Source organism: Mercurialis annua, linkage group LG6, assembly GCF_937616625.2.
Source record: "Mercurialis annua linkage group LG6, ddMerAnnu1.2, whole genome shotgun sequence".
NCBI lineage: Eukaryota > Viridiplantae > Streptophyta > Magnoliopsida > Malpighiales > Euphorbiaceae > Mercurialis > Mercurialis annua.
In genome coordinates, this window is record NC_065575.1 from 13152990 (window position 1) to 13294641 (window position 141652).

Here is a 141652-nt window from a genome sequence, read left to right on the forward strand (position 1 = left end):
CGCTAGGGAATGGGAGTGGTAGCTCCGAAACCCGTAGCAAGCCTAAAACCACTCTAACTTTTTCGCGGAAACGCAAACACAACTATTCTATAAACGTGTAATAAGAAAGACACGTTTACAATCATAACATAACATCATATATAAACACATCATCGATACAATCATAGTGGGCATTTCACTTCCGTAACTGGTACGTACTAGCCCATCTATCGATCAATACAAAAACTGACAACCAAAAGATGTCACATCAAACAAACATTAAACACGTACACAACCTATAAGACCTAACTATACTAGGCTAAGACTCGTCACACGTATACTACTGCAGCACCAAGGGGTCTTGTACCCAGCACACCAAAGACGGTCTGTCTGATCCGACTCTATACACCTGGAAAACATCAATGTGAGGGGTCAGTATTTGGGGAAATACTGAGTGAGATAACACATTACTAAGGTATTATAGAAAATAACATCGCATTTAAAACAAAACACATATATACAAACATATTATACTTCAAGCATTTGATCCGATCGAAACCCTAATATCTTAGTATGCATAATGAACATTATCACAACATCTAACGATCGATCGATATGAGTCCGGGATAATTCAACCAGCCGACTCGCAGATACAGGCCCCGGGATAGTTCAACCAGATAGGCTCTGTATCGCATGCACAAACAAGTATGATAGACGACCCATGAAATCTCTATCTATGACTTACCCGGACGCTGGTGATCACACAGCCTATTGACACCCAATAGGTAGCTTGTTTCCCCCGGATCATATACTAGTTTTCACAATCTATATATGTTCGATAATACGATGTACAAATTCATTTCTATCGATAAAATACTATAGCATGCGATGTAGTTTAATATTATATTTATAATATAAAAATTATCTATTGCGTAATAATACTCAAAGTAAAGTTTAACTCACAACGATCGCTATTCCTTATATCCAAACGTAAGCTCCACACGTCATTCACTCTTTTAACTATTCCAGCTCGTCGATCTCGTACCTCGTCGATGCATCCACATCCTATTCAAATCATACGTACGTTTAATTCATAAACGTAGACTTAATACTAAAACTCTAAGTTATAAACTTAGGTCAATATGATCGTATTCCCAATACGTCTCTTAATATTTACTTTTAATGTCCGACGTACTTAAAGTCGGAAATATTAACATCCGATCCGATTAAGGCTAAAAGTCCATTTTAGTCCTTCAGGCAAAAAGTCCGTTTCGGTCCCTGTGTGCCTTCACAGGGTGGTGTGCGTTCGCACACCTAGTGTGCGTTCGCACACCTAGTGTGCGTTCGCACACCTAGTGTGCGTTCGCACACCTAGTGTGCGATCCACACACAGTGCCCGGAAACTTCGTTTCCGGGCTTCCCGTCATGCTTAAACTCGATTCCGACATGCCCCTATCTCGTTTTCACCTAAACTCAACTCCAAATTTATCAAAACGCCAATAGAAACGCGATTATAATCCGTTTAATTCGTTTAAAACGAAATAACCCTATTCCTATTATTTCGATATCAAAAATCATTAAATTACCTCGACTTGATGCTCGAGATTGATAGAGGATTGAATTCTCAATCCATCGGCGCGAGAATCACTCGATTCGGACGAGAAACGGCGAAGCGGCGACGGATCGTAATCGTTCGTCAAAACCTTCTGTAAGTTTCTTTCTCCTTCTTCTTCCTCTATCTGATCTTTTTCTTTTCTTTATATAGATTGGCTAATTAGCCACTTTGATCCTTCAATTTCTTAACTTAAACCATTTCTCTTTTAAACTTCCTTATTTAACCAAACGGTTAATTATTCACTTAAACTCTAATATCTACGTATTATTTATATCCAAATAAATAATACTACTCGAAATATTATTCCCATCGATAATATTCTAATTACTATTTTCGAGGCTAAATTGGCTAATTTGCACTTTGGTCCTTGAACTCTTCAAAATTGACAATTTAGCCCAAAATGAATCCGCGTCCAAATTTTAAAAGGTCTCCGATTGACCTGAAACTTTTACCACCAATACTATAAAACATTTCGCGGACCTTGGCGAAATAATTCCATTTTCGGACTTAACTGGTTAAATTACCACTTTAGTCCCTGAACTATAATTGTGACTTTTCTTGATATTTTTCCTTATTTTCTTATTCTAATCCTCAAACATATACGTCTTACTCCATATTATCCTTTTCTTTAATATCCCATATCTTTATCTTTGCAACTCCGGTCCTTCTCTGCCGGACACGTTGCACTAAACGGCACCTGAACTTACGGGGTATTACAGAAAGAAAGGAAAAGGGAAGAGAGTAATGGAGAAGAAACCAGAGATTAGTGTTACTGTTGTATTTATTTTTTTAATTGTGTGCCACATGTAGGGTTAGGATTAGGTATGTATTTTGTGTAATAATTTACCATTTTCAGCTCTGGAGTGTAAAGGTCAACTTAGCATTTAATGAAAAAAATTAACTCACTTAACATTTTTATAAAAAGTAAGCGTGTTTTGTATTTTTGTGTAATTTTCTCTTTTATAAAATGTTAAATTAGTACACAATGTTTTTATATTTTACATTTTGGCCCCTTTTATTTTCAAAAATTATCTCCTCCATATAATACATATTTCAATTTTGGCCTCCTAATGTTAAAATCTTGCCCAAGTCAGCGCTTGCCACGCCATTTCATACTCTGGTAAATGTGTTGGTTATAAGTCGTTGAATTTGCGAATAATGATACAGTTACAAAAAAATTTAAAAATGGTAGATGAAATTGAATTTTTTTAAAGTCGTCATAGAATTACATTTTAATATAAACATGGTGATTTTAAATGTAATTAACTCTTTTATATTACATTTTTTTCATAAATTGGTTAGAACAAATGACATTAAAATTAGATAAAAAGAAAATAATCTCTTTGTAAATCTAAATTTTATTAATATTTGAAATTTTGGATAAAAATACATATTTATTTATATCTAAGTATATCTGCACTCAATAACTATATAGTGTGTGTTTCTGCATTTTTTTATGTACCTGGTACATATATAGTGTGTGTTCCTACGCTTTTTTAAGGTACACTCTTATTATTTTATATGCGAATTAATATATTTACTTTGTTCTTGTTATCTCTTTTTAGGTCCATTAATAAACTCATTTTATCTATAGTTGCTGGTATCTAAACGTCAGATTTTTATGTTATCTTTTGTCGATGTGAAAAAGGACCAGTCCATTGAATGGACATGAGAGTACACGAATAGGTTTTATATTTAGTTTCTATAAATATTTATAAAATATCACATGTATATTTTTATAAAAAAATAATACATTACTTACAAACCGAAATTCATTGTCGAGATTTTTAAAAAATTCAAATACTAAATTTGAACCATTAATCAAAAATTAATATTTAAATCTAAACTCTTGAACCCCATAATCGTATCTAGTGGTTAATTGTTTGATCCAAATTCGATTAATCGGTTTGATTGATTTTTGGTCTATCCATAATCAAAAGTATACATACAATAAATTAAAACATAAATAAAATGTACTAATTTTTTTTATTTTAAGATCTTATTATTCAATATTGTATATTAAGAATACATATATATATATATATATATATATATATATATATATATATATATATATATATATATATATATATATATATATATATTCTCTTTAAAATCTCTCCTAAATACTCACTAGATCGTTGGAGTGGCTGTCCAAAAATTCTTTTCTGGCGTCCTTCTAACATGCTTGTTTTAATTGTTTAGGTGGGCTTCCTAGCAGTCCAAACCTCAGATCGTCTTGTGATTCATCATATAAAAAAATGATTTCTTTCCAAAAGTATTTTACCAAACCATAGGAAAATACATGAGTTTACTTTCAAGTCGTAAGCATGACTTGGCTGTAAACGAACCGAGCTGCTCGCCAGCAGCTTGGTGTTCGGCTCGATAAGAGCTCGGTTCGTGTTCATTCGTATTCTAAACGAACCGAGCTCGAGCTTGATTTTATTTTTGTTAATATAAACGAGCTGAACATGAACACAGTGGTGTTCGGCTCGTTTACATTCATGAACAGCTCGATTAGTAGTCCGTGAACAAGCTCGTAAACGAGTTTGAACAAGATTTCGTGAACAAGTTCGTGAACGAGGTCGTATATAGTTTGAGAATAAGCTCGTTTAGATACCCGATTAGGTGTTCACGAACTAACTTATAGAGTAAACAAAACTACGTAGTTTTGATATACTCTATTAAAACTACGTAGTTTTCATATAAGAAAACTCATAATTTAATCAAAGAAAACTACATAGTTTTGAACTCGTTTAGTATTTATCGAGTTTGTTCGTGAGCTTGTTCATGAACGGGCTCGTTTAGTGCTTATCAAACTCGTTCATGAGCTTGCTCGTGAGCTCGTTCGCGAGCTTGTTCGTTTAGCGGCTAAACGGACGAACACGAGCTGAAAATGAGCACTATAAAATATAAACGAACCGAACATGAACATTCTGTTTAAAGCTCGACTGGACATGAACATTCTGTTTAAAGCTCGACTGGACATGAACACTTTATTCGCTAAACGAACCGAACATGAACATTTCAAAGCTCGGCTCAACTCGGTTCATTTACACCCGTGTTTGGAACATTATGCAGGCTTCATTACCAATGACAATAAATCAACTTACATACATGATTCACAAGGTTAAACAACTTCATAGACATGGAATTACTTAAATAATTGGCAATGACTGTACAGAAAATAATATGAATCAACCAGAGATTGATTCATATTAAATTAGTACACAATGTTTTTATATTTTATATTTTGGCCCCTTTTATTTTCAAAAATTATCTCTCCATATAATACATATTTCAATTTTGGCCTCCTAATGTTAAAATCTTGCCCAATTCAAAGCTTGTCACACCATTTCAACTCTGGTAAATGCGTTGGTTATAAGTCGTTTGCGAATAGTGATACAGTTACAAAAAATTTAAAAGTGGTGAATGAAATTGAAATTTTTAAAATCGTCATAGAATTACATTTTAATATAAATATGGTGATTTTAAATGTAATTAACTCTTTAATATTATATTTTTCCATAAATTGGTTAGAACAAATGACATTAAAATTAGATAAAAAGAAAATAATCTCTTTGGTGGAGATATTCTCTTGAGAGTTTTCAAGTTTTTGTTGAATTTGGCTAGATCTTGAATCATTGCATTTCTCTTCTATTTATAGCGCACATAAAAACTGCCAAGTGATAACTGCTTCTTAACTACCCACGTTCTCATTCCCACTTCTCCACTTTTAAAAAATAAATTGATGGCTTTCTTCATCTATCTGAACTGCCACTTTCAAGAAAACTGTTAGCACGTAAGATCCCGAGCTTCTGGCCTTTTAGACTTATGAAAAACTGGACTTCTGACCAATTAATTATGAACTAATGTAGTTAGTACTTAATTCTCAAAATGCTTTTGTTAAAGGGCCTTATATATCGGATAATATTTTACTTGTGCATGAAGTACTACATTTTCTACGACATAAACCACAACGAAAGCAAGGATATTTGGCTCTTAAGCTTGATGTTAGTAAAGCCTATGATAGGATTAATGGAGTTACCTGAAGAGTATTCTTATTGCCTGGGGCTTTCATGAGATTTTTGTCAACTGGATAATGGAACGTGTTACAATGATTAGTTATTCTATTCAAATAAATGACAGATAACATGGCTACTTTCATCCATCTAGGGGTATCAGACAAGGGGATCCCTTATCCCCTCTATTATTCATTTTTTGTGCTGAAGGAATCTCATTTTTAATCAATCAGGCTGCTAATTCTGGTGCCATTAAGTGTCTTCAGATTCACAAACAAAGTCCCCGCTTAACCCACCTATTATTTACGGATGACTCAATCCTCTTTACTGAAGTTACTGATTTACAGATTGATGTGCTCATGGAATTGCTTACAACTTATGGTAAATTTAGTGGGAAGTTAATCAATTATAAAAAGTCTGCAGTATTTTTCAGTAATAACATCTTGCCATATTATAAATCTCATTTAGCCATGCGGTTGGGTGTTAGTAATAGAGGAATTGAAGGTGTTTACCTTGGTCTTCCTTTGTGCATCCTTCATTCTAAGAATACAACCTTCGCTCCTTTATTGTCCAAGATTTCATCACGCTTACTGTAATACCCCGTAAAATTAAAGGATTAAATTATTCCACGTAAGGAATAATTTATAGGACCGGGAGAACATAAATTAAATTTAAGAATAAATTTAATTTATAGTATCTCTGAAAATATAAAATAGTTATAGAAGTTAAAATATAAAAATTGGATATTTATATTTTAACTAACGGGAATTAAGAAATGCTTACAAATTAAAATAGGATAGTTTATAAGTCCCGTGTGAATATTTTTGGAGTCAATATTCACGAAATATTTTTAGAAAGTTACCCCTAAAATTTTATAGAATTTGGAGATAGAAATTTTATTAAGTGGGTCTAATTTAGCCCTAATAAATCTTTAATGATTTATTAAAGATAAAATATAAGTCCCGTGAGAATAAAAATTATGTTTTTATTCTAATTACGAATTATGGAATTCGTGGTTAAAATTTCATAAAATTTGGAGTTCGTTGTCCGTTTTAGTTACGGACGAGTATTTAAGAATTTGGGTTAAAGTAACGCGTGAATACCTAGGGGCTAGTTTGGAATTTAACCAAACTATATATTATAAACATTTCAAATGAAATGTTTATTAGTTGCAGAACCTAAAACATTAGGTTTAGGTGCAGAGAGAACGGCGACGACGGTAGGTTCGACGGTTTCGATCCAATTTCTCGTTTCTAACTCAAATTTCTTCGGTAATCCATTAATAATCGAAGTTATAACCGTTATTTTGAATTTGGATATATAGAAAATGGATTATATTCGAATATATAACGGTTACCGTATCGAATCGAATGTATACGTAATGATTTTACGTTCCGATAGTGAAAATGGATAGATTGGCATTTGTATATGCGTTTAGGATCGGAAAAATGGGTTTAGCTCGACGGAAATCGGCCCGGGAACGGAGTTCCCGTGGCTGTGCGGCACAGCCACTGTGCGTCGCACAGTGACTGTGCGCACGCACAGCCCGACTGTGCGAGCGCACAGTCTCTTTGAGACTGTGCGACCGCACAGTCACCTGTGCGGACGCACAGGGACACTGTGCGGGCGCACAGTGTACTGTGCGGGCGCACAGGGCCTCGCGCCAGCGCGTGTTTCCAACGTGCTTTCGCACGTCGGGTTCCGAACCAACGAATTTTGAACAATTTTGAACGGTACGTTCAATAAGGACTAAAAAGAACTTGGACGTTTAAGGAAGTTCGATTAATTAAAACTTAGAGACGTTTTAATTAGATTCTCTATTAATCAAAGTGATTAATAGCTAGAGGACTATGAGTTGAGATTAAAAATGAGTATAGACTAGATATGCTATATGTTTAGTAATGTCAATAGAGAGTCTACTCTTTAGAGTTAGAATTCTTGTTTCAATTGTGTTTAATAATTGTTTTCTAACTAGATCCGACGAGCAAGCAAACTACCGGACCAGGAGAGTAGAGGGTGAACGAGAACTGTTTTGTGGATAACGGTTTTGTAAGTTCGCATATTTACTTTTGAATATTGATGCCAAAACATTTATAACTAAAAATATGTTTGAAATTGCATTGCATAGAGTCGATTTGAAACCAATATATAGATCCACTGGAACGTGCTATCTATTTGGCAACAATAGAACTGTGTGATCACCGGTATTAATAAAACATTGCATTGCATACTAGTTGGGTTCTTTGGCCAGATGCTTGCAAAGCGGCTAAGACCTAACAGGTTATCCTGGGGAGCCAGTAATTTGATTTACGGCCCAGCAAACCTTACACAGAGATAAGATGATTGTGATAACGTGAGTTCACATTTCATCCTGTGTTAAACAAGAGAGCACGAACTGTGACATTAATCACAGTTAACCAAGTGGGGTTTCTTTTAGGGTTTCATTTGGATTAGTTATTTGGCTGCACAAAGTGCGTTTACATGCGATTTCTGCTTTTATTAATATGCTTGAGTAACTATGTGAATTCACTCATATTTGACCCCCGTTGATTTCCCTTTTCACAGGTAAATGATATTTTGACGTGACAAGACTTCCAATTCTTTCTCTGGAAGTTGTAACCAAATAAAGGTCACTCTAGAGCTGCAGAGTAGTTCTAGCTCCGAACAGTAGTTCAATTGTAAATACTTAAACTCTGATATGAAACTACTGTCAGTATCATTTTGGGACAAAAGCATGTTTTTATAAAAAGGGCTTTTGCCAGTTGTTTATAAGAAACCTGGTTTTGATAAAAGCTTTGTGATTAATTAAGTGGCATGCTTAAACCAGTTACTTGACGTGATAACTGGTTTGCACCGCTGGCATTGTTTTTGGACAGGATTGTGTCAAGGTGTGTGCAGTATACATGTATCACCCTGAGTCCAGAAATGCGATTGCATGGTTTTGATTACACGTTTATTTGAAGGTTTCAAATACCTGCGAAAAGAAATTGAGACCTTTTATTTTTTCAAAACGCGAAAAGTTTTTACTGTTTTTCCTAGGCTTGCTACGGGTTTCGGAACAACCATTCCCATTCCCTAGCGCCGGTCTCGACACGAGTTTCTAAGCGGAAATCGGGTCGTGACAAAGTTGGTATCAGAGCAATGTTGTAGAACTGGAATGTCTACAGTAACATTGCCAATACTCGAGTAATAGGGTCTAAGGAACTACTGCAGCAATAGGATTTGAGTCATGTCTTTGATATGTCATCATTTAATGGTGAAATATTCAGCTTTTCCTTAGGTTGTGAATTTAGAATGTGTCTGATATGAGTTATATATTGTGATACGCATGAGCACATGGAGTGTGACCATGGAGATGGTTATATGCGTTCATGTTGGATTTGTATTTGTTGTTCTCATTTGATTGCAGTGTGGTTTGATTTGGTTAGGATGGCTGACCAAAGGCAAACTCGTGGTCGAGCTGCGATGATACGAGATGCACCCGAAGAGGCTCATGATGAGTCGTCTGTGCATATAGGGCAACATGAACCGGCCAACGTAGCAGGTAGAGGCCGTGGGCGTGGTAGACCTAGAGGTAGAGCTAGAGGTCACGCTGTGGAGGAACAGGAACCAGTTCAGGCTCCTGGGATACCACAACAACCTAACGCGCCAGGCTTCGACTTTAATCAGTTCTTAGCTGGAGTTGCAGCTATGCAGGCTAACCAAGTGGAGAATCAGGCTATGCATAGGGAGCAACTATTGCAACAACAACAGCGTGTTGGTGCAAATGTTGATAGAGACAGTGTTTTGGCTTATATGCGGCTCAAACCAACAGAATTTGATGGTTCAGGCGATGCATTGGATTTTCTTGAGGAAGTTGAGCGTAATGCTAGACGTTTGCAGGCTGACGAGAGACAGTCAATCTTGTTAGTTGAAATGTCAATGAAAGGACCAGCAAAAGATTGGTTTCGACGTATAATTCAACCTACGATGAATCAAATGACCTGGGCAGAGTTTGTTAATCGGTACAGAGAATTTTATCTGCCATTTTCTGTGACCGAGAGTTATCGTGATCAATTGCTGAATTTGAGAAGAGGAAATAGGTCAGTGCAAGAATATGTGACAGAGTTCACTAGGTTGGGAAGATTTGCACCTGATTTGATGGATGATCCAGCAAGGGCGAATGCGAGTTTTATCAAGGGTTTAGGACCCGAGTTTATTAGCCTTGTTTCTGATGTGAACCGAGATTTGATCCAGTTGATAGACAGTGCACGTCAAATGGAGACTTCGTTGGTACAGTTTGGCAGAATTGTAAATTCTACTGCACCAGTGTCGACAAGGAGTGATCAAGTTGGTGCGACAGCCAATACACAAATGTGGTTTAATCCAAGTGGTTTTACTGGACCGCGACGTAAAAATTTTAAAGGGAAGAGTAATAAGCGTTTCAATACCCCTGGAGCTAGTTCAAGTGGACGTAGCTCAGGAAGTTCTGGAGTTTTAACTCCATATTGCCAGAATTGTCGGAGGAGACACTATGGAGTGTGTCACCTTGCTCCAGGAGCGTGTTTTGTTTGTGGCCAACCAGGCCATTATGCAAGACAATGTCCGATGTCAGGAGCACAAGGGTCTGCTGCCAGTGTTGCTCAACCTTTTCAGCAGCAGCGGAGACCTATGTTTCCGGCGGCATCTGGGCAAGGTCAAACTGGTAGTACATTTACTAGCCAGAGAGGAAGAGGTTTTGGTAATAATCGAGGTGGAGGAAGAAATGGTGGAGGAAGAGGTACTGGTCAGAACTCTCAAGCGGAGGGGAGTCAAGCCAGGGTGTTTGCACTAAATCCACAAGAGGCTCAAGCCTCTAATGCAGTTGTGCAAGGTATTTTTACTATAGCTTCAATGGATGCTTTAGTATTATTTGATCCGGGTGCAACACATTCATTTGTTTCACCGAGTTTTGCGATTAAGATGGGAAAGCAACCCGCTTACTTGCAAAATCCATTATCAGTAGCCACGCCAATGGGTGAAAGTATGGATGCGGACATAGTTTATTCGTCTTGTCCTGTGAATGTTCAAGGACGAGAGTTGCTTGCCGATCTAATTTTGCTAGAAGTACTAGCATTTGATGTTATATTAGGTATGGATTGGTTAGCTCGACATTATGCGAGTGTGGATTGTCGCGAGAAGTTAGTGACATTCAATACCCCTGGAATTGAGGTGGTTTCACTTCAAAGTGAAAAATTAAAATCCACTGCTAGCATAATCTCAGCTATGAAAGCTCAACGAATGATGAGAAAAGGATGTCAAGCATTCTTGGATATTGTGTTGGATACAGAGAAAGCTCAAAGAACTGTACAGAATGTACCGGTGGTAATGGAGTATCCAGATGTTTTTCCAGACGAATTACCGGGATTACCACCAGATAGGGAGATAGAGTTTTGTATTGAGTTAGCTCCTGGTACCAAACCGATATCAATACCTCCTTATCGAATGGCGCCAGCAGAGTTAAAGGAATTGAAAGATCAACTAGAGGAACTACTTAGTTGTGGTTTTATCAGACCAAGTGTTTCCCCATGGGGAGCACCTGTTTTATTTGTTAAAAAGAAGGACGGATCATTTCGGCTCTGTATAGATTACAGACAGCTGAACAAAGTTACAATCAAGAACAAGTACCCATTGCCAAGGATTGATGATTTGTTCGATCAACTGCAAGGAGCAAGGTATTTTTCTAAGATTGACTTGCGATCAGGATATCATCAGTTAAAGATCCGAGAGGATGATGTTTCGAAAACTGCTTTTAGGACTCGGTATGGTCACTACGAGTTCCTAGTTATGTCATTTGGATTGAATAACGCACCAGCGGCTTTCATGGATTTGATGAATAGGATATTCAAACCCTTCTTGGATCAGTTTGTAATTGTTTTCATTGATGATATTTTGATCTACTCGCGTACGGAGGAGGAGCATGCACATCATTTGCGCATAGTTCTTCAGACATTGAGGGAGCATCAATTATACGCCAAGTTTTCAAAGTGTGAATTTTGGTTAGAAGAAGTGGCATTTTTGGGACATGTTGTGTCTCAAAATGGAATCAAAGTAGATCCAAAGAAGATTGAAGCAGTTGTGGAATGGAAACGACCAACTTCGCTGACTGAAATTCGTGGTTTCCTTGGTTTAGCAGGATACTACAGAAGATTTGTGCAAGATTTCTCAAAAATCTCTGCACCATTGACGAAGTTAACTCAGAAGAATGCAAAGTACGAATGGACAGAGAAATGCGATAACAGTTTTCAGAAACTGAAGGAGTGTCTAACGACAGCTCCAGTGTTAGCATTACCTGAAGGTATTGAAGGATTCACTGTTTACTGTGATGCTTCAAGGGTTGGTTTAGGATGTGTTTTAATGCAACATGGACGAGTAATAGCTTACGCTTCTCGCCAATTGAAAAAGCATGAAGTGAACTATCCTACTCATGACCTGGAATTAGCAGCAGTAATTTTTGCATTGAAAATCTGGAGACATTACTTGTACGGTGCAACGTGCGAGATATTCACAGATCATAAAAGTTTGAGGTATATCTTTGATCAACGTGAATTGAATCTCAGACAGAGAAGGTGGCTAGAGTTGCTTAAAGATTATGATTGCACTATACAGTATCATCCGGGTAAAGCTAATGTGGTAGCTGATGCGCTAAGCAGAAAGTCTGCAGGAAGTTTAGCACATGTTACAACAGAGTGGCGAAGGCCATTGATCAAAGAGATCTATACGATGTTCAGTCAGAACATTAGGTTTGAAGTTTCTTATCTTGGAAGCTTGATAGCCCAATTAAGTGTGCGACCAACTCTAATCGACAGGATTAGGGAACTACAAGGTGAAGATCCTCAACTAAAGCGTGTCATGGAGGAGGTAGAGAAAGGAAAGTGTCAAGACTTCAGTATTGTTAACGGAACACTGAAGTATGGTACCAGATTATGTGTACCAGATATTGAAAATTTAAGGCAGAAGATCATGGAGGAAACCCATGGATCAACTTATAGTATTCATCCAAGTTCTACCAAGATGTATAGAGATATTAAGGAGATGTACTGGTGGAACGGAATGAAGCGAGATATTGCAGAGTTTGTAGCAAGGTGTCCAGTGTGTCAGCAAGTTAAGCTTGAACACCAAAGGCCATATGGATTTTTACAACCCCTACCCATACCAGAGTGGAAGTGGGAGAGGATTACAATGGACTTTGTGGTTGGATTGCCTAAGATGCAGAAAGGTTTTGATTCTATATGGGTTATAGTGGATCGTCTGACGAAGTCGGCCCACTTTATACCTATTAAGATATCATATACTGCGGCGAAATTGGCACAAGTATATATTGACAAGATAGTCAGTTTACATGGAATTCCCGTGTCAATAGTTTCAAATAGAGGTTCAGTATTTACCTCTAGATTTTGGGGAAGTTTGCAAGAAGCGATGGGAACGCGGTTAGATTTTAGTACCGCATTTCATCCGCAAACTGATGGACAGTCTGAAAGGACTATTCAGACTTTGGAAGATATGCTTCGACTGTGTGTACTGGATTTTGGAGGTAGCTGGGATGTGTATTTGCCATTAGTTGAGTTCTCATACAACAACAGCTATCATTCCAGTATCGATATGGCTCCATATGAGGCATTATACGGTCGTAAGTGTCGACACCCTATCTGTTGGGAGGAAGTTGGAGAAAGAAAATTGACAGGAGCAGAGATTATCCAAATTACCTCAGAGAAGGTACCATTAATTAAGCAGCGATTGGAAACTGCTTTCAGTCGCCAGAAAAGTTATGCAGATTCAAAGAGAAAAGAGATAGAATTTCAAGTTGGTGACTATGTCTTTCTGAAAGTATCACCAATGAAGGGTGTTATTCGTTTTGGAAAGAGAGGCAAGTTATCTCCAAGGTATGAGGGACCTTACGAGATTATAGAGCGCATCGGAGCGGTAGCATATAAATTAGATCTACCGCCAGATATGTCACAAGTTCATCCGGTGTTTCACATATCGATGCTGCGAAAATATATCGCAGATCCTTCTCATGTGATTCAACCACAAACTGTAGAGGTTAATGAGGAACTTTCTTATGAAGAGCAGCCTGTTGAGATAGTAGATACTCAACTACGGAAACTTCGTACTAAGGAGATTCCTATGGTGAAAGTGTTGTGGAGGAATCGTTCTGTAGAGGAGTGTACGTGGGAGACGGAGGCGGATATGCGTCAGCGATATCCTTACCTGTTTTTACAAGGTACGTAGTTCTTATTGAAATTCGAGGACGAATTTTAATAAGGTGGGGAGAATGTAATACCCCGTAAAATTAAAGGATTAAATTATTCCACGTAAGGAATAATTTATAGGACCGGGAGAACGTAAATTAAATTTAAGAATAAATTTAATTTATAGTATCTCCGGAAATATAAAATAGTTATAGAAGTTAAAATATAAAAATTGGATATTTATATTTTAACTAACGGGAATTAAGAAATGCTTACAAATTAAAATAGGATAATTTATAAGTCCCATGTGAATATTTTTGGAGTCAATATTCACGAAATATTATTAGAAAGTTACCCCTAAAATTTTATAGAATTTGGAGATAGAAATTTTATTAAGTGGGTCTAATTTAGCCCTAATAAATCTTTAATGATTTATTAAAGATAAAATATAAGTCCCGTGAGAATAAAAATTATGTTTTTATTCTAATTACGAATTATGGAATTCGTGGTTAAAATTTCATAAAATCTGGAGTTCGTTGTCCGTTTTAGTTACGGACGAGTATTTAAGAATTTGGGTTAAAGTAACGCGTGAATACCTAGGGGCTAGTTTGGAATTTAACCAAACTATATATTATAAACATTTCAAATGAAATGTTTATTAGTTGCAGAACCTAAAACATTAGGTTTAGGTGCAGAGAGAACGGCGACGACGGCACGCGACGGTAGGTTCGACGGTTTCGATCCAATTTCTCGTTTCTAACTCAAATTTCTTCGGTAATCCATTAATAATCGAAGTTATAACCGTTATTTTGAATTTGGATATATAGAAAATGGATTATATTCGAATATATAACGGTTACCGTATCGAATCGAATGTATACGTAATGATTTTACGTTCCGATAGTGAAAATGGATAGATTGGCATTTGTATATGCGTTTAGGATCGGAAAAATGGGTTTAGCTCGACAGAAATCGGCCCGGGAACGGAGTTCCCGTGGCTGTGCGGCACAGCTACTGTGCGTCGCACAGTGACTGTGCGGACGCACAGCCCGACTGTGCGAGCGCACAGTCTCTTTGAGACTGTGCGACCGCACAGTCACCAGTGCGGACGCACAGGGACACTGTGCGGGCGCACAGTGTCCTGTGCGGGCGCACAGTGTCCTGTGCGGGCGCACAGTGTCCTGTGCGGGCGCACAGTGTCCTGTGCGGGCGCACAGTGTCCTGTGCGGGCGCACAGTGTCCTGTGCGGGCGCACAGTGTCCTGTGCGGGCGCACAGTGTCCTGTGCGGGCGCACAGTGTCCTGTGCGGGCGCACAGGGCCTCGCGCCAGCGCGTGTTTCCGACGTGCTTTCGCACGTCGGGTTCCGAACCAACGAATTTTGAACAATTTTGAACGGTACGTTCAATAAGGACTAAAAAGAACTTGGACGTTTAAGGAAGTTCGATTAATTAAAACTTAGAGACGTTTTAATTAGATTCTCTATTAATCAATGTGATTAATAGCTAGAGGACTATGAGTTGAGATTAAAAATGAGTATAGACTAGATATGCTATATGTTTAGTAATGTCAATAGAGAGTCTACTCTTTAGAGTTAGAATTCTTGTTTCAATTGTGTTTAATAATTGTTTTCTAGCTAGATCCGACGAGCAAGCAAACTACCGGACCAGGAGAGTAGAGGGTGAACGAGAACTGTTTTGTGGATAACGGTTTTGTGAGTTCGCATATTTACTTTTGAATATTGATGCCAAAACATTTATAACTAAAAATATGTTTGAAATTGCATTGCATAGAGTCGATTTGAAACCAATATATAGATCCACTGGAACGTGCTATCTATTTGGCAACAATAGAACTGTGTGATCACCGGTATTAATAAAACATTGCATTGCATACTAGTTGGGTTCTTTGGCCAGATGCTTGCAAAGCGGCTAAGACCTAACAGGTTATCCTGGGGAGCCAGTAATTTGATTTACGGCCCAGCAAACCTTACACAGAGATAAGATGATTGTGATAACGTGAGTTCACATTTCATCCTCTGTTAAACAAGAGAGCACGAACTGTGACATTAATCACAGTTAACCAAATGGGGTTTCTTTTAGGGTTTCATTTGGATCGGTTATTTGGCTGCACAAAGTGCGTTTACATGCGATTTCTGCTTTTATTAATATGCTTGAGTAACTATGTGAATTCACTCATATTTGACCCCCGTTGATTTCCCTTTTCACAGGTAAATGATATTTTGACGTGACAAGACTTCCAATTCTTTCTCTGGAAGTTGTAACCAAATAAAGGTCACTCTAGAGCTGCAGAGTAGTTCTAACTCCGAACAGTAGTTCAATTGTAAATACTTAAACTCTGATATGAAACTACTGTCAGTATCATTTTGGGACAAAAGCATGTTTTTATAAAAAGGGCTTTTGCCAGTTGTTTATAAGAAACCTGGTTTTGATAAAAGCTTCGTGATTAATTAAGTGGCATGCTTAAACCAGTTACTTGACGTGATAACTGGTTTGCACCGCTGGCATTGTTTTTGGACAGGGTTGTGTCAAGGTGTGTGCAGTATACATGTATCACCCTGAGTCCAGAAATGCGATTGCATGGTTTTGATTACACGTTTATTTGAAGGTTTCAAATACTTGCGAAAAGAAATTGAGACCTTTTATGTTTTCAAAACGCGAAAAGTTTTTACTGTTTTTCCTAGGCTTGCTACGGGTTTCGGAACAACCATTCCCATTCCCTAGCGTCGGTCTCGACACGAGTTTCTAAGCGGAAATCGGGTCGTGACACTTACTTAACTGGAAAGAGCAGTTTTTATCTTTAGGGGCTAAGGAAGTTTTAATTAAAGCAATTATCGAAGCAATACCGGTATACACAATGATGTGCTTCAAGCTACATGTGTCTCTTTGTATTCGTGTTAACATCCTTATATCCCAATTCTGGTGAGGACAGAGAAATTAAGAACACAGGTATCATTGGGTATCTTGGAAGAAAATGTGTTTCAGCTAGTCTATAGGAGGGCTAGGCTTTAAGGATTTACAGTCATTTAATCAGGCTTTGTTAGCAAAACAGGTGTGGCGTATCATTCAAGACCCAAATTCATTACTCTATCAAGTATATAAGGCTAACTACTTCCCATCTACTGATCTGTTTTCAACATCATTAGGCTCTCCACCTTCTTGGGGATGGTGTAGCCTTAAATTTGGAGCTACATTGTTGGAACAGGGTATTCGTTGGCAATGTAATAATGGACATTCTATTCACAGTTTATTTGATCCATGGATCCCTACTACTTATCCCTATCTTCCTCATTTAAATCCAGATATTAATCCTAATTCCGTTCCAGCACTAGTATCGGGTTTACTTATTTCCAATGGACGTGATTGGAATATTCCATTGATAAAGGAATTATTTGTAGCTGAGGATGTGGAAGCCATTTTATCTATTCCTTTATCTTTATTTTCAGGTGAAGATAGATTGGTATGGCATCATCATAATAAAGGCATATATACGGTTAAATCTGGTTATCATTTTCTTTATAAGACCATTCACAATTCTGACTATGTCATGGCTCCTGGATTTTCAACACAAGACTGGAAATTATTTTGGCATGTTAATATACCTTCGAAGATTCGTTTGTTTCTATGCGATGTATTCACAATGCTTTACCTACGAGGGATTTGTTATTGCAACGATTCCAACAGTTCTCTTCTTGTCCTCATTGTCATCAAACTGAAACCTTATGTCATCTACTGTTTCTATGCCCTTTTTCTGTACATACTTGGTTTCTGTCTACTCTCTCGTTCATATCAGACTGGATGCACTCCCATTCATTCTCTACTATTTGGTTACATATATGTTCTGAACTTCGACAAATGGATCCTTCAGAGGAGGCTTTAATTTTGTTTTGTTTTCTTTTATGGCAAATTTGGAAGGCCCGTAATGCAGCTATATTTAAAGTTGAGATTATCTCTGAATCTCAAATTATTACATTAGCTACTCAGGCCTGTTCTGAATTTCTTCAATTCAAGACAATTTGCAATTGCCACATTCAGGTAACTTTTCAAGTAGCAATATCACTTCTTCCAGTCTTCCTTCAGCTGAGTTCTTGAAAATCAATGTTGATGCAGCGACTGATAAACATTTTAAATTTGGAACCATTGCTGCCATAGCAAGAAATCACCTGGGTTCTGTGGTGGCAAAATTTTCAGCTGTATATAGATCCATATGGGACTCGGGTATATTAGAATTTCTTGCTTTACGGGAGGCAATGAACTGGGCTAAATCTTGACATTGGCGGAAGTTGATATTTGAAGGTGATGCACTGCAAGTGATTCGATCTGTTAACTCTAATGACTCATATCTTGCAACAGCTTGGGGAATTTGTATAGATATCTGGCATCTCCGGAGCAGTTTTCAGAGTTGTAACTTCTATTATATTCTTGATTACACAATAGATAAGCACATGATTTGGCTCAAACTGTTAAGAGAGCTACTGTTAATTCGTTTTCTATTTAGTCCAACATTTTGTAATTCTTGTTTTTCATCTAATCTACCTATCTTCTGGCAAAAAACAAAAATTACTTTGTTCTTGTTATCTCTTTTTAGGTCCATTAATAAACTCATTTTATCTATAGTTGCTAGTATCTAAACGTCAGATTTTTATGTTATTTTTTGTCGATGTGAAAAAGGACTTCACTGAATGGACATGAGAGTACACGAACAGGTTTTATATTTAGTATCTATAAATATTTATAAAATATCACATGTATATTTTTATAAAACAATTATACATCACTTACAAACCGAAATTCATTGTCGAGATTTTTTAAAAATTCAAATCCTAAATTTGAACCATTAATCAAAAATTAAAATCTAAATCTAAACTCTTGAACCGGATAATCGTATCTAGTGGTTAAATTTTTTGATCCAAATTATATTAACCGGTTTGATTGATTTTTGGTCTATCCATAATCAAAAGTATACAGACAATAAATTAATGACATAAATAAAATGTACTAATCTTTTTTTATTTTAAGATCTTATTATTCAATATTATATATTTAAAATACAAATAATGATTTTTGGTTTTTATTGTTTAGGTGGGCTTCCTAGCAGTCCAAATCTCGGATCATTTTGTGATTCATCATATAAAAAATCATTTCTTTCCAAAAGTATTTTACCAAACCATAGGAAAATACATGAGTTTAATTTCAAGTCGTAAGCATGACTTGGCTGTAAACGAAAGAGCTGCTCGCGAGCAGATCGGTGTTCGGCTCGATAAGAGCTCGGTTCGTGTTTGTTCATATTCCAAACAAATCGAGCTCAAGCTTGATTTTATGTTCGTTAGTATAAATGAGCCGAACATGAACATAGTGGTTTTTGGCTCGTTTACATTCACGAACAGCTCGATTAGTAGCTCGTAAACGAGCTTGAATAAGAGTTCGTGAACAAGTTCGTGAACGAGCTCGTCTATAGTTTGAGAATAAGCTCGTTTAGATACTCGATTAGGTATTCACGAACTAACTTATAGAGTAAACAAAACTACGTAGTTTTGATATACTCTATTAAAACTATGTAGTTTTCATATAAGAAAACGCATAATTTAATCAAAGAAAACTACGTAGTTTTGAACTCGTTTAGTATTTATCGAGCTTGTTCGTGAATAGGCTCGTTTAGTGCTTATCGAGCTCGTTCGTGAGCTTGCTCATGAGCTTGTTCACGAGCTTGTTTGTTTAGCGGCTAAACGAAGGAACACGAGCTGAACACGAGCTGAACATGAATACTATAAAATATAAACGAACCGAACATGAACATTCCGTTTAAAGCTCGACTGAACATGAACTGGACATGAACACTTTGTTCGCTAAAAGAACCGAACATGAACATTTCAAAGCTCGGCTCGGCTCGGTTCATTTACACCCCTGCTTGGAACATTATGCAGGCTTCATTACCAATGACAATAAATCAACTTACATACATGATTCACAAGGTTAACACAACTACATAGACAAGGAATTACTTAAATTATTGACAATGACTGTACAGAAAATGATATGAATCATCCAGAGATTGAACTCTTGAAATGTGAATGTTATGAGATTAATGGGGCAGAAATGGCAGCTTTGAAACACCGCTACCTCCCCCATAGGCAGCCACTGATTTTGAGCTCAAATCCTTTTGTATGCTTGCATGAGACCTTAGGGTTTTAGCAGTCAACCTGTTTGTTCTTAAGGGAAGAATTTGCAGCCTCGAATTTCGCTCTGTGCCTGAATTTCTGTTGTCAATTGATAGCCATAAACAAGCTCAAGTTGACGAGCAACTATTTCATAACGTCTCGGAAGAAGTTGCACGGGCTCTCCTCCGGGAATAACAATATATTCAATTTCAAGTCGAACCTCCTATTAAAAAAACAATAAAATATAAACACCTCTTTTTGTACAAATATAGACTTTTTTACAAGTAAATTCTTATATATGGTTGGTTAATGAATCTCATCTATGTTGCACGGAAACTTTCCAAGTCCTATGTTTCATGTTTCATTTTATTTTTCAAAAACACTTCCGAAACTCATAAACTCTTAATTTAAATAATGTTGATGGTTCTTGGGATCCATCGGTTGCTTGTCTTTCAGATTTGTTCCGTCAGAAGTCTATCTTTTTCAATAGAATTTGTTTGAGTTCAGAAAAACTCCTTCAAGTTCAAAGTTTGTTAAGCTTTTCCCGCATATGGCGTCAATTGATGAAGTATGCCTTCTAATCCGGTGATGAAACCTGCAAAACAGGGTAGAAGCTAACCGGACGGTGGTTGTCCGATTAACTCTCCCATGCTAAAGTCAGTTTAGGCTTTGAGTAGCGTTTTGAGTATATAATGTAGTTGTGTGTTTAGGCATACCTCAAACTCCTTTTATAGTAGATGATTGTATATCTTGTAGAGTTAGAATAGGAAGATGAATCTTATTTTGTAGGGTTTGACCCTGATTAGGAGTATTATTCCTTATTCAAACATGAGTCCTATTTAGGAACGTCTTCCTAAATAGTCTCGTCTTCCTAAGTTAGAAGTTATCTTTCTAAGTTGGAGTTTATATCCAAATAGAAAATATATTCGAGAATATAGGCAGATCTAGCGTTCTGTCCGAATCTCAGGGTCTACGCGCTTTGTCTGAGTCCTCAGGGATTCGGTCTTATCATTGTGGATGATATCATATTCCAGCTGAGGAGGATCCTACGGATTCGGCCGCCAGTTTCGTCTGGATTATCCCTTTGGACGGGAGTCCGGTATCGTCTGAGAGTGGATCTCCTGCAACTCGGCTGCATAGTACTTAAGATAGGATTCGACATCCATCAATATATAATACAAACAAAAAATAAAGTAAAAATTTACAACATAAAACACAACTTGTATGGTATATAAAAAATATAAATCAACATAATATATTTACAGGAATTAAAAAATATTAAAACACTCATTAAATTCCTAAAAAAGTATTACATATAAAAACAAATTACAATATTACGTATAAAAACATATTCTCTGCCTGTGCTACCGAACTTGTGATACAACATAACTTTCAAAATTTAACTACTTTTCACAATTGATTAAAATAATTTCAACAATACAAACATCAAAATAAGCAAACAAATACCAATAAAACAAAAATTAAGCAACAAAACTCAAAATTTCCAACAACCCAATTTTCTAAACATTACACATAGCATAAGAACAACATAAAAACAAAAATAAACTGATGAAAAAGAAAGAAAACTGGATTGAAAGATCCATGAGCTTATTCTTATAGATATCAACAACAACAATTGCATTGAATTTTAAGGGTTTATTAGTAATTTTTTTGCTTAAGATAATACTGAACAAACTCTTTATCAGTTGGGTGAAATCTAAACCTGGGTGCTAAAGAAGAAGCTGAGCGATCGCCACGAGCCATAAAAAAGTAGAGTTCTTTAGGATTTTGAAAATGATTTTTCAAAATAAAAAAAATGAACAGTTTTGAAAAAAATGGTGAGAGTTGAGGGGAAGAATAAACTCTAAACTACATGTGTTAATCTTTCAAAATACATATCAAATAAGAGGACCTCAAGTAGATTTTTTTCCTTTTCTTCTCCACTCTTTACTCCAAAACCAGTATTCCACACTCAAGAACAACATTGCTACCTAAGAATTTTAAAAATTAAAAAAAAAATTCATAATTCTTTTTATTTTAAGCCAAAATTAAAATGCCCATAACATTTTTGAACCATCCAATCTAGAAAAATATAATAAATTAAAATAATTATATCTAAAGAATTGCTAAGGACAATGAGCATATCATCTTTAGCATAAATGCTTCAATTAACTAGTCCAGCAAATGGTTTTTCCATCACAAGCTGCAAGCAATTCTTGATTCTTCAACCTTAACTACAAATTCCATTAATAAAGTTCCAGGGCAAAGATCTTGCAAATTTTAAAATGTAAAAAACGAAATCTCTTAGTTTTAAGACTTTGTTGATCAGTTCTTGATTTTGAAATGTAACAGCTGAGTGTGATTGAGTTGAGGTGGAGCAATAAATCCTTGATGCTACAGCTCCTCCACCAGCAGCACAGCTCCCCACCTGCAGCTCCTACATCAGCAGCACAACGCCTCCACCAGTAATTCTTCACCTTCATCCTCATCGTCCATCGTCGAGCAGCAACCATCTTGTCGCCATCGTTGCTCGTCAGCAATAACCATTCCTCGTCGTCGTCTTCGAGCTAAAGTGCAACGATCCGGTTCTCTTCTTTGGTTTGTTCATCTTGCGGGTGGATCTACCGTTGTTGGTCCTCCTCTTTGGTTGTTCATCTACGGCGGCGACAAGCTGTGGCTTAGGTGGATTTAGGCGGTGGTTTATATTAGAGGTCCTATTTATTCTTATTGTTTGACAGTTAACTTTCTGTTAATTGTTAGTTAGGATGTTTAGCTTCCTGTTAAAGTCTGTTAGCTAGTGTGTTAGTTGTGCCAGCTGTATGACAGCTGTATGGAGCGGTTATCAGCTCTGAGTCTGTATATAAACATTTCTTGATTCATTAATAAAGCTAAGGAAACATTTTGCCCAAATTGTAACATGGTATCAGAGCATAGCTCAAATTTTCTTTTCACTTTCTTGGCAGTTTCTCACTAACCAAACAAATCATTTTTCACATTTCCGATTATACTTTACACAAACAAACTACATATTCAGATTCTCCTCTTCCTTGCGATCAAGAATATCACATTTGTTTCCTTTTTCAGCTTTAATCATCAACTTTTCTTTCTCTTCACTTGAAAATTTTCTCAGTAACCAAACAACACATTAACATCATGAAGCATTCATACAAACCAGAAGATTTACCTTCTAGTCCCTATTAACTACATCCTAATGAGAATCCATCTCGAATACTCGTAACTACTTTATTGAAAGGTTCGAACTATCATACTTGGGCAAGATCGATGAGAATGGCATTGAGATCTAAGAATAAAGACAAATTTATTGATGGAACTATTAAAGCTCCACACAAAGATGATGAACTATATCCAGTTTGGGATAGATGCAACGTGATGGTGCAGTCTTGGATATCTCAGACACTTTCAGTTCCTATTAGAAGCAGTGTTATGTGGCTCGACAAAGCCATTGACATTTGGAATGATCTTAAGGAAAGATTTTCTCAAGGCGATGCACACAGAGTAGCTGAATTACAGGAAGAGGTGTTTGCCCTTAAACAAGGTGATTCCTCTGTAACAGATTATTCCACTAATATGAAAATCTTATGGGATGAGTTGACTAATCTCAGAACCATACCTACTTGTTTGTGTGATCCTCCACATGATTGTGAAGCGATTCATGTTGGTAGAAATTTTCAAAACAATGACTATGTAATCAGATTCTTAAGAGGCTTGAATGACAACTTTGGTGTTGCTAGATCTCAGGTAATGCTGATGCAGCCTTTGCCTGAGATTAATAGAGTATTTGTTATGATAATGCAAGAAGAAAGACAACTGGGAATGAAAAATGCAGAACCTAGAGAATCCATTGTGTTTTATAGTCATTCAGTAAACACTGCTGAAGAAATGCAGGATCAGAATGATAACACTCAATTCTTTAAAAATCAAAACCATTCAGTTTATGCCAGTGTTGTTGGCTATTCTGGGCCTAGAAGGCCTTTTACCCCACATCCAAACATGCAGAGAAGATTTGTTCCAGGAAATTTTAATAATCAAGGAGTGAAGAAAACTTGTACCTTTTGTGTTCATAACCACATTGTTGATATATGTTACAAGAAGCATGTCTATCCCCTAGGGTCTACACCAAGAATCAGAGGAAATTATCCTATGAGTAATGAAAATGTACAAAATATGCAGAATATGCAGGGCACTCAAAACTTTCACCAGGCAAATATAATTGACTCTAGTAGTTACCAGAACTTTCAACCAAATTTTGTTAACACTTCACCTATGCCAATGAGCTTTACTCCAGAACAGTATTCCAAGATACTGAGTCTTATACAACAGCATACCTTGAATAATGACAGTGTTACTCATGTCAACACATTGTCAAGCAATTTCAAGCCAGAATCAAATGTCTCATGTATTTCTTATTCCTTCAGTTCTTGTTCTCAATTGCCATGTGAACAAAACTAGATTATTGATACTGGTGCTTCTGACCACATTGCTTGCTCTCTTTCTCTCTTCACTTCTTATTCCCCTATAAAGGAAGTCTATGTCAAATTACCAAATGGTGAAAATTTTCCAGTTACACATGTTGGGACAGTGAGAATCCCATCTTTTATTACACTACAGAATGTGTTGTTTGTGCCCAGATTCTCCTTCAATCTAATTTCTGCTAGCAGACTGACTTCTTTGTATGATCAGTTATGCATGATATTGCACTCTAACTCATGCTTTATCCAGGATATCAGGACCTGGAGGATGATTGGATTAGCTGAGAAGCTAAATGGTTTATACCATCTTAAGATGTCAAATGGTAGCAACAATGTTTCTAAGTCTTCTTGCAGAGCTGTTATGAGTGCTTCTACTGTTGCCAAGTCAGATTTATGGCATTATACATTAGGACATTTGTCCAATAGTAGAATAAAACTGCTACAAGCTGTTGATTCCAGTATAGTTGTTCCAGTGCACAGTCATTGTGATATTTTCCATTTTGCAAAACACAAGAGGCTTCCTTTTCCTGTAAGTCACTCTATCAGCAATAAAAAATTTGATTTGGTTCATATGGATGTGTGGGGACCAACAAAAATTCCTTCAATGAATGGCCATAAGTATTTTTTAACAGTCATTGATGATCATAGTAGATATACTTGGGTGTTCTTTCTCAAGTCTAAGGCAGAAACAAGGGGTATTATTCAACAGTTTTGTGCTTATGTTGAGACACAATTCAAAACAGTAATTAAGTGCATTAGGACTGATAATGCACTTGAATTTGACATGCCTGTTTATTACAAGTCAAAGGGAATAATACATCAAACTAGCTGTGTGTACACACCACAGCAGAACAGTGTGGTTGAAAGAAAACATCAACATCTGTTGAATGTTGCTAGATCATTCAAGTTTCAGGCTTCAGTTCCTGCTTCATTCTGGAATTTTTGTGTACCCTATGCAGCATACATCATCAACCGCATCCCATCACCTGTTCTAAAAAATGACACAACCTTTGCCAAACTATTTGGAACTCTTCCAGATTATTCTATACTCAAAGTATTTGGATGCCTCTGCTATGCTTCCACAATCTCTGAGTTAAGAACTAAGTTTGATCCCAGAGCCATAAAGTGTATATTCATTGGGGTTCCTGATGCAACAAAGGGATATACTTTATTTGACTTGTCTTCTAAGAAAGTCTTTATATCCAGAGATATAGTCTTTTATGAAACCATATTCCATTATCCACAATTGCCTGCAGCTATCAACCCTGATTCTGCAGACATTGTTTTTCCTGCACCTTATGATACAAATGATGATGAACTTACTATTCCATCCATTCCTACCTCTTCCATTTCTCCTCTTTCATCCCCACCTACTTCTATTTCTCCTTCTCCTACATTGAGAAGATCTTAAAGAACCATTCTTCAACCTACCAGATTACAAGACTACATCTACAAACCTATTTCTTCTGCTACTGTTGCTCAGGTTACCAGTCCACATACTTTAGACAAGGTTATTTCCTATAACTCCTTATCTTCTAAACACAAATCTTTCTCTCTTCAACTTAGTTCTATAACTGAGCCTCGTTCTTATAATGAAGCCATTAAACATGGCTGCTGGAGAGATGCTATGGCCAATGAAATTACAGCTTTAGAACACAACCATATATGGGATCTGACAGCATTACCTACTAGCAAGAAGCCAATTGGTTGTAAGTGGGTCTACAAAGTTAAGTACAAGGCAGATGGCACCCTTGAAAGGTGCAAAGCTAGGTTGGTTGCAAAGGGGTATACCCAAGAACATGGCCTTGATTATTTGGATACTTTCTCCCCTGTTGCAAAAATGGGCACTATCAGAACCTTACTAGCTGTTGCAGCCATCAAAAACTGGCATCTTCACCAGTTAGACATTAATAATGCCTTCCTTCATGGTTATCTTCATGAAGAGGTCTATATGACTCCACCCCCTGGATTTATCCCTTCTGGATTTTCTCAAGTCTGTAAACTTCAGAAATCATAGTATGGGCTCAAACAGGCAAGCAGGATGTGGCATGCCAAATTAATCCTTGCTCAATCAAGGGTTTCATTAGGCTTCAGCTGACCCTTCTCTTTTCACAAAGACACATCATGAGTCCTTTATAGCACTTCTCATTTATGTTGATGATGTGATCTTGGCCAGTGATAATTTGACATTAATTTCAGAGGTTAAGAGCACACTACATACTGCCTTTCAGATTAAAGATCTTGGCCCTTTAAAATTATTCCTCGGTCTGGAAGTTGCTCGTTGCAAATCAGGTATTAACCTCTCTCAACGAAAGTATGCCCTTGATCTTTTGTCAGACACTAGATTTCTCACCTCCAAGCCTGCTCCTACTCCTCTTTCTTCTACAACAAAGTATTACAAAGGAGATAGCCCTTTACTTCTTAGCAATTATGTTTACAGACAGTTGATTGGTAAACTGCTCTATCTCTGTAACACCAGACCTGATCTTCAATAAGCTGTCCATCATATTTCTCAGTTCCTTGATTGTCCAACTGAGAATCATCTTGCTGGTGTCCACAGAATTTTAAGGTATCTCAAACAAGCTCCTGGTCAGGGTTTGTTTTATGCAGCATCTAGTTCACTGCAATTAAAAGCTTTCAGTGATTCAGATTGGGCAAGTTGTGTTGATTAAAGAAAATCAGTCACATGTTTCTGCATATTCCTAGGGACTTCTTTGATTTCATGGCGCTCAAAGAAACAACAAACCATCTCTAGATCTTCCTCCGAAGCAGAATATAGAGCAATGGCTTCTACTTCTTTTGAGCTTCAATGGCTTCTGTATCTACTTGAGGATTTACAAGCTCCACACTCTTCTCCGGCTCTATTATTCTGTGATAACCAATCAGCTATTCATATTGCCCATAACCCAGTTTTCCATGAACGGACCAAACACATCGAGATTGACTGTCATGTGATCAGGGAAAAGATCCAACAAGGAATCATTCATCTCTTGCCTGTTTCTACTACCAATCAACTAGCAGATCCTTTCACTAAGTCACTTTCCACTGCTGTGTTTCAGGAAGCAATTTCCAAGCTTGGCATTCATAACCTGTATGCAGCTTGAGGGGGCTATTAGATCCTATATATTCTTATTGTTTGACAGTTAACTCTCTGTTAATTGTTAGTTAGGATATTTAGCTTCCTGTTAAAGTTTGTTAGCTAGTATGTTAGTTGTGCCAACTGTATGATAGCTGTATGGAGCGGTTATCGGCTCTAAGTCTGTATATAAACATTTCTTGATTCATTAATAAAGCTAAGGAAACATTTTTTCCAAATTGTAACAGTTTAGGGTTTACATGTGAATGAGATAGAAGAACGAAGAATTGAAGAAGAAAATAAAAAAAAAAGACAAAGTTTTATTTAAGAAATATACTGATTTTTGAATTGGAATTGACATTTCCAACAAAGGATGATGGAAAAATAATATTTTAGTCATCAAATTTATATTGTTTTATACAATTTTATTAAAATGTGATTGTGTGTAAGACAAGTCCTTAAAGTTAATGCCACATGAATCTCAATAAATGAAAAAGAAAGCCACATCATCTTTTTCTATTTATTAACAGAGAGTGAGATACACATGCTAAATTCCGTCCACATAAAGAGTGTTATAATCGTGATTTGCTTAGTACAGGGACCCAAACATGAGCAACTTTTAGGACAGAGGCCTCTCGAATAAAAGTAGTATAATACAAGGGCTTTTGAATGAGTTTTGCCTAAAATTAAATTAAAAACAAAAACAAACGTGTTAAAACCAATCAAGTGACACCACCTGGCGATAACTCACGTACACCATTTTCTCCCCCTCTTCCTTCTCTTCTCCGCAACCCAAGCCACGGCAACGACTTTGCAGAGAAATAACAAACAAAATCCCTAAAAAGAAGACTACTAATAATGGCTATTCATAGAGCTGGATCACTCCATTCAGTCATATTTACAATTATAACTTTATTAAGCTGCACATCGGAATCACTTCGGTTTGAGTTACAATCAGGTCAAACTAAATGTATAGCAGAAGACATCAAAAGCAATGCTATGACTGTCGGCAAGTACTCCGTCATCAACCCTAATGAAGGCCAGCCCTTGCCCGCTACTCACGCCGTCACTGTTAGAGTTGCGTATTTCTGTAAAACCCGTGTTTTTCTTTTGAAAAAGATTGGATTTTTGTTGATGTTTATAGCTTTGTTTTTTGAATAGGCGACGTCGAGCTATGGGAATAGTTATCATTATGCGGAGCTTGTGGGATCTGGGCAGTTTGCATTTACTGCGGCGGAGGCGGGAGATTACATGACTTGTTTTTGGGCGCCGGATCATAAGCCTGTGGCTACTTTGACTGTTGAATTTGACTGGAAAACTGGTGTTGCTGCTAAAGATTGGACTAATGTTGCCAAGAAAGGCTCTATTGATGTAAGTTTTCTTTTTTCAATTTGATTCTCTTGATCTTGTTTAATGTTTTTTGGTTGAATGTTGATGAAAAGAAAAAAAGAGTTGAGAAGAGAAGTGATGAGGATTGTGTTTAATTTGGTATTACGAGAAGATTTTAGGGGAAAAGTTCGTTAAGAAACGTGAAAATATCGAAATTTTAATTGTAATGAGAGATGTCTTAACACTTTGCATATGATCAATTATATATAAAGGGAGAATGTTGTTGTTTTTCCTGATGGTTTAGTTGGGTTAATAGTTAGAGGAAATTGCCTGGATCTTCAGCTTTTTCTTTATTACTATTGTCATTGGGAGCTCGTGTTGATTTAGGAATGGCAATTTGAATCCGTTATCTGTCCAGTTTTTGCATATTCATACCCAACCCATGGTATTTAAGTCGGAGGTGTTTACATGATAAATTTGAGCTATCATAATAAGATACACGCCATGTTTACTTACAGTTTCAATACACAATGAGCTTTTTCTGTCTATTATGCCAAAGATTTTAATGAAAAAAATATTTGGAATGTTTTTTAAGAGTTTAAATTCAGTATACAGGCGATACAGCTTTACCTGCCTTGCCCATTTATGAATTCCTTAGGTTTCACCCATCTCATCAGGTTTCTTTAGGCAATTAACCTCATGGTCAGAAGAATTACCACCTTACCCTGGATTATATGCTAGTGCAATTTCCTGCTTTGGCTGTGGTGGCAGTCTTCTTATTTGCAGCCATTATTGTGTCACTTTGTCGTTGCTTGAGTTGAACCTTAAAAATTGTTACAGGAAAAATACACATTCAATTTTACATGTTAGCCGTGTCTTGTCTATGGTAAGGTTGAAGTACATAAATTTTTGTAACAGGCACTTGAGCAACCGTGTTAAGACTTAGGTAGGTGTAAAAGATGTAGCAACGTATCAGTTCAAACTCAACTATAGCTAAGAATGAGGGCATAAGTTAAGCTAGATGGTTATGGAATTATACTATAGGAAAGAAAAAATTGGTGGATAATAATGGATTGGCATGACTCAACCACACTGCTTATTTTTCCCGTGGTGAGTGTCCACTAACAGCCATTCATAGCTCGGCTCTGATAATGCAATTCCAGGAGGAGTCGATAGTTGGGCACTGGATCTCTTCGGACCTGGAAAACGTGTGACGCTGGGTTGGGATTTGGTGAACCAACTGGTCGCTCCTCTAGTTGAAGTATCAGGCCCATTTTTCGTTGCCTAGGTTACACCTTTGGAATACCCCAGAAGGGAATTTTTATCTACTTCCCTCAATCTTCACTTTACGTCACGCCAACTCCCTTTTCGTCATAAGGCGTGGAACTAGACCAAGAGGAATCTCTATAGGAACTAGTCCCTCAGATTTTGCACGTAGGAGATCGAGACACAGCCCTAGGGATGAAAATAGCTGGTTCGATAGAGTCAGGCTATGGGGAAAGATATAGATCGATCGCCCTAGACAACTACATAGAGGGTCTCTGAGGTCCGCAAGTTTCACATCTAAGTAATACCCGATCCGAGAATTTACGATATATAAAGATAGATACATATTTAACTAACAACAACATTCAAAAATGAAAGATCCGATGATACTTTTATGTTGTAGGAAAATTAAACTTAGTGAAATTCTCATGCTAACAGTATCCAATTAAAGTAGGCAATAAAGAAAAAGAAATTATAATTTTACAAATGTGATCATAAAAGTTATGTTTTCATTTGGTGAGCAGTAATGCAACTCAAATGAGGTGATTTTCATTGCTTGCATGAAATATTTACGACTAATGACGCTATGCTATGAAAACCGTTCAAGTTGTTAGGTAGATTGTCTAGAAGCACATGGCTCTCGACTGTTGTTGACTTGAGTGAATTTAGCTTAAGCCTCAGAAATTAGCTAGAAACTTAGATATAAACTGCTTGATGTGGAGTATGCTTCTTGAATGTGATTGTAAAGTATCTAAACTCGAAAAAGACAACTGTCCCTCACACATGTTAGTTCATAATGATCAGATCTATTTTTTATTGGGAACCATAACCATGGTCCTCCGAGCACAGCAGCAAACTCGATTTCAGCTGTTGTTTCCATATCTTCAGTTCAAGATTTCAAACTTGTATGTTGGGATTGCTGAGGTTTCCTATATTTACCTGTTAGTCTCACATTACTTGAACTAGCCACCTTCAAAGACTAATATTAAGCTCTTGGAAGCCCCAAACTGATACTTCCATCAATAATATTGATACTTTAATAAATAAATATCAAGTTGACAGCAGCTGCGTTCTTTAAGTAAATCATAAAACATCTCAATACTTTTCTAGGTGTCAGAGATTTAATAAATTTCTCATGCGATTGATTTCTAAACTTTATTAATAGACTTTAAAATATTCTTATGCACCTGCTTTTTTTTTCTTTCTTAATGGCAGGTAATGGAATTGGAGCTGAAGAAGCTGCATGATACTGTTATTTCGATTCAGGAGGAGATGTTATATCTCCGTGAAAGGTAAAAAGAAAACAGTTTCTTAATAGGCATGTTAATTTGAGATCATACTCGGTTGTAACATGTTTGGTGATTGTTCCAGAGAAGAAGAAATGCAAGAGTTGAACCGAGCTACTAACTCGAGAATGGGATGGCTTAGTTTTCTCTCTCTCCTAGTTTGTTTATCAGTAGCAGGCATGCAAGTTTGGCACTTGAAGACCTTTTTCGAGAAAAAGAAGCTCATCTAAATTCTAATTTTGAAACTGCCTAATACAAAACAATCTTTTGCCCTCTCTTGTAAAATGATGTGAAAGAATAAATTTTAAGTAATTTGGGATTTATATTTTTTATTCTCTTCACTTAGCTATCTTCTGGAGGTTTATTATGTTCAAGGAAAAAAGAAAATAGCACGGTAATTCAGTCTCTGTAGACTATGTTCCTTATTGGTAGAGCATGCAAAAGTAGAATGAAATAATTGAATTGATAAATTTAATAGTAAAATCTGTCCAGTTCTATTCTAAAAGTTTCAATTAATTTTTTGTATAAGCTAAACTGAAACACAGATAAATCAGAAAATGACTGAACTGATCAATGCGGTTGAACTCCTGCATCGATCTGAGAGTTACAAATGCGTATTGGGTGAGTTATAAGCATCGCATCTTTGAAACAAGTCTCCTTTTGTTTTCCCCGATTCTCAGCTGAATAAAATGTTGTGGTTCAAAAAGACGGCTTCTCATACAACTTTTCGCACCCAAGAAAATGCAAAGTGGGCAAAATACGCACACGTTGATCAACGCTTGCAGTTTCCAACACAAAAATTAACATTATGACATGGAGAACAAAAAGTTTACCATATACAAACCTAGAACATCCCACATTTACTCTTTAAACCTCATAATCCATCACAACTTACAATTGGGAAAACAAAGTCCAGTACCTGGGTCAGGTAATGAACCTACTTATGTAGGTTAATTGAATGACAGTATTCAATTGTAGATGGCCAAATGCCTATACCGACCATGATAAAAATCGGGAATCTTTGTATTCACAGTAGCATCTGCACAATTGTGGGAAAAAGAAAGGGAGTACCACGTAGAGATTCATATATTTAACCTTGTCATCACTTGCAGTGTTATGCATTGAATAAGCTCCAGTGATGATCCGCAGGTAACGCTTCCTTTATCTTTTCAAGCCTCTTGAGGATTTCCAGAAAAGAAGGTCTTCTGTTCATGTCAGCTGCCCAACACTGATCTGTTAATCTGAAAACATCCCAACAAAGTGATTGGCCCAATACCGACATATGGATTAGATTCCTCATGTTATGGATGCCGCATAAAAACTTACTACCAATACTTCATATACAGACAACAAATCCTCTCAAAAGAATTAGATATACATTGAAATCGACTTACTCTTTCAACTCAATGGTAAATCCTTTAGCACGAAATGTCGGCCTGTGCCCCTCTGCCACAAACTTGGCTGCTTCATAAGGCTCATAGTTTGACAGTGGGGGTTCCCCTTCCAGCATCTACATTGAACAAGAAAATGCACTAAAACTCAGTGTTGATTACTTTGTTTCATTATGCCATCTTACAGAAGCCAGAAAATTACCTCGTATAGTATCATTGCAAAAGAAAACACATCAACCTTCTTATCATATTTCCGGTGCTTGAAAACTTCTGGAGCCATGTAGCGATCTTTTGTTTTGCAACAATAAAGCAAAAGAACTTGAGTACAAGAAAATGAAGCCAATTCATTCAAAAAACAATTTGTAAGAGACACTTACAGCTCCCTGTCTCGCCAGTCATTTTGTAGACATCATGAGAATTCTGAACCTTGATGAGCTTGCTTAGTCCAAAATCTCCAACTTTCAAATGGTCAGCATTGGAGTTGACTAAAAGAACATTCCTGAGATTTACGAGAACACATTAAAAAGATAAAAAATAAGAAAATGAGAATGAAAATGAAAATTTCACTGGAAACAACAAGAAAGGGCCTTGTATGCATGTGTAATGCTAAAGCAGTTTTTGTGATATGGAATTTGCCGCGCTTCCCAAAACGAATCAGCTATAAGTAATTTAAGAGATTACTATTTAATATTTATCTAACAAAATTTCACGCAGAATTGAGCTCACCTTGGTTTCAAGTCTCTATGAATAATGACATTTGGCTCATTGTGAAGATATGCCATGCCTCTGGCAGGATTTACAAAACAAATTAGCACGATAATAAATAAACTTGCAACTACATGTCACTTGGCAAAAGATTACAAAGGCAAGATGTAAAGAATGGTTCAATCTCACATTTTTTTTTTCAACAAGTAAATGAAGCATTTCATAATGTTATTGAGCAACATGCAACTCAACTATCATAAAGCATCTATGAGTAAAAAACAAGTAAATACTACTTATAATATTAAACAACTCATTTCTTTCCATCAAAGCAAAACTGGCTGAATTACCAGCACCAGTTCGAGAAAAACTGCAAAGAAAAAGCAATTTATGCATATGAAAATGACCGAAAAGAGAAAGACCTATATCATGTTATAGAACCAGAGATGCAAAACCTCACATCTTCTGACTAGAAAACAACTCCTACTCTGGGAAAGAAACTGCTTCAAGCATTTTTGCAGTATGAGAAGTTTCAAAGAAAATCTCAAGCAAAATGTTGAGGTATTTGCAAATAAAATCACTACTTTTACACTGAATTGTATTTGACCTTTAAAAGTTAGCAATGTCATTCATGAATTAATTTTTTCTTTTTTTGTTTTGCAATTCTATCACCATTTTGAATCCCAGTGAATTTATTCTAATTCGGCAACTAGAGTTTGAGGCAGCAGAGGGGCAGTCTGGTTGCTGCCATATAGCATAAATTCACCGAAAATTTAAAAAGGTTATAGAATTGCAAAAAATAACTAACTAATGAATGACATTGCCAACTCTAATTGGTCATGATAGAATTGTAATTATATGTAAAGGCTGTGATTTTGTTTGCAAATATCCCCAAAACAATCATATGAAGTTTAATAGAAAATATCTATTACTCCCTCCGTCTCATAAATATAGACAAAATTGCTACTTTTGGTGTTCCACAAAGATGGGAAAAGTTACTATTTTTATGGTTAGTTAAAAAAATTTATTAAAATACTCCTATAGTTTTATCATGTGCATTAAATATAGAGGCTTTAGCTTTTTAAATCACCAATCCATAATAATTAACTTTAAAAAATTAAAAAGATATTGATATTTTAACTATTATTAACTAATTTCTTAATCTTGGTGAAAGTGCAACTTTTTCTATCTTTATAGGACGGGGCGAGTGATATAGTTAGGAGCCTAAGATTTTCTATTTACTACAAACATATAGAATATATTATATATTAAGAATGAACCAATGCACAGAACAGATGAAACCCCCAGCTCTAGTAAGGAAAACTAAATGCACTAGATTGAGCTAGCTTAGAAGTTCGCACTACCTGGCAATATCTAATGCAAAATTGATGGCTGTTGAAGGACTAAGTGCACCCTTTTCCTTCAGGTACTGATGGAGATCACCCTATGACAACAAACAAATACCAGGATCACTCAGATGCATTAAAGGTAAAATTATCAAGTGAGTGAATACATTTCCTGTGTCTAATGATCGAAACAAACATATATTGAATGACATACCCCTCGTAAATACTCTGTGATCAACATAAGGGGCTTCTTCTCTGTGACAGCTCCTAGAAATTGAACTATATTAGGGTGGCGAAGCTTCACTAGCAAATTCACCTCATGTCTGAAGTCCTGACTGGATCAGAAAAGTGGAAGATGAGTAAAGAGAAAACCCACAATATAAGTTAAAAAAAAAACAATTAATCAATTAATTCAGAATAACGGCAGGCAATCCCTATATACTTGTGCGAGAGTAGCAGAAGCCCATCATCTAAATTTTAAAAATAGCAGACGACAACTATGTTCCTCAAATTATAATAATGACAGAATCATTTACTAGTAGATTTTGTGCCTCCGATGTCAAAATATTTGAATTTCATTTTCTCTTTAGGTTCTAAACCAGAACCTAAAAATTAATTAGAACTCCTAATTGATTTCAAAAAGGTACAGTTTAGAACATAGTGTCTATCATCTTTGTAGAAAACTTGTACATTTTCCGAAGACATTTACTTCATCCAAAGATATCATAATATCATCTTAAACAGATCTGAGGTAGAGTTTATCAGAATTCACAATGCAAATTAACCAAAATGACCACAAGCAGCCAAAGCTCACATCACCAATCTATCATCTGAGAGTGATGGAAGAATCCGCTTAACAGCTACTGGTGTTCCACGCCAATACGCTTTCAAAATTTCGCCAAAAGATCCCTACAGCATAAGCCACTATTAGCAATAGAATTTGTTGACTAGAGATAGAAAAAATATGCCAAGACCTGAAATATTGGGACGCTAAAAGTTAAACTTCCCTCAAGGTGAACAAAGTGAAAAAAAATAGACATTTAAATTTTGGAACTAATTTAGACTATAAGTAACACAACATTTTGCCATTAATTGTGTGCTCCTAAGTCCTAACTAGATAATAAGAAGGGTGATAAATAAGATGTGACCAATAAATCCACAATATTCATCATTTAGCATAGATGATCTAGAAAAAGTTTGGCAACATCATGACCATTTGAAAGCACCACTTAGGTTTCTAGGCCACTGCTTTAAAAAAGATTCTTATAGATCTCCAAAAACAAATCATCAACTGTTGCAAGTCATGTTCAGTTATATATTCTGCTAGGTCCATATTCTCAAAAATAAATATCTCCTTTGAGTTTATATGAAAAGTTTTCATGTTAGGGACTTAGTTTGAAAAAAATTAAGGTTACTGAAAAAAATTTCAGTACCAATACGAGATTTGAAGAAAAAGTAGCAGTGCTCGAGCCACCTTCTAATGGCACTGGCCCTGATATGGCTCTCCCACAAGTTGATTGAATGAAAGGTCAAAGGGTCAAACAAACATAACAAAAATAATATAAATATCCAAGGACAGAATAAGGAGTAAATTTCTGGTTGTATTAACCACAAGCAACTTCTGCATCTTCATAAATCAAAAAAGTCTAACACAGACAGGCACAAGGAAAAAATGACACCAACGATGGAAGTCCACTTAGAGCTGGGGACAACCGATTCATAAAGAAAAAAGAATATGATTCACTGACACCCAACATGAAAAGGTTAAGAACTTTTCATGCTAGAAAGGCACCTAAAATGGTTGAACGACATCCAGCCTGAAAAGACTATAGTTTTCACAATAAAAAAAGTTCACAGGTGACTAGTCCATACTTTCTCTTTAAAATTAATGATCCAGAAAAAAAAAAGGTGTCCTCATAATGACTAGCAAACTTAACACTGTAAATCTACAATCCATTGTTCAGAGATGATATAGTGAAAAAACATTCTTGCATAACTTAATAAAAATTCATTTCTAACAACTAGATAATAACACGCAAATGAACCTTCTTTCACTATTCAAATGAAAAATTAACACAATTCATAATCCAAAACTCAATCGTTTGATACTAAAACAATAAGCCAAAGTTCATGGTAACATGCATAATCAAAGATTTCCAAAGATTAAAATCACACCTTCCCAATAATTGCTGAGTTCGAGAAGTCAAGCTCAGACGGATCAATTTCCCAATCACACTTGTTGGGTAAAGGCGGTGCAACAGGTTTCGGTTCAAAATGGCTTCCATTTTGCCCCTACAATTTGATTGCACAAAAATTAACTAAGAACAAAATGCCAAGCATTCAAAGCATTTGTATAAAGTAAATACATTAATAATGAGCACACATATATTACATGCATTTCTACTTTTCCCATCAAATTAATAGTCTCATGAATTATAATCACAGTATTAATAATTCAAGTTAGTAACTAATTAAGTATGAACTAGTAGACTTACATAAGACGATCCACCATATGATTTTAGGAACTCAATCATATTATGCTTTTTAGCTCCTTCTGCATCAGCTAAAGGCTGACAAAACATCAACATCATTAAAAACAATTAGATTAATAAAAATAATTATTAAGTTAATGAAACAGAATAAAACAGGTCACCGTGTTCTTCCAGCGATCTTGAGCGTTGACGTCAGCGCCAAACTCAATCAAACACTTAGCAACATCGATCCATCCATGAAGAGAAGCCACGTGGAGTGGAGTCCGATTATCATAATCCCTAGCGTGAACTAAGGATCTATCTTCCTCGAGAAGTTTCCTTACAGCTGCAGCGTCGTTTTGATGAGCGTGCCACAGTATCATTGACGTCCTGCTCACTCTCGCCTTCTCCTTTTGCTTCTCCGATGATGATGACGATGATGGCGACGGTTGTCCTCGACCTCCGCCTGCTGTCGTCCCCGTAGTTTCGCCGGTGAGGGCGGAGGATGACGAGGAATTGGCGGAACTCATTATTAGATCGGATCAGAGAAGATTCCGTTTCAGTTAGCTTTGTGTTCTTTTTTGTGTGAGCGCGTAAAAATGAATCGATAATTATTTTTTTCTGTTACGGATACTATTATTGTTAGTGAAGACTTAAGAGAGGTTTTTTTTTTTGCCAAATGTCGTAAAAAGGCCGAACCTTTAACAAAAGTTTCATAAAAGTCTTGACCTTTTAATTTTATCGATTTTGGCCAAAAATGAATTATTTGGTTTCACAAAAGTTCTGACCTTTCAATATATGTGCATGCCACGTAGGCGACACATAGGCAAAATTAAAATTAAATTGAGAGTTCGCCACAATTGAAACCAAATAATTTGTTTTTGCCAAAATCGACAAAATTGAAAGGTCGGGACTTTTGTGAATTTTTTATAAAAATTTTGACCTTTTTATGATATTTGGCTTTTTTCTTATGGGTCGGTTATTGTGGCTTTTACTTTTTCAACTAAAAATATAAAACAAAATCTTGTGTTATACGAAACTTGCATTATTTTAATTAATTAATTGGATAAGATTTATAATTGGCCTTTGGATACATTATATATGCCAATGAGCTTACTGGATAAGGGGGAATAATTTGTACCATATGTATAGTAATAAAACAAGTTGTGAGAAAATGATCTGATATAAGAATTATAAGCATGATTAATTTGACATAAATACAATTTTATATGTCACTCAAATTGAAAAAAAAAAACGAATATATCAAATTTCACACCTAAATGAAGTATTCTTCAGTAAGTTCCCATTTTTAGGATATTCCTCCTATACTTTGCCTTGAGAGACTATGACAAGTAAAAGATTCCAGCCTACAATATTGAAACTCAGTTTTTATACATATCATTCAACTCTCAGGGAACATGTGAATCCAGCTATATCACTTTATATCCTACCGTATACGACGTCATTTTATTACAATATTTACTCTCTGCATTTCTGCTACAACAATGTACTCTTATTTAGTACTTGAGTTTCACATCATATCAAGTCTTGTTGATCTTCAAGGGATCGCTTATGAGCTCTCAAGTTAAGTTCGAGGCTTTGTGGTAGAGGAGGTGTCCTTCCCCTTCGGAATAGAACCGCAAGAGCTCTCATTTTACGGCAAATATCAAACACCTGCATCAAAAGTAGGGGGGGCTTTTAAAGTTGCTTTGCTTTTTCTATGGAGGTACTATTTGCTTAGAGACTTACCGATGATCAGGCATCAATTTCTGCAACTCCTTCACAACATTTACCTCTTCCTTGCAGTAAATAACAATATTTTACAGCTTCATTCTCGTCTTCAAATACCTGCAGCAATAGTTTTTGATTCATTGACTAAGCAACCTAAGATCAGATGGGATTTCAAATTAATAACGGCCAGAGTTGAATATACTAGTGTAAAAATCTCCAATAATTAGTAGAGTCACTCTATATTACCATCTCCAATAGGGGGTTTTGATATTTGGGTGCCTCAAAGGCACCCAAATTTCCGGATCAGTGCCTCTTTCGGAAATAATTCCGAAAGAGCGCCTGGACCCACATGTTCCGCATTCTAGAAATGCGGAACATGTGGGTCCAGACACTCTTTTGGAATTAATTCCAAAAGAGGCACAACAATGGAAATTTGGGTGCTCATGAGGCACCCAAATATCAAAAACACCTCCAATAGTCCACTATTTTGCCAATATAGAGTAAAAATCCTCTCCAATAGTACTCTATATCCAACACTATTATTGTGTACCTCATTTTTTTACTCTATTTGTAGAGTCACTCTATAATAGTGTGCCTTAAAATAGAGTACTATTGGAGATGAAAATAGAGCAACTCTATTTTACTTTTGATATCTTTTTTTATTATAAATTTCATTATTAAACATTTGTTAGTTTTTGCTACAATTTAGTCTAAATAAGCTTTTTCAATTTAGTCAAAAATATAAATATATAATATTAAAAAAAATCGGTATTAATAAATTCAACAATTTATAAGTGGAGTATATTTTAATATTTTTATTATTTAATAAATTTTTAATTTTTTTAATAAATATAGTTATTATATAAATTTAATATATATATATATATATATATATATATATATATATACATATTTGTATTAGATAAATAAACATAATAACTATGTTTTAATATTTTTTAGTGTTGAATAAATTATTGGTGTTTTTTAGTAAATAGAGTATATTTTAATGTCTTTAATTATTTTAAAAAATATTTTTTAAAATAAATATTGTAATTTTATATATTTAAAAATATATAAACATATTTAGAAAATAAATTATTAAAATAAATAATATATTTTATTATAAATAAATATAATCAAAAATAAAAATAAAAATATATAAATGTATATTGTAAGTCTTAAATAATTTATGGGTGTAAGTGTAAAATGTTTAATTAATTTACTAGATAGGAATATGCTGAGAATATTCTTTTAGTGTAAAAAAATAGAGTCACTATTGGAGATGAAACACTATATAAGTTAGATTTTAGTGTAAAATTTACACTATTTTAGCTTCTACTATTGGAGATGCCCTAATAATTCAATCACAAAAGCATTTGAGGAGAACCACCAATTACAATGGACCATTACTGGTAACGTTCCATTCTCAAAAGTTTGACAGTAAGTATGTGGATGATTGAGAAAATAGGAGAGCTTCACTATATCCCTATAGTTCATATTTCAAAACACCAATAAATTTTCCGGGAAAATTCCTGATCCATTACTTTTTCGCTTCAGTACTACTCTGCTTGTGATGCAGGTTTATTCTCAATTACTTTGCAAAACTATGCAACAAAGTGGAATGCATAGCATTTCCAGTTAACTAGAAATAACTTAGATAAGCAATTGCTGAATTTAACTGTAATTGTCTTAAAATGAGCTTGGCCTGCACATATTAACACTTTTTGTGAAAGCTTAGATAGATGAATTGGAATTCATAAACAGAGTGAATGATGTTATGTATTCTTGCATGCATTAGTATATACATTATAGTTTTAGCAATTAATAAAAAACAAAAACACTTACGAGCACACCTTCCCTAATATCCTCCACCAGCATCTGGAACTTATTCGGGCTTGATCTACACTGTTTAGCCTCATTTCCCCTTCCAGGCCTCCATTTTCATCCTTTATAAAATAAAACCCGGGGACAACCAATGCATAAGAAAAAGAATATGATTCACTGACACACAACATGAAAAGGTCAAGGGCTTGCTACAATCCTTTGTTCGGAGACGACACAATGAAATAGCATGCTTGCATAACTCCAAACAATTTTCATTTCTAACTACTAGATAATCAAAGATTTCTAAAGGTTAAAATCGCACCTTCCCAGTATTTGCAGAGTTCGAGAAGTCGAGCTCAGATGGATCAATTTCGCAGTCACACTTGTTCGGTAAAGGTGGTGCAACAGGTTTTGGTTCAAGATGGCTTCCATTTTGCCCCTACAATTTGATTGTACGAAATTAACTAACAGAAAAAAGACAAGCATTTGTATGAAGTACATCATGTAAATACATATAGGACATTGATATAATGAGCATAAGGATACAAATGTTACATGCATTTCTATTCTTCCATCAAACTAATGGTGTACTGAATTACAATCGAATTAATATTGTCTTTATAGCTTTTTCTAGAGTTATTTTGTTTTTCGCTTACTTTATTATTACCTTACCTTTGGATGAAAATGATAATAACTCATCCAATGGTGAAAAATGAGCAAGCTCTGCTTAGAAAAAAAATAGGAACAAGGTGCAAAAATGACCTTAATGTATAGCCCGCGTCTCATATTAGCATTTCATATATTTTGGATCTCAAAAATAACCCATTTGTAATGGAAAAACATGAAATAGTATAACTATTCCATGAGGAATGGAATAACAATTCTATGAAGTTACTATTCCACGAACCAAAGTGAAGAATAACTATTAAATACGGAATAGTTATTCTATTCCGGACCTATTCCATGAACGTCATCCAGTTTTTGTGTTTTTCTTTTGTACTTTTCATAACGTTAGAGTCATATTTGAGATCCAAAATAGAGGTGCCAACAAGAAACATAGTATACATGGGGTCATGTTTGCACCTCTTCCCAACCTAGACAGCCCCATAACTAAAATTAGTAACTAATTAAGCATGAAGTAGTTAAATAAAGAAGCAAGACAAACAAAGTAGACTTACATAAGACAATCCACCATATGACTTTAGGAACCCAACCATGTTATGCTTTTTAGCTCCTTCTGCATCAGCTAAAGGCTGACAAAATACCAACATCATTCAAAATAATTAGACTTAAAATTTTATAAAAGTGATTATCAAACACAGTAGAATGAGTTACCGTGTTCTTCCAACGATCTTGAGCGTTGACGTCAGCTCCAAACTCAATCAAACACTTAGCAACATCGATCCATCCATGAAGAGAAGCCACGTGAAGTGGAGTCCGATAATCAGAATCCCTCGCGTGAACTAAGAATCTATCTTCCTCTAGAAGTTTCCTTACAGCTGCGGCGTCGTTTTGATGTGCATGCCATAGTATCATTGACGTCCTGCTCACTCTAGCCTTCTTCTTTTGCTTCTCTGATGATGATGGCGATGGTTGTCCTCGCCCTCCGCCTACTGTCGTCGGCTCGCCGGTGTAGGCAGAGGATGAGGATTTGCCAGAACTCATTATTAGATCGCACCCAAAAAGTGATGATTCCGTTTCAGTTAGCTTTGTATTCTTTTTTGTGTGAGCGCATAAAATGAGTCGAGAATTTTCTGCTTTTTTCTTTTTGTTTCCCGTTATTGAATATATTATTATGAGCAAGGTGAATGTCGGTTCGGTTGGCTTGGTTGGAAATTTTTTAAAACCAGACCAACCGAAGTTTAGAATTTTTTTAAATCGAATCGAATTTTGGCGGCAAAATATTCAAATCAAATCTTTTGGTTCGGTATGGTTAGTTCAATTAAAATCAAGTTTGATTGCATTTTTATATTTTATTTTTTATATTAAAATTAATTCAAATATTAAATAATAGAGTTTAATAGACTTTTATTTATGTTAAAATAATAATTATTAATTCATATATCAACAATAATTAAAATAAAAAAAAAACATAAAAATATAAGTGTGTATATATATGTACTTATATTATTTTTAAAAAAAATTATATGTTTTATATTAAAGTTTGTTCTATTTGTTTTGTTTTTTTTTTTAATTTTTAAAACACCCAAATCTAACCAAACACCGAGCACCAAATTTTATTTAAAATAGGAACCAAACTAAATCGTTTTTACCGAAAAATCGAGTAAGAAACAAAGTTTGATTCGGTTCAGTTTTTCGGTCTGGTCCGGTTTTTAATTATGAGCAAATTATCCTCGAACTTCTGCGTATGTATCTTCTCATTGAAAATTAAATAATGTGATCTTTTATTTTTATTTTGGTTTTTTCAAAAAATAATAAAATTTATAAAATTTAATGTTAAAATTAAAACTTGACAGTCGTATTCTAGTGTGTTTTGAAGTTAATATTTTATATTTTTGCACTGTGAATTTCTACTTCAAATATGATTTCAGCATCTTTTTAAAAAAAATCAAATAGCTTTTAAAACACACTTTAACAACCGTTTTTTAAAGACATTTTATAAAAAGATTTCAAACATTTCTAAAATACAGTTTTAACCGTTTTTTAAAAATAGTTTATAAAAAGTTTAAAACAGTTTTCATAGCACATTTACTCTTTTTTAGAAAACACATTTTGTCAACTGTTTTAAAAAAGACATGTATAAAAGAATTTTAAACGGTTTCTAATATAAAAATGGCTTAATTGCATGAAAAAATACCAACTTTAGCGTGTTTTGGATATTTAACATAAACTAATTTTTTTGGCGTATTTAACATTAAGTAACTCTTTTTGGTATATTAGACATCGTTCACGTTTCCGACTCAAATTTGCCCAGGTGGAGACCGAAGCGTGCCACGCTGTCCCAATCTTTGCCAGCTACGTTGCTCAAATATTCCACGTCACCAAAATGCTGCCGTTTTATGTGTTAATAATTATGAAGTTAAAATGCACCGTATTAAGCCAAATTACCACCGCTTACCCTTGTTATATTACAAATCGAATTAGGGCAACCCTTTCTTCCTCATTTTGCCGTTTTCTACATCTTACCTTTCTAAACCTGTCGATTGAAATGACGATGAAATTAGGGCAACACCGTTCTCCTTCTCCGTTTTGTCTGATCCTTTTCCGTTCCCCTCTCTTTTAACCACGAAATTAGGTTTTGCGATCTGTTCTTTTAAATTAAACCATTATCTTCGTTGCTGCCATTTTCGTCGAGCTCTCTGCTTCCACCTTGCTGAAATTAGGTCTCCAAAAGTGCAGGTAACATTTTGTTGTTTGGTTTGCTTACCAGTAATGGATCCGTCCAGTTTCGCAGTCTATTACAATTATAATGGAAAGTTTGTTACTTTTGGTGATGAGATGTTATATTTCAAGGGTGACATTATGTATGAGGCTGGGTTTAGCAAAGTTACATTTAGGTTTTCTAAGTTTGAAGATGATATGTTGAGGTTAGGGTATTTTAAGTTTAAGTTGTACTATGTGGTTCCTGGTCTCTCAGTAGCTACTGGCCTAAGAGTTTTGGAAAAAGATAGTGATGTAGTGGATATGTTACAGTATATAGGGAAAGAGGCTTGGCCAGGGTTTTTTCGGTTGTATGTTGAAGGGGAAAAGAATATGGATAATGCAAAAGCACATGTATTAGCTGCGGGTGTTAGGGATAAAAGCGTTATTGTTGATACACCTGCAATTGAAACTGAAACTCCTGAAGTTGAAACTGAAAACCCTGAAGTTGAAACTGAAACTCCTGCAATTGATGTTGAATCCTATCTGCTGGCTGAGGATGTGGGGGATGGTAATGTTACTCAAGTTAACAATGAAGAGATACACAATGAAGAGATCTTGACTATCTTCCAGTTGGCGAAAGTGAAACCGATGATGGGCTTGACGATGATGAACTATCGGACGATGATGAATAAGTTCAGGCCAGGCGAGTTTTAGCCAAATACAGGAGCTCACGAGGTCTGGGTTGGGAGCAGGTAGTTCAATGGTCAATGAGCACAGCAACGAGAAATGAACCAAATGAGCGTGACGATGCTGCAGATTGTGCTGAGGAAGAAATGGATTATCATAGCGAATATGATGAGTCTGATTGTGATGTGGAATCGATATGCAGTGACGATGATATTGATGAAGAGGGAAGGGTTAAGAACAGAAGGAAGATTTTATATGATCCAAGTTGTGATCATAAAGAGTTTGAATTGAAATTGGGTATGAGGTTTGAAAGTCCACAACAGTGTAGAGAGGCTATGCAGAAATGGGCCATATTGAATGGCTTCAATATAAGCAATTCGAGGACAAGCTCTCATCAAGTTGGAATGAGATGCGCGGATGGCTGCCCATGGAAATTCTTCGGAAGTACGGATAGAAAAGAGGCGACATTTGCCATCAGAAGGCTTACCAGTGAGCATTGTTGTGCTCGACAGGTTGAGAATAGGCAAGCTACCTATTTTTGAATTGCTGAGGAATACAAAACCAGAATCAAAAGAAATCCCAACTTTAAGCCGAAGGAGATGCAGGCTGAGTTGCTTGAGAAGTACTGCTTGAAGGTTAGCAACTGGAAGTGTTACCGAGGTAGAGAGGGCCTTAGAGCTTCTTCGAGGGTCAGTATATGATCATTATGCAGCATTACGTTCCTATAAAGCCGAGTTAATGAGGGTTGATCGAGAAGGACGATTTGAGTTTCTGCTTGGTGAAGGTGCTGTTTTCCAAGGGTTTTTTTTATAGGGCTTAGTGCCTTGAGGAAAGGATTTATTAATGGATGCCGACCTATAATTGGATTTGATGGATGCTTTCTAAAGACGTTCTTAGGTGGGGCTTTATTGACTGCCGTTGCAAAGGATGGCAACAGTCAAATGTATCCAATTTGCTGGGCAGTGGTTGAGAGCGAGAACGAGTTTTATTGGACTTGGTTTTTGAACCTGCTGTGTGAAGAACCAGGGATTAAAGAGGGTTATGGGTGGAGTTTTATGAGCGACCAGCAGAAGGTAAACTTTCTAATTTACTGCTATTTTATGTTGTTATGTAAATGTTATAGTTGTTATGTAAACTTTCTAATTTACTGCTAATTTACTGCTATTTTATAGTTGTTATGTAAATGTTTATGTTGTTATATAAATGTGGTTGCTGAGTTGTACATGTGAATGTTATGTAAATGTCCTATACATCTAGAATCTGAGTTTGATGGTTGTTGATGATTAAATGGTGCAGGGCCTGATCAATGCAATAGCGAAGCTGACTCCATATGCTGAGCATAGAAACTGTGCTAGGCACGTCTATTGCAATTGGAAAAAGGAGTTTAAAGGAAAAGCTTTGAAGAACTTATTCTAGAGAGCAGCGAGAAGCACATGAGGCAGAATTGACACAATCTCTGGATCTTCTTAAGGCGGAAAACCCGGCTGCTTGGGAAGACTTTACTCATCGGGATTACAAAAAATTCTGCAAGGTACATTTGAGTCTCACTCCTAAAAGTGATATGAATGACAACAATGTTTGTGAAACTTTCAACGGGTATATAGTTAAGGCTAGGTCGCTGCATATTATCGACATGTTAGAGGATATGAGGTGCTCATTGATGCAAAGAATGTTCACTAAGCTGAATGCAATGAGTGCAGTATCAGATAGCATTTGCCCTAGGATTAGGAAGAAACTTGAGAAAAATAAATATCTTAGTCGATTCTGCACTAGTCAGCCTGCGGTAGGAGATAAGTTTCAGGTGTCCATCCGTGATGACCAATTCACAGTGGACTTGGTTAACAGTACTTGCGCGTGTAACAATTGGCAGCAAACTGGTATCTCTTGCATTCATGCATGTTCAGCTATTCAGTGGTCAAAGAAGGACCCCGCGCAGTTTGTGCATTCATACTACTCAGTACAGCGGTATATAGAAACTTATAGGTTTGCAATTGAGCCTCTGAATGGGAAAAAAATGTGGCCAGTCACCGAAGGATACCCAATTACACCCCCTTTAGTTAAGAAGATGCCTGGGAGGCCTAAAAAGAAGAGAAAGAGAGCACCAGAGGAGGAGCCAAGGGGCAGGCTGACGAAGCATGGTATGGAAATGTCATGTGGAATATGTGGAAAAATGGGGCATAATAAAAGGACCTGCAAGAACAAGTATAATCAGGCAGCTCATAAGCCGGTTAAACCTCCGGTGAGTTATTTAAAATTATCGAATACTTATTTATTTTGCATTATGTTTCTTACTGTATGTATAATATGCCTTACAAATGTTCTGTTTATTGCCAGGGTAAAAGAGGTAGACCTAGAAAGGTAGCTGCTCCAAATGCTTCCTCTGTCAACGCACCGGGCCCGAGTTCAACAACCATTATACCTATTTTGGTACACTCCTCGACTTCTGAACGAGTACGACAAAGAGAACGACAACTGGTAATTGTGATTGTGTTTCAATAAGGTCTTAACTGTTCATGTTGCAATCAGAATGTTAGGTGTTTAAGTCACAAATCAGAAACTTAATTAGAATTTGAAATCAGTGTCCTTCCATCTTTATAGGTGAGACAAGGGTATGGTCTCAGAATAATGGCGGACACTGGAAATATGTATTTGAGGGTACAATTTATGTCGTATAGGTAGTCTTTTTGTTAACTTGAAATATGCTTTTGGTCTCAGTTTTGTACTATTTATCTTAATGCAGATGCCACAATCAAAGGCGAGTGCACGTGTGACCCGTCAAAGCAACGCATCATCGGGCAGAGAGACGCCGTCATATACTAGACCTACTTCCTGTAGCATTGCCTCTAATGCGTTTGCGCAAGGAGGCCGAGGAGGTCAAGGTGGCAGAAGCGGTCGTGGTGGTCGAAGCGGTCGTGGGGGCACAAGTGGTCGAGCAGTTGTCGGTACCCAAGAGAGCATTGCAAACTGATTATGAAGAGCAGTTTTTTTGTTTTTGTGCTATGATGTAATTAATTAAGTATTTGTATATAAACAACTTATGTTCATAGCTTTTTGGATGTTGTTTTTGGATGCCAAAATGGTAGCATTAGATGTTAGCTTCAGATGTTAGTTGAAGCAGCCTTAGTATTAGGATGTTCATTTTGGATGATAAAATTGTGCAGGATGCAGTTGTTAGAATTGTGCAGGATGCAGTTGTTAGAATTGTGCAGCTTCTAGGTGTTAGAATGCAACTGGTATTTATTAGGATGTTCAGTTTGGATGCAAGTTTTTTGGATGTAACAATGGCACTTTGAGTGCAAACTAAAGCAACTAGTATTTATAGGATATTCAGTTTGGATGCAGTTTTTTTGGATGTAACAATGGCACTTTTAGTGCAAACTAATGCAACTGTTATTTATTTTGGATGTCATATTACCAAGTATTAGTTTCAAGAATTGTGCTGGCTATGCATAACTCTAAAACATTTCAAAAATTATACTGGCAATGCATAACTCTATAACATACTTAAATATTGGATATTGGTAATGTGATTGTATATAAACTGAGATCAGAAATAAACTGGCAGAAATCACTACATAAGTTCAATACATAAGTGCACCACATAAGTTCATCTAGTCATATACTAGATAAGTTCTTCTAATAGAATGAAATAAAGTGCTAGTACAGTACTAAATAGTACATAAGTTCATTAAATTACATTCAAACTAAATCACTACAAAGCATTGTTAAAATGCCATTATCGCTGCGATAGTAACGAACCCAGCCAACATGATGCCAAGCAACCAACATGCCTCTCTCAGTTTCCTCACTTTGGACTTTAACTTCTTCTTTTCCAATACTAATTTTGCTCTAGCTTCAGTCAAATCTTCTACTTTCTTGTCGAGCATCGTATTCATCTCAACAAGTTCAATTTTTGATCTCTGCAAATCACCATTCATCTTCTCAACATTCTTAATCTGCATTGACATGGTGCTCACAATGTCCTTAGCGGCTCTAGCTACAGCAGAACCAGCTTCAGCTTTATACGCCAAATCCCTCTCATTTTGCTTCATAGTTGTCAATTTCCCTTCCAAGTCCTCCTTATTGTCCATTAACTTTACAAGAAGCTTCTGCAGATGCTTTGGAGTTTCAGGGTCAACCCACTCCATATAGTCGCAATCATCAAACTGAGATAAAAAACAATGTGATATGAACACATACAAAGTTTACATGAAGTGGATGCATTACTAACTACCTAGCCCTTAACTTAAGTCACACAATGAACTTACTGCCATGAACTTACTGCATTCATATCAACTAACTACCATGACAAGATTTAGCACTTAACTGCATTCAATCAATATTTTCATTTTAATTGTCATCATCTAACAAAACAGCTTCTTTTAACCAGCAAGATTTAGCACTTAACTGGTCCATTATTTTCATTCATGACAAGACTTAGGACTTAACTAAATCATATATACAAAATACATTCAGACTCAAATCTTTCACTATGTCCAACAACAATACGATTTTAAGATTAACAAAACATAAAACCTCATACTTACCCGGCGATAATGGCACCTCAGAAATCTTCTACCAGGATTTTGATCAGCATAGGATACATAGCATTTAACTCTCCCGTGTTGGCATTCCTTCTCAGGAACTGAGCTACAAGAAGAGGCATAGGAGAACGTTTCATTTGTGCCTCGTGAAAAAGGAGGCGTGCCCAACGGCCTTGCAGTACCGAACAGTCGCTTGCGATCCTCAACACATGTCGCCATTGAAACAAAAGAAAGCTTGAAGAAGAGAAAAGGCGAAGAATGAGGAAGAAAGAGGATGCCCTAATTCGAAATATGATGCAGAAAACGGAGAACAATGAGGAAGAAAAGGGATTTCAAAGTAAGATGCAGAAAACGGCAAAATGAGGAAGAAAAGGTTGCCCTAATTCGATTTGTAATATAACAAGGGTAAGCGTGGTAATTTGGCTTAATACGGTGCGTTTTAACTTCATAATTATTAACACACAAAACGGCAGCGTTTTGGTGACGTGGAATATTTGAGCAACGTAGCTGGCAAAGATTGGGACAGCGTGACACGCTCCGATCTCCACCTGGGCAAATTTGAGTCGGAAACGTGAACGGTGTCTAATATGCCAAAAAGAGTTACTTAATGTTAAATACGCCAAAAAAATAGTTTATGTTAAATAACCAAAACACGCTAAAGTTGGTGTTTTTTCATGCAATTAAGCCTATAAAAATTTGCTACTGTTTTTAAAAACAGTTTAAAATGAGTTTCAAACGGTTTCTAAAAATACAATTTATAATCTTTATATAAAAATTGTTTCAAACAGTTTGAAATGGTTTTCACAGGTAGTTTCAAACAGTGTAAAAAAAACTAAAATTAGTTTCCAACAACTTCTAAATAATATTTTTCAATAGTTTATAAAATTGTTTCTAATTCCGGTGCTAAATAATAATTTCAAATAGTTCCAAATAGTTTCAAACATTTTAACGGTTTTTAAAAGAATAGTTTCAAAAAAAATTAAACAGTTTGACATGATTTTTAAAATTATTTTCAAAAACGTTTCTAAACCAGGTCAAAACATCATTCGTGAAAAATATGATGATTTCATCAAAATATTTAAAAAATTTCCAGAAAAGATATTTATATTTTCAAAAACGCTAATTGAACATTTCAAAACAATATATTAATCAGTTATCACGAAAAAAAATGAATTGGTTGAATTTAAAAAAAATGAACAAAATTGTCAATAATAATTGACGATTAACAGATAAAAAATAAAAAAATAAAAAAATAAAAAAATAAAAAGAGAAAGAAGACCCAGAATAAAAGGATGCGGTGATGGTTGTTGATGCTCAATTTCTTCCGGTCAAATATAGACAAAATTAAATAAAAATAATAATAATGAGTATAATTTTGATAACAAAAACTAGACAAATATACCCAATTTCATAACTAATAAAAAAACTTCATTTTTTTATATGAGATGATCTAATATTTTTAGATAAGTCATTTTAAATGTGTCACTCATCTATATTATATATAAAATCACGGATTGGTGGGGCAGGCAAATTTACTGAGTCCTTTTCAGTTTACTACTAAATAAAGGTTTTATAGTCATTAACTTGATTAGTTATTAAATTAATCACTATTGTAATTAAAGTCCTAATTAGAATAGGTAGCTTAATTATCTCCAATTTAATTTTTAGTATGTAAAAAATAACTAAATTGTCTTCAAATTAGTAGGAATACCTATCTTTTAGTTTGAGTGAACTACACAATTAAAATATTGTATTTGGTCAATATATTATTATTTAAATTTTTATCTTATTATTTTTAAAGATATTACTAATAAAAGGGTTAATTCCTAAAAAAACACGAACTTTACACGGAGTTCCATTTTAATCATGACCTTTAAAAGTTGTCATTTAAAGGCACAAACTTTCATTTTATTTCAAATCTATCACAAAAGTAAAATTCAGTGTATTTTATCTGACTAAAAATTCCTAATCCTAGATACTCTAACTGAAAGATAATAAAATTTAATATTGATTAATAACTTTGGTCTTTCATAAATGGTTTAATGAAGAATATAGTCAATAAAAATGCACTGAAATGATAACTTTGAAACAATATGAAAGTTCATGCCTTTAAATGACAACTTTTAAAGGTCATGATTAAAATAAAACTTTGTGTAAAGTTTGTGATTTTTTTAAAAATTAACCCTTAATAAAATTAAGTTAAATATTAATTATGGTTATTATAAAATCAAAATAAGAATAAATTTAGTATGGAAAACAAATTTAATAACCGAATATATTATATATTTTTTAACAGAAATTTGCTTGTATTGAAAGGGAACTAAAAGTACATATAAATGAGGACTCAAAAACTTAAAAAACAGACAGCTACAAACATTTGCGAATAAGCAAAACTATAAGCTAATACATTGGAACGTCGATTAACTGATGTAAAATGTGATCCTTGAAATTGCAAACGGAGATGTAAAATATCGTGAAAAATACCCCAAACTTGAGCATTATGAAGATTCTTAGTATTGATGGCTTGTGATACTTTAAAGTCATCTCCCTCAAAAATCACACTACCCCAAAGTCTTGATTTAGCCCAAATCATAGCTTCCCGTAGAGCCATCACAGGATCCCAAATGTGCCTGAAATATGCGGAAAACTTGCCATGTATAGATCCTGAATAATCCCTAGCAATCACTATGACTATTCCAAATTTAGCTGCCTTATGAGATATTACAGCATAATTCAACAAAGAAAGGTGTGGTGGCAACCAGGGGCGGAGGCAGGGGGGGTCGAGCCCGGTCGGCCGCCACCCCTGATCCGGCCGGCGACCTTAAGGAGGGTAACCCAGCTGTCTGGGCCGCCCTCCCTGAGCAAGGGCTCTGCCGAGCCCTGCTCTTGTCTTCTGCAAAAAGCGGCAGCTCTGGCTCTGTTTCAAACAGAGCTGCCCTAAATTTTTTCATATTTGTTAGGGACCAAACGACATGTCGTTTGGTCCCTAATTTTTGATGGTTGTTTGGCCCTTCAGCTTTGTTTGAAAATTTCAAGGGCCAGATATGCATTTGGCCCTTGTTTGAGTTATTATGCGTACTGTCAGCTTATAATCAAAGCATTACCTTTTTATTTTACTCACCAATTATGAAACCCTAACCTAAATATCTTTAACTCTTCAATTCTTCCGCTATTCTCTAACTATTTCCCATTTATTTTCTTTTCTTTATCAAACCAAATATTTTCCTTCGAGTAAGTTGTTTTTCTTTTCCTATATTTTATTTATGTAAATTAATTTTGTTTACATAATTATGTAATGATTGTATTAAATTGTATTTTTAGGTTTTTTTTATTGATATAATCATGGAAAATGATGGAATAGACAAGACTACAACAAGTGTTTTTTATTGTCATTTTATTTTTATTTGTTAATTATTGATGAATCTTGGTGTTGTGATTTTATATGATAAGTGAATTGTTAAGTTAATATTACTTGATGAGTCAAATTTAAGTGAATTGATGGGTTTTTGATTTTTTATTTTTCTTGTGAAATTTTTAGATAAAAAGAGAAGTAGAACTTTGTTGGGTTTTTACCAAAATGTGCCTAGGAATGTTGATTGTAGTAATCCATTATCTTCAGAAGCAACTAATATTCAGCATAAGAAAAATCATATAGAATTTAATCCGGATAAACTTATTGCCGATCCTGGGAATTGAAAATGTATTGATAGCTTTCATTCAACAATTAGAGATCAAGTTAGGAGGGAATATTTGTTAAAGGGTCCATGTCAACCACTTGGGTTTTATGTGTTTTTTTGTTGCTATAAAACTCCACTATTTAGCGTGTTATTTTGTCGCTATAAAACTTTATTATTTAGCGTGTTATTTTGTCGCTATAAAACTCGATTATTTAGCGTGTTATTTTGTATATCACTCCTCTACTTAGTGTGTTATTGGTTTTATGTGTTACTCCCTCCGTCCCATTCTAATTGAACACTATTTCCTTTTTGGGTGTCCCATTCTAATTGACACTTTCTATTTATAAAGTACTTTTCACACTATTTTTCTCTTTATACCCTCTTCAATTAATGCATTTAGAATGCATATTTTTGAGAAGTTGTGATGCATTTAATGTAATATAAGGATATAAAAGTAATGTTACTAAAATTTCTTAAATAATGTGCAATTGAAATTTTCTCAATTAGAATGGGACAGAGGGAGTATTTTATTTAGCGTATCTTTTTTATTTTACTATTTTAAATTTCGCCCCTCTTATATTTGAATCCTGGCTCCGCCACTGGTGGCAACCAAGAAGTCTGAATGACTCGAGGAGTTCGAATATATTATATTTACTTTTATAAAAATTCTTAACTAATATAATATTAATTATAAATAAAAAATTAATATAATTATAATAAATTTATTAATATGTTCATTGACGAGTTACGTTACGAGCCACGTGCACATGTAATGCGAAACTAGTTCATAAAACGAATATATCAAATTCCAACCCTTATTGAAGGTTTTCTTCAACCAGTTCCCATTTTAGGCATATTCCTACAGTTTGCCTCGAGAGTATATGACAAGTAAAAGATTCCAGCCCACAATATTGAAACTCAACATATCATTCAACTCTCAGGGAACATGTGAATCCAGCTATATCACTTTATATCCTACCATATACGACATCATTTTAATGACAATATTTACTCTCTGCATTTCAGCATCAACAATGTGAGATTTTAATGTACTCCTATTACTCAGTTTCATTTCATATCAAGTCTTGTTGATCTTCAAGGGATCGCTTACGAGCTCTCAAATTAAGTTCAAGGCTTTGTGGTAGAGGAGGCGTCCTTCCCCTTCGGAATAGAACAGCAAGAGCTCTCATTTTACGGCAAATATCAAACACCTGCATGACAAGTAGGGAGGCCATTTTGAAGCTACTTTGCTTTTTCTATGGAGAAACTATTTGCTTAGAGACTTACCGATGAGGCGTCAATTTCTGCAACACCTTCACAACCTTTACCTCCTCCTTGCAGTAAATCACAATATTTTACAGCTTCATTCTCGTCTTCAAATACCTGCAGCAATAGCTTTTGATCAACTAAGCAACCTGAGTTGAATATACAAGGTAGTGCAGTAATTCAGTCACAAAAGCATTTGGGGCCAATTAAAAATAACTGGTAACATTCCATTCTAAAACATTTGAATATGTGAATGATTGAGAACATAGGAGAGCTCCACTAAATCCCTATAGTTCATATTTCAAAACACCAATATATTTTCAGGGAAAATTCCTAAAAGTCAGGTCAATCAACACACCATTTTTTGACCACGGATCCATTACTTTTTCACTTCAGTATTACACTGCTTGTGATGCGGGTTTGTTCTCAAATATCACCTATAGTATTGATGATGAAAACCTTTCACCACTACCAACGTTGGAAGCACTGCCTACTACTACTGAAATATAGTGCTTGGAATTAATTACTCGGCCAATCAACTGTCAAAGTTCTTAGAAGTAAACTGGTTGGTTTTAGCATTCCAGAGAACACAATCACTCAACCTCGGACAGATGAATGCGGAAAAATATTATCCAGATCCAACCTCGACGTATATTCTGAGGCAGATTGGTTTTTAACTAGAGACTCTAATTACTTTATTTGCTTTGTAGACATGGGAGCAAAAGTATCGAAGAAAGTGAAATGCCTAAGATTTGTAATTAACTAGAAATAACTCGGCTAAGCAGTTGCTAAATTTAACTATAGCTGTCTGAAAATGAGCTTGGCCTGCACATATTAACACTGAAAGCTGAGACAGATGAAATTCATAAAGAGAGTAAATGATGTTATGTATTGTGGCATGCATTACAAACAAAAACACTTACAAGTACGCCCTCCCTGATATCCTCCACCATCATCTGGAACTTATCAGGGCTTGATCTAGATTGTTTAGCATGATTTTGCCTTTCAGGCCTCCATTTTCCTCCTTTAGAAAATAAAACCCCAAGCTCTCTCTCTACTTCACTGTTTTATGATTAAAACAAAAACTCAGCTGTTGCCAAGGAACAAATGTAACAAACAAGCAGTTGACATAAAATTAAAGAAAAAAACCTGCGGTTTGTTCGAGTTTTCATAGTGCAGAGCTGGTTTTCTCTGTGAGTAAGTACATACACAGGCTTTGAGGTTTCTCTCCATGGATTCGATTCCAAGACTGCAAAAAAAGTAAATTAATTAGAAATCTAACAAGCAAAAGGTAAAAAAGAGTGAAAATAGTTGGTTTAGTTACCATCATAAGTGGAGGTATGAAAGGATTGTTGAAGATGACTACGCATGTGATAAGCACGAGAAGACACTTGCTTCACAAATTCATCCGAGGTCCCTGGAATTGTACCGTCCAGATGAAGCGCCCTGTCAACTTCATTTTCATTTTCGTCTTCTGGATGATCAGGTCCGCTGCTCAATTTACACAACACTTGTCCGGGTTCCCTTTTTGATGAAAAGCGAAGACGAAAGGTGCGACCATAGAACGAAGAGGAAGGAGGTATTAAACGACAGCGTTGTTGTTGTAGATGGAGAGGGTTACTACTAGGAGGAAGAACCACAGAAGATGCCAGTGAGTCCATGATTTTAGTTACGCACTACTAACCGTTATTGTAACAATAAATAGATTATGTTTGTCTAGCTGTTGGTTATGTTTTTTTTTCTGTGCGAGTCGAACAGGTGATGTGAAGAAGGAGAGTTCTGTGCGTGCAACTATGGAAATGGAAGGAACAGCAGAAGGGGAAGTTGGCTTTGTGAATCTGATTTCCCGATATTTTGGGAGATGTGGGTCCAGCCAGAGTTCTGGGTTTGGTTCCACGCCTAACCTGGCAAAATCTAAATCACAATGTTGAACAAATAGAAACTTGACCAGGCTGCGTTTTCTTCACGTCTTTGTGTAGTCTTCCGTAACAATATGTAAAAGCCCAACGGGCCACTCAAAAATACCCACTACAGTCCCTCACTTTTCCAGTTTACTACAAAGTACAAAACAACTGATTGCCACTATTAACTGTCAGCAATCAAAAACTTGTAGCCCCTTTTACATCGATGCTAGAGAAAGCAACATGCTAACGACTTTGCTCCAATTTCAGCAATTAAAGTTTGACGAGGATATGTGGCAAATATCAAGTTTAGGCCATATAACCAGAAACACCATACATGACTCCAATTGCATAGTGGCCTTGGATGAAAATACGTAAATGTGAAAACAATTCATTTATGAAAATCCTATGGGACATTGCTACACATCATAATTCCACTAAAATCTGGCAATTTTACTAACTGCCTCCTCAACCTCACATAGGCTAATTCAATTGAACCTACTATTTCATCCAATTTTACGCCACTGCTTCTCAGTTAGAATAACTAAAATGAGCAAGAGGCTGACATTTACTTCAGACTCATTAACCAATGGAGAGGAGTGGGATCACTATTGCTTCATCTCTGCTATTTCAACAACTCTATATTTCTAATATCAACTATTTTCTCCACCAGATGATCTTAACAAATCAACTAGTAGCGCTGTAAAACTCAAGCCAGCATATTTGTCAAAGGCGTAAAGACGGCATGTCAAATAAATGTTTTTTGTTTCCCACATACACAGTTGATGAACGGTAATCTTATATACAACATACACATAAAGCAACAGAATATAGCAGGTACCAAACAATTCCAATTGTGTATCGCATCAGTGATGAGAAAACTTGAATGAGATGATTATGATGATGGCAAGAATAAGAGCAGCGATCACTGAGCCAGCAATCCACTTGTTTTTGGTTATTCTTCTTGACATTGAAGTCAAGACTTTCTTACTCTTGTCGATGGCATCATCTACGCCATGAAGCTGAAAAGGGGGAAATAAGCAAAGACAGAAATGAAAATTGTGATTTTGTAAAGCAAATTGCTACTTCTACTGTGTTTCACATCTCGGGAAATAATTAAAGCCAAACAAGTCAGATGCAAAATGGTAAAAACATTCATCATTACATGACTCAAAGATCTGAGAGCAAGGAATGACAAGTCAAACAAACACTACGAAACAGTTTTCCTGGTCAATTTATCCAGTAGACAGAGAGACAGACTAAACAAGAAAAGAAACAAACAAACCTTATTATGAGAATTTAAAAGAGTTTGGCGTTGTTGATGCAGATCTTCAAGAATTGAAACACCAAGCTCTTCAGTCTCCAGCATTGTTCTTCTACTCTCCTTAATCCTGTCGCCGGACTGGTTTAGTCTCTCCACTGACATAGCCATTCTTTCTCTTTGATCTGCAGATACCTGCACCACCATTTGCCCAATTAACAAAAGGTTGTCAGCTAAAACAAACTACAAAATAATTTCATGTCATGTGAGAATCATTCAAGTACTAATACATCAAATCACCCCAACATTAACAAAATATCAAAATCAAACAGTAAAGTGAGATGCAAAATTACAAATGGAAGGAATGTCCGAATATGTCATCTGAAATTAAAACTAACTTAAGCAAGACTAATCAAACCCGAGCTTAAGAGTTACTACTTACTAAGATAGATCAGAAATACGATATGAATATTTAGTTAAGTGTAGCTATGAGTTGTATATTGACTATTCCAGCTGCTTTATAAACAAGTTATGCCTAATCAGTCATAAATAACCCTTAGCAACTTGTTTGGCAACTAAATTCTCTCCAAAACTAACTTATCCTTGACGAACTATTTACTCTCTGTTGCCGACTAAATCCCCCGAATCTGAGCTGTGCTTAGTTGTGATTGCTACACTCGACTAAATATTCACTACTTTTGAACTCCACAAATATCAATGACGACGGCGAAGAACAATAATAGCACACAACAAATGTTAATATCTACTCTAAAGCTAACTTGCCAAATGAACTATCTAATTAGAACTAGGAGCGAAGAAAATATAAAATAAACATTTTATTCAATGAAATTCACAGATTGAGGCAAATCTCGATATCAACCAAACTACTACAAATTAATGAAATTAAAGCAAAAAACAGAAGGAAGTTACCGAGTGTAAATCGGGCAAGCCAGACTCCAACAACTCTTCACGAGAGGGATTACCAGAGGTTATTCTCTTAAAATCTCTCTTGAGATTATTAAGATCAGATTTATATTCTCTCAATTTAGCAAGTAACATAGCTTTAACACTCGGCTGTAAACTTCGTGCCTCAAGGTCCATTTTCCGAATCTGAACCGCAAACAAAATCAAATCAACAGCGAACATTAAATTAAATTAAAAACCTAATCGCATTCAAACGTACCAGGACATCACACTCGTCGAGTCCAGATTTGATGTCGGAGATTTTCTCCTTCTTCTCCACTGCAAAAAAATATGAATCATGTAATCGAAGGTAGAATTGAAAAAATAAAGAAAGTGAGAGGAGATAGAATTACCTGAATCGGAGAGAAGAGAAGCGGCGTTACATTTACGGGAGAGATTAGCGGAGAGGTCGCAGTACTGCCGCTCGTATCCTTCGAATACATCGCTCATTTTTGTGTTTGGGAGAGGAGAAAAAATAAATGGGAGATGGTATTGCTGAGTTTTGAGATGCTGTTGCAGGTTAATTAGATGTTGGAACAGAGAAGACGCAGTTAAAAAGAAGGGTAACTTCGGCTACCGGTATTTTCACCGTCTTTGACTTCCTCTAGTTCTGGCTGTACGGAAAAATGAGTTTTTTTTCAAGATAAAAAAACAAAAAACACTGGTCTGGTTGTGCTTGTGCAGCAGTAACAACTTGAAACGATTTGGTAATGAAAAACAAAAAAAGCTGCAGAAAACGATGCGTTTTAGCTCATGTTTCTTGTGCCAGTGCTTATACATTAGCTATATAATCTCATAGAACCCCTAATTAAATGTCAGTAATTTAATTAAGGCTTAATGGCGTAAAAAATCGTAAATTTTAGCGTGTTTTGCAAATTTAACATAACCTTTCAATTTTAGCAAATTAATACACAAATTTTTGATTTTTTGCAATTTTAGCACCGATCAATTTTCCTTCAAAAAAATAGAGAAAATTGCTGATGTGGACGCCGGAATAGTGGTTATTCCGGTGTACACATCAGCATTTTTTTCACCAAAAATTCATCGGTGCTAAAATTTCCAAAAATCAAAAGTTTGTGTATTAATTTGCCAAAATTGAAAGTTTATGTTAAATTTGCAAAACACGCTAAAGTTTGTGATTTTTTACGCAATTAAGCCTTTAATTAATTAAAGAATGAAAAAATTAAATAAAAAATTATATCATACGTCTAATTAGTACATAAATATAAATTGAAGAATTATCTTAAACATTTTTCCAAATAAAAAGAGACAATTTTAGTATATTTGGGTAGAGATGAAACCTAAAAACTCAAAATTGGGTACAAATGATTTTTTTATAGGGTCAGAGTATAAACGAAAAAAAAGTTTAAGGTGAAATTTTTTTAAGTGATTAAACCTATTTAAAATGTTTTAAATTTAAATATTTTCTCTTCTTAAAATATAATTTTCCCTCATCTCCTAAAGAAAAAAGGGACAAATATACTCTTATCATTTAGGATACGGAGCAAGTAGACTCTTTTTAAATTTTGAATCTTCAACTACGCCTCAAACATTTTAAAAACAAACCATATAAGCCCCTCGGTGTCTGGCCGAGGAATCTGGTGCCACTTCGACAAAAAGCAAAAAAATCGGCGATTTTTGGTCTCAGGGGGTTTTGTGAGCGCCGCCACAAAGATCAGGGGGTTTAGCGCCGGTTTTTAGACATCAGGGGGTTTAGCGCCCGTACCCCTAAAGTTGAAGGGCCATGGGTGATTATTAGCCAACTTTTTTGTATACACATTTAATCTGTATATAATACAAATTATATACAAATTATATACGTCTTTTTCAAAAGAAAATTCATATCTATCAGATTTAAAAATTCAATCTGTATATTATCTTTATATAATCCGTATATAATATGTATATAATACGAAATATATACGATTTTTTTATAATCAGGTCTAAAAATAAAAATTCCAGATCTGAAAAATGAAGGAGATGAGGATGAAGACGAACTGAAAATTCAAATCACGAATTATATACAATAAGTCCTAGATCTATATATACAACAAGAACAAAATCCTAGATCTAGACATACAAATCCTATATCTAAACATACAAATATGATTTTATAACGTTTGCAATTTGATTTTATAAAATATATACGAACGGCGGCGTGAGGAGTGCAGAGGAACAACGGCGAGATCGTGAGGGAGGGCATGGCGGCGGCGGCGAGCGAAGCAGCGGGGGTGGCGGCGGCGGGCGGAGCAGCGGGGGTGGCGGCGGCGGGCGGAGCAGCGGGGGTGGCGGCGGCGGGCGGAGCAGCGGGGGTGGCGGCGGCGGGCGGAGCAGCAGGGGCGGCGTAGAAAGGGTGTGGCGGCGAGTGGAGGAGAAGGAAAGTAGATTGTGGTGGTGATTTTATAAGATGAAGATTGATGTTAATGGTGGTGGATGTTAATAGAGGAAGAGAGAAAATAAAATTAGGTTTTGAGTGGAGAAGATGAAAAAAAAGGGAGAAATGATATTTTTGTTAATAAAAAAAATTAAGTGGCATATTTAAAAATATGAAAAATACTATTGTAAAAAAAAAAGTATAAGGTAGCATATTTGTAAATATTTTACCTTATTATGTTATAGATCCTAAATATTTCTTTAGGAAACTACCTCTTGAAATATCTTATGAGAATATACGGATGTCCATAGGCTGGTTCACCAAACTATATTCAATTAAGTAAAAGCCAATATTTATAAGTTTTTTTAACCCTACTGCACCTGAAATATATACAAACTCAATTGAAACAGAACTAAAATAATATTATTTTTGATAGAAAATGATATTTGTATTAAGCAAAAGTAAAAAGCGTATAAAGAATGGCTTTGTAAAATTATCTATTTTCAGCTAATATTTGCAAAATACGCACTAATCTTCTTTTTTTTTGCAAAAGTACGCTTTTAGTAGATAATTGGTAGATGACGTATTTTTACAAAAAAAAATAGTTAAAAAAAAGTATTTCTACAACAACAAAAAGTTAAGATGTTTGCTGTAAAAATATTTTTAAAAAAAATGTACGGAACGTAATTTTCTCTATAAGGAACTCAACAAAGGAGCTAGTACGTTGGAACACAGGGATGAAGCAAATTCCTAGACCACATATAAAGCAATTCTGAAAAACTGTACAAACACCTGCTACACATTTATCCTGACAAACTATATAAACATCAGAGCATGGAAAGCCATATTTTTGGGAACAAAAATCCAGGGTGTCATTAATATATAATTGGTCAACCTTTTCACATCTCTACACATCATTTCTATGTTAAATCCTTTCCTCTATGCAACTTGGGTCCACTGGCATATGCTCATACTAACACTTACGAAATCTCTACCATAACTCGGTCAATTCGGGTGTTCGGACATAAATACATGCCATCTTGCTGCTTGCAATGATCTGCTCTAAGCTGCATGTATTACCGAAACTAATACAGGATGATGAAACTTAGCAAATGTTACCCTCAAGTGCCGGATCCTTCAGAAGCCACTGATCCATTTGATGGAAGAGGAACTGTTTCCAAGTTTGCAGCTGATTCAGGCTGCGACTGCTCCCAGTCTTGATCTGGGAACACCTCTGATTGTAAAGACGGAGCAATGTTATTCACATGTAGCCATGTTAGTTCCCATAAGCTATCCCCGCCCAACGGACTCCTCTGTAATAGCACTCCCTTGGTCTTCATTGCGAGCAATGTGTTCTTCAAAAGTTCAGGCACAACTTCTTGAAGCTTCTCACTCTTCTTCCCCCTCACTTTAACCTTCAAATACTTTTCCATTCGGCTGAGAACTCCCAACCACAACTTACAAAATGTTGTCAACTGTGCAAGGTCATCGAGTAACTGTAAAAACACTTTTGACAGGAGCTTTACAGCGATGATTAACGTGCCATCCATGTTTCTAAAATCTTTTTGGGAGTGCCCCTGAGCAATTTCAAGCAAGTCGTCTAGCATTGTAAAAATTACCAGATCAAAACACTGTAGCCATAAACCATGAGGAAGGTTGATCTCATCTACCACCGTCGTCAAGCACTTCTGCAGGGACAAAACAGCATGGTTTCTGATCTCCTCTCTCTGATCCAAACAAACTTTTCTTAATCCCTGTACAAGCCTCAGCCACATCTCCCCAATGTCCTGCAATAATTTTGTAGCTTCTTCCTCCCCCATTGCTTTTTTAGCCTCATGAGACCACCGAGCCAAACAATCCACAGAACCCGCCATTAAATCTAGTGCCCGTACAGACCTTTCTGCCTGAGCCACACGAGACTCTGCAAACTGCCTCGCTGCATCAAGACATAGAACATAATTGGCTGGCAACAAGTGAGTTCCATCACTCATAATGAATATAAGTGCCTCAAATCCAGCTTCAGAAGCTTCAGGGTGCCGAGCTGTTATGGAAAGAAGTGATGTAATTGTACGCCAACCCATTCCAGATCTGATATGCGTAGCATTTGCCTTTACAAGACGACTAACTTCCTGAGTAATTTGTTCACAATAAGCATCAGCAACACGAGCGTCAAGTTTCAAAACAAGTTGCAATGACCTCAAAAGTTCATCAGCCAGGTTCTCTTTGTAAGGGAGTAACCGCTGGCATATCCGGAGGAGTCCAAACACAGCCTTTTCTACTAATGCACAAGGCATCACAGTTGATTGTACAATACCAGCTATGTGCTCATACACACCTTGCCACAATAGCACAATCCTGTCCCGGTTATTCAGAGTAATTGCAATCAGCAACTCCAAGCAAAAAACTGCAGTATCCTCATCCTCTGGGGAGCTATTCCCTTTTTGAGGCCGCCCTGCTGCCCAGATAAGTGCTCGCGCAAGCTGCAACAAAGATTCAGCTTGCAGGAACTTGCTCTCGGTAAAAATGCTGTCAACATGGCACTTTTGAATAGTCTGAAGAGTGCGTTGATGAGCAGCAAGTTGTTGCTCAGTAGGTTGTGATCTTGGCTCCTCAGTGTCAAGAGATAAGAGCTGACTAAACCGGCCCATCAATCCAGAAGATCTCCTAGGAGTTCCCATAGATTGCATATGAACTGAAGATAAAGAATTTGGAATAGGCTTCCCATGACCAAGTTCAGTGGAAAGTTCTGATTCATCAGCAGCATCACTGGCAACACGTGCTGGAAGAAGACCAAGTTTGTGCAACCGTAAAATACAGTCCAGGATATTTCTCCAACCTGTGCGAATAAAATCACCATACCTGTTTGCTATGGTGAAAACAGTGACGGTTGCCATCCTGGCTTTTGTGTCGTCACCAAAAGCCAGCACAGGTTCCTCAGCAGAAGACGCATTCAGGAGGGTAGTGAACTTACAGAGAGACACAACTAGATCATCCAATACATCTTCAAGATGATGACATGCAGAAATTTTTGCAACAGCTAAGAATCCATCAATACATGCCTGATAAACATCTTCATGTTCTGCATGATCAAACACAACTGAGATAGCAGCAATTGTGGGACCTGACATAACCGCAAACATATCATGATCAAGGTAGGCTACAGAGTCGGATACAATGAAAGGAGCAGTTTTCTTGGATTTGAGCATCAGATCTATCCAACGGCTCGGATTCATCTCAGGGAAACTAGATCCTTGTTCTGGAATAGTGCGGATCTCATTCTTGCAGATTGAGTGGTATAATTCTGACAGAAAATCTCGAGGTAAATCATTTCCTCCATTAATATGCCTATTATTCCGTATAAAGTCTTCTTCAGTCATCTTTTTCTTCACCTGTACATTATGTTGATCTGTATTGAGCATTATAAGTGAATAAGATAACAAAAGAGCAGCATCCTTGTTAGCTAGAATCTGCATCGACTGTTCATAGTATCTCTCAGAGAATGCTTCAAGAACCCTTTGTATTTTTTGAGATTCTCCAGGGAGCCTAAAAGTTTCCAAGAACAACCGCAGAGCAGTATCAAGATTCATACCTTGGAAATCAAAAGTCCCAGCAAATTCATGAAGAACCTGGACACAAAACTCATCATGATTTCCCAAAAAATCCCCGACTAGGTTCTTGTCCAACCCAGCTGTGTACCTGAAAAAGCAGGCCACACTTTGGGGGTCAAGTTTGTCAGGTAGGAGATGTGTTCCTTGAAGAAATTCTAAGCCTTTCTTTGGATCCCGGTTGAAGTGATCGGCTCCAATCATCAATCTCCTCTTAATGTATTTTCTCCTGCGGACAAATGGAACCCAGTAATAAGGATCGGCATAATTGTCACACTTCACCATCCAGAAGGGTGTATACTCCTCAAGGTTCACTGGAGCCTGTTCTGAACTAACTGATGCATTGCCAATTCTTTCAGCCATCCCCTGAATAACAGCTATCAGACCATCCAAAGCAAGAATGTGCATTGCAGACAAAGGGCAGTTCACTGGAAATGCACTCTTTGACAACAGATTGGCTAGGTCCTCAAACACATTGCTGCATGTTATATCGCAATCTAAATTAGCATACATCTCCACCATGAATGTTTTCTGCCTGCAGAAGTCAACAAGTGCCTCCATAGCAACCTCTTGCTGCTGGTATGAAGCACCATATCTGCTCTGAGCAAGTCTCAGAATCACACAAGAAAAAAAAGCCTCAAGCTGCAATTTAAGTTCGGTTCGTAAGTGGTGATACAGGTTGAGAACAATACTACAAACCATTGAGAGAATCAGTGGACTCATTGACAAGCCAAACTGCATTAGATTACGAAATAATTCATCCTGAATCAAACTCAGTAACCTAGGGTGACGAGGAATAGAAGGCCCGCCCAATTCTACAGCTGAATTAATTAAGCCCAATGCAAAGAGGGGTACATCTTCATCAAATGCCATGGTGTTAGATCTGGGATCCATACCCATATGCTCAACAACATTTAACAAAGAGCACAAAAAGTGAAAGATCTCCACCATGCAGGGGACGCCATACGGTTCAGTCATGAGGTGCAAATCATATGGAAGAGTATCCTTAACACTACAGCCTCCAATGTTATCTTCCATAACAGCTGGCACCAGAACTGTAGAAACACCAGAACCATAGCTTGTCGAAGATGTTTGACCATCCATTTCGGAACTTCTGTTACCATTTTCTGTTTGTTTGTTCACAAAAGTGTAATCATTATCTAGACCACCAATCTGTAAAACAAAGAAATTGTAACATATATTAGGGTAAAGTAAATAAATTCACACTACACAAATCATGATTCTCTCTCCAGAGTTAAGTTCAAAGATATTGTAAAAAATGCTAATATATGATCTCTGCATTATATTGCACATAATATGCCACTAGATGAAAATTAAAACATAAACATTTAATTCCACTTTTTTGCAAATTTACACTAGGTGTAAGATTAAAAATAAAATAACAGGTAGTAAATTCTCAGTTGTCATTAGTAAAGTTGCACTAGAGCATAGAACTCAATACAGCAGGTTTTCTTAATGATACAGCTATATTTCAAGGAGTAAAAATGCAAGATAAATCATAAGCTAAGAAGATTAATAAACTAATCCTCGTGATTTCAGTTTCTGTATGCCTGTCCACATCATCAGCAACTGATTTGATATAAGAACTCACAAGTTCTCCCCAAATTTGGGTCCAATTTCAACCATGAATACCAGGATAAGAATCACATTGTCTATCATGTCCCCACAAAGAACAAAAAGTATAAGGAAAGATCATTAGAAGGAAGCTTTCATTTTGTAATATCAGCAAACTAATTACTCAAATATAAAACCAAATTGAGTTTCTTTAGTCCATTTATTAATGATGATTAATTAATTGCATAGAAAAAAACCTAATTATTTTTCTTTGCAGTTTTCATCCAGCTCTTTTTTTTTTCTCGAAACTAAGCAACTAATTAAGGACATGAAGCAAACAGAAAATCAACAATTTTAAACGTAAAAATTGTGTAATTCTACCTCCTGTTTGACTGTACTAACTCCATTAACCAGTGCATGTTCTGTGTTGTCAACGTTTAGAAGGTGTGAAAAAATACACCTAATCAGCTCATGCATTGTCTGGCGAGCAAATCTCTGCAATAACTCTCCTTTACTTCCTGCTTGATGAACTATACGAAAACAAGTATTTACTATGGTACAGACATGCTGATTACTCAGTGTAACTGATGCCTTACTCTTCATACAAGATAGAAGAACCTGAAGTATCTTCATCAGCACAACTTCTTCAGATGCAGGATCTGTCACCTCAAATCTGCAACTCGTCACAGCATCAACTACCAAGTGCATAGCATCTTCAACATTTACAGTATTTTGATCAATCACATCAAGAGTTAAAATCTTGTACACAGATGACAAAGCAACGCCAGTGATTGGAGCACCCGTTTCATCTGAGCGAATCACGTCCAAAAAAGGCTGAAGATACACAGCAGGATTGATGGTATGCCACGGATGCTGCCACGAAAAGATTTGCTTGCGCAATGACTTCAAGGACTGAATCAAAGAATGCTCTAGCTGATCATCACCAGACATATAGCGACCTCCCCATCTTACGTTTCTCCTCATGACTGCCAACACCGCACCCACTTCTGCATTTATTATGCACGCTAAAGTAGCTTTATTAGAATAGGAAGAAGAATCACAATCCTCGGGTTCTTCCTCGATCGCCTTAATCCCTGGTTGCATCTTTAAGCGACCCATATCGTACAGCTTCCAAGCAAACCCAAAATCTACCAGTTGCTATAGAGACGAGGCACAAGAACTTTGTTGAAGAAGCATACCCTTCATAAATGACAAAAAAAACATACATTAACTTTTCGATAAAACAAAATGCTAGAGCATTAACCAATCAATAAGTTGAATGAACGAAACTAAGATCATCATGAACTCTAATTAAAACCCTAATTTAAGAATTAAACAAGCTAAATAGAAATGCAATCAGAAAATTCACAGAATAAACAGAGAGTAAATCACAGCAATGAAAGATTAATCAGCGCAGAGTCAACTAAGAAACAGTCTACACCAGATCTAATTTTTAACAGTCATTTCTTGAATCAGAATGAAAATTGCATCAAAACTGAAAACAAAATCCAGAATTTTAGTTCAAAAAAACTGATACACATTTCATTTTGCTTGAAAAAAAATGCAAGAGTTGTTATAAATAATGAACAAATAATGTAGAAAATTCGTAGGGAAGCAAAGACGTGGAGGAGTTATAATGTAAGTATAGAAAGAACCTGTGGATCGAGAGAGTGCGATCGGCGATGAGAGAGTGCGAGGGAGGAAAGCAAAGTAAAAGATGGACTTTGTAGAGACAACTCGTAGACACTGCAAATTATACTACTTAATGAACGTTTTAAATTTTTTTTTTTTTGAAATCATATAAAATTAATTTATTTACCAAACAAAAACAAAATGAATTATGCAGTTTAGTTTTTATTTTCATTTTTTTCTTGGGTAAAATATCGTTCATAAGATTCTCTGGTTTAATCTTTATATCTTTTTTTTGAGAGGAAAAGATTACTTTATTAAAACTCAAAACGAGGAAACGGGTTCATTAACCGGAAAAGAAACTTCACCGTCAAAATTACAATCTTTTTTGAGAAAAAACACCCCACTTAGCAAGTGCATGGGCAACATAGTTGCATTCTCGACCAACATGTTAAAAAACGACGTTACTCCTCTTTGCCATCGTAATGCAATCATCTGCTATCAACTGAATATTGTCAATGGCAGTGCTTTCCTGCTGGAGACGCCGAATAACAGAAAGGGCATCAGATTCTAGAATGGCATCGTGGACCTGGGTTGTAGCTGCCAACTGAGCGCACAACATAACACTCTGCCAGTTCGACATCAGTTACTCCATGCAGAATAGAAACCCCAGATTTCATCATCGAACCGTCCTGCACTCTACACACAGCGCTGATGACAGAAATATCTTTGTGAATAACCACGACAGCTTCAGTGTTCACCTTGATCCAGCTAGAAGGCGGAGGAATCCAAACAGCTGGAGCGTTTGCTCGAGACTGGACCGGTTGATAAGCCACACGATCACAAGGAGCAGGGACACTACTAAACAAGAACTGAGCCGGAAGACGAGGATTATCGAACACAATATTATTGCGGTCATTCCACAACACCCATAAGCTAACAATAAAAGCTTGGAGCTCATCAGATTTGAGCGACTCAAACATACTTCTAATCCAGTCGACCAACAAAAGAGTTGGGCCATGATCAACCGAAGACTCAGAGGCGATAACAACCACAAATCTCGGACTTCCTCGCAATCCTTCAACGCATATGAAGCTCGGTCTCACCTGGAGAACCACACCTGGGACAGCTATTACTGACTGCCTATAATACCCCAAAATATTTTAAGGTAATTAAGTCGTGTCACGTGTCGAGATTTCCGATAAATTAAATTAAGGAGAATTTAATTTAATTATATCGGGAATTTAGAATAAATTTTAATAAGTTAATTAGCAGGATTTGAGGATTTAATTTCGGAAATTAATATAAAATAAATTATAAATCCCGTAACAATAATTATTTCGCCAAAGTCCGCGAAATAATATATAGTATTTATGATAAAAGTTTCGAGTCGATCGGAGATCTTTTAAAATTTGGACGCGAATAAATTTTGGACTAAATTGAAACTTTTGAAAAGTTTCAAGGGCCAAGTTGCAAATTAGCCAGAATATATATATAATTTCCTTCCGTTGAAGGATCCAAAACCTCAACTTCTTCATCTCATTTTCTTTCTCTCTCGCCGTTTTCAATTACGGTTCATCGCGCGGTTTCCGTTTCCGACGTTCAATAACTCGAATTGATCGTATTTCAGTGGCGAATCACGGTAAGCTTGGCGTTTTATCGTTTAGACGGATATATTTTGAGTTATATCGATTCAAAATTTTAGACCACGAAACAATTTTATCATTTTATCGATTATCGGATTGAATTTGAATGTTTTGAAGTTAGATTAGCGTTTTGGATGCGTTTAGGGTGTTTTTACGCCTAGAAGCACGTCGGAAATCGACCCCGCCAAACTGTGCGAACGCACAGTCAGGTGGCTGTGCGAATGCACAGTCTGCCCCTGTGCGGACGCACAGTCCCCTGTGCAGCCGCACAGGCAGACGCGCGTATGCACAGTGTTTTCACCGATCGACCCGTTTTGAGAAAAATTTATTGTACGCGCATATCGAGATTTGAAATCGATTAGTATTCGACTAGTTATCGATTAATTTGAGACGTTAACCTAATGAGGTTAAATGAGAATTGAATTAGAAGAGATATACGATCCGTAAACAAGTTAGATAGCGTTTATCGGAATATACGTGAGAAGCACGACGGTTAATGAAAGTATAACGTATCGTGTCTCGAGTTTAGGGTCAATCTTAGAATAGAATTCTGATTCGAGTCAAATGTTTTAAAATTGTTTTAGGTCCGGCGAGGCAAGAAGCAGCTGGACCATGAGCTCGTGAAGCTTGACGTTTTTAAGCCCCGACGTATTTTTGGATAAGCGTTTTCTGTGAGTTTATACAAGTTTACTTTTAATGTATTTACGCAAGCAATTATTTTGTATTGCTTTATATTTGATTTGCATGTTTCTAGTGCAAAATCTTTATATGAATTGCATATACGTTTAATTTAAAACCAGTGTTGATCCGATGGAACGTGCTACCTATTAAGCGGCAATAGGACTGCATGATCCCCAGTTCTGATTTGATACAGCTGTGAATACGATTAAGAATATAAATTTCGAAGTTGGATATGCGAATGCGATACGAGAGTGTACTCGGTTACGATGTAACCTGAGCCCCGTATCTAGTAGGTTGGACCTACCAGTGGGTTGGACCTACCATTAGAATCAAGAGGTTTGTCGCGACTGACGTGGTAGAGTGTGGATACTCCCGGGTCGGACTGTTGGATAAGTTTTCCTCTGAGTATATACGTTTAGCATGTTCGAGGATTAAGGTTTCAATCGGATCTTATACTTGGCTGCATAAGATTAAATATTGTTTTATGTTTTATTGAATATTTATTAGTAAACATATGAACTCACTCAGTATATCCCCATATACTGACCCCTCACAGATTTTCTTTCTAGAGGTAAGACGCTTTTGAAGCAACGGACTTCTATCCTACTTCCAGAAGTCTGTATTTTGAAAGTATGCAAAGAAACAGTACTTTACTCTTAGAGCTGCAGTAGATAAGTGTTTTGTAAATCAGTTTGTAATATATGGTTTTTTGTAAATATAACTTAAATGTTTTAATTTAAATGTTTTACGCTGGCCGCGTTTTGATGTTTGAGACTGCCAGAGGATATGTATGCCTGGCGTGTATGTTTAGCATGAGATGTATTATTATCTGTCATGCAGGACGTTTATGTATTTGCGAAAAATTATTTTACGTTTTTAGGCTTGCTACGGGTTTTGGAGCAACCACTCCCATTCCCTAGCGCCAGTCTCGGCCTTGAGATTGGGTCGTGACACTGCCACTCCTTTACTGACCAGGTTGTTTTTGCAAGGCACCGTACCATGGCAAATCCTCCATAGAAAATGACGTATTTTCGGCTGAACTAAAACCCGCCAAATCGTTTTCCATAGATCGCTATGATCAGAGCTTGACGAAGAACTAGCAGACCCTCTATTCAGAATACTACAGGCTTTGTAATAACCCGATTTGACTGTATAGAGACCATTCTTGTTCGACGGCCAAAATAATTTGTCCGGGGGCAACCTGTTACTTATGGGAATCTTCAAAATCTCCTTTGCCACTTGAGAAGAGAACGCAGAAACTACTTTATCTCTATCCCAACTAATAGCAGAGCCATCAATAAAATAGCTGACGGTACAATCAACCGGAGCATTAACAACACCGAGCGGATTCATATGATTGGAAGTGACAATCCAATTATCTCTTCGGCATCCACCATCTGACCATCTCCAATCCGCCAAGCAATCCCTGAATCAATAACTTTTTCCCCTTCCAAGATACTATGCCAAACAAAGCTCGCACCCCTCCTAACTGAAGCACGGAGGAAACAATCATTCGGATAATACTTAGCCTTGAACACTCTGGCGCAAAGCGACTCAGGATTCTGGATTAAACGCCAAGCTTGTTTAGCTAGCATGGCAAGATTAAACGCTATCATCATGGTTTTAAATAACGGCCGTTACGTAACGTAACGGCCGTTATTTTTAGGTATTTCACCTTACCGTTACCTGTTTTACTGTTACGTTACATGCATTTTAATTTTTGATGAATAACGGTCGTTACACCCGTTGCATATCAGGTGCCACCGTTGCTCACAGTTTCGTAAAGTAACGGAGTTAAAAAAGAGAAGAAGAAAGTGAAGAAAATGGGCGGGAAAAGGCAGTTATCTCACTGACTTGTCTGACAATGAGCACGTGATGGAGCCAGTTAACTTTATATCAAAAAGAAGTCTTATATGAAGTGAGTGAGAAAGGAAATTGCAATGGGTTGTCATATTTTAGTAATTATTAGACATTTATAGGTGAGTGAGATTTGTGAAAATGACACATGTTAATATATTTATATAAAACAAAAGGTAGGTGTTGGCTATATGTTGGTGTGTCAGTAAATTATTCCATTTAAAAATAATGGAAGTGAATTATTGTGGTAAAATTATTGATATCTCAAAAATAATTGAGAAAAATGACAAATGTAAATAGTAAATATATTCTTTTCCGATATACTATATATATATATATATATATATATATATATATATGTCTCATTTGTAAATAATTTAACACAGAACTATTATATTGTTTGGAGTTTCCAGTTAAAAAAATAAACACAATTCTTATACTCTATTTGAAGCTTCTAAATCCGGTAAGTAAAAAATTTACATATTTACTTTATAATTTATGTCTAGTTATTATTTAATAATAATTTAGTTTGCAATAATAATTGTGTTAAAATCATATCATTTAGTTTGATTAAATATGTAATTAATTTATTAATTTATTAATAATATATGATAATATTTTAATTTTTTTGTCATAAAAATTTAAAAATGCCTAGAGCACGTGCAGAATCAGGATCAAAACCTAGTCAAGATATTGGATGGAATTTCGCTACTCCAACCGGAAATAGAGGGGAAGGGATTTGTTCATTTTGTGGTAAAAAAATTACGGGTGGAATAACTCGTTTAAAACAACACTTGGCTCATCTACTTGGTCAAGTAAGTAGTTGTCCACAAGTTTCTAATAACGTCTGAAAAGATATGTATAAACTTATGATGGAATTTAATCTGGCTAAAAAAGAAAAAGCAAAAAGGTCAAAAGAGCTTGAAGATGAATGTGCTCGAATGAATGAGCCAGATTCAGAAGATGATGAGGAGGAAGATGGATTTCAACAAGCAAGACAAGAGAGCATGCGGCAGTATGAAGAAGATGGATAAAGAAGGAGTAGGGAAGATCAATATGATGTAGGTGGTGGTAGCGGTAGTGGCCAACAAAAACAAAAACAATTTGGTCGTTCATTCACTACTCGTGAAAGAATTGGAGGAAGTGAAAGGTTTACTCCTGCATCAACACCGGCTACTAGATTAGCAGCCAGAGAGGTTGAATTAGAAAAAAAAAAGAGCTACAGCAAAGCAGCCAAAAGTTAGCACCAAATGGTTTAAAAGCCAGAAAGAAAAACTAATGAAAGCATTTGGTAATTTTGTTTTCATAATAGATTACCATTTGAAGTTGCCAATTCACCTTGGACGCGACCATTACTCAGAGCAGCTCATGAGGTTGGCAAACATACCTCCACCAACTCCTTATGAAATTGCAGAGGTATTTCTTCCTAACGAATATAAATCGATGAAAAAATATATTGCTTCTTTTGATTCAATATGGAAGGAACGTGGTGTCACAATCACGTGTGATGGATGAACAGGCACAACCAGAATGTCAATAATTAATTTTATGATCTATTCTAACCGTGGAACTGTTTTTCATAAGTCAGTTGACGCTTCACTTGTTACTTCTAAAGACGCTGAATATTATTTTGGATTAATGAAAAGCGTAGTTGAGGAAATTGGTCCAGAAAAAGTTATTCAAATTGTCACTGATAATGAAGCGGCAATGAGAGCTGGTGGAAAAAAATTGATGGAGGCATTTCCACACATCTATTGGACTAGCTGTGCTGCACATTGTATTGATTTAATCCTTGAAGATTTTGGAAAAAGAAAAACAATCAAAGACGCAATGGAAATAGCAAAAAAAATTACACAATTCATTTACAATCACAATTGGGTGTGTAATTACATGAAAAAAATTCACTAATGGTTAGGGGTGAGCAAAAACCGGGTCGAACCGAAAAACCGAGTCGAACCGAACCGAAAACATCGAACCGAATAGAAAAGTGGTTAATATGGAGTGATTTGGTTTAATATTTATAAAAATCACGGTTTTCGGTTGTGGTTTGGTTTTAGGGTTCGGTCACCGAACCGAACCGAAAAAACCGAAATAAATCTAAGGGTTATTTTGTCATTTTTATAAGCTACTATATATACTCTTTTATGTGCCAAAACCCTAACATTCAACTTAACATCACCGCCTCACACCTCAACCTCACCCAAACTTACATTTTCTCCTCCTTTTACTCTAATTTTCTTTCCTCCTCCATCTTTCTTTATCTCCACCTCACTCTACTCTCCCGTGGCTTCTGTATATTTGAGATATTGGAAGAGAGTGAAGTCCAAGCAATAATCAGACGCTGACGATGACGATGAGTGGAGATCGGAGCAGAGTGGAAACCGTTCATGTGCCGCCGGAAGTGATTAGTTGCTAATTTATGCTCAGATTTTTTGAGTTTTTTTGTCGAAATTCTTATTTCTTCTTGAGTATTAGACATATTTTAGTTTATGCCTTTTGAATTTGTAATAGAGAATTTAATTTGAATTATTATTAATTTTGTGTTTTTTATTTCAGATTTGGATTTTTAATTCTGCTTTGAATTTTTGTGTGAAATTTTATGCTTTGAAAATTTCGGTTAAACGACTCGGTTCGGTCGGTTAAAACCGAAATTTCGGTGTACCGAACCGAAAAAACCGTTTACCGAAGTAGGTGGTTTGGTTTCGGTTTTGACAAATCGCACTCCGAACCGAACCGAACCGTGCACACCCCTACTGACGGTAGAGATCTTCTTCGACCTGGAATTACAAGGTTTGCTACTAATTTTCTTACCTTAGAAAGTATAACGAGACATAGAATTGGATTGAGGAACATGTTTGAATCTGAAGAATTATTAGCTTCTAAGCATGGTAGAGCTACCACCAGTCCTGTTGTTGAAGTTAAGAAAATAATTCTTAGCTTGTCAAGTGAAGGTATAGATTTTTGGAAAAAGACAAAATATATTTTGAAAGTTCAAGAACCTTTATTAAAAGTTCCAAAATTAGTCGATGGTGATGATAAACCTACAATGGAATTTATATACGAGGCTATGGAGAGAGCAAAATTGGCAATAAAACAAAATTGCAGGAGTTATGACAATTACTGGAGAATAATTGATAAAAGGTGGAACTTTCAATTACATCATGATTTGCATGCGGCAGGTGAAATTTATTTTCCGCGTATAAATTCATATACTTAGATATCACCATGAATTTAGGCTAATATAATCAATTTTGCAGGATATTTTTTCAATCCACAATTTCAGTATGGCAAACATGACATATCTAATGATAAGGAGGTCTTTGCTGGAACGAAAAATGTGATCAAACGATTAGAGCCAACTTTGGACAATCAAGTCAAAGCACTAAATCAAGTAAGTAAATACTCAAGTAAGTAAATACTCCCTCCGTCCCACTCTAATTGATAAAATAACTAAATTATAATAATCAATACAAACTAATAAATGACATAGATAGTTACTTCTATACCCCTCTATTGATAATGGAGCTAATTAATGCTATTAGTATATTAGTCAAATTCTCATTAAATATTCACCATTTTCCCATAAAAAGTTTAAATTTACATGAGGGTAAAGATGGAAAGTTAAAGGAAAAAATTATAGTTATGTTAGTTTTGTCAATTAGAATGGGACACCAAAAACTCCATATTTTGTCAATTAGAGTGGGACGGAGGGAGTAATATTTTTAAATTATTAATTTACCTCCTTGGTCCTTTATAAATTATAGATTAATTTACAGGTACTGGTTTTTCGTGATAAAATGGAGAGTTTTGGTACTGCATTGGCATAAAGAGCCATTTATTTTACTAATCTATGTAATCTTTTTCATTTAGTTATTTTAGTTTATTACTCCCTCCGTCCCACAAAGATAGGCCACCTTTCTATTTTTGGCGTCCCAAATTATAGGCCACCTTCTATATTTGGTAAACAACTTAACAACTCAAAGTCTTATATACCCCTCATAAATATGTTTATGTATCCTCAAATGAATTAATGAGTTTATGTTCCAATACAAGACTCACCAATAAATAAGTTAGTCATTAATATATTATTTATATTTCTTATAATTATAGAATGATAAAATTGAAAAGTTTAATAAAAAAACTAATTTTAACAAATTTAACTATATTTTTCTTAAATCTTGTATTTGTCCAAATGGCATATCTTTGTGAGACGGAGGGAGTAGTATTTTAATTGAAAATTAATTTTTATTTTTTTCATTACAGCTGAGTGGTGGATTCAATATGGTGAAAGTGCTCTTGAACTTCAAACCATCGCTATAAAAGTGTTGAGTCAAACGACATCTTCTTCAAATTGCGAAAGAAATTGGAGCACTTTCTCGCTGATTCATACCAAGACAAGGAACATACTTCGATACCAAAAGTTACATTCACTTATTTTTGTGCATTATAATATGAGGCTCAAAATTTGAAATGCAACTAGAAAGAGTCAGAACGACTTGAACCAAAGTTACAATCCCATCAATTTGGATTATATTTTTGAGGAAGATGATCCTTTATCCGAATGGCTTGAAGAAAGAGAAACACCTCTACTTGATGGAGAACATAATGGATTGGATATTTGAAGATGATGAACCCACAACTCAACCTTCTAACGCTCAACAGAGTAATCCAGCTGGATTTAGTACTAGCGGTGGTGGTGGCGGTGATGATGATGATGATGATGATGATGGCAACGCTAGTGATGATGACGATGATGGTAGTGCAACACCCCCTGCATGTGGAGGAGAAACATTTGTTCCATCAACGTTTCCTTATGATAGTATGTATGTCACAAATGTTGATGCAGGTACCTTGATAGGAGTAAAATACTCCTATAATTAGAGTGCTATTCCGCATGATTTTGTATGTTTTCACCTCGCTTTTCTATGAAAATGTATACCTTATAGCGTGTGTGTATGTTTCAGGGAATCAAGAGCATTGCAGAGTGTTTTGAAGCCAAAAGAGTGAAGAATCGTCGAAAGTGGAAGTCGAGTGCGAAAGTTGGAAGCAAACGAAGAATTCTCCCTCAGCTCAAAGGATGTCTCAAATCGAGACACCTCACTTAAAAAGCCATCTCAAATTGAGACACCCCACTTAAAAAGCCATCTCAAATCGAGACACTTAAAAAAGCCAAGGCAGTAGCTCATTAAAAGGTTGTCTCGATTTGATACAACCTTGTCTCGATTTGAGACATGAGTAAAGAAGGATCTCAGCAAATTTTATCAACACTCACACATGGTTTCCTCATTTGGCCAAGCACTCTTTTATGAGTTGTCTCCTATTTCCTCATTTGTAAACATTATATAAACCATTTTATCTCTTTTTTTAGGTTAACAGTGATTTGATAAAAAATAGTAGTCACTCTTCATTAGTGTAGGAATCAATTATTCTCTCTAGCTTTTAGTTGTAGCAATAGCTTTTAGTTGTAGTTCTTATTGTTCTTACTATTTGTAGTAATAGATCATCTTTGATATTAGTGTTCTTCAGGTTTATTTCCAGATTTTGCTATTTTGGGAAAGTTAATCAATACAAGTAGTAGTTTATTTATTGAAGCTCCATTATCTTGTTCATGCTATTATTGTTCATTGAATATTCCAAGGTACTTATTCTTTACTCTATGCTTAATCTTTGTTATTATTTAATTAGTTGTGTTGTGATGATAATTAGTGGCTAGACCCTTTGTTTAGGGGCTGTTATGATTGCCATATTATTTAGCTAGGTGATTAGGGTTAGGGTTTTGGATTAAGATGGTTGTTGTACTCCTTGGACCTAGTGCTTAGATTAAAGTGATCTCTTAATCTATGATTTGTGATTTAATTAGGAGGGCGAGAGCTAACTAATTAGATTATACCTAGGGGAGTACATGATTTAGGCCTAGATGCACTAGCGTGAATTAGGGCTATTTCGGTTGTGAAGTTTTCTAATTAATTGGCTTGATTGATTCTATCGAAATCTATGAGCACGAGAGTGGATTAAATTTTGGTGTTTTAATCAAGTTCGATTCTCCCATTCCCGGCTCGAGAGAGCGGAAGTGATTCCGTTGGATAGCTTGATCCGACCTAAAATCCTTGACCTCGACCCAAAATTACCTAGATATCGTTTTGGCATGATTAGTAACCTCTAGGCGCTTTTCCATTATTGTTAATTTCGTGTTTGATGATTGTTTTGACATTAGTAATCTTTTCAAATACCAAAATCACTTTTCAATAGCTAATGAATTTAAACTCAACTCGAAACGACCCTCATTAGTGCCATTATCCCTGTGGGTTCGACAACCCGGACTTTTGTCCACTTTATTACTGGTGAACGATACCGTTACTTGCGGTTGAATCTCAACATACCTCAAGCCGTGATGTTCGTCCTCCTCCTTCTCCTTCTCCTCATCCTCCTTCTCAGGTTCCTCCTTATGATCATCACTATCATTCTTCAACAAATTATCAACCTCATTCAAGCGGAGAAGAAAACTACAACTTTTATGGATATGATAGTTATAATGCTTTCAACTACGGAGGAGACAGTTCAAGCTCAAATACCAACTATGGATATGGAGATACCAGCTACGAATATGGGGATACCAACTACAGATATGGGGATACCAATACCGAGTCAACCCAATATGATCCACAGTCATCTACTACGCAACCTGGTTTTGAGCCATTCAGAAGTAATGCAGATACGTCAAGTTTTGTTAATTCCTTGTTCATTTTTGAAAGGGGAGAAGAGCCTCTAGCAGAACCTCCACGACACTCTTTTTGGTGGTGACTTTATTTGTAATAATTTATGTTGTAAACATATTAAATCCTATTTTAATTTTTATCTTTTGTTTGCCTTTTCCTATGAATAAATTTTTATTATTATTAAAAAAATTAAAGTATAATCAACTATGATAACGAAAAATTAGTAAAATATGTTTTTTTAACAGTTCTTTTTATTAGAGGTTTGTATATTAAGATCTCAGTTTAATTCTTTAATTTAATGTTAATTTCACATACTTTACAAAAAAAATTAAAAAAAAAGCGGTTCGGTAGACCATTACACAACGTTACGGCCGTTACGTAACCTTTACCGTTATATACGGCCGCGACTGCGACTGCGGCCGTTACCGCGATTTAAATCCATGGCTCTCAGATTTCTAAACCCGAGTCCTCCCTCGAACTTTGCCTTACAAATCGTACTCCAGCTAACCCAGGAAATTTTTCTCTTATTGTCAGTACCGCTCCATTTATCAGGGTTGAGCTTTATCCCGAATTTATTTAGGATTTTGAATGTTTCTTCCTGGTCTTTTGCGTGATTCCCAGTCTTTTTGCTTTTTATTCTCAAATCATCCACGCACACTTGAACTCTTTTGCCGATTTCATCTTTGGACATGAAGTTTATGAGCCTTTGGTATGTTGCTACAACATTTTTTAACCCGAACGATATTGCAATATAGCAATATGTTCCATCGTCGGTGATGAACGATGTCTTTTCTTGATCTCCTGGCTTCATTGGAATTTGGTGATAGTCTTGTACAGTGTCGGCCAAGCCGTACATGGCATATCTGCCGTTAAATCCACGAGTTGATCTATATCAGGCAGCGGGTGGCTAGCTTTTGGGCAATGCCTTGTTTAGATCGGTGTAATCCACTCACCTTCTGTTTTTTCCATTGGTTTTCTTTACAATTACCACATTGGCCACCCACTCGGGGTTGTGGACTTCTCCGATAAATCCGGCTTTCTTTATTTTTTCTACTTCGTCCGTTATTATCTTCTATTTTTCTTCCGAGAATTTTCTGTTTTTTTGTCTTATAGGAGTCTGCCCTTCGGCATATTTAGTTCGTGGGTTATGACGTGCAGATCGATCATAATGATCTCCGAGGCTTTTGAGGTCAATGTTCCTATGTTCTTTTTTAGAATTGCCCGATTTCTTCTTCAAACTTCGGGTCTATCCCGATCCCTATGTTCACTTTCCTTTTTATTCTAAAGTCCATCTTCAGCATTTGACCTTTGGGTTCACAGTCTTTTCTTCAATATCATAGTTTAGGATTTCGTCAATCGACATCGTCTCAAAGGAATAATTTACTGATTTTTCGTAGCATTTTTTGGCTGTCTTCTGGTTTTCTCTAATTATGATGATTCCTTCCTTTGCTGGAATTTTTATGGCGAGTACTTTCATGTTGGTGACAGCTATCGAATCTTGGAGAAAGGGTCTTCCCAAGATGGCCTTGTAAGAGAGATCGATATCCACTATGTTGAATAGTGTTGGCATTTCTTCGTCCTTCCTTTCTTTTCCAACTTTTACGTCTAGGTTTATCATTCCCAGGAGTTTAATAGGCGGTGGGAATTCGCTTTAACTCCTCTATTGTTCTTCCGAGGCCGTTGAAGGCTTTTTTGGTCATCAAGTTTATCGTGCTTCTTTTGTCTATTAGGATTCTTTCCATATTCCAATGCTCGATGATCATTACCACCATCAGAGCGTCATTGTGTGGGCCATTGATTCGTCCAAAATCTTCTTCATCGAATGCCATGTTTAATTATTTGCTTATTTCATCATCTCTTGAAGCACCTGTGTATTCCTTTTTGGCCAACATCTCATATCTTCGTCTTTTTCCTCGATGATAGCTGCTTGCTCCGCTTATCATATTTCATGAGGATGATACTCCTTTTTTTGATTTCCCGCGCCTTTATTCTCAAGAATGATTTATCCTATGAGGCCTTCGTTTTCATTCTTTTTTGTATTAGTTCCGGCTACTAGTTCCTCTTTTCTTAGGCTGTCGTTTTGCGTTGCTTGTTTGTTTTCTTGGCCATTCTGTTGGAATTCATTCCTTCAATAAAATTTGTTTGAGTTCAGGAAAGCTACTTCAATATTTGAAGTTGTCAAGCTTTTTCCATAAACGGCGCCAGTTGATGAAGTCTGCCTTCATAACAGTGATTGACCTGTAAAATAGAATAGATGGTTGATCGGACGGTGGTTATCCGATGAGCGCTCCGATGCTTAATTCAATTAATGAGCTTAAAGAGAGTATTGTTGTAATTGTAATTATGCGTGCATAGGCATACTTCAAGTCCTTTTATAGTTAGCATGAAGGAATGCTTTTTAGAGTTGAAATAGGAAAAGAATTACTATTCAGATGTATGAATCAATAGAAAAATGATTCCTATTTAGCAAGAGTTTTATTTAGGAAAGTCTTCCTAAATATGATTAGTTACGATAGGAATATATTTTCATGTATGAAAGTAATTCTGAGATCTGAGTCTTCTAGAATTTTTATAGTAAATGAATTATTCACGTAATCAATATCTGCCGGTGAGACGCGTTAGATCTAATTACTGAAATTTACCGAGTCCTACAAAATTCGGCCATTTTGGAGATTTGGGCAAATCCTCTCGGATTGCCTTTGACAGACGAGACCTTCGTGACTGTGCTATAACTTGTTTGGGCAAGTATTTAGATTCGCTTTGCTGAGCGTATAATACACGACTCAGTTCGTTATATCATTTTGGAATTCGATTTCCATCATTCATTATTATTTATAATAATAAAAATAAAATAAAAAGTCAATTTTAAAGAGGCTAAAAATATTACTTTTGTGTAATAATAAATTTTAAAAATTTACCATTATTTTATAAATTTATCCTCATAATTATATCGTATGTAATGAATCAAAGAGATCAAATTATTTTGATTTGATTTGCTACTCAAGTAATTTACCTTGATTTTATCAAAGAATCAATTTATATGGTGTAGTTTAATTATCATTATGATTCCGCTTGTCTTAATGTGAATTAATCTTTAGCAAAAACACTATGCTTAATACTTTAAACTATAAAATGTTAAATTCAAAAAAATCAAAACAATTTTTTTTTGAATATTTTAACAATTAAATTAATCTAAAAAATAAAGTTTGTGAAAAGCCAAGCACCTTGTTTTCCTTTTTTAAATAATTTTATCGGTATTTAAGAAAACGTTTATTTTCCCCGTGAAAAGTAAAAAATAAGATCGAAAAGTTAGAGCCATTTAATAAGTAAAATAGTTGTTGAATCCAAAGCTTCAATAATAATTTCAAAATGCGGACGTAAATAATAAAGAGAGTTGTAGCAGCGATCTGATTCTATGAAACGGCGACGATGATGGAGAAGAGAAAGAGCGGCAGTAAAACGAGAGAGAGCAATGGAGGTTAGATCGGACGGTGGTAAATCATCAGCCAATAGCAACAGTAATTCTTCTTCTTCACAAGTAATAGGTAGAAAACGATTACAGGTTTGGTTCATCAGAGTGTGTTCCACCATTTTGTTGTGGACTGGCTTCGTTCAGCTCGTCGCCGTTGGTGAGTTATGGCAACCGCATTTTATTACCCGTTATTTTACCCGTACAATACTTCAGATCACGCCCGTTTCTCTTCAACTTACTCCGCCTCCGCCTTCTCCGCCTCCTCCTCCTCCGCTCCTTCCTGCAAGTGAGTGAGTTAATCTAGCTTCGGAGTTGATTCAGTTTCACTTTTTTAATTTATAGAGATAAATAGAGAGCACTTTTGGAATTTTGTTTATTTACATATTTAATTGTTGTTAGTTGGGAGCATAATTTATTTTAATGAGCAATGCCTGAGCCAGCTGTTTGCTTTGTTTATTTTAATAAGCAATCCACGAGTTTAGGGTTACAATTCTGCATTCAAGAATCATGAAAAGCTTGTGTTTTGGCATTTGTCTTCGTTTAAACAACACATTTGCATGATGTATAGATTCTTGTTGAGGGATCATGGACAACCTAGGTAGGATGGACACGGAAACAGCAAAATGGCCTTATTTTAGGGTTTCCTATGTTAAAATTTAAGTTTCGTGTTCAAAATGCCAAATGTCCGACACGTTTCCGGAACAGAGAACGTTGATCGAGTGAAGTGTTCGTGCTACCTGGATAACAATACCTTCATTTTGTTGTTGGAGTCTTTATGTGTTTGAATTGTATGGTATTTAACTGCATTTGGCATAAAAGATAAGATTTTTTAACAGAGACGTACTGCAGGAAATTATACAAGTAACGGTTATCTTAAGGTGTCATGCAATGGCGGCTTGAATCAAATGCGCGCTGCGGTTTGTGCTGCTTCCATTTTTTGTTCTTTATATTGTCTTATCAGGCTATTGACTATTTTTGGCATATCAGATATGTGACATGGTTGCTGTTGCTCGGCTATTGAATCTGACTTTGGTTGTTCCTGAACTTGACAAGACATCTTTTTGGGCTGACCCTAGGTGTATTTCTTGTTAGTGGAGAGCTACGGTTTATGTTTACCTTTTGCAACTCTGTAGTTCTTTACTAAGTAAAAATTTGTTCTGCAGTAATTTTGAGGACATCTTTGATGTGAAGCATTTCATTGACTCCCTAAGAGATGAAGTTCGAATTATCCGAAGGCTGCCAAAAAGATTTAATAGGAAACATGGATACAAAGTATTTGAGATGCCTCCGGTTAGCTGGTCAAATGAGAAATACTACCTGCAACAGGTGCAAATTCTTATGCCAAATTTTATTAATTCAGTAGATATTTTGATCCATTTAGCAATTCTTTCTAAAAACTAGTAGCGGAATTATATGAGTGATTGATTTGCAGTTTGGTTTGTTGAATATTGAATTTCATCTCAAGCTAATTTTTGTTAGTTAAATGAATAGATAGACCACTTACTGGTTTAAAAGTTCTTTCTAACATCAAGCAGCTGAATTAGACGAGTGATCGACGATTTTCCAGTTTGGCTTCTTAAATAGAGTTTCATCTTCAGTTTGGCTGATATACTTTAACCAGTAAACAGACCGGACTGAACTTCTTCACAAGTTTTATCCTTGAGCAAAATAAGCTAGTAATTTCAGACTAAGTTTTGATCGATGCATAGAGCACCTAGTGTGAGGTTTAACAAAATACATCCAAACTGATAGTAATTCTGTCTTTGTGTTTGAATGGCTTGTGGTTCCACCTAGTGATCTTCCCTCTATCCTGCATTTTGTAGAACAATTCTTTGTCAATAAGATAAGACTAATGATTAAATTTCTACAATTGTATGATGCAGATTTTGCCACTTTTCAGCAAGTTAAATGTGTTGCACTTCAACAAAACTGATGCACGTTTGGCAAACAATGGGATATCTCTTGATCTTCAGAAACTCAGATGCCGAGTGAATTTCCAGGCACTGAAATTTACTCCGCAGATTGAAAGATTGGGATACAATTTGGTTCGCATGCTTCAGGAAAGAGGGCCTTATGTAGCCTTGCATCTAAGATATGAAATGGACATGTTGGCTTTCTCAGGTTGCACCCATGGCTGCTCCGTTGAAGAAGCTGAGGAGCTCAAGCGATTAAGGTTTGTTAAGTTGAAAATTTGACTTCTTGTTGTTATGGGATGTCATTTATTTCTGATACCATTGTCTTTCTTCTTCTGCCAGATGGCAGCGAGTCCTTGAAGATGTTTATTTTTTTAGTAGCTGCTAGGAAATATAAAAATGGAAATCAATCATATTGTTAATGAAGACAACATCATTATAGAATTACAACCAGGATGGCTTGTAGTAGTCTCTTTGGTATTTGGACATTAGAACATAGTAGAGAGAATACATGAATAATAACCGCTGACTTTCTTAGTGTGTCTATTCTTTCACTCTGGTGCAACGCTCTATTTTGCAAAATATATAATATATGTTTTTTTAATAGCATTTTTCATTTAGATATGCCTATCCTTGGTGGAGAGAGAAAGAGATAGTGTCTGAAGAGAGGAGATCTCAAGGTCTGTGTCCTCTGACACCTGAGGAGGCGACACTGATCTTGCAGGCACTGGGTTTTGAAAAGGAAACACAGATATATATTGCAGCTGGTGAGATATATGGAAGTGAACGTAGACTTGCAGCACTAAGGGCTGCATTTCCACATATAGTGAGTAATTACCGTTCCATTTCTTGCCTCAAGTTTTTCATATTGTAAATCTGAAGTATCTTATTAGGTACTCTATCCGTATGCCTGTGTAACACTTTGCTGCTTGTGCCATGTTTGCCTAGGGGTCTAAGTGGCTTTTCAATGGGTTTGCTTTTCCCATGGAAACCAATTGATTGCAAACCTGGAAGACACATTTAATTCATTGTCATCTAAATTTATTTTTCTATGTTAGGCTTTGTTCCACCTAGATCTCAGTCTTAAAGTTTATTTCAGGTAAAAAAAGAAATGCTGTTGGATCCAGCAGAGTTGCAGCAATTCCAGAATCATTCTTCGCAGATGGCTGCTCTGGATTTCATGGTCTCAATAGCCAGTAATACTTTCATTCCCACATATGATGGAAATATGGCGAAAGTTGTTGAAGGTCATCGCAGGTATGTGCGCCTTTCGCTCTTGGTGTAATTTGTCGTATTATTTAATTTCACAAGGGATGCATATCGTTTATTCAAGTATTGATGACCCTTCTGATTAAATGTCATCCAGGTATCTTGGATTTAAGAAAACAATCCTACTAGATCGAAAAAAACTTGTGGGGTTACTGGATTTGCATCAGAATGGGACACTCACTTGGAATGAGTTTGCAATTGCTGTTCAAGCAGCACATGAGAAGAGGATGGGACAACCATCACGCCGTAGGATCATAGCAGATAAACCGAAGGAGGAGGATTATTTTTATGCAAACCCTCAGGAGTGTCTTTGTGAGCGAGCAAGTTGTGATGAGTTGCTAGACCGTAATAACTCGAGTACATGGCGATGAGAACTTAATTCCAAGCAGATATTAAGATAGTGAGTGACCTGACTATCATTTAGAAGCAGCAACCTGGTTTCCAGTCTTGAATACACACACCTTAGAGCTTTACAAGAAATTGGCAGAAAAGAATGGTGAAGTGTCAATTTGGAGGCAGTCAAAGGGCATGCTTTTTCATTTTTTGTGTTGATATATTTATTCTACCGGTGAAGTTTTGTTCAATGGTATAGTCCCACATTTGGAAAATACATATGTAGCAATTATATTCTTTCATTCATAATTTACATGAACAATACTTTATATAGTAAACAGCTTAATGTAGACATCTTTATTATCCGCTTGTAAATTTCTTAATTTCTTAGTCACTCACCGGCTGTGCAAATCGAGCAAATTAATGAATTCATTCAGTTTTTCTGTTTGATTTCGCTTAAAATATTTCAAATTTTTGTAAATTTGCTTCAATTCGGCTTAAAAAAAAAAACCAAAGCATTGGTTTGAACCAAACGCACACCTCTAACGGTGATAGTCACGAGGTCAAAACTTGTAAAATAATCTTTCCCTGTATTATAACTTATGTTTGCCCAAGAATGAGGTACTAAAATTCCTAGGCATGATCATGATAATACCTACATATTTAGTGGAGAAGAACAGCTAAACTACCTTTGGATGTATGAATTATGCTCAATATACATGCAATGTGTAAGTAGCACAGAAAAATCAAAGACGTAGCAGAAATAAATCACTAGTAAACAAATGATACAAAATCTCTGATAAGTAGCTTGCCAGACCTCTCTTTAAAAAGCTATGTTGTGAACACATTTGGAGCAGTTCTCTATTTGGCCTCCCAGAATATAATCTCACCTTGCTCCCCCATTAGACCAAGATCTCTAAGTCTCCTTTCTTGGTAATATTCAAACTCGTCCATTTCCGATTCCCTTTGCTTGAAAGCTTCATCAATTTGCAGCAGAACCTTCTTTTCCCCTGCTCTAATACCCACTGCTACCTCGAGCTTTGGGTTAAGATCTGTTCTTCCTAGTTTTTCATCCTGCAATTCGCTTTTGATGTTTAGTTCTAACTAGCATAAAACCATTACCGATTTGAAGACACCATCTGCTTCAATTTTGAGAATATGCATGACTTATTAACTTCTCCAGTGCACCGAAAATGATAATGGTAGGGACAAATTTTCGAGTCTCAGATTCAAATGTCCCCCTTCTCCATTGTAATTTTAAAAAAGAGAACATGAGCTAAAATTTTAGACTATTTTATTATGAATGGTCAATTTACCTCTTCAATAGTAGTGTGATATCCTGAAAGAGCAGCTTTACAAGCATCTCGGACTACTCGGCATATGAGTTCCTCATTGGCACGAGTAACTGGTAATTCAAGGTGGCCCCAGATGGTATTTCTGAAAATAGATTCTAAGAGGAAAGCATCGGTTCCCCCAAGTGCTACCAACCGCAAATACGGAAGCAATGTCGGCGGAAGAGGACTGCCCAAGACAATGTCAAAATCTGCAGTCTCTCCCAGACCATTTGTTTCAGCAATGTCCAGCTTGTCTCCGAAAAATGGATCCGACTCGGATATTTGAAGTGTTAAGGTATATGTATTGCGACCAGGCTTTGTTTCTATGAAGCCATAATCAAGAGCCAACTCAGCATTGCTCTTATTTACATCATATTGGATCAGAACCTGTTGAAATCAGTCAAAATGAATTACTAATCATCAGATCACAAGCCAAGCATATAATCGAAATTTCTTTTAAAATAACCCAGCAACATAATTTTCTGTTTACTTTCAAACTTTCACGTCATATATAGTGTTCCATTACTACAATTTGTTTAAAAGAATAGCAGGTAAAAGAAAATCTGCAGTAGCATATTGGAAACAGCACTGTAGAAAGTAAGAGCTAAATCACTTTACCTGCTCACCGGCCTTGACTGAAATGGGCGACCTGAGAGAAAACAGGAGGTCTCTAGAGAAAAGACCTCCTCCTTTAATCTCATAAGCATAATCTTCTGTTGTTATGTCAGGGCTGTGGTTGATCTGATCCAAGAACCAAGTAGTTGGAACATTATTTTTAGGACATGAAAAATTCACAACCCTCTTGAAGATTGGATTCGGACTTGCTATGCTAAGTTGGAACAAGAGGCGAATTATTTAATTTAATATATATATTTCTACTTGCTCATTTACTTCACTCTTTCCCCTTATTGTAATGTTAATTGTCAACTGGATAACTACAACATAACATACTTGCTTTGATTTTCTAAATTTCCAAGTGTGTAGATATCTATATCACACGGAAACTTCTCAAATCCTATATTCGGCAATTCATTTCTGTTTTCAGAAACTCCATATTTATAACTCATTCTTATAAAAAATGTTGCTTATTTTCCATTTCTGCAATTTTTCATTTCCGTGCTAGACAGAGAAATTACTCAAAACTGAATGTCGATCTACTTCTACATGGGTGGGACGCCAGATGAATATTTCAAATGCACTAATCTCTAAAACAAAATGCCAACTCTGGAATCGCGGGTCAAGATGCACATCAATTTTCTAGAAAAGAGATTATAAAAAGAACAATCCAAGTTGTTTTTTCAATGCCAATGCCAGAAGAATCTCCTAGCTACATCTAGCAGAACCAGAAAAACAATGCAGCATAAATCTCAAGCAAGCTTTAGAAAGACAAACTACGCGTTGCTACTGAAAACGACATAAGAAAAGAAATGAAAGATCATACCAAATCTGCAAGGGGAATCAAAACAAGATTTTGACCACGAAGACGAGAAAATGCCCTTGATTTGAGCATCCCAAATGCCCAGAAGAAGTCATCCAATGTTATAGGGGAAGGAAAAAGCTTCTTATGAGGGATAAGAATTTCTTCTTGTACTTTTACGAATTCACGCTGCAAATATTCTTTTACATTCCACGTTGTTCGCAGCAGTTGAGTTCCTTCAGAAATTCAATTAAAAAAAGTGATGAATAACAAGGAAATATCATGGTAAATTCCTTTTCCTATGCAGGTTAAAATTAAATAATCAAATTGTCATAATATGTTCCGATAATCCACAACCTTGTAATTTTTGTAAAACATCTATAAATATAAACAAAAAAATATAGCTAACCAAAGAGGACAAGATTAGGTAGCACGGACACGGGATAATGTAAAACTTGGACACACACACGGCGAAACAAAATTATTTTTGAGTTTTCTATGTTAAAATTGAAATTTCATATCCGAAACAGCAAGTGTCCGACACATATCTGAAACGGGAAACGTCAAATTAACTAGCAGGGACACGGACATGAGGAACATGATACTTGGAGACAGACAGGGAGGAACCGCGTTATTTTAAAGTTTCGTATGTTAAAATTGAAGTATCGTGTCCGAAACGCCAAGTGTCCGACTCGTTTCCGAAACGGGAAACGTTGATCGATTGAAGTGTCCGTGCTACCTACTAATCAATTAAAAGGCTCATAAAATGCCAAACTGAAATAAAATTTAGAAAAGATGAGATGACTAACCTTGAAGCTCAGCAAGTTCCTCTTCTGACCTGCACTGGAATGACAAAATCAAACACTTCATCAACCCCACAAAATCACAACTCACTGATAAACCAAATTCCAATTAAAAACAAAGACAAAACAAAACAAGCATAACCCACCAATATATAGTTGAGTTAGTACTGTGAGGAAGTATATCCAAATAAGGCCACCATTTAGAACCCTCCTTCTTCCCCTTCTCTTTGATCAAGAACAGAGCAACAGATATCCAAGGCTTCAATCCACTGCACACACTCCCAATATCAGAAGCTGCAACTGCATCTGGGTTTATCCAGAGTTTCTTTGGTATTTCCAAAACAACATCGTTTCTTGCAATGTCTCTGTGGGCTATCAGCCCCAGGCCTTCTTTAACGAGACCAGGCTTAGCTGGGGCCTTGCCTGTCGCAACGCCTTGATCACTCAGCCACTGCCAAAATGTCTGCAATGAAGGTGGTGATGTGGTTGCTGTTGATGATGGGAGAGATGATGAGGAGGTAATAAAGAAGGATTTTTTCAAGTGGAGAGATTGGATTTTTGTAAGTGGAGAAATTGGTTTTGAAGAAAAAAGAAAAGTTGAAGAAGAGAGAGTGTAGTAGTGTGTAGACATTTTTGTGGATATTTTGAAGGTAATGGGATAACGGGTAGATTTTATAGCTTTTTCTTCCGGTTTAATAACTAAAGAACAAAGGATCACTTAAGCCCCTCAATTTGTCATAAAAGATCAAAAAAGTCATTCCTAACAAAAAAGAGTCGAACAATCCCAAAAATTGGCAAAAAACGGTTCCAATTCACCCTCTTACAGAAAAGAGAATGAGCTTCTAAATTAAATATAATTAACTTTAATTAACCATAATTAAAATTTGGGCTAATCTTTTCTGTATCAAATCTTTATGGGTTTGTCAGTTATAGTCAAACCTTTCAAAATCGTCAGGATTAGCCCATTTTGGGATATTCAGAATCTTTTCTGGCCATTTAGGCTAATCCTGCATATAATAACTGTCTGAATATCTCAAAATGGGCTAGTCCTGACGATTTTGATAGATTTGACTATAATGACAAAACCCGAAAAGATTTGATATTAAAAGAAGATTAGCCCAAATTTTAATAAACCAATTAAAATCTAATTAAACCAATTAAAACTTAATTAGATCTGATTAAACTTAATTTAACAAATCAGATTTCAACCAATTTTGTAACAAACCACTATGGATCCTCCTTTTAAAACCGTTGCCGGCTCTTTGTCGCTATCGTTACTTTTCATCAATAAGAAATGATGGCCCTTGGCCGACATTGTCACGACCCAAATTATTGAGCCGAGACCAGCGCTAGGGAATGGGAGTGGTAGCTCTGAAACCCGTAGCAAGCCTAAAACCACTAATAATTTCTCGCATTTAAAAGTATAATATTGTATATAAAACATTTTCAGAAAACTCTTTTAAATAATATAATTGTAGATATTAAAATATCATATCAGAGTTTACATTAAAATCAATCATTTGAAGTCAATTCACAAATCTGCTATTGACTCCTATTGACTACTGCAGCTCTAGAACCTCATACTTGTGCAAGTCCAATGACTTCTGGCACAATGAATATGTTTTGTCTGATCCGACTTCTACTACCTGCAAACATCAGAGTGAGGGGTCAATATTTGGGGAAATACTGAGTGAGTTTGCAAGTTACTAACGGTATTATTAAAAACATGACATCGCATACGATAAAAACTCGTATATACAAAATCAAGATTCGATATCAAAATATCATATAATATGCTATTATATTATCCAAATATAAGATCCGATTGAAACCCTAATTACGATACTCAATACGATCTATAACTTATATACGATCCATATCGATAATAATCAATTCGATCGATCCGATGGGTAGGGTCCCGAGATAATTCAACCGAATTAAACCACTACCGTCTCTTAATTCCAAGGTGTGGGTCCCGAGATAGTTCAACCGAGTTAAACCCACAGGATACGGGTCCCGAGATAGTTCAACCGAGTTAAACCTCGTATCCCATTCGATATACTCATTCCAACTTCGATACGATACGATACGATTCAATATACGATGTTCGATATTCGATATTTGATATAATTCTACGACACGATAACAATCTAGACACGCTAGACTGACATACTTACCGGTGATCACACAGTCCTATTGACGCCCAATAGGTAGCACGTTTCCTCGAATCACACACTGGTTTCAAAACTATAATAATTCAATAATAACAATAAATGATAATCGATAAAAGCAATTCGATATGCTACATATCAAATCATATACTATGCGATGTGTTTAATCATAATATATCAAAATATTAACTTTTAAATAACAATACGCAAAAGTAAAGTGCCACTCACAGTGACCGATATTCCTTATATCCAAACGTAAGCTCCAAGAGACTAGCCCGTCAATCTTTGACGAGCTCCTTGGTTCATCATACTCATAGCTCGATAGCCCGTCACATCTATCATAGGATTCTATCGTTAAAGAGTATACTTAAAGAATCTGTTCTAACGATTATTCTAACCACCAAACATGACCAAAAGCGCAAAACATAAGCTGTCGCGTTCTAAACGTATCTTTCTTGATATCTATTACCAAATCTCATTCTTACACTTGGTTAATACCATTAGTGGTGTTTAACTAATCAATTAAGCCTTGCTTAATATGCTCATTCCATAAGCCTAGCTTAAAACATCAAGTTCCATGTCCATTTCACGCTTTCGGAAGCTATTTTCCGCTCCCGGAGGTCCCCCGAAGGTCACGATCAAAGTAGGGCTCGTCGTGTTAGCTTGGCACGTCGTGCCCTTCAATTTTCATGAAGGGCACGTCGTGCCCTTCCTTGTGCACGTCGTGCACCCCTACTGGTGCACGTCGTGCACCCCCGTGGTGCACGTCGTGCCCACGACGTTTTTGACGTCTCTGGACCATTTCCGAGGCCCCAAATCACTCAAAACTTATACCAATTCATATTCAATTCATCTAAACATGTTATAAACACTTTAATCACTTCGAAATCAACCGTAAACGTCTCAATTCCGACGTACGCGATTCGAACGTAACGTTTTCGTTGAAACAGCCTATAAACTCAGATTTTAACATCCAAATCAGCAATATTACCTTTATATGATGCTTAGGATTGATAGAGCTTCCAATTCCGAAGATATTGCCGCGAAAATCGTCCGAAACGGACGTCGAACGGCGAAACGGCGAGCGAACGACGGTAAGAATCGATGAATGAAACGAGAAAGAGATGAGAGCTTCTGGAGGATTCTTCCTTCATCTGATTCCTATCATTAACTTTATATATCATGGTTAAAGTCCCATTTTGGTAGTTGTTCTCTTCATTTGTTACAAATTAACCTTTAAACTTTTCTTTTGTTCGATTCAGTCCATAACTAAATTAATTAACTTTTTAATCATAGCTATACGTATTATTTATATCCGATAAATAATACGAATCCAATATTATTATTTTCCGTTAATGATCTTTCAATTACTATTCTCGATATTTAATTGGCTAATTTGCACTTTGGTCCTTAAACTTTTCAAAAATTGTGATTTAGCCCAAGACGCATCCGCGTCCAAATTTTAAAAGGCCTCCGATTGACCCGAAACTTTTACCACATATACTATAAAACATTTTGCGGACCTTGGCGAAATAATTTCCCTTTTCGTGACTCAACTGGTTAAATTACCACTTTAGTCCCTGAACTCTAGTTTGGGACTTTTCTTGACATTTTTCCTTTTAATTTAAATTCCAACTTTAGAATTGGAATATGATATTAAATTCCGCATAATTACTTTTCCAAGACCGACCTACTAAAGACTTATTTACTTTAATTTCTTGGAAATTATTTCCGATATCGCCACCCTGGCGAATCAGAACTGGACACATGGTCCAATTGGATAATTGAATCTTTTGGGGTATTACATTCTTCCCCCCTTATAAAAATTCGTCCTCGAATTTTCATATTCTTCTCTTACTTTAATCCCATGTACATCTAGAATTTTTGTTTATAGTAAGGATACTGTGTTCATTTTACGACACTGGTCAGCACATGGAATTGTCATTCCAATTTCTGTACTTCTTGCACTTTGATGTCAGTTATCACTGACAACTTTACTTTTGATTTCTTCTCTTAAAACTTTCAGTTCCTTACTGATATCCAATGATAGTTCGTCTTAATGACGTCTTATCATCAAAGATGACTAAACTAGTAGTATTCATGTATACTTACCATTCTATGTCCTTGATTCTTTACTTTCGTTCAATACGTCTAATCCTATCATCGTTCCTTGTTGAGTAATGTGAATACTCAATTAGCTCATGCTTCTCTACTTATGTGGTTTTTTTATTGCTGTCATCTAATTTTTATTTATTGTACTGCTAGTGTAATACCCCAAAATATTTAAGTATTTAATTGGACCACGTGTCCAGTGTTGCATCGCCGGAGTAGCGATATCGGAAGGATTTCCGAGAAATTAAGATAAGTATAAAACTTTAGCAGGACGGTTTTGAAAAAGATTATTGCGAGGAATTTAATATTATATTTCAATTCTAAAGTTGGAATTGGAATTAGAAAAGAAAAATGTTAAGAAAGTCGCAAAATAAAGTACAGGGACTAAAATGGTAATTTAACCATATAAGACCCGAAGGGATATTATTTCGCCAAAGCCCGCGAAATATTTTATAGTATATGTGGTAAAAGTTTCGGGTCAATCGGAGACCTTTTGAAATTTGGACGCGGATGTGTTTGGGCTAAATTGCAACTTTTGAGAAGTTTAAGGGCGAAAGTGTAAATTAGCCAATTAAGCCTCGAGAATAGTAATTAAAAGATTTTGACGGAAAATAATAATATTGAGTTAGTATTATTTATATGAATATAAATGATACGTAAGCAATCGAGTTAAAAGAATAATTTAACCATTTGGTTAAATTAGAAAGTTTAAAAGAGAAATAGTTTAAGTTAAAGAAATGAAGGATCAAAATGTTAATTAGCCATACATATATATAACCTTTCCTTAAGAGTAAGGAAAGAAGAAGAGAATCAGAAGAATGAAACAGAGAGAAGAAGAAAGGTTTTGGCGATCGATTCGCCGCCGTTTCGCCGTTTCTCGCTCAAATCGCGAGTTCTTTATATCAATTCGTTCAGAATTCGATTCTCTATCATCGCTAAGCTTCAAATCGAGGTAAGCTTGACGTTGATATTATGAGAATTGATAAATAAGGGTTATTTTGTTTTAACGAATTAAACGAATCGTAATCGCGTTTCTATTGGCGTTTTTGATGATATTTGAGATGGTTATTAATGGAAATCGTGCTAGAATCGACTTTGGACGTTTAAGCACGTCGGAATTGGCCCGGGGAATGAACCCCGGGGCTGCACATCGGCAGCCGTTTGCTGCACGAACGTGCAGTACACGTTCGTGTAGCATACTGCACGAACATGCAGCACACGTTCGTGTAGTACACTCCACGAACGTGGAGCACACGAACGTGCAGCGTACTGCACGAACGTGCAGTCCTTCGCCGAGTGAGGAATCCTGATTTGGGCTTTCTGGGCCCTGACGCGACGCAGAAACTCGATTTCAAACAATTTCAAGTCGTGTAATCAATCGTGATTCGATTGAATATCAAAACGTAAACTAGGACGTTTAAAAGAGAAGTGTGATTAAGAGATTATCAAAGTTAGGAATCGTATTTGAAATACGATTATGTTAACCTAAGTTTATAACTTAGGGTTTTGATACTAAATCAACGTTTATGAATTAAACGTATAGGTAACTCGATTAAGTAACTGACGTACCGACAAGCTATCAAGCCAGTTAGCGGGAGTGGATATGTGATTGGACAACGCATGGAGCTTACGCTTGCGGGATTATAATAGTGCAGTTTTGGATAGCGGTCACTGTGAGTTGCACTTTACTTTCGTGTATTATATATTAAAGTTATTTTATATAGATATATATACTGTTTATACGCATCGCATTACATATAATTGATTGAAATGTTATATGTTTACTTAATTTCTATATACGAGAACTAGTATGCGATCCGAAGAAACTAGCTACCTATTGGGTGTCAATAGGCTGTGTGATCACCAGTATCGAGTCAGTCTAGTATGTTTGCATTGAGAAATGACTTGACACAGCTGGGAGCTGTTGATGAATATGAATTTTACGATTTGGTATATGATTTCGATACGAGAGTGAACTCGGCTACGGTGTAGCCTGGAAGTCCCCGTATCTAGTGGCTGGGCTACCAGCGAGTTGGACTCGCAATTGATATTTACGATTGGGTTGAATGATATATGATTATTCGAGAGAGGTGTCGCATGCTATGATATTAGTTTCGTACGGATCAAATACCTGTTTATATGTTTTATATTATTGTTTTCTCAAGATGCAATGTTATATTTTATATGATTACTGTTTGTAACTTGCAAACTCACTCAGTATTTTCCAAAATACTGACCCCCTCACAGTGTTTCCTTTCAGGTGACCGGAGTCAGATCAGACAGACCATCTCCTTTGTGTCGGCAACCTTTTGGCTTACACAAAGTGCGAGTTTTTATAGAGCTGCAGTAGTCAGTAGGTGTCAGTATAAGATTTATGATTTAATTTCAAACGGTATTTGAAAAGTAAACTCTGATATAATTTTATAGATAAGTTGTTTATAAAGATGACGTTTTATCCGTTTGAATTTTGTACCAATTGCCTTGAGAGGAATTGGTTATGATTATGACTAGAACAGGGCGGTGCTGGATATGAGATATCGCTCGGTAAGACCCTGGTTTCTAAGAATTGTGCTGCGAACATTTTCAGGAAAGGAAGGCGATATTTTGATATTTGAATTATATTACTTAAGAAAGATTTCTGAAAACGTATTATACATAATAAGATGTTTTATTCGCGAAAAATTTATAATGGTTTTAGGCTTGCTACGGGTTCCGGAGCTACCACTCCCGTTCCCTAGCGCCGGTCGCGGCTCAATAATTTGGGTCGTGACAATTGTGGTATCAGAGCAGTTGGTCCAGTTACCTCTGCTAATATGAGTTTTGTCAGTTAAGTGACCTAGGAACTACTGCAGCTATAGAGTTGAGTTCTGTCTGATCCAAGTGGTTTGCATTGTCGTTGTGTGATGAGTATGATTTATTGGTATGTAAAGTGCTTGTTTGTTTGTTGTGACATACGTATATGAGATACACGTGTATATTTTGTTTTCGATAGGATATGCATATGCGACATGCATATCCAGATGGAATCTCGGGGAGATGCAATGCCCCCTATGACTAGAATATAATCGATGTTACTATGACTCGATAGTAACACGTATGTGGTTGGCATTGAATAACGCCAATATGCTGTCGAATTCGATCGATCGAAGTGTCAAAAAGGAGAATGAAGAAGAAATGCAAAGTTACAAAAGTTGAAGAACTTTCCAGATACAGAGTTTTAAGGTCTAGAGAGCTTACAAAACTTAAACTTTATAACTTTCTAAAGTTGTTTTGTTTAAACGATTTTGAAAGCATAATTGTGCCTAGACCCGTGATAGTCATTGTATATAAATGCCACGACATTGATAGAAGTGCATCACTACATACATTGCTAATGAAAAGAACAATAAATGAATACATGCATTAATAGTACATGCATCATATGCATTATGCTCAGACGAAAAGGTGAGCTGTGGCAACTCTTTGGGGATGAGAGACGTCATCACCCTAGTGCACAATTTTGCTAAGATTTGAATGAAATTTTGATTTAAATTTCGAAACGAGATGTTTTATGTGAAAGAGTTTTTAAAAGAGTTTTGTTTTTATGTAAGTATACCTAGACCAGAACTCTGTGACGGAAGTGAAGTGCTCGCGAGAAAGCTACAATCGAGGCCACGAAACGAATGAATACGTATAGTTGTGAGAACATAGGAGTTATGCTTCTAGGATACGAACTTAGTTTCGAGTTAACGAGCTAGAATATAGCTAAAAATCGCAGATGTATTGGAAAGTGATGCGTACCAGATTAGTGGTAAGCTAGAAAGTAAGTATCTCTTTGACAGGTCGTCAAAGATATTAAACTACGATATAAGGGAAGAAGTATATAAGAAGGATGAAGTCTATATACGAGAAGCGAATGGTAAAATGTATGTGAGTAGCAGAATGTAACTAATCGAACGATGAACTGGGATGTTCCTATCTTTAAACGAAGTGACTAGAGCATCATGCTACCACACCATAGAAGTAAGAAAGAGGATAGTCGAGCATAGAAATAGACTCACAGTTTGCACCTTGAAGATAGAAGATTACCCTTATGAAAGGATAATGTGAATATTGCGTAATATTAGAAAGTCGTTAAGTTTAATAAGATCGTGACAACTCTTTAGTGAACCGTTGGATCAAGTTTTCACTGGAACACGATGTCCCTAAGACGGTGACCTAAGTGTTAACCATTGCGATCAGCAAACCGAGAACATGAAGTAGATTTCATAAGAGTATCGATAATGGATATATGTCGATAAAGTGACGGGCCAAGTAGACGAGTGATAAGAATATGAAGTACGGAACATGGAATTGGATCAATTAAGTATAGCTAACATCAAGTCCGCATAGAATGTAGTGATTTGAGAAGCATGATAAGAAAGATCAAGAGGTAAACGACAAAAGTTGCAATAAGTGAGTTAGAAGTTAGAACTTCTATTACTAGTTTACGATTATGGAGCGAATGCAACCTAGTCCAATTGGCCTACAAAGGCCAGAAATGCGATGAAGGTCAGCGGAAACCTAACAAGATAAAGTGGGAATATACAGGCATCAGAAGTGCCGCAGTAACCCAACGTCATTATAAATCAGTTAGCTGTAAAAGCAACTGATGTAAGGAATTGTATACCAATGATAGGACGATGAATATAAAGACAGTATTGACATGAAGAAAGGAACACCTATAGAGGCTGATAATAGTATACATAAGTTAAGGCTAAAGGAATTTGATGGATTAAGCGGTAATGCTAAATCCACTAGAAAGGTAAAGTAAGATACTCGTACACATCGAGCGGATAAAGGACAAAAAGTATTGTCGATCGAGATATCAATGGAAAGTTGAACCCATGAATAGTTATGACGAACAATTAAAGCAATGAAAGGTATAAATGTAATGGATGCTTGTGAAGTGCTAAGCCTTAGACTTCAAGTTAGATCAAATAAAGAGTAATGTGATCAATATAGGAGATTGATTATGATCCTTAAAGGATTGAGATGTGTTAGATACGATGAAACTTATTTAATATATTTCCAGAGGAAGATCCTAGGAAAGAGGACTTCAGGGAAAAAGAATTATTAGATGAGTCCGATGTCGAGGAATATCGAAGTGACCATTGCTAGTTCAGTGTACGGAATTATCGCAATCTGAAGAAAGATGCAGAGATAGCTCGTGGTCATGCACAAGTGGCTCTGAATCAGGTTAAGAGGCAAATGTGATCCTTATCACAAGGAATGCTACCAGTGGGACTGTATTCCACTGACTTTCTGCGTATGGTCGAGGGAATGTCAAAGGTACAGGACGTGTATGATAAAGTATAAGGATACAAAAGTAGATTATGGATAATAAGAAATCAGTTAAGGTAATTAAAATTAAGACAAGTATGGATAACCTGCGTATAACGCAAGGAACTCGATAAGAATAATCGAGGAAAAGGAAAGAGAAAAGTCATGTGGAAAATTGACAAGGAGCTTAAAGAAACGGAACTCTATGTAGTCGCGTATAAATAGAAACAAAGAAGGATAAAGAAGATAGAGATATATGATCGAAATCACTGACAGTTAAGATGTCAGTAAGGGTACAATAGGACGATAAGTAAGTAATGGAGAATGTACTACGTCGATAATTCAGGTAAAAGAATTGCAACCCGTTATTTAATTGATAACTGACGTTCAGAGTGCCGAAACAAGAAATATCAGGAATACGAGATGCGATAGAAGTAATACCCGCATATGATCGGCTTTACAGACGGCCATGATGATAGTACAAATACGATAAGATGATATATATATACCATTGAGAACACACGACATCGAGAAATTCAGACGAAGAAGGCCACGACTCTCTATTAATGATCGATGTTGTGGATATTAAAAACAAGTAGTACACGATGTACAAAAGGCGTTGAGAAGGAAAACAAAGAATGTAATAGAAGATAATTAAGAAATACGATAAGAGCGTGAATAGAGAATGCAAGAAGAATACTATCGGATCATAGCATCTAGACTATCAATCTTATTGGTTAACAAAGGACAAGAAGTCAAAGAAAGTTACGGAGAAGTACGTCTGCAGTATGAACAAAAGTAGGAATAACAAGTGAAGTAACAAGATCATGGATAGTAATGAGAAGTAAGCTTAACGCTACATGATAGTAAAAGGAAATGATTTGGAAGCTAAGAGCCAATTAAGATTAATAATTGGAAGGAAGGAATAGATAAGAAAGAGTTAAATTATGATCAAATATGGAGCAAGTAACGATGTCATTAGAGGACAATCAGATGTAAGCATATAAATAGAAGAAGATTAAGATCCTCATTTAAGGATTATAAGCAAAGAAAGCTTATTAGAACATTGGTCACACGTTGTCTTATTAAAATAAGAATTCAGCGACAATATGACGATCCTATCTAGCTGAAAACCAGATTGATGAAACGGATTGATGCAATGTAAGAAGATACAAGGAGTTTTAAAGAATAGTATGTCATACTTAAGAAAAAGAATCTTCATACGAGAAGTAAAGTGACGAGATGAAATCAAAAAGTGAGGTTGTCAGTGATAACTGACATCAAAGTGCAAGAAGTACAGAAATTGGAATGACGATTCCTTGCGCTGACCAGCATTAAAAGACGAACACGGTATTCCTACTATGAATACAATTCTAGATGTAAAAAGGGATTAAAGTGAGTAAGAAGAGTGTATGGAAATTCGAGGACGAATTTTTATAAGGGGGGAAGAATGTAATACCCCAAAGTATTTAAGTATTTAATTGGACCACGTGTCCAGTGTTGCATCGCCGGAGTAGCGATATCGGAAGGATTTCCGAGAAATTAAGATAAGTATAAAACTTTAGCAGGACGGTTTTGAAAAAGATTATTGCGAGGAATTTAATATTATATTTCAATTCTAAAGTTGGAATTGGAATTAGAAAAGAAAAATGTTAAGAAAGTCGCAAAATAAAGTACAGAGACTAAAATGGTAATTTAACCATATAAGACCCGAAGGGATATTATTTCGCCAAAGCCCGCGAAATATTTTATAGTATATGTGGTAAAAGTTTCGGGTCAATCGGAGACCTTTTGAAATTTGGACGCGGATGTGTTTGGGCTAAATTGCAACTTTTGAGAAGTTTAAGGGCGAAAGTGTAAATTAGCCAATTAAGCCTCGAGAATAGTAATTAAAAGATTTTGACGGAAAATAATAATATTGAGTTAGTATTATTTATATGAATATAAATAATACGTAAGCAATCGAGTTAAAAGAATAATTTAACCATTTGGTTAAATTAGAAAGTTTAAAAGAGAAATAGTTTAAGTTAAAGAAATGAAGGATCAAAATGTTAATTAGCCATACATATATATAACCTTTCCTTAAGAGTAAGGAAAGAAGAAGAGAATCAGAAGAATGAAACAGAGAGAAGAAGAAAGGTTTTGGCGATCGATTCGCCGCCGTTTCGCCGTTTCTCGCTCAAATCGCGAGTTCTTTATATCGATTCGTTCAGAATTCGATTCTCTATCATCGCTAAGCTTCAAATCGAGGTAAGCTTGACGTTGATATTATGAGAATAGATTAATAAGGGTTATTTCGTTTTAACGAATTAAACGAATCGTAATCGCGTTTCTATTGGCGTTTTTGATGATATTTGAGATGGTTATTAATGGAAATCGTGCTAGAATCGACTTTGGACGTTTAAGCACGTCGGAATTGGCCCGGGGAATGAACCCCGGGGCTGCACATCGGCAGCCGTTTGCTGCACGAACGTGCAGTACACGTTCGTGTAGTACACTACACGAACGTGGAGCACACGAACGTGCAGCGTACTGCACTGCACGAACGTGCAGCGTACTGCACGAACGTGCAGCGTACTGCACGAACGTGCAGCGTACTGCACGAACGTGCAGCGTACTGCACGAACGTGCAGCGTACTGCACGAACGTGCAGCGTACTGCACGAACGTGCAGCGTACTGCACGAACGTGCAGCGTACTGCACGAACGTGCAGCGTACTGCACGAACGTGCAGCGTACTGCACGAACGTGCAGTCCTTCGCCGAGTGAGGAATCCTGATTTGGGCTTTCTGGGCCCTGACGCGACGCAGAAACTCGATTTCAAACAATTTCAAGTCGTGTAATCAATCGTGATTCGATTGAATATCAAAACGTAAACTAGGACGTTTAAAAGAGAAGTGTGATTAAGAGATTATCAAAGTTAGGAATCGTATTTGAAATACGATTATGTTAACCTAAGTTTATAACTTAGGGTTTTGATACTAAATCAACGTTTATAAATTAAACGTATAGGTAACTCGATTAAGTAACTGACGTACCGACAAGCTATCAAGCCAGTTAGCGGGAGTGGATATGTGATTGGATAACGCATGGAGCTTACGCTTGCGGGATTATAATAGTGCAGTTTTGGATAGCGGTCACTGTGAGTTGCACTTTACTTTCGTGTATTATATATTAAAGTTATTTTATATAGATATATATATACTGTTTATACGCATCTCATTACATATAATTGATTGAAATGTTATATGTTTACTTAATTTCTATATACGAGAACTAGTATGCGATCCGAAGAAACTAGCTACCTATTGGGTGTCAATAGGCTGTGTGATCACCAGTATCGAGTCAGTCTAGTATGTTTGCATTGAGAAATGACTTGACACAGCTGGGAGCTGTTGATGAATATGAATTTTACGATTTGGTATATGATTTCGATACGAGAGTGAACTCGGCTACGGTGTAGCCTGGAAGTCCCCGTATCTAGTGGCTGGGCCACCAGCGAGTTGGACTCGCAATTGATATTTACGATTGGGTTGAATGATATATGATTATTCGAGAGAGGTGTCGCATGCTATGATATTAGTTTCGTACGGATCAAATACCTGTTTATATGTTTTATATTATTGTTTTCTCAAGATGCGATGTTATATTTTATATGATTACTGTTTGTAACTTGCAAACTCACTCAGTATTTTCCAAAATACTGACCCCCTCACAGTGTTTCCTTTCAGGTGACCGGAGTCAGATCAGACAGACCATCTCCTTTGTGTCGGCAACCTTTTGGCTTACACAAAGTGCGAGTTTTTATAGAGCTGCAGTAGTCAGTAGGTGTCAGTATAAGATTTATGATTTAATTTCAAACGGTATTTGAAAAGTAAACTCTGATATAATTTTATAGATAAGTTGTTTATAAAGATGACGTTTTATCCGTTTGAATTTTGTACCAATTGCCTTGAGAGGAATTGGTTATGATTATGACTAGAACAGGGCGGTGCTGGATATGAGATATCGCTCGGTAAGACCCTGGTTTCTAAGAATTGTGCTGCGAACATTTTCAGGAAAGGAAGGCGATATTTTGATATTTGAATTATATTACTTAAGAAAGATTTCTGAAAACGTATTATACATAATAAGATGTTTTATTCGCGAAAAATTTATAATGGTTTTAGGCTTGCTACGGGTTCCGGAGCTACCACTCCCGTTCCCTAGCGCCGGTCGCGGCTCAATAATTTGGGTCGTGACAGCTAGGAACTTATCTCATTATCCGATATCCTCTTTTGTCCATTATATCTCTTTTCGTATGAAGATTCCTTCGTTATTGTTGCTTATCATGGTTGTCCATGAGATGGATCTCCATGGTGTATCCTTATAAGGTTTCTGTTTTTTCTCCTTGTAAGGCTTACTTGCCTTTCTTCTTGCGTCAATATATATCTTATATGTTTATTGACCTACTTCCTTTTTCTGTTACATGACGCACTATTCTTGAAACTTCTTGCCCCTTCTTACTTCACAGCGATCTGTTTCATCAATCTGGTTTTCAACCAGATAGGATTTTCATATTCGTCGCTGACTTCTTATTTTAATAAGACAGCGTATGACCTATGCTCAAGTAAGCTTTCTTTGCTTATAATCCTTAAATGAGGATCTTAATCCTCTTTCAATTATATACTTACATCAGAATGTCCTCTGATGACGTCCTTACTTATTTTATGCTTGATCTTTTTATTCATTGTCCTCTCCAATTTCCTCTGTCATCTTCTTGGCATTGATCGTCTTTTGACTTTTAAAAATGCTTTTAGCATTTATTGTCATAATCCAATTCTTTCTTATCTATTTCTTTCTTCCAATTCTCAATCTTAGTTTGGCTCATAGCTTCCAAATCATTCCTCTTTACTATCACATAGCGTTAAGCTTATTTCTCATTGCTATCCATGATCTTGTTACTTCACGTGTTATTCCTACTTTTGTCTATATCGTAGATGTACTTCTTTGTAATTTTTCTTTGACTTCTTGTCCTTAATCAACCAATAGGGTTAACAGCATAAATGCTATGATCCTATGGTATTCTTCTTGCGTTCCTTATTCACGCTCTTATCGTATTTCTTGATCATCTTCTATTGCATTCTTTGCTTTCTTCTTCAGTGCATCTTGTACATCGTGTACTAACTGCTCTTACTATCCACAACATCAATCATTAATAGAGAGTTGTGGCCTTCTTCGTCTGAATTTTCCGATGTAGTGTGCTCTCGATTACCTACATATTGTACTATTGTACCTTTATTGACATCTTAACTGTTAGTGGATTCAATCCTATATCTCTGTCCTCTTTATCTTTCTTTGTTTCTATGTGTCCGCGACTACGTAGATTTCCATTTCTCTATTCTCCTTGCCAACTCTCCACATGACTTTTCTCTTTTTCTTTTTCTTTGATCATTCTTATCGAGTTCCTTGCGTCATACGCAGGCTATCCGTACTTTCCTTAATTCTGATCACTTTAACTGATTTCTTATTATCCATAATCTACTTTTGCATCCTTATACTTTATCATACACGTCATGTACCTTTGGCATTACCTCGACCATACGCAGAAAATCAGTGGAATATAGTCCCACTGGTGGTATTCCTTGTGAAAAGGAGCGTATTTGCCTCCTAACTTGATTCAGAGCCACTTGTGCCTGACCGTTGGCTATCTCTGCATCCCATCTCAAATTGCAATATCTTTGCACACTAGACCAGAAATGCTCACTCTGGTACTCCTCGACATCAGATTCGTCTAATAATTCTTCTTTCTTAAAGTCCTCTTCCTGAGGATCTTCTTCTGAGAACTTCCATCATATATCAAATAAGTTTAATGGTGTCTAACACATTTTAATCCTTTAAGGATCATAATCAATCTTTCAATCTTTCTATTCAGCTTCATATACAAAATCTTGAGGTGGAAGTTTCAACTCTTAATCCACCGATTGCAGTTCTTGTTGTTTATCTCTCGATCTTTCTTATCGTATACTTAAATTATTCATTTTCATCATATCTTCTGGTTTAATTACTTGTCAAAATTAATCATGGGTTGAACCTTTCATCGACATCTTAATCGACTATATTGTTTGTTCTTTATCTACTCAATGTGTACGAGCATCTTACTTTATTTCTTCTATAGGATCTAGCATACCGCTTAATCCGCCAAACTCTTTTAGTCTTAACCTATATATACCAATATCAAACCTCTATAGGTGTTCCTTTCTTCACGTTAATATTGTCTTTGTATCCATCGTCTTATTATTGACACACAATTCCTTATATCAGTTGCTTTTACGGCTAACTGATTCCTAACGACATTGGGTTACTGCGGCACTCTCGATGCCTGTATATTCCTACTGTATCTTGCTAGGTTCCCATTGATCTTCGTCTCATTTCTGGCCTTCACTGGCCAAATGGGATAGGTTGCATTCGCCTTCGTTGCTTTGATCTTCTTCTTGCGCCTCATACACTTGATGTGCAACGGCACGCGCTCGCGCAGTTCTTTGTTCATAGTACGGCGAGTATATAAAGGAATCGTAATGAATTCCTTAAAATATAACACCTACTAGTCATCAAAACTAACCGCTGTCCACACAAGTTGGATTTTAGGAACATCTCCTTTAGATCTTCTATGACTTTGTCTCGCATTGCAAGTCTTATGAGTGTTCTGACTCATTATAGACTAGCACATTATCAAAACATATACTCGCGTTGTATATGTTATACGCATATTACTATCGTAACTATAAGCATCTATGTTGACCGGATTCAAGAAAATCAGTGTCCCCTAGATTTCCTTGATTACATATCGTAACTTAAGTCTTGCGAGCATTCCACTCACATGGACTTAATCAAACATCAAGAGTATCAAAACATAACATACATGTTCTATACGTTGTTAATCGGATATGCTTTACTATCCGAACATATCTACTATGTCGTCGTATACTAGTCTACTTAATCAAGGCTAAGTTCATATTCAAGAAGTATAACTTCTATATTCTCACAATTATACGTATTTGATCTTCTCGTGGCCTTGATCGCAGCTTGCTCGCGAGCATTTCACTTTCGTCACAGAGTTCTGGTCTAGGTATACTTACATAGAAACAAAAGTTCTTGAAAACTCTTTCAAATAAAACGACTCATTTGAAAATTTCATTTAAATCTTAGAAAAATTGTGCACTAGGGTGATGACGTCTCTCATCCCCAAAGAGTTGCCACATCTCACCTCTTCGTCTGAACATAATGCATATGATGCATGTCCTATTAATGCATGTATTGATGTATGTAGTGATGCATTTCTATCAATGTCGTGGCAATTATCAATGGCTATTATGGGTCTAGGCACAATTATGCTTTTAGAATCGTTAAACAAATAACTTTAACAAGTTATAAACTTTAAGTTTTGTAAGTTCTCTCTAGACCTTTAAACTCTGTATCTAGAAAGTTCTTCAACTTCTACATCTTTGCATTCCTTCTTCACAGTCTTCCTAAAATTTCGATCGATCGAATTCAATAGCATCTCTCACGTTATCTAATACTAAGCACACACATATATATGTTATCAAATCACCATCATATCAATTATATTCTATTCATTGGAGGCAATACATCTCCTAGAAACTTCATATCAAAAAGCATATCATATATGCCTGTCTCATCGAAACAACATATACGTATATACCTCGTATATACGTGTCATAAGAAACAAATCAATCTGTCATACCGATCACAAAGCAAATCACACTAACAACTTGGATCAGACAAATCTCAACTCTAAAACTGCAGTAGTTCCTAGGTTACTTAACTGACAAACGCATCTTAGCAGAGGTAACTGGACCAACTGCTCTGATACCACAATTGTCACGACCCAAATTATTGAGCCGAGACCGGCGCTAGGGAATGGGAGTGGTAGCTCCGAAACCCGTAACAAGCCTAAAACCACTAATAATTTTTCGCATTTAAAAGTATAATATTGTATATAAAACATTTTCAGAAAACTCTTTTAAATAATATAATTGTAGATATTAAAATATCATATCAGAGTTTACATTAAAATCAATCATTTGAAGTCAATTCACAAATCTGCTATTGACTCCTATTGACTACTGCAGCTCTAGAACCTCATACTTGTGCAAGTCCAATGACTTCTGGCACAATGAATATGTTTTGTCTGATCCAACTTCTACTACCTGCAAACATCAGAGTGAGGGGTCAATATTTGGGGAAATACTGAGTGAGTTTGCAAGTTACTAACGGTATTATTAAAAACATGACATCGCATACGATAAAAACTCGTATATACAAAATCAAGTTTCGATATCAAAATATCATATAACATGCTATTATATTATCCAGATATAAGATCCGATTGAAACCCTAATTACGATACTCAATACGATCTATAACTTATATACGATCCATATCGATAATAATCAATTCGATCGATCCGATGGGTAGGGTCCCGAGATAATTCAACCGAGTTAAACCACTACCGTCTCTTAATCCCAAGGTGTGGGTCCCGAGATAGTTCAACCGAGTTAAACCCACAGGATACAGGTCCCGAGATAGTTCAACCGAGTTAAACCTCGTATCCCATTCGATATACTCATTCCAACTTCGATACGATACGATTCAATATACGATGTTCGATATTCGATATTTGATATAATTCTACGACACGATAACAATCTAGACACGCTAGACTGACATACTTACCGGTGATCACACAGTCCTATTGACGCCCAATAGGTAGCACGTTTCCTCGGATCACACACTGGTTTCAAAACTATAATAATTCAATAATAACAATAAATGATAATCGATAAAAGCAACTCGATATGCTACATATCAAATCATATACTATGCGATGTGTTTAATCATAATATATCAAAATATTAACTTTTAAATAACAATACGCAAAAGTAAAGTGCCACTCACAGTGACCGCTATTCCTTATATCCAAACGTAAGCTCCAAGAGACTGGCCCGTCAATCTTTGCCGAGCTCCTTGGTTCATCATACTCATAGCTCGATAGCCCGTCACATCTATCATAGGATTCTATCGTTAAAGCGTATACTTAAAGAATCTGTTCTAACGATTATTCTAACCACCAAACATGACCAAAAGCGCAAAACATAAGCTGTCGCGTTCTAAACGTATCTTTCTTGATATCTATTACCAAATCTCATTCTTACACTTGGTTAATACCATTAGTGGTGTTTAACTAATCAATTAAGCCTTGCTTAATATGCTCATTCCATAAGCCTAGCTTAAAACATCAAGTTCCATGTCCATTTCACGCTTTCGGAAGCTATTTTCCGCTCCCGGAGGTCCCCCGAAGGTCACGATCAAAGTAGGGCTCGTCGTGTTAGCTTGGCACGTCGTGCCCCAGTCAGATGCGGAACGGCCAAAACCCGGTCCGCAGATCGACTTGGGGTGCGAAGCGATGCGGATTGCAGCGGCAGCCCAAGCCCGGGCTCTTGATACGCCAGCGGAGTTGTTGTCGCTGCGATTGTGGAATGCAGCGCGCGCCGTTACGGCGTGCCTTAGCACCAGTGCGCTCAGTGCATCGGCCAGCGGGCTCCCCATTCGGCCCGTCTTGAAACACGGACCAAGGAGTCTAACATATGTTCAAGTCAACAGGCGAGTAAACCCGTAAGGCACAAGGAAGCTGACTGGCGGGATCCCCTAGTGGGTTTCACCACCGACCGACCTTGATCTTCTGAGAAGGGTTCGAGTGAGAGCATGCCTATCGGGACCCAAAAGATGGTGAACTATGCCTGAGCGGGGCGAAGCCAGAGAAAACTCTGGTGGAGGCCCGTAGCGATACTGACGTGCAAATCGTTCATTTGACTTGGGTATAGATTTAAATATTTAAATAATATTTTTAATATAAGAATGTTCAAATAATAATATTTAAATGATATTCAAATATATTTCAATTATAAGAATATCTAACCATAGAGGTATTATAAATAATATTTAAATAATATTTAAATTATAAAAATAGGCTTAAGTCATAAAATAAAAAGAAAATTCTGCTTCTTATTTTGAACGCAACATCATCTGTACATGTAAGCATAGGTACCATTTAGTATTAATCGCCACTAGTTTTAAAGGAATAGTGTAATTCGTGCCCTGACTATTTTGTGTAGTTTGGCATTTCTCATTTATTATTAGTTTTTACTAAAATCTCACCTGCTTCATTTAATAAGGCTATCCGCCTTCTTCATTTAGTTTTATAAACTTTCTAATAACAGCTCCATTCCTGTAGTTTTTCCAACTTCCTTTCTAGTTTTTGGAATTCTCTGTCATCATGAGAAAAAACTTTCTAAAGGAGCTTCAAGTAGTCAAGAGTTTTTTTGCAGAAGATGTGAAGAGTCCATTCAGGAAAGACTGTATAGAGTTGACTCTTCGCGGGAAGATCCATCTCAGAGACATGACAAAATCATGTTTCGACAATTTAACGACTGGAAGGACTAGAATAGAGATCGAAGGAGTGAAGGAGTACTGGGATCGTCTTGTTAAGATCTGGAAAGCCCATCTCTGAATTGAGTCTGAAATCATGTTACAGAAGGTTTCTGGATGGCGAGTCTTGTTTTTTTTCTCCTTGTCTAAATGCGTTCTTGTGTTTTCGCATATTAATCTATCATTTCAGAATGATAGGATCTTACTAAAAAATTATGCGATGGCATATGCCAATACGAGACATAATAATGGAGTTGGAAAATGAGAATGGAGTATGCTCGGAAGCAAAATATCTTACGTCAAAGGTAGGCCTTACATTACTAATAAATATAAGAGTCTTAAGTTCTCTGCACAAGTATTTTAAATTGTATGCTAATGATTTAAGTTTGCTTTTTATATTAAACTTGTAAAAAATGATTATTTGATTATTTTAACTAATAAATTTTATATAGTGATTCCAGTACTTAATTAAGTTTGAAAATATCTGTTAATGAAAATTTTATTGAAATTATGACTTTCATCCTGTGAAAGTCTTAAATGTAATTATTATGTTAAAACTATTTTGATATTCTTATAATATTTCAACCATAAGAATATTTAATCATAAAAACATTCAAATAATATTTAAATGATTTTACAATTATAAGAATATTCCATTATAAGAATATTTAAATTATATTTTAACCATAAAAATATTTACTAGAAAAATATTAAACCATATAAATATTCAAATGAATATTCAAAAAAAATAATTAACTATAAAAAAATTTAAATGTTATTTTAATTATAAGAATATTCAAAAATAAGAATATTTAAATGATTTACAAATAATTTTTAGCTATAAGAATATTTAAGCATAAAAATATTTGAATATATATTCAAATAATATTTCAACAATAAAAATATTTAAAATAATATTCAAATGACATTTTATTTACAAAAATATTCAAATATAAAAATATTCAAATAAATATTTAAATGATATTTTAAAACATAAGAATGTTCAAACATAATATTATCTGATCTCCCTTCCTTCCCAATTGTTTGGCTTTTCAATCTCTAACATATCATTTCTCATTCATCATTTACCCTTTAAGATTATTATTTACTTGTATGTGTATTTCTTTTTGTTTAAGGATGTATTTTATATCTGTAGTTTATATTTTTTCAATTCCAACACGAATATTGCAAACACATAAACACACTAACTTAAACATAAGTCACATGGCTAAACAGTACCTGACGATGATTGTCGAGACTGAAAAGCCTCCCTAATCATCAGGCCTTTACCACGTTCGCCTCGAAATTTCACTTTTCCTTTGTCCTTTTCTCCTCGCGGAACAAAAGTAAGGGTTATACTGCCTCGTTGGTTCTGAACTTCCTACCCTAGGAAAAGTAACAGTAGGTTCCTCCAGTGTGGTGTAATAATATGGTTGGAGAGGTATATTATTCCTTCTCAACTTGTGCTCTATCTGCTTTGCTCGCCCACCCAAATATGCTACCAAATCAGATTTCACTGTCATGAATTCCTCGAACTCTGGCCTCAAACCTCTAACGTACCTACTTGCGACTTCTTCTCAATCACGAACAAGCTCGGGCACCTCTTCACAGATGTGCATAAACTCAACAGTATATGCTTCCATATTCATATCCTTCCTTGTATACATGTCCATGTAATTTCTTAGTCTATCCAGACTTTGATTCTCCTGCATCTCCCATTCGCTCATATACTCCCACGGCTGACTCGGTGAGTGTCGTATCTGCTGTTGAACCCTCCTCAGATGGTCCACCTCTGCTAAAAACTCCTTTAACTTAAATCCCAGGTAAGCTGACGTAGCAGTTGATTCAGATATGGAGCTATAGCTGTCACCCGTACTATTTATGTCCTCTTTCAAAATCCTTTCTAATTCCTCTATCCCAATAGCATCTTCCCATATGTCCATGCTACACGCTGACGTGGAGTCAACAGCCTCTATGGGAATAGATGGATCAAGCATAGCAGACAAACCTGGTACACCATGTGGATCAGATACCACACGCGAATGAGCTCTACTAGGTCGAGACATGCTGAAACACGTGAAATTTCAACGTAAGTACCGTATGTAATAGTTATCGAAAAATCACATTTTCATATAACAAGTAGCAATTAAACTCATATAAACAAAACACATAACAATCAAACACAATTCAGAGAAAATTTAATTATTCTCTTGAATAGAAACTCAGAGGAAATCTATGCTTTGTTCTGTATTCAAACAGAACCATTCTCCTCGAATACTGGTCATACATCCTGACCATTACGCTCCATGATTGTAATGTGTTTCCAACTTAGGAACATCTTACATATTCCACCAGTTGTAACGTGTCTCGAACTCAAGAACACCTCATATGTTCCTGATCAAAACATCAATACATACTACACATATGTATAGTAGCTATCTATAGCTGAATGTATTCAATAACTAACAACTGATCAAGACATGACTCGAATCCTATGTTGCTGCAATAGTTTACTAGTGTAATTCCCCGTGTTTTTCCGGCTTGTTCCGATGATTTTTTTGATGTGTTTTGGTTTGGTCTTTGGTGGTTTGGTTCCTTGAAACCATGGTTTGGTTTGCATAACCTTTGGTGTGTTGTTTTGATTAAGTTCTGAGCTTTATCGAATAAGTGTTTATGTGTTTTCTAGATGTGACATGCTTTAGTAAAATGTCCATATCTCCCTAATACACCGTTGGATCGGGCTCCCCTTTGGATATGTCGTTCCTGAGAGAATTTTCTAAGAACTAGTGGGTTGAGATTATTTTCTTCTGTCGCGGGCGCGAGATATGGAGGTCATGGGCGCGACGTGTTTGTGTCTCAGGCGCGACACGACACTGTAGGGTTCGTTGTTTTTATGTAAATAGGTTTTAACTCGATTCCTTCGGCCCCTTTTCACTCTATCAGACCTAAAGCGACCATATACTCAGAAAACTCTGTTTCTATCATTCCTTGATGATTCATGGTGGTTTTTAATAATTGTTTTGTGATTATTCATCCTATTTGCGATTCCTACGCAATTCCTTGTGGTGTTCTTCGTTGGGGTGATTTTGACTTCCTTGCCTTCAGTCCAGACCCTATTCCCTTCGGATAATCTTTGTTTATTTAAGTTATTCATCACTCTAAGGTATTGTCTTCATCTCTTTTGTATTGGGTTATTTTTATTCATATTTTATGCGTAGAATTGCATGTTTTAGGGTGTTTTGAGGATTGAAACCTTATGATTGATGGTTTGAGTTTTATGATCTAATATATATGTTTGAAATTGATTTTAGTATGATTATTTTCTGATGTATAATGATTGGAATTGGGTTAGCATGATTTAAGCGATGATTATGCGTTTTCTAGCTTTTTGCGTTATGGAATCGATTAGCGATTTGTATATAATGTTAAATCTGATTTTGGCATGATATTTTTATGTTGCTAACCTCAACTAGGGATCTAAAGAGTTTGGATTTGAATATGGGAATTGGAATTAAGATTGTTGTGTAAAATCTCTACGATTTGCGAAATAGTCAATTTTATGAAAGTTAAACGCTACGATTGCAAAATGGTTTTCAAATGCTATACCTACTGATATAATATTTTCTATAGGATGTTTTGATGTTTTTAAATCAGTAGTAACATACTTTGGTTCATTGATTGTTGGTTTTGAATCGTTTGGCTAGTTTAGACAATTTTCGGCAAAATTGCCAAATTTGATTATTTGAGTGTCTTGGCTTAATTTTGGTTTTGATCAAATTGATAATGGCTGAAAATAAAACTATTTTGGACATTTATAAAGTGTTAGTTTTATCTTATGTTGTTTGGTATCGATGGCTAAAATGATATATAAGTTATGGTGAATTTTACAAAGGTGTTTGGCTATCTAAGTTAATATTTCAAATTTGAGTTTAATTCCTTAATAAATGTTTAAATCATATTAATTTCATTTAAGGTGGCTTGTTTAAGTGATGTATACATTGGGTGAAACTTGCAAAGTGTTGGCAAGCTATATGCGGCTTATTGCTTTTAAGGTTGACATTGTTAAATTATGGATTGAGTTCTTATTTTTAAATGACTTTGTTTTTATTTAAGGATTAGTTATTGTAATACCCAAAAAGAATTAATTATTCAATTGGACCACGTGTCCCGCTTTGAGTCGCCGGAGTGGCGATTTCGGAAAGTTTTCCGAGAAAATTAAGATAAATAAATTTTAGTCGGTCGGTTTCGGGAAAGATTTAGTGAAGAATTTAATATTATATTTTAACTATAAAGTTAAAATTGAAATTAAGAGGAAAAATGTCAAGAAAAGCCCCAAAAACTAAGTTTAGGGACTAAAGTGGTAATTTAGCCGCTACGTCTTAAGAATATAAATTATAGGTTTTGACGGGAAAATATTAATATCGGGATTCATATTATTTATTGAATATAAATAATACGTATAAGGTATGATTAAAGTATTAATTGATCTAGTTATGGACTAAATTGAGCGAAAGAAAAGTTTAAAGGTTAATTTGTAACAAATAAAGAAAACAAGGAGCAAAGCAGCCTTTTAACCTTAATATATAAAAGATTGAATATGAAAGAGATGAGGATCATATGAGAAAAAAGGGGGAGAGCTCCAGAAACTTCGTTTTAATATCGATCGAATTCGTTTTGCCGCCGTTTCTCCGTTCGACGTCCGATTCAAGCGATTTTCGCGGCGATCTCTTCAGAATTGGAAATTCTATCATTCTCAAGCTTCGTTTCAAGGTAAATCTTCGAGAATTTCAGCTGAAATTCGAAATATGTGGCTGTTATAGTGAGATTTGCGTATTAAGGTTAAATTTGACGTTTTTGAAGTTATTTTGGCATTTTGATGAAAACGGAGATATGGGTTTTGAGCATTAGAGTGTGTAGCACATTGGGATGGTCGCAAAAACCCCGGAAAATCAGATTTCCGGGGCTGTGCACGGGTGCACGACCGTGCACCACGGTTGCACGAACGTGCACCAGGGTTGCACGATCGTGCACCCGCTGAGATGCACGCACGTGCACCCCGACTTGCACTAATGTGCATTTGGACCATAATTGACATAGGTATATGACGTTTTTGAGTGTTTGACTCTAAAAGACGAATTTCGGATCCGAGAATCATAAGTTTGAGATTAGTTCGACGTTTTGAGATACTAACGATAATAGAACACGTCGATTAAGATCTACGATTCTCGAATATGAGGAGTAGTATTCGTTTAGTCGTAAGTACGACTAAAAGTTATCGAATACAAGAATAATAATAAGAATGAAACTAAACCCTAGAACTTAAAAGTATTATACGTGTAAAAACACGAGGTTAATATCTAACTATCAAACGTTAATCAATTTGTATCAGACGTACGAGCGAGCAGTGAGGGCACTAGACGTGGGCTAGTACGAGCATACCACCACATCGACTTCATTATAGAGTGGATAGCGGTCATAGTGAGTTGCACTTTACTTTCGTGTATTATATATTAAAGTTATTTTATATATGTATATTGTTTATACGCATCGCATTATATATGATTGGTTGAAATGTTATATATTTTATTAAAGTTTATATACGAGAGACTAGTATGCGATCCGAAGAAACTAGCTACCTATTGGGTGCCAATAGGCTGTGTGATCACCAGTATCGAGTCAGTATAGTATGTTTTCTTATGAGAAATGATTTGATATATATACATGCATGATATGAATATGAGTATGAATATGAATATGGAAATGAATTTTGAAGTTGGACAATGAATTCGATACGAGTGAGCACTCAGTTACGGTGTAACCTGGAGTCTCCGTATCTAGTGAGTTGGACTCACACTTTGGGATTAAGCGATAGGTCGCGATCGATGTGGTAGAGTGTGAACACTCCCGGGTCGGACCATTTGGATCAATATGATTTGAATATTCGTAAGTCATGTCACATTTTAGGATATTAGTTTCGAATGGATCAAATACTTGATTATATGTATTTTTGTGTTATTGTTTTACTTAAAATGCGATGCTATGTTTTATAATAATACCATTAGTGAAATGCAAACTCACTCAGTATTTTCCCAAATATTGACCCCTCACTTTGATGTCTTTCAGGTACTTAGTGTCTGGACTTAGTTAGAAGCCAATTTTGGGATCTGGAAGTTAGCTACGTATTTATAGTTCTTTGACTTCCGTAGTGCTGTAGTAGTGGTCTTGTGTCGACAAAGTAGCAGCCTAGACAACAATACATTTTGATTGTACATATTACTTGCTGTCTTTATTTATATATTTTTGATAGGCTACATACGACATGCTTTGCTCACGGCACCAAATGCCGGTGATATGTTTTGAGATACTAGTATGTATATACTCCCGTGAGGCCAGTTTGTACGAGGTATAGTAACTAGTGCCCACGTGGATATCAGGAAATGTATGTGAATACTTGTATATATATATATATATATGTATATGTTTGTTTGCTTCCGTTGACATGTATTTTGTTATATTATTCGCGAAAAAGTTTTTGGTAAATTTAGGCTTGCTATGGATTTCAGAGCAACCACTCCCATTCCCTAGCGCCGGTCTCGGCTCAATATTTTGGGTTGTGACAATGTTGGTATTAGAGCAGTTGGTCCAGATACTACTTCCAGTTTTGTCTGAATGTCTGTTTGACTTGGGATACTCTGTCAGTAAGTAAACCTAGGAACTACTGCAGCAAAAGAGTCGAACCTTAGTTTCTTGCATTTGTTTGACATGTACATTAGTAGTATGTTACATATCGCGCGCGAACCGAGATTGTTAAGTGAATAAGTGTTTAATGTCTGCGAATACGAACGGCTAAGGCAACTAAGTGTTTATTGCTTGTGCAAGGAATAATAAGTGATTATGTGTTTGCAAACTGCGTACACATTGGTTAAATGTTAAATGATTATAGCACCTTATAAGTTAATACTGGATTTAAGTGTGGAAATGGGCTCAGATGATCGCTTATGTTTGAAATTATTTCTTTTCAGCATGTCTGGGCAAAACGGAGCTCAGCCGCATGCTGCAGAAAAACAGGAGGAAGCGCCTCCTATATTTCAAAATGGGTTTCACAATGAAGTAGGCGGACCATCTGAAGTCCACCAGAATGGATTCCACACAGACACTAGAGGATCACCTGAAATCTATCAGAATGGCATCATGTCGGTATCAGAAATTGGTAGTTCTTCTAGGGTTAGAGGCAGAGCGCACTCACCGGAGATAGAATATAATGAAGAAAGTGAGGAAGATCCAGGGGAGGATCCAGAGGAGGATTCAAAGGAAGAATCATAGGAAGATCCTCAAGGAGAGGACTTCGAAGAAGAAGAGCTGTCAGATGAGTCAGACATTGAGGAGTCCTAGACCTAAATGAAGATAACAGAACAATCAACCGTAGATACATTAGGGGTTTAGGACCCGAGTTTTCTAAGCTGTATGAGTATGTAGGTGAACATTTTGGGACGCTCACTACGATGGCTCGTAGGATCGAGACTAACCGCGAGTGGGATGGCAATCCTGTTCGACCCTACTATTTCAGACGTGAGTTTCACCCAGACTATGTTAATCCATCCTCAGGTATTAGGACAAACCCCTACTTTGTGCATAGAGGTTGAAGTAACGCCGGTAGAAGAGTTAGGGTCGACACACCGGTGTAGTTATTAGGGAACCTAGTGTTCCACATCAGGCACCCCCAGGTATTAGTAATTTATATGTCGGTGTAATTGTGTTTATGTGTTGCATTATTGTGTATATATGCTGCATTGTATAATAGAGCATAATAATTAGAATATTCCTATCGAATAATACCTCAGATAGTTAGAACCTATAGGAAGTGATATCGATAAACACGCGCCTAATAAAAGAATATATAAACATAATTTACAAGAGCAATAATATGATAAATCATAAATCATACATTTATCGTGAACGTAATTCCTATATTACGTTCTAGTAGTCGTGAAGAAAAAGTGAATTATTGAAGAGGAATCGATATGCAAAATTGATATATATACTTTCGAATGATGAAATACAAGTATAACGAAGAAGCGGATGATGCAATAAGTACAGTTATAAAGAATTTTGGGTTAAATTGGATGATCGGAGACATGGAAAAGGAGTGATGTCAATAGAAGAATACTTAAAGGACGATAGTAAGTGACAACAATATTAAGAAATCATAATATATCCAATAATAATTGAGAAAAGCCGTTAATTGTCACAAAGTGTATAATATGAAGTAAACTAACGATTTTATGAAAACTATGAATTTTTTTAAGATTTTTCAAAGTACAATTGTGCTCAGACATCGCATATGACATTGCATAATCACGATAGGAATGCATAAAAGAATGATTTTCAAAATATAAATCATGCATCATATCATTACAATGATAAAGAAAATGCGATTTCGAGCAACTCTTTGGTGATGAGAGGTGTCATCACTCTGAGCTACAATTGTACTAACAATTTCAAACTATTTTTATGTAAAGTTTGAATTGAAAGGTGAATTGAAGAGCTGGACAGCCAAAAGATGTTTTCGAAATCGTATTGGTTTTGTAAGTGAACTCAGATGTGAAGCTCTATGACAACCAATAAAAGATCCTTAATAAATAAGAATAAGACTTGTAAAATAAACCCCAAAAACATAATAAAGCCATGTTAACGATTAATTGTAATAAACCTAACGAAGCTAAGGTAAAATGCGAGTAAGAAGTTATCGCCAGAGAGCAAACACAATCAAGATGTGATGCGCTGGCAATGTCTGAAGGATACAATAATTATCCTAAACCAAGGCAAAGGATGTAATAACAGAGAATCATATTAGAAGAAAGGAAAATAAAGGATACGAAATGACGGAGAATATAATGATTATCTTTATATCAAGATAAGTAATGTAGCGATTAAGAATCATATCAGAGGAAAGAGAGTAAGAGTATAAAAGATGATGAAAACGATGATATTGTATGATGAACATTAAGTGATATTCTAAGGACATGCAACCTTATTAATATCAGCACAGGAGATATAAGACACATAAACGGAAAGAAGAGAAATTAAATTGCGGAAACATGGTGTAAAGACAGAAGTAACACATATAAAAATATATACATCAATAAATGTAAAGATGACGAGAAACATGAAGGAAGCATAGTAAGATACAAGTATAAATAAAAGATTTCACGAAATAACTAGAGAAGTGGAAAGTTCTAGATATACGTTGGGAGGATCATCAAAGTAAACAGATAAAGGACATATTGAATACAACAAGTAAAAGGAAAAATGAAACTTCAACAATAATGAATAAATAGGATTGAATTACATTTAAGAAGTTACAACGTTGTAAGGACGAAAGTCGATAATAGTACAAGGAAGTCAAGTTGTTTAAAGGGCAATTAGGACTATGTCATAAGTACTAAGGAAGCGTGAAATATACGGGACGATGAAACTAAGACTACTCCCTAATGTTGGAATTTGTAAGGATCAACATAACCTGTACATGATGAGTAACCTGAAATACTTCAAGAAAGGAATGGGAGATAATATAAGAAGGATTGCAATAGGTGTGAAGTTGACACTCAACAAAGGTAAGCATAAAGTAAGACCACCATTAGCAAAGAAGGATGAGGAGTTTTAAACAGCAGATTTCAATTGTTTACACCACACAGAGAAGTCATTATAAGGAATATAATGAAAACTTATAAAATTGTCGGATCCAGGACAACTTAAGTAAATAAGTGAGCAAAGACTTATTGGATTAGTGAAAGGTTAAAAGTAAAGGAATGAAATTAAGCGAATGCTAATAAGCAAGAAGGATTTATAAGAACGTCAAGCGTCGATGAAACCTATGGGATACTTATGAGATCAACGTGAATAAGGAATCATGACATAAAGGAAAGACAGTTTTGACTGATAAGTCAATAGGAGACTCGAGACGATCTTTAAGGGATCACATGAAGAAAGATAAAGAAGATAAAAATACAGATAGTATTGGTTAACGAAGACATCTGTACAAGCTACACAATTTAGATTAATGTGAATCGGAGCATTTATAGTAATGGTGAACGGATGAAGGATCACGACTAAAAAAACGACGCGAAGTCCGCGATAGCTTAAAGGAGAAAAGGAAAGAGAAACTAAAGATAACAAAAGGTGTATCAGACTCAACTACGTTAAGAAATAGTGAGTATCATAGAAAAAGTATAACTCAAAAAGGAACTGATTGATAAAGGAACTAAGTATTAGAAGTGACAAGGAGAGAAGTAAGAAATGAAGACAACAGTTTAAGAAAGAAAGATGAGAACAACGGATGATATCAAAGATTATAACCACAGATTTACAATTATAAAAGCAAACACTCGTAGGCATGTGAGTAAACACTACTAGAATTCCTGCGATTAGCGACCGAAATTAGCGACGGATGTACAATCCGTCGCTAATTTCGATAATATCGACGGACTTGGCGACAGACATACTGTCCGTCGCCAAGTTCTCAAAATAAATTGGCAGGAGCTTCCCCGCCAATATTTTCCCCCGGTTTTAGCGAAGGATTGTAGTAATCCGTCGCTAATCTCTAGAGGAAAATGAAACGCAGAGTTTCATTGTTACGTTAGCGACGGATTTTCACAATCCGTCGCTAACGTACCAATGAAACTCTGCGTTTCATTTAATGTCTAACATTAGCGACAGATTTAATATCCGTCGCTAATGTTAGGCATTAAACGGGCAGAAGCCCTTTCCTTTCCCCATTTTTTTCTTTTCCTTTCCTTCATCAGATCGCCGTTCACCTTCCCCATTTCATCAGTCCTCTGCCGCAGTTCACCTCCACCGTCGTCCGAGCCCGCCGTTCACCGCTGCCAGCAGAACCACCGCCGTTCACCGCTGCCTTTCAGCCACAGCATCAGTCCGCCGTTCACCACTGCCGTTCATCAGTCCGCCGTTCACCGCTGCCGCCGTTCACCACCGTTTTCCGCCGTCTTCCACCATCCGCTGCATTAGAGGTAAGGTTTTATTTATTTATTTATTTGTTTATTATATTTTCAGATTTAATATTAGGTTTAAATTAGGATGTAATTAGATTTAAAATTAGGTTTTTAGATTTTAATTAGGTTTAATGATTTAATAAATTTAGGTTAAAATTAAGTTAAAAGTTAATTAGGCTTTAATAAATTAGGTTAATTGTTAATTAGGGTTTATTAAAATTAGATTAAGTTTTAATTAGATTAATTTTTAATTAAGTTAAATTGAAATTGTTTGCATTAAATTTTGAAATATTTGATATGTTATTATTTTAAATAATAATTAATTATGTTAACTGTTAATTAAATTAGTCAATTTTAGATAATTAAATTATACAATTCAATTTAAGGTTTAGTTAACAATATTTAATTATTTTTTAGTTTGTGGTGTAGTTATTAATTAGGATATGTAATTAGTAATATTTTATTAATTGATGAAATTCAAGTTAAATATTAGATTATATATGATTAGGTTAATTAAATTGTTAATTTGTAGTTTAAATAAATTATAATTTAATTAGATTAAATGTTTTATTAGAGTTAATTGAATTGTTTAATTTGATTACGTAATTTATTCTTAATTTGAAAAATTTTAGATGCAATGGTTTGTTGGTTATGTTGGAATATGTAATGTTTGCTTACAGGACTTCCCTGAAAAATGGGTGATGCTCATTTTACGGGGAAGTTCTGCCGAATTTTCAATAAGTATATGTAACTAATAGTATAACTTTAATTATTTAATTAATAGTGTTCTACAAAACTAATATAAAACTATCGTATTAGGTTTGTATGTGTCTCGCTGACGGTTTCTGATAGCCGCTTATAATAGCCATTGTTGTCTGTTTACATCGCGGCTACCGTATTCATATCTCTTCTCTCTTGCGGTTCTGCTCTTCAACAAGTAAGTGTTACTGCATTTTTGTATTTCATTTTAGTTTGTTAGAGTAAATTGAATAACTGTTAAATTTAATTAACAAAGATTTTATTCCCACCGAATAAAATCTTACCTAGCCGTAGAAACCCGTCCCGTGTGTTCAAGAGATTGAACGACACGGGATTGTACGTGTGTACAGTTCGTAAAACTGCTGTCGTCTGCGTAATTTGATCACGAAAAAACATATATGTATGGATATGGTATAAAAATATTTGGTAGTTTTCTGGCGTATGTTCTCCGGGTGGCTATTTAATATAGGCTGTGTAACGCTTATTCCTTACGGAATATATAATTAGCGTTACACACCCTATATTATATAATGCACCTGGGGAACGACGCCGGAAGGCTGCCGAATATTTTTTCCGTATTCATGCATATATCGTGATCGAATAATGGGGCGCCAGTTTTGCGAATGGGATAGGACCCTACCCTTTTAGCAGTCAATTACATTGACTTTGCTACATTGAGCTTATGAACCAGTACCTAATTGTACGTCCTCCAGAAATGAATCCAGACCGCAGTTGGATGTATACGAGACATGACAGAGGCTTCCTGCCGCCTGATTTTTTCCCTAATCTTGAAGAGTTCGTGAATTTTGCTGTACAACATCCCGAGTGTATGAGTGGGGAAGAGATAAAATGCCCATGTTCTAGGACAAAATGTAGAAATACAAATTTTCGAGATGTCGAAGTTGTGAAACTACATGTCTTGCAGTCTGGGTTTGTTCCAGATTACTATGTCTGGATTCACCACGGTGAGGTGAATGTCCCTCCTGTAGTTCAGCAGCCGGCTAATGAATACGATTACTATAATGAGGGAGGGGGAGATTTAAACTATGGTCAGAGAATGGTTATTGATGCTGCTGGTCCCGAAGTTTTTGAGGAAGAGACCCCGAATGATGAAGCTCGGAAGTTTTTTGATATGATGAGTGCGGCAGAAGAAGAAATATGGCCCGGAAATAGCAAACACTCACCCCTGTCCGCATCTGTTGAAATTTTGGATATTAAGTGTCGACATCAGGGGTCGATATCTTTGATTGATGACACCTGCCGTTTATTACAAGAACTGCTTCCAGAGAACAACAAAATGCCGAAATTTTTTGCTAATATCAAGAAGCTTGTGAAAGGTCTCGGGTTGCCGGTCGAGGTTATTGATTGCTGTTTCCACAACTGTATGATTTACTGGGGGGCGGACGAGGATTTAACCCACTGTAAAGTTTGCACATTTCCTCGGTGGAAACCTGTAACGAAAAGCAATTCGGCCAAAAGAAGGGCTAACGTTCCGTACAAAAAAATGTTTTATTTCCCTTTAACTCCGAGGCTGCAAAGATTGTATGCTTCCAAAGCCACAGCTAAACATATGACATGGCACGCTGAACATGAAATGGAAGACGAGAAGATGTGTCATCCTTTTGACTCTCCGGCTTGGAAACGGTTCAGTGAGTTGCATACAGATTTTGCTGACGAAACAAGAAATATCAGGCTAGGCTTATGTACTGACGGGTTTCAACCATTTGGTAGTTTTGGGAAAAATTATTCTTCCTGGCCAGTTATTGTGACGCCGTATAATCTGCCTCCTGGCATGTGCATGAAGAATGAGTTTATGTTTCTAACAATACTTGTCCCGGGACCCGGTAATCCAAAAAACCATATGGATATTTTCCTGCAGCCATTAATAGCGGAGTTGAATCAGTTGTGGGAATCTGGAATCCGGACATATGACATTCAAAAACGGCAGAATTTTCAAATGAGGGCGGCGTTTATGTGGACAATTAATGACTTTCCCGCTTATTCAATGTTGTCCGGTTGGAGCACATCAGGAAGATTGGCATGTCCGCATTGTATGGAAAATACTGAGGCTTTCACGTTGCTCGAGAGTGGAAAACAATCGTGGTTTGATTGCCACAGAAAGTTTTTACCTACAGGTCACCATTTCCGTCGGAATGTTACCGAATTCCGAAAAGGCAAACAAGTTAGACATCAATTTGGAGGTGTGAGGACTGGAGATGAAGTGTTAGCAGAGGTGGACGGTTTGGGGTTTAAGAGGGCCTATGAGAATGATGCTAAGGCTACGAATGATGAACTATCTAATGGCCGTGGTTGGAACCGAAAAAGTATATTTTGGGATTTACCGTATTGGAGGACAAATGTGATCCGGCATAATCTCGATGTCATGCATATTGAGAAAAATGTATTTGACAACGTTTTCAATACCGTGCTCAATGTACCTGGTAAGACGAAAGATACGGCAAAATCTCGGGCAGAGTTGAATAAAATTTGTGATCGTCCTGGCCTGGCACAAGATGAGGAAACTGGTAGATATCCAAAGGCTTTGTATGCTTTGGACAGAGATTTAAAAATGATTTTGTTAGAATGGATTCAAAAGTTAAAGTTTCTGGATGGTTACGTGTCCAACTTGTCTAGGTGCGTTGATTTAAACAGTTTAAAGATGATGGGCATGAAAAGTCATGATTGTCATGTCTTCATGCAACGACTTTTGCCAATTGCTCTTCGGGAGCTTCTTCCGGCAGAAGTGTGGGAGCCTTTAACAGAGTTGAGTATATTCTTCAGAGAGTTAACCGCCACATCGCTGAAAAAGGCAGATCTTCAGAGATTAGAGCTTGATATCCCGAAGATACTGTGCAAGTTGGAACGTATATTTCCGCCGAGTTTTTTTGATTCGATGGAACATCTCCCTGTACACCTTCCATACGAAGCTATGATGGCAGGACCTGTTCAGTATCGTTGGATGTATCCGTTTGAAAGGTGATATATTTAAAGTTCTATTTCGTCAACCGATAATTAGGTAAATTAACTAATTATATGATTATGCAGATACCTGAGAAAACTCAAAAATAAGGTTTCGAATAAAGGCAGAGTGGAAGGAAGCATTAGCAGCGGATATCTACTGGAGGAAACAGCAAAATTTGCATCTTTTTATTTCAAGGATGGTGATCCGATGGTACCATGTCGGATGCAAAGAAATGAAGTTTGCGAAATGGACGTTGATGATGATTTCGACAGATTAAATATTTTCAAACCAAAAGGGCGACCTGTAGGTGCTTGTCGGAACAGATATCTGGATGATGCTGAATATGTTGCTGCCCGAAGCTACATCCTTTTGAATTGCCCTGAAATCGAACCTTACAGAGAGTAAGTCTTAATATACAAATTTAAGTTCAGTATTGAAGAATTTGATACAAATTGTATTAATTCGCTCGTATTCTTGTAAAAAGAGTTTTTGAAGGCGAGTTGTATGAATTCAACCCCGAAATTACACAGACCGAAGTTGTAGTCAAATTGGAGAGGGAATTCGCCTTTTGGTTCGAGCAATATGTAAGTATTAATGTTGTTTTACCGTCGTAGTTGTATATTATATTATCGTGTTGATCCGTATAATAATTGTGCTACAGGTGAAAGACCCAACTGTCAGTACCAATCCCTATATTCTAAGTCTTGCAAAGGGACCGCTTAGATCGGTCAAAACATTCAAGGGGTACTGTGTGAACGGGTTTAAATTCAATACTGAAGAATATGGGGAGGATCGGGTCACAATGAATAGCGGAGTCTGTGTAAAAGGATCACTCTACGGCCCAGCTGAAAGCGACTTTTATGGAGTGTTGACTGACATTATTGAGTTAGAGTATCCAGCTCTACCAATAAAGAGGACGGTTTTATTTAAATGTAATTGGTTTGATCCTACAAAAACGGTTGGTATGTTAGTCCATCCTCGGTATAACATAGTGGATGTTAATCACAGAAGGAGATACAACAAATATGAACCTTTCATTTTAGCTGAACAGTCTCACCAAGTACATTACTTACCTTATCCTAGCAAAAAGCGGGACAAGAAAGATTGTTTTGTAATTTGTTTTGCAGATATGAGAGGTTCAGGTTCTTCTTCTGCCGGCCGAGGCCGGGGTAGGGACACTGGTCAGGGACGTGGACGTGGACGTGGCGACCCAGAGCAGGATCCACTTGAGAGCTCAGATCCAGGGGCTGAGCAGCAGGTGCTGGCGGGTAGACCCGCACCGCGGAGAGCGGCGAGACAGCCACAGGACCAGCCGCCAGCTACGGACAAGACTGGGAGGATTAGAGTTACACCTGATGCTGCAAGGTATGATTGACAACTTTTTTTTAACAAATATTATTTCAAAAATGTGAAAACTAACTTTTTTGTAACGTACAGAGAAAGGTTACTAGATAGCAGGAACGACAGCGGGAGCGCATCGAGGGCGATCTTGCCCATTTTCCGATCTAGCTGGTTCCCTGAGGGTTCCTCGTGGAAGAAGCTGACAGCAGAGCATAAGGGCTTCTACTTCGAGGAGTTCAAGGTTGTTAAATTAAAATTTTAAATATATGTTTTACTGTCTTTTTGATTTCTAATTGTTTTTATTAATTAATGGTTTGCAGAAGGGTTTTTGCTGGGACTCCACCCACCCTGAGGACCTGATTAGAGGGGTCTTCTACCGACATGCGGCTAATCGGTACAAAGATACTCTCCACAACATGAAGCCAGATAAAAAAGAGGGCAGTGTTAGTGCTGATACTTGGGCGTCGTGGAAGCGAGACTGGGATACTGCTGAGGCTAAGAAGAAGTCTGAGGCAGCACGAGCTAATCGGCTGAGTGAGCCGTCCGGAGCTGGCACCGGACCGGTTCGACATACCGCAGGATCGAGATCGGCTACGAGGCATAAGACAGTTATGGTAAGTTTTTAATATTACTAATCGTTATATATTCTGTTTATCTACTAATTAACTTTTTCATTTCATATGATAGACTGAGGAGCTCGGTCGAGAGCCCACTTTAGCTGAGTTGCATGTACGGTTGCACCTGACCAAGGCTGATCGGATTGTCTTCGTTGACAAGAGATCAAAGGATAAAAATGTAAGTTTATTTTAACCTTAAGTGACTGCTTACTATGATATAAATATAACTTTATATAGTTAGTTGTTTATAGGATGTTTACGTGTTTGTTGTGGGTGTTGTGATTGCTATTTCGTATTGTTGAACAGAGTTGTCTGTAGTTGTTGCAGGATGTCCCTGAAAAATGGGTGATGATCTAATTTTAGAGAAAATGCTGCCGAATTTTAGTTAGAAATGTAGGTTTAAACTAATATTTGTGAAGTATTTTTATAAAGTTTTACTAAACTATAAATTTGTATTTTTATTCTCAGGACCGTTTCCAGGCAGAGCTTGCTGCAGCGACCCAGTCTCAGGCGGCTGGAGAAGGGAGTTCGTCGACTCCAGAGCCGATCGACGAGAACGAGCTGTTTTTGTCTCTCGAGGCAATCAAGAAGCAGCGAGTCTACGGTATTGGTTCGGCTTCAGCATCCTACATCGGCCAGAGCAGCCGATTGCGCCGCGGCGGATCATCCCAGTCACAGCAGCAGGCGGTCGTTAGTGAGGAGATCGAGCAGCGCATTGCTAGAGAGGTTGAGGAGCGACTCGAGCAGCGGATGCGTACTGTGGAGGCGGGTTTTGAAGAGCGGGTCGAGCAGCGGATCCGTACTGTGGAGGCGGGTTTCGACGAGCGGATCCGTACTGAGCTTGCGCGACTGATGACTACACTCCCACCGGAGTTACGACCGCAGTTTCCCCCACCTCCACCTCCACCGGCTGACGACACTACTAGTTTGGGGTAGTATAGTATTTGGACTTGGATTTTTATAATACAGTTTGCATATTTTGACTTATTTAGTATTTATCGAATTGTATACTTTTTTACCGTTTATTTATATATAACGGTTTCGGTTTATGTTTATTTGTGTTTCGGTTTTTGTTTATTTGTTGTTGTCTATTGTGTCTGTCTGTGATTAGTTAACGGGTCTATTAAAAAACAGGGAAAATCGAAAAATGCTGAAAAACGGGAATTTTCTGCCAAAAAAACAAAAAATTAGCGACCACATATGAGCTTTTAGCGACGGATATTCCGTTGCTAAAATGCTCAAAAACGACAAAAGTGGACTATTTAGCGACGGAAAATCCGTCGCTAAATAGTCCAATTTGGCGACTACATTTAGCGACGGACAGTTCCGTCGCTGATTTAGCGACGAAATTGTCCGTCGCTAAATGTGTCGGTATTTGGTCGGTCAACCCGACCAAAATACCGACAGGTCCAGGTCAACTTACCGACGGAAATTTCCGTCGGTAAGTTGGCGACGGTTCGTTTTTTGGGTCGCTAAATGATTAGCGACCCAAATTGTACCGACGGATTGAGTCCGTCGGTAATCCGTCGCTAATCTTGATTAGCGACGGATATTAGCCAATTAGCGACGGATATTTCCGTCGCTAATTGGTTGATTTCTTGTAGTGAAAGTAAGTATTATGTTCACACGTGCACGTTGGTAACCATTTGAGGATAGACGAGATAGATAACAACATGAGGATTATCAAGAGTAATAAATCGATAAACTATTAAGCGAGGATTATTTGACGCTAATGATAGTCGAAGGAAAGATGAGAACCAGTTGAAGATGACGTAAGGATTAGAACTTAGAACTCCCTTCTAAAGCTATATTTCCTTATAGGTGCAACAGAATAAACAAGAATAACAATGAGAAGATTTTCAACTACATAACGGTAAGAAGCTACTATGAGCAAGATAGATAATCGATTAATAATAAGTACGAAATCACATCTATAAGTGGAGAGTTAAAAGTTAAAGTAAAAGAAGAAACTACGACTGACGCGTAGTAATAAGAACAGTTATAAGGTCCCAACAAGTCTTATGAAAATTCGAGGACGAATTTTTATAAGGGGGGAAGAATGTAATACCCCAAAAGATTTAATTATTCAATTGGACCACGTGTCCCGCTTTGAGTCGCCAGAGTGGCGATTTCGGAAAGTTTTCTGAGAAAATTAAGATAAATAAGTTTTAGTCGGTCGGTTTCGGGATAGATTTAGTGAAGAATTTAATATTATATTTCAACTATAAAGTTGAAATTGAAATTAAGAGGAAAAATGTCAAGAAAAGTTCCAAAAACTAAGTTTAGAGACTAAAGTGGTAATTTAGCCACTACGTCTTAAGAATAGAAATTATAGGTTTTGACGGGAAAATATTAATATCGGGATTCATATTATTTATTGAATATAAATAATACGTATAAGGTATGATTAAAGTATTAATTGATCTAGTTATGGACTAAATTGAGCGAAAGAAAAGTTTAAAGGTTAATTTGTAACAAATAAAGAAAACAAGGATCAAAGCAACCTTTTAACCTTAATATATAAAAGATTGAATATGAAAGAGATGAGGATCAGATGAGAAAAAAGAGGGAGAGCTCCAAAAACTTCGTTTTAATATCGATCGAATTCGTTTCGCCGCCGTTTCTTCGTTCGACGTCCGATTCAAACGATTTTTGCGGCGATCTCTTCAGAATTGGAAAGTCTATCAGTCTTAAGTTTCGTTTCAAGGTAAATCTTTGAGAATTATAGCTGAAATTCGAAATATGTTGCTGTTTTAGTGAGATTTGCGTATTAAGGTTAAATTTGACGTTTTTGAAGTTATTTTGGCATTTTTATGAAAACAGAGATATGGGTTTTGAGAATTAGGGTGTGTAGAACGTCGGGATGGTCGCAAAAACCCCAAAAAATTAGATTTCTAGGGTTGTGCACGTGGTGCACGACCGTGCACCAAGTGAGGTGCACGAACGTGCACCAGGGTTACACGATCGTGTACCCGCCGAGATGCACGCATGTGCACCCCGACTTGCACAAATGTGCATTTGGACCATAATTGACCTAGGTATATGACGTTTTTGAGTGTTTGACTCTAAAAGACGAATTTCGGATCCGAGAATCATAAGTTTGAGATTAGTTCGACGTTTTGAGCAGCTAACGATAATAGAACACGTCGATTAAGATCTACGATTCTCGAATACGAGGAGTAGTATTCGTTTAGTGGTAAGTACGACTAAAAGTTATCGAATACAAGAATAATAATAAGAGTGAAACTAAACCCTAGCACTTAAAAGTATTATACGTGTAAAAACACGAGGTTAATATCTAACTATCAAACGTTAATCAATTAGTATGAGACGTACGAGCGAGCAGTGAGGGCACTAGACGTGGGCTAGTACGAGCATACCACCACATAGGGGTGAGCACGGTTTGGGGGAATCCGGGGATTGACAAATCTCCGGAACCAAACCAAAAGTCGGGATATCAAAAATTGAATCTCCGGATCAGTACAAATAATCGGTTCGGTTCGGTTTAGAGATTTTATTTTTCGGTACGGTTCGGTACGGGGATTCGGTTCTAATGGTTCGGTACGATTCGGTACGGATATCACTAGAACCACATGTATTATTTTATTTAAAATATAATCTCTACTATATTATAATATATTATTTTAACTTTTAAAATTAATTAGCTACTCTTTCATTTATTTTTTTATATTTTCAACTATCATGAATAAATAATCATCAATAAAATAAAAAGGTACAATATGTATATTATCGTTCGATTTAATATTAATTTTTTTGATTATTTGATAAGAGTACTTTTATTTATTCTCAAGTCTAAAACTATATCATTTTTTTTAAAACTATGTAATTTGGTCAGTGATAGAAAATAATGTATATGTAAATTGTTCATATCAATTTCTTAAAAATATTTTTAATAATTATTAAATATCTGATAAATTCATATAATTAATTTTAATCTTATATATATAAACTAAAAATTTTAATATATAATATTTAATTTTATAAAGAGATTTTAATGTTTAGTAATTCAAAGTTAATACAAATATAATTGATGGAGTCTGCCTTCTGAACCGGTGAGTAAGACCTGCAAAACAAGGTAGAAGCTAACCGGACGGTGGTTGTCCGATTAACTCTCCGATGCTAAAGTCAGTTTAGAGCTTTGAGCAGCGTTTTGTGTATATGAATGTAATTGTGATTCTAGGCATACCTCGTGCTCCTTTTATAGTAGTCGAATATACCTAGTAGAGTCGTATTAGGCAGGTGAATCCTACTTTGTAGGGATTCGGCGATATCGTAGGGATTCTCTTGATTAGTCGTGATCTACCTTAATCTGATAAGAGTCCTATTTAGGAACGTCTTCCTAAATAGTCTTATCTTCCTAAAGTAGAGCTTATCCTTCCATATATAGTGTTTGTGTCCGAATAGGACAATACTTCCATTCTTAGTCGATTAGCCGAATCCCGGACCTGACGCGCATTGGGCGGGTCACGTGGGATTCGATCTTTATTGGCATATCTCCGAATCTCTAAGGATTCGGTCTTCATCAGCATATCACCGAATCTTAAGGGATTCGGCGTATCCTTCATATCTTCGGATCTTTAGGGGGAGTCCGGTATCACCTGAGAGTGAATCTCCTGTGACTCGGCTCCATTATATTTACTATGGGATTCGGTATCCATCATTAGCCCCCCCGCAAGTGAGCTGAAGTAGTTTGGCATTTATGCCTTAGTGGATTTTAGCTCTTTTGGAGCTGAGTCCCCTTATACGGGCGAGTCGCTTTGTAATCCGGGCGAGTCGTTTCATATGTCTGTGGGCGACGTTTCTTCTTTAGTAAGATTCCGCGTTTGCCACGCGTCGTCTATCAGTAGAGGGTTGTGACTGGATGAAGGAGAAGTGTCTTCGTGCGCTATTAGTTGGTCCTTATTTGTAATTATGGGATCTCGTCTTTTCAGTTTCTTCGGTTTAGGCTATATAATTGCTCATTTTCCTTCTTCTTCCATCTTTGCTCTTTCTGCAACTGCTAAAACAAATTTCTTCAAGCTTTCTGTGGGTTTCCTTCTTCTGCTTTCAAGATTCCTCGTTTTCAAGTTGCTCCTTATCTTTCTTTCGATCCTGCGTATTTGCTTGCGAGGTATTTTACCTTTTCGCTAATTTGATTTCTTGGTAGTTCTTTGCAGTTTTGATTTTTTTCTTCTTGTTCTTCTTGTTCTTCGTCTTTTTCTCTCTTTTGATCTTTTAGAATTTTAATTTCACTATCATTCCGTGTTTCCCTCCCATTTTAAAATTTTTAAAATGTCAGAAGTAACCGAGGGGGCGAAGGGTGCTCGTGACGAGCTAGAATATACCCGGAGCTCCTTGTCAAGAGAACAAATACTTGGCTATGCCGAGGAATTTAGTTTTCCTGGGTCATATGTTATTCTAAGGCCTGGAAAACTGTATCGGGCGAATCATAGCACCGATTCGTCTTCCAAGATAGTAATTTTTCATGAGCAGCTTTTCGCGGGTCTTAGGTTTCCCTTAGAATCTTTAATCGTAGAGGTCTGTCATAATTTAGGTATTCCTTTGGGTCAACTTCATCCGAACGCGATTCGCCTTCTTTGTTCTTTTATGGAATCGTGTAGGGTTCGGATGCAGGAGCCTTCGCTTGCTCTTTTTAATTATTTTTATGTTTTCTCCCGCCGAAAGGGAGAGGAATTTATTTTTGCTGGTGGTCGACCGAATCGGTCTCTTTTTAGTCTTCCGTCTTCTTTGAAAGGTTGGACCCCTAAGTTTTTCTTGGTTCAACATTCCTCTTTTTCTTCTTTTCCGCGGAGTTTTACTTCTAGTAAGGTTTCGCTTTCTGATGTACCTGATCTGACTGATGGGGAAAGGGACTTCGCCGTGTCCTTGTTGTCTGATTGTCGCTTTGATAAGCCCAAGTACAGCGTTCTTTTAGAACGATATTTAAGTCGCCGTGAAATACTTTTGGCGGGTCTTCCCTTAGAAGGTATTTTTCTAACTTTTGCTGTTATGTTTTTGTTTTGTAGGATGTCGACTTCTCTTGAACATTTGCTTGATAATTTTCATGTCGATATGACTGTAGATATGGGCGAGGTCACTAGCGGCGTTGTTAACCCTTCTACGATTTCCGTGCCGAATCCGTCGCCTGATTCGGTGGGTCTTGATCCTGCTTCTGGCGATCAGGTTCCTGCTGCGACTCCTGAGTCGCCTCTGCATCCTTCGAAGGATTCAGTTCCTTCTCTGAAGGAGTTGCCTACCGCCAGCAAGAAACGTCCTGCTGAGGACCAAGCTGGAGCTTCTTCCAAGCGTCCCAAGAAGAAGAAATCTTCTGGGGTGTCTGTCGATGAGGCACCTCGGTTTGCAGCTTGGGCGGACGCACAAAATCCGCCTCGACTTTCAAACGTCGCTATTCTTCATGCTTGCATGGAGAATATTATGATAAAAGAGGATATCGAGTCCATTGATCGCGAACATGGCGATAGTTTGGCTGAGTTCGCCTGTCTTGGCGGTTTTTCGGTATGTTTTTCTTCTTTTATTTTATATTATGATTTGCTTCTATATTTTTCTTATTTGTTGCTTTATTTCGCAGGTGGTCCAGTCCATCGCTGTTTTGGAGCGCCGCCGAAGGGATGCGGTGGATCAACTGAAGAAGCTTCAGAAGGATTCTGAATCCTGGCTCTCCGAAAAACAAAAGATGGAGGAGGAAGCTGGCGAGGCGACTGGTCTGATCCAACAGCTGAGGTCCTCCGTATCTGCCAAGACTCGGGAGATTTCCGCCTTAGAGGCTCGGGTTCGAACTTTATCCGATGAAGTCGAGTCTCTAAAGTCTTCTTCAGATGCTCTCTCTAAGGAAAGGGATGATCTGAAGAAAGAAGAGGGGCGTCTCCGCCGGCGCTTGGGTGACTCTGGGAGCTTTTATTCCCAAGTCATGACTCAATACCGGTTGGCGATCGGGGCAAAGCTGCGGGAGCAGAATCCTGGCGTCGATCTTTCTAGAGTCAATCACTTGGATCCTGCTTCTTTGGCGAAGGAGGTGAAGGCGAAGCTTGATAAGCAGAAGCAAGATGCTTTGAAGAAAGCTTAATTTTTATTTTCTTCTTTTTGTATTTTTTGCTTTTTGTATTTTTTGCTTTTGTATTGGATCGTAGGCGGATCCTTTGTAATTTTCCTTTGTGAATATAATGATCTTTTGACCATTGATTTTCTTTAGTTGTAGAGTTAATCGAAACTCGTTTGTTATTTTGAGAAGTTAATCTAAACTTCTGCTGGTGTGATTTATTTGTAGGTCCGAATGGATCCTTTTATTTATTTGACTCAGACGAGTCTAAATTGTTTTTAACTAAGATTCGAACGATTCTTGTTAAATTGTATATATTAGGTCTCGAGCGAGCCTATAAAATTTACTTCTTATCGCCAAATCGCCCTTTTATTTCAAAAATGGAAATAAGTACATGCCATGAATTAAATCTATTGATAATACTTTCTCAGGTGCTCTACATTCCAATATCTGGGTATCATGGACCCAGTTATTGTCTTTAGTTTATATGCGCCCTTGCCAGTAGCTTCTTCTACAATGTAGGGGCCTTCCCAATTAGCTTGCATTTTCTTTACTCCTGCGTTTCCTCTGCCAACTTCTGCGTTTCGTAAGACCAGATCGCCTTTTTGAAATTCTCTTGAATTCATTCTCTTGTTATGGTATCTTGCAGCTTGCTTCTTGTATGTGGCGGCTCGGACCGCCGCTTCATCCCTCCTTTTCTCTAGTAGGTCTAGACACAGCCTTGTTCTAGCCTCGTTAGTTTCTTCTTCTAGATAGTTCACCCTGATACTGGGTATGCCAATTTCTACCGGAATTACCGCTTCAGTACCGTAGGCGAGTCTGAAGGGTGTTTCGCCAGTTCCTTTTCTAGGAGTTGTTCTGTATGCCCACAGAACGCTGTATAATTCTTCTGCCCAGTTCTCCTTATACTGAGAAAGTCTCTTTTTTATTCCTTGTGCTATGGTTCGGTTGGTGACTTCCGTCATTCCGTTTGTTTGAGGGTGCGCCACCGAAGTAAATTTCAAATTGATCATCAGTCCTTTGCAAAATGCCTTGAACCGCTTGCAATTGAATTGTTTGCCGTTGTCTGCTATTACAGTGTGGGGTATGCCAAATCGGCATATTACTTCGTTCTTGAAGAATTCCTCTACTCTGGCTGCAGTGATGGTTGCGACTGGCGCTACCTCTACCCATTTTGTGAAGTGCTCTATTGCGACGATTAGGAATTTCAATTGATGTTTTCCCGTTTCAAACGGTCCAACTATATCAATCCCCCATGTGGCGAACGGCCAAGGGCTCTCCATTGATCCTTGAGGTACTGCTGGTACACGACTGATATTGTCGTGTCTTTGGCATTTATCACATTTCTTGACTAATGTTTTCGCATCTTCTTTGATGGTCGGCCAGTAGTATCCTTGGAGTATTGTTTTTCTTGCTATGGTGACTGCTCCTTCGTGTGCTCCGCATATTCCTTCGTGGATTTCTTTTAAGATGGATTCTCCTGTCTGGGGCGAGACGCACCTAGACCATGGATGAGTCAAGGAGGTTCGGTAAAGAAATCCGTTGTGAAATGAGTAGTTGGCAGATTTTCTGATGGTGCGGATGGCTTCGATTTTGTCTGTTGGTAATTCGCCGTGGTCTAGATATTTGATCAATGGGGTCATCCAGGAGTCGGCCTCTTCGATTGCCATGACTTCTGCTTTTCTGGTGCTTGGTGATTCGAGAATTTCTTTTAACTGCATTTTAGTGAATAGATCTCCGAGTTCTGATGCTGATTTGGCGATGGCGTCGGCTTCGGTGTTTTCCTCTCTTGGGATTTGAATGATTTCCCATTGTCCTCCTTGTGCTTCCAGCTGTTGGAGCTGTGTCATGACTTGTCCCAGATATTCGATCATCCCTGTTTCTTTGGCTTGATACTCTCCCTTGACCTGATTTACCACCAGCTGGGAGTCGCTATAGATCCTTAGGATTTCCGTTCTTATTTCTAATGCGAGGCCGAGGCCTGCGATTAGGGCTTCGTACTCAGCTATATTGTTTCTGGCGGTGAATTGGATGTTTACTCCATATTCGATTCTGATTTTTTCGGGTCCTTTGAGGATGGCTCCTGCTCCGACTCCTTTTTCATTCGACGCTCCATCTACGTGAAGTTCCCATACTAAGGCTGGTTTGGGCTGACCAGTCTCGGTTGGAGTTATTTCTGCTACAAAGTCCGCCAAAGCTTGTGCTTTTAGAGTCGGGCGAGGTTCGTATCTTATGTCGTGTTCGCTGAGTTGGATGGACCAGTGGACTAATCTTCCGGATGTTTCTGGTCGTTGGATCGCCTTTCGCAATGGTTGATTTGTTCTTACCACAACGTTGTGACTTTGGAAGTAGTATCTCAGCTTTTTAGCTGTAGTTAATACGGCCAGTGCCATTTTTTCGATCTCGGGGTATCGTTTCTCCGCGCCTTTCAGGACTCGACTAATGTAGTAGATTGGCTTCATCTCGTTGTCTTCTTCCCTCACCAGTACTGTTCCGATAGTCTCGTATGTGGTGCTGATGTATAGATATAGCGTCTCCCCTTTCAGCGGTCTGCTGAGCAATGGAGGGGTGACGAGGAACTTCTTTATTTCTTCAAAAGCATTCTCACAGTCTTTATTCCATTCAAATTTTTGTGTTCCTTTGAGGGCTTTGAAGAAAGGCAAGCATCTTTTTGCTGAGCAAGACATGAATCTACCGAGTGCCGTGATTCGCCCGTTGAGTTTTTGAATTTCGTTTACGTTTCTTGGTGCCTTCATGTCCATAATTGCTTTGATCTTCTCGGGGTTTGCCTCTATTCCTCTTTGAGATATCATAAATCCCAGGAATTTCCCGCCTTGTACGCCGAACGTGCATTTGTCAGGGTTTAGCTTCATTCCGAACTTATTCAGTATGTTGAATGTTTCTTCAAGATCTTTTGCATGGGTTTCCTCGTTCTCGCTTTTGATGATTAGGTCGTCTACATACACCTGGACTCGTTTTCCTATCTCGTCTTTGAACATGAAATTCATAAGCCTTTGGTATGTCGCTCCGGCGTTTTTCAAACCGAAAGGCATCGCCGTGTAGCAGTAAGTTCCTCCCTCCGTGATGAATGAAGTTTTTTCCTGGTCTTGCTCTTTCATCTGGATTTGGTGGTAGCCTTGAGCTGCGTCGGCTAGGCTATACATCGCGTGTCCAGCAGTAGAGTCAACGAGTTGATCGATGTCTGGGAGAGGGTAGCTATCTTTAGGACACGCTTTGTTTAGATCGGTGTAATCTACACACATTCTATTTTTTCCGTTGGCTTTCTTTACGATAACTACGTTAGCTACCCACTCGGGGTAGTGGACTTCTCGTATGAATCCCGCTTTCTCCAATTTTTCTACTTCTTCAGCGATTATTTTCTGTTTTTCTTCCGAGAACTTCCTTTTCTTTTGCTTCACAGGGTTCGCCGCTTCCGCTACATTTAGATCATGAGTAATGACTTGGGGGTCTATCCCGACTATTTCTGACGCGTTAGCAGCGAAGGTTTTGACGTTGTTTTTCAGCATGGCCGTGATTTCGTTTTCGATTTTTGGGTTCATGTTTGCGCCGAGATTTACTCTTTTCTCCTTGTCGAGTTGGAGTTTCTTTTTTTCGCCTTCGGGTGCTGTTTCTTTTTCTTCGATGTCGTGATTAAGGATTTCTTCTATTGCCATTGTTTCACCTGATTCTTTTATTGCTCGTTCGTATCACTTTTTCGCCTCGGCTCGGTTTCCTTGTATCGTGATAATTCCCTGTTTCGTTGGTATCTTCATGGTTAGTGCCTTTACGCTCGTCACGGCGGCTGAGTCGTGGAGGAAAGGTCTCCCTAGTATCGCGTTGTACGGCAAGTCGATTTCTACGACACTAAACCGCGTAGGTAATTCCTCGCTTTTCCTTGTCCTTCCTAGCTTGACATCAAGTGTAATTGTTCCGTTGGGCTTAATTGGCGAGCCCCCAAATCCTACCACAGGTGTGGCATTTCTTTTTAGTTCTGCTAGTTCTCTTCCTAGGCTTTCGTAAGCCTTTCTTGTTATTAGGTTTATTGCGCGTCCTTCGTCGATCAGGAGTCTCTCAACGTTCCAGTGTTCGATGATCATGGCTACCACTAGAGCTTCGTTATGCTCTTCAGCTATTCTCCCGAAGTCTTTCCCGTCAAAAGTTACTGGAGGAGGAGTTGAGAGTTCTGTTGCTTTCCGTTTTCTCTGTGACGTTTGATTCTTCAGGTTTACTCTTTCAGAAGTCATCTTCTTCAATGAGATTTGTTTTTGAGTTTAGAAAAGCTCCTTCTTTTTGAAGTTTAGTTAAGCCTTTCCCACAGACGGCGCCAATTGATGGAGTCTGCCTTCTGAACCGGTGAGTAAGACCTGCAAAACAAGGTAGAAGCTAACCGGACGGTGGTTGTCCGATTAACTCTCCGATGCTAAAGTCAGTTTAGAGCTTTGAGCAGCGTTTTGTGTATATGAATGTAATTGTGATTCTAGGCATACCTCGTGCTCCTTTTATAGTAGTCGAATATACCTAGTAGAGTCGTATTAGGCAGGTGAATCCTACTTTGTAGGGATTCGGCGATATCGTAGGGATTCTCCTGATTAGTCGTGATCTACCTTAATCTGATAAGAGTCCTATTTAGGAACGTCTTCCTAAATAGTCTTATCTTCCTAAAGTAGAGCTTATCCTTCCATATATAGTGTTTGTGTCCGAATAGGACAATACTTCCATTCTTAGTCGATTAGCCGAATCCCGGACCTGACGCGCATTGGGCGGGTCACGTGGGATTCGGTCTTTATTGGCATATCTCCGAATCTCTAAGGATTCGGTCTTCATCAGCATATCACCGAATCTTAAGGGATTCGGCGTATCCTTCATATCTTCGGATCTTTAGGGGGAGTCCGGTATCACCTGAGAGTGAATCTCCTGTGACTCGGCTCCATTATATTTACTATGGGATTCGGTATCCATCAATAATAATCAAATTAAAAATAAAATAATATATATAATTTCGGTTCTTCGGGTATAAGTTCGGTACGGTTAGATTTGGTTTTCGGTACGGTTATTTATAAAAGATCCAGAAACGTACCAATAAAATTTTCGGTACGGTTTGGTTCGGAGAAAGTCAATGGTCAACGAATATTTTTCGGTCCTGGATATTTTTGGTCCGGTTTTCGGTTCGGTTTTGGAGATATCCAGAATCCATGCACACCCCTACCACCACATCGACTTCATTATTAAGTGGATAGTGGTCACAGTGAGTTGCACTTTACTTTCGTGTATTATATATTAAAGTTATTTTATATATATGTATATTGTTTATACGCATTGCATTATATATGATTGGTTGAAATGTTATATGTGATAGCTAAAAATGCAACTCCTGCAAGTATACAGAATGTAATCGTAGCAAACAAGGTCGTATCCACAGAGACAACGGATTAACTATTATTTGTATTAATTATAGCTAAGACAATTATAAATTTGAATTGAATTCATTTAAACTAATTAACTAAAATAAATAGAACAACAGAAATTAAGATGTAAAGATAAATTAATTGCGAAGAACACTAGAGTTTTGGGGTTTCACTTAATTATAAGATACATTGTCATCTATGGAATGGATGTGATTCAATGAGGGTATTTAAAATTGCTTTAGTATTCTCTCGAATAAAGAAAGCCTATTCAATTAAAGTGAGTTTAATTTCTCAATCCAAACCCTAATTTAATCGAATGATGAAGGATTACAACCTATATGTCATACATAAATCCGTAGGTATATCTCTATCCAACGATAGTTATGCGAATTAATTACAGATCAGAATTTATGTTTCATCTCTCAATACTTCACATAAATTCTAGATAAAGTTCAATTGACGGCCAAACAATCAAACAACGATAAACACAATAATTAATTACTGAAAACACGATATTAAACAATCTCTTGCTAATATAAAACTTCAATCCATAAACTAACAATGAATCCCATAATTAAACTACATCCCTAACTCTAATGTAAAAGTTTAGCTACGCATAATCTGAGATTGGAAAACTAAAAAGAAATTGAAAGAGTTCATGAAAATAGAATAAGGAAAAACTCTTTAGATTCCAGGTTAGATCAATCGTCAGTTGATTCTTTCCTTCGATCGTCAAGAATCCTTGCTTCAATCTTCAATTAGTCTTTTTCCTCCTTGTGGTTGCTTCTAAGTCTCTGAGTTATGTCAAAAATCGAACCCTAACTCAGCTTCTCTTTTTGCCTTTTATAGTCCCCAAGTCTCAAGGAAACCAAATAACAAACGGACTGATTTTTAGTGAATGACCGGACATGATGACCGGTTCTGCAAGTAGGTCAAGCTGCAGGTCCGGCTGACTTCGGGCTCTCGGTAGTAAGTGGACCGGACCTCCAGCCGGTTCTACTGGGCAGGTCCGGCCGGTAGGTCCGGCTGGATCTCCAAATTGCCTCCTTGGCCGGTTCTGCTGGTCAGGTCCGGCTGGGAGATAAAGTCGACTCTGAAATGACGAATTCTACTACAATTTTGATTCATTCGGCTCTCCATTATGCAACTGCTTGCTCCTAAAGAAAGTTTAACAAACTCAACGAATCAGGGTATAATCAAACCATAATTTACGTAATCCCATAACGATTAAATCAAAATATTCGCAACAAAACACTTAAAATTATAGTTTATCAAATTCCCCCACACTTGAGCTTTTGCTTGTCCTCAAGCAAACTGAATTTAGCCAGTTCTATAACACATCAATACACCCAAGAATCATAGCAAGAGATCCAGTAATCAAAAACCACTTAAAGAAAAGTTAACAACACCAACCAAATTACAAAAATCATTCACTACATACGATGATTAGATGACCTACAAAAATAATTAAAGAAAATATCTCAAACCTTTATTTATTCGAATAATTAAACTAAGTAAATCTAGTAAACTAAAATATGAACTAAAAATCGAAAAATCATAAGTGAAAGTATGAAGAAAGTTGCTTGCTTTAATTTTTTTCTTTTTGAGTGCGTTTTACGCTCCATCTCTTTAGTGGATGTGTTTTACGCTCCATTCCACTCTTAATTTTTTTTCAATTGAACACTCTATCTACTTGAAATGTCATCTAGCTTTTCCACCAAAAATACATCAACTAGAAAACATCAACCGTGTACTTTGCTAAATCACAATTTCAAGTGGCTATAAGCCCTATTCATAACCTTGACCACTAAAAGTTTAAACATTTATGTTCCTAGAGTCAAAATTAGCGGAATAGTAAAAAAAAAATTATGTCCGAGTGATTCAAAGGAAATTTTTTTCCAGGTGAGTGCGTTTTACGCTCCATCTCACCTTTTTGAAGCAACTATAATTCATACCAACACTCATTCTCATCTACTTTCGGTTCACATTAAAGTTTAAAAGATTTACAAAGGTTAATTGAATAAATAAACTTTTAGCTTTCAACCACTTTTAATACCTTAAAAAAAACGATAACTTTTCATGTCATTAAATCATCGCACAAGCTATAATCAAAAATAACCTAAGTTGGTGAATGTCAAACAATTCTGTAAGTGCTATTTGGTCACTTGACTCTAGTGATAATTCAAAGGTAATCAACTCATCATAGAACGTACAACTAAAACGGTTTGAAGGACAAGCTAAAAACTAACTAAAAAGATTAAACAAAAGAATAATGCCAAAATTACTCTTCCCCCACACTTAATTGCAGATTTCCCTCAAAATGCAAAATAAATGAAATTAAATTCAAGCAACTAGAAAATAGAAAACTCCCCTGACTTGGCGTACTAACTGCGAGAGTTCCTGTATGCTATTAATGTATGCTGCAACTAAATAAAGGAAGAAGAAGTCCAATAATGTCATAAATAAAAATCGCACAAACAGAGTGAATACGTCAGACTATTACAGACCACATGATAGAAGTCAAAAACAAAATAAAATAAAAACTAACTAATGAACCAAAAATAAAAATAAAGAAAGAAAATAAAAAGAAAATAAAAGAAAAACAAACAGTAGCCGAATCAAGCAGAGGTAGCATGTCAGTCAGAGGGCTGCTCCTCAGTTGGGCGGGCATCCTGTGCCTCAAGTCGAGCTCGAATCAGTGCAACATCGGAATTGGTCTTCTCGATGGTTTCAGTGTTCCGCTGAAGTTGTTCCTTGATGGACACCACATCCTTTTCGACGTTCCTACAAATCCGCAGAATCTTCTGTAGTAAGGATCGCTTAGGACGAGAAGAAGTAGCTGCGGGTGCTGGAATAGTAGGTGGTGGAAGCACAGTGTGAGCCGCTTCATCTTGAATTTCTGGGGCAGCCGGTACTTGATTTCCCGGGGCAGCAGGTACTTGATTTCCCGGGGCAGCATGTTCATCGTTCTCCAAACAACTAACTCTTTTGGAGTCTGGCTGCGCTCCTTGTGGAAGCGGGTTGAGCTGTAAATTCCTCCAAACACCTTCAAATCTTCTAAAGCCCATGTAGTACAAGGATTCACAATTTAACTGCGGTACCTCGATGGATTGCACCCCCGCAGGAAAAACTTTCATGTAATAAGCAATAATCATGCTAATGATAACAGGAAACACAAAGGCTTTATCATTCTTATCAGAGCGGAGAACATCACGGATGCCTTGAATTATCAATTGTCCAAGCTGAACTCCTGATAAATTTCCTAACCCA

General features: G+C 36.6%; 14 protein-coding genes and 2 long non-coding RNA genes across 17 annotated transcripts; 8 read left to right on the plus strand and 8 right to left on the minus strand.

Moving 5' to 3' along the window:
* Window positions 1-114: 114 nt before the first annotated feature.
* Window positions 115-1021, minus strand: LOC126653494 (uncharacterized). The gene is made up of 2 exons (XR_007632245.2): window positions 943-1021; window positions 115-388 (listed from the first exon to the last, which is right to left on the minus strand). It is a non-coding gene; the product is annotated as an uncharacterized LOC126653494 (long non-coding RNA).
* A 4715-nt stretch (window positions 1022-5736) lies between these two features.
* LOC126687611 (uncharacterized) lies at window positions 5737-6212 on the plus strand. The gene is made up of 2 exons (XM_050382167.1): window positions 5737-5772; window positions 5850-6212. The coding sequence occupies exons 1-2, from the start codon at window positions 5737-5739 to the stop codon at window positions 6210-6212; spliced, it is 399 nt and encodes a 132-aa protein (XP_050238124.1).
* A 2740-nt stretch (window positions 6213-8952) lies between these two features.
* Window positions 8953-18115, plus strand: LOC126687612 (uncharacterized). The gene is made up of 11 exons (XM_050382168.1): window positions 8953-11752; window positions 11795-12045; window positions 12199-12726; window positions 12844-13064; window positions 13173-13264; window positions 13346-13858; window positions 16366-16377; window positions 16777-16793; window positions 16897-17578; window positions 17638-17832; window positions 17880-18115. The coding sequence occupies exons 1-11, from the start codon at window positions 8953-8955 to the stop codon at window positions 18113-18115; spliced, it is 5547 nt and encodes a 1848-aa protein (XP_050238125.1).
* Window positions 18116-28297: 10182 nt separating this feature from the next.
* LOC126653474 (transmembrane emp24 domain-containing protein p24delta9) lies at window positions 28298-31790 on the plus strand. The gene is made up of 4 exons (XM_050347378.2): window positions 28298-28645; window positions 28730-28939; window positions 31379-31455; window positions 31535-31790. Exons 1-4 carry the CDS (start codon window positions 28427-28429, stop codon window positions 31677-31679), a joined length of 651 nt encoding a protein of 216 aa, XP_050203335.1. The 5' UTR covers window positions 28298-28426; the 3' UTR covers window positions 31680-31790.
* A 444-nt stretch (window positions 31791-32234) lies between these two features.
* Window positions 32235-37988, minus strand: LOC126653471 (serine/threonine-protein kinase VIK-like). Its single transcript, XM_050347372.2, has 11 exons — window positions 37542-37988; window positions 37384-37458; window positions 37064-37180; window positions 35703-35797; window positions 35103-35223; window positions 34907-34986; window positions 33567-33626; window positions 33218-33339; window positions 33043-33128; window positions 32844-32959; window positions 32235-32690 (listed from the first exon to the last, which is right to left on the minus strand). Exons 1-11 carry the CDS (start codon window positions 37887-37889, stop codon window positions 32564-32566), a joined length of 1347 nt encoding a protein of 448 aa, XP_050203329.1. The 5' UTR covers window positions 37890-37988; the 3' UTR covers window positions 32235-32563.
* A 956-nt stretch (window positions 37989-38944) lies between these two features.
* On the minus strand, window positions 38945-42656 carry LOC126653475 (serine/threonine-protein kinase VIK-like). Of its 2 annotated transcripts, none has more exons than XR_008790944.1 (6): window positions 42250-42656; window positions 42093-42167; window positions 41237-41353; window positions 40936-41036; window positions 39109-39207; window positions 38945-39033 (listed from the first exon to the last, which is right to left on the minus strand). XR_008790944.1 is itself a non-coding variant. In XM_056106185.1 (6 exons), the coding sequence occupies exons 1-5, from the start codon at window positions 42577-42579 to the stop codon at window positions 39180-39182; spliced, it is 651 nt and encodes a 216-aa protein (XP_055962160.1). In that variant the 5' UTR covers window positions 42580-42656; the 3' UTR covers window positions 38953-39033; window positions 39153-39179. The 2 variants fall into 2 exon arrangements, 1 of the variants encoding a protein (XP_055962160.1); XM_056106185.1 differs by having other exon boundaries at window positions 38953-39033; window positions 39153-39207.
* A 9945-nt stretch (window positions 42657-52601) lies between these two features.
* Window positions 52602-53091, plus strand: LOC126653476 (uncharacterized). The gene is made up of 3 exons (XR_007632240.2): window positions 52602-52700; window positions 52791-52845; window positions 53008-53091. It is a non-coding gene; the product is annotated as an uncharacterized LOC126653476 (long non-coding RNA).
* Window positions 53092-54042: 951 nt separating this feature from the next.
* Window positions 54043-56932, minus strand: LOC126653472 (uncharacterized). The gene is made up of 5 exons (XM_050347373.2): window positions 55737-56932; window positions 55562-55661; window positions 55336-55474; window positions 54434-54529; window positions 54043-54357 (listed from the first exon to the last, which is right to left on the minus strand). Exons 1-5 carry the CDS (start codon window positions 56071-56073, stop codon window positions 54220-54222), a joined length of 810 nt encoding a protein of 269 aa, XP_050203330.1. The 5' UTR covers window positions 56074-56932; the 3' UTR covers window positions 54043-54219.
* A 103-nt stretch (window positions 56933-57035) lies between these two features.
* On the minus strand, window positions 57036-59263 carry LOC126653473 (vesicle transport v-SNARE 12-like). The gene is made up of 5 exons (XM_050347377.2): window positions 58891-59263; window positions 58758-58816; window positions 58505-58684; window positions 57599-57769; window positions 57036-57335 (listed from the first exon to the last, which is right to left on the minus strand). The coding sequence occupies exons 1-5, from the start codon at window positions 58985-58987 to the stop codon at window positions 57180-57182; spliced, it is 663 nt and encodes a 220-aa protein (XP_050203334.1). The 5' UTR covers window positions 58988-59263; the 3' UTR covers window positions 57036-57179.
* Window positions 59264-61649: 2386 nt separating this feature from the next.
* LOC126686456 (ARF guanine-nucleotide exchange factor GNOM) lies at window positions 61650-67856 on the minus strand. The gene is made up of 3 exons (XM_050380509.2): window positions 67747-67856; window positions 66473-67291; window positions 61650-65689 (listed from the first exon to the last, which is right to left on the minus strand). The coding sequence occupies exons 2-3, from the start codon at window positions 67208-67210 to the stop codon at window positions 62033-62035; spliced, it is 4395 nt and encodes a 1464-aa protein (XP_050236466.1). The 5' UTR covers window positions 67211-67291; window positions 67747-67856; the 3' UTR covers window positions 61650-62032.
* Window positions 67857-68171: 315 nt separating this feature from the next.
* Window positions 68172-71400, minus strand: LOC126687613 (uncharacterized). The gene is made up of 3 exons (XM_050382170.1): window positions 71020-71400; window positions 68371-68826; window positions 68172-68327 (listed from the first exon to the last, which is right to left on the minus strand). Exons 1-3 carry the CDS (start codon window positions 71398-71400, stop codon window positions 68172-68174), a joined length of 993 nt encoding a protein of 330 aa, XP_050238127.1.
* Window positions 71401-74251: 2851 nt separating this feature from the next.
* Window positions 74252-76373, plus strand: LOC130015689 (uncharacterized). Its single transcript, XM_056106335.1, has 5 exons — window positions 74252-74305; window positions 74461-74533; window positions 74721-75083; window positions 75162-75311; window positions 76168-76373. Exons 1-5 carry the CDS (start codon window positions 74252-74254, stop codon window positions 76371-76373), a joined length of 846 nt encoding a protein of 281 aa, XP_055962310.1.
* Window positions 76374-81895: 5522 nt separating this feature from the next.
* Window positions 81896-85970, plus strand: LOC126688109 (rhamnogalacturonan I rhamnosyltransferase 1). Its single transcript, XM_050382685.2, has 8 exons — window positions 81896-82378; window positions 82942-83009; window positions 83080-83168; window positions 83256-83418; window positions 83976-84265; window positions 84627-84831; window positions 85105-85262; window positions 85372-85970. The coding sequence occupies exons 1-8, from the start codon at window positions 82093-82095 to the stop codon at window positions 85643-85645; spliced, it is 1533 nt and encodes a 510-aa protein (XP_050238642.1). The 5' UTR covers window positions 81896-82092; the 3' UTR covers window positions 85646-85970.
* Window positions 85971-86269: 299 nt separating this feature from the next.
* LOC126688348 (fructose-bisphosphate aldolase-lysine N-methyltransferase, chloroplastic) lies at window positions 86270-89825 on the minus strand. The gene is made up of 6 exons (XM_050383013.2): window positions 89308-89825; window positions 89168-89196; window positions 88383-88594; window positions 87560-87682; window positions 86924-87328; window positions 86270-86681 (listed from the first exon to the last, which is right to left on the minus strand). The coding sequence occupies exons 1-6, from the start codon at window positions 89790-89792 to the stop codon at window positions 86469-86471; spliced, it is 1467 nt and encodes a 488-aa protein (XP_050238970.1). The 5' UTR covers window positions 89793-89825; the 3' UTR covers window positions 86270-86468.
* Window positions 89826-123919: 34094 nt separating this feature from the next.
* LOC130015730 (uncharacterized) lies at window positions 123920-125002 on the plus strand. The gene is made up of 3 exons (XM_056106436.1): window positions 123920-123976; window positions 124046-124546; window positions 124624-125002. Exons 1-2 carry the CDS (start codon window positions 123930-123932, stop codon window positions 124365-124367), a joined length of 369 nt encoding a protein of 122 aa, XP_055962411.1. The 5' UTR covers window positions 123920-123929; the 3' UTR covers window positions 124368-124546; window positions 124624-125002.
* On the plus strand, window positions 124765-126975 carry LOC126687614 (uncharacterized). The gene is made up of 5 exons (XM_050382171.2): window positions 124765-125327; window positions 125400-125544; window positions 125624-125917; window positions 125991-126098; window positions 126389-126975. The coding sequence occupies exons 1-5, from the start codon at window positions 124765-124767 to the stop codon at window positions 126854-126856; spliced, it is 1578 nt and encodes a 525-aa protein (XP_050238128.2). The 3' UTR covers window positions 126857-126975.
* Window positions 126976-141652: the final 14677 nt, after the last annotated feature.

Excerpts from the sequence above, each read along its gene's own strand:
- LOC126687611 (XM_050382167.1), top strand. The coding sequence starts at position 5,737 with ATGACAGATAACATGGCTACTTTCATCCATCTAGGG. Across the intron at positions 5,773-5,849 it reads CTACTTTCATCCATCTAGGG|GCTGCTAATTCTGGTGCCAT; the intron begins GTATCAGACAAG and ends TTAATCAATCAG.
- LOC126687612 (XM_050382168.1), top strand. The coding sequence starts at position 8,953 with ATGGAGTGTGACCATGGAGATGGTTATATGCGTTCATGTTGGATTTGT. Across the intron at positions 13,265-13,345 it reads ATATGAGGCATTATACGGTC|AGAAGGTACCATTAATTAAG; the intron begins GTAAGTGTCGAC and ends AAATTACCTCAG. Across the intron at positions 17,579-17,637 it reads GAAACCTTATGTCATCTACT|ACTGGATGCACTCCCATTCA; the intron begins GTTTCTATGCCC and ends CGTTCATATCAG.
- LOC126653474 (XM_050347378.2), top strand. The coding sequence starts at position 28,427 with ATGGCTATTCATAGAGCTGGATCACTCCATTCAGTCATATTTACAATT. Across the intron at positions 28,940-31,378 it reads CCAAGAAAGGCTCTATTGAT|GTAATGGAATTGGAGCTGAA; the intron begins GTAAGTTTTCTT and ends TCTTAATGGCAG. Across the intron at positions 31,456-31,534 it reads ATGTTATATCTCCGTGAAAG|AGAAGAAGAAATGCAAGAGT; the intron begins GTAAAAAGAAAA and ends TGATTGTTCCAG.
- LOC126653471 (XM_050347372.2), bottom strand. The coding sequence starts at position 37,889 with ATGAGTTCCGCCAATTCCTCGTCATCCTCCGCCCTCACCGGCGAAACT. Across the intron at positions 34,987-35,102 it reads TCACAGAGTATTTACGAGGG|GGTGATCTCCATCAGTACCT; the intron begins GTATGTCATTCA and ends TTGTTGTCATAG. Across the intron at positions 33,627-34,906 it reads TTTGCATTAGATATTGCCAG|AGGCATGGCATATCTTCACA; the intron begins GTAGTGCGAACT and ends AAATCCTGCCAG.
- LOC126653475 (XM_056106185.1), bottom strand. The coding sequence starts at position 42,579 with ATGAGTTCTGGCAAATCCTCATCCTCTGCCTACACCGGCGAGCCGACG. Across the intron at positions 41,037-41,236 it reads ACTCTGCAAATACTGGGAAG|GATGAAAATGGAGGCCTGGA; the intron begins GTGCGATTTTAA and ends TATTTTATAAAG. Across the intron at positions 39,208-40,935 it reads ATATTAGGGAAGGTGTGCTC|GTATTTGAAGACGAGAATGA; the intron begins GTAAGTGTTTTT and ends CTATTGCTGCAG.
- LOC126653472 (XM_050347373.2), bottom strand. The coding sequence starts at position 56,073 with ATGGACTCACTGGCATCTTCTGTGGTTCTTCCTCCTAGTAGTAACCCT. Across the intron at positions 55,475-55,561 it reads AAAACTCGAACAAACCGCAG|TGAAGTAGAGAGAGAGCTTG; the intron begins GTTTTTTTCTTT and ends ATCATAAAACAG. Across the intron at positions 54,358-54,433 it reads CAGAAATTGACGCCTCATCG|GTGTTTGATATTTGCCGTAA; the intron begins GTAAGTCTCTAA and ends CTTGTCATGCAG.
- LOC126653473 (XM_050347377.2), bottom strand. The coding sequence starts at position 58,987 with ATGAGCGATGTATTCGAAGGATACGAGCGGCAGTACTGCGACCTCTCC. Across the intron at positions 58,685-58,757 it reads TCGACGAGTGTGATGTCCTG|ATTCGGAAAATGGACCTTGA; the intron begins GTACGTTTGAAT and ends TTTGCGGTTCAG. Across the intron at positions 57,770-58,504 it reads GCTTGCCCGATTTACACTCG|GTATCTGCAGATCAAAGAGA; the intron begins GTAACTTCCTTC and ends ATGGTGGTGCAG.
- LOC126686456 (XM_050380509.2), bottom strand. The coding sequence starts at position 67,210 with ATGGGTCGCTTAAAGATGCAACCAGGGATTAAGGCGATCGAGGAAGAA. Across the intron at positions 65,690-66,472 it reads TTAGTACAGTCAAACAGGAG|ATTGGTGGTCTAGATAATGA; the intron begins GTAGAATTACAC and ends TTTGTTTTACAG.
- LOC126687613 (XM_050382170.1), bottom strand. The coding sequence starts at position 71,400 with ATGAATCCGCTCGGTGTTGTTAATGCTCCGGTTGATTGTACCGTCAGC. Across the intron at positions 68,827-71,019 it reads TGCCTTGCAAAAACAACCTG|GTGAGACCGAGCTTCATATG; the intron begins GTCAGTAAAGGA and ends GTGGTTCTCCAG. Across the intron at positions 68,328-68,370 it reads GGGTTTCTATTCTGCATGGA|TTGGCAGCTACAACCCAGGT; the intron begins GTAACTGATGTC and ends TTGTGCGCTCAG.
- LOC130015689 (XM_056106335.1), top strand. The coding sequence starts at position 74,252 with ATGACGATGAGTGGAGATCGGAGCAGAGTGGAAACCGTTCATGTGCCG. Across the intron at positions 74,534-74,720 it reads AATTTCGGTTAAACGACTCG|AAAGTATAACGAGACATAGA; the intron begins GTTCGGTCGGTT and ends TTCTTACCTTAG. Across the intron at positions 75,312-76,167 it reads TCAAGTAAGTAAATACTCAA|CTGAGTGGTGGATTCAATAT; the intron begins GTAAGTAAATAC and ends TTTTCATTACAG.
- LOC126688109 (XM_050382685.2), top strand. The coding sequence starts at position 82,093 with ATGGAGGTTAGATCGGACGGTGGTAAATCATCAGCCAATAGCAACAGT. Across the intron at positions 82,379-82,941 it reads TCCTCCGCTCCTTCCTGCAA|GAAATTATACAAGTAACGGT; the intron begins GTGAGTGAGTTA and ends GACGTACTGCAG. Across the intron at positions 83,010-83,079 it reads TGAATCAAATGCGCGCTGCG|ATATGTGACATGGTTGCTGT; the intron begins GTTTGTGCTGCT and ends TTGGCATATCAG.
- LOC126688348 (XM_050383013.2), bottom strand. The coding sequence starts at position 89,792 with ATGTCTACACACTACTACACTCTCTCTTCTTCAACTTTTCTTTTTTCT. Across the intron at positions 89,197-89,307 it reads ACTAACTCAACTATATATTG|GTCAGAAGAGGAACTTGCTG; the intron begins GTGGGTTATGCT and ends ATTCCAGTGCAG. Across the intron at positions 87,683-88,382 it reads TGATTCCCCTTGCAGATTTG|ATCAACCACAGCCCTGACAT; the intron begins GTATGATCTTTC and ends TTCTTGGATCAG.
- LOC130015730 (XM_056106436.1), top strand. The coding sequence starts at position 123,930 with ATGATGGCAGGACCTGTTCAGTATCGTTGGATGTATCCGTTTGAAAG. Across the intron at positions 123,977-124,045 it reads TGGATGTATCCGTTTGAAAG|ATACCTGAGAAAACTCAAAA; the intron begins GTGATATATTTA and ends ATGATTATGCAG.
- LOC126687614 (XM_050382171.2), top strand. The coding sequence starts at position 124,765 with ATGAATAGCGGAGTCTGTGTAAAAGGATCACTCTACGGCCCAGCTGAA. Across the intron at positions 125,918-125,990 it reads CGAGGCATAAGACAGTTATG|ACTGAGGAGCTCGGTCGAGA; the intron begins GTAAGTTTTTAA and ends TTCATATGATAG. Across the intron at positions 126,099-126,388 it reads AGAGATCAAAGGATAAAAAT|GACCGTTTCCAGGCAGAGCT; the intron begins GTAAGTTTATTT and ends TTTTATTCTCAG.